The 121,896-nt window shown below is 41.4% G+C and overlaps 3 protein-coding genes, 1 long non-coding RNA gene and 1 pseudogene across 9 annotated transcripts; 2 read left to right on the top strand and 3 right to left on the bottom strand.

The window, feature by feature from the left end:
* Window positions 1–536: 536 nt before the first annotated feature.
* Window positions 537–65,730, bottom strand: ZNF205 (zinc finger protein 205). 6 transcript variants are annotated; one of them, XM_072634810.1, is made up of 9 exons: window positions 63,538–65,730; window positions 55,393–55,458; window positions 37,412–37,502; window positions 15,932–16,094; window positions 13,755–13,902; window positions 12,119–12,326; window positions 11,718–11,809; window positions 9,409–9,529; window positions 537–5,001 (listed from the first exon to the last, which is right to left on the bottom strand). In XM_072634810.1, the coding sequence occupies exons 5-9, from the start codon at window positions 13,809–13,811 to the stop codon at window positions 3,902–3,904; spliced, it is 1,578 nt and encodes a 525-aa protein (XP_072490911.1). In that variant the 5' UTR covers window positions 13,812–13,902; window positions 15,932–16,094; window positions 37,412–37,502; window positions 55,393–55,458; window positions 63,538–65,730; the 3' UTR covers window positions 537–3,901. The 6 variants fall into 6 exon arrangements, with proteins under 6 accessions (XP_072490911.1, XP_072490929.1, XP_072490919.1 ...); XM_072634828.1 differs by lacking the exon at window positions 15,932–16,094; XM_072634818.1 differs by lacking the exons at window positions 37,412–37,502; window positions 55,393–55,458; window positions 63,538–65,730 and adding exons at window positions 15,142–15,416; window positions 19,355–25,369 and having other exon boundaries at window positions 15,932–16,129.
* LOC140520734 (uncharacterized) lies at window positions 29,050–36,042 on the top strand (annotated as a pseudogene).
* Window positions 65,731–65,825: 95 nt separating the features above from the next.
* ZSCAN10 (zinc finger and SCAN domain containing 10) lies at window positions 65,826–79,578 on the top strand. The gene is made up of 6 exons (XM_072634614.1): window positions 65,826–65,892; window positions 73,232–73,779; window positions 74,774–74,966; window positions 75,222–75,295; window positions 75,905–75,962; window positions 77,136–79,578. Exons 2-6 carry the CDS (start codon window positions 73,375–73,377, stop codon window positions 78,731–78,733), a joined length of 2,328 nt encoding a protein of 775 aa, XP_072490715.1. The 5' UTR covers window positions 65,826–65,892; window positions 73,232–73,374; the 3' UTR covers window positions 78,734–79,578.
* A 4,976-nt stretch (window positions 79,579–84,554) lies between these two features.
* Window positions 84,555–88,715, bottom strand: LOC140520608 (uncharacterized). The gene is made up of 5 exons (XR_011972596.1): window positions 88,628–88,715; window positions 86,795–86,845; window positions 86,315–86,368; window positions 85,331–85,390; window positions 84,555–85,011 (listed from the first exon to the last, which is right to left on the bottom strand). It is a non-coding gene; the product is annotated as an uncharacterized lncRNA (long non-coding RNA).
* Window positions 88,716–95,095: 6,380 nt separating this feature from the next.
* On the bottom strand, window positions 95,096–99,855 carry IL32 (interleukin 32). Its single transcript, XM_072634619.1, has 7 exons — window positions 99,777–99,855; window positions 98,634–98,718; window positions 97,949–97,987; window positions 97,489–97,539; window positions 97,025–97,078; window positions 96,025–96,084; window positions 95,096–95,652 (listed from the first exon to the last, which is right to left on the bottom strand). The coding sequence occupies exons 2-7, from the start codon at window positions 98,646–98,648 to the stop codon at window positions 95,386–95,388; spliced, it is 486 nt and encodes a 161-aa protein (XP_072490720.1). The 5' UTR covers window positions 98,649–98,718; window positions 99,777–99,855; the 3' UTR covers window positions 95,096–95,385.
* Window positions 99,856–121,896: the final 22,041 nt, after the last annotated feature.

The following is a 121,896-nucleotide window of genomic DNA, read 5'->3' as shown; positions in this document are numbered from 1 at the left end:
AACAAAAAATTAGATTGCAAGATCCACGAGGGTGGGGACTATGTCTAATTCTTTGTATTACCCTTGCCATTCACCACTGAGTTTTGCATATGCAAATATTGAATGGACATCAGAGAATAAGGATCATGAGCCAGAAGGGAACTTGAAGATTATTTAATCCAACTCCCTTGTTTTAAAAATGGGAAAAACCAAGGTCATAGCTGTTAAGGAGTTTGCCTAAAATCACACAAGTACCAAGAAAAAGAGCTGGACCCAAAACTTCTGGTTCTCTTTCTACTTTTGCCCTACTAACTGGGGAAAGGGAAGGATGGAATATGCTTGCTAGAAGTTCCTGACACTGATCATTCTGTTGTCCATCTGGAAAAGACACATCCATTTTGTAAACCATAAAGCATTCTGTACATGTGTTGTTATAATGGCAATTTTGCCGTCATTTAAAAGAACTTCAATTTGGCAAGCAATACAACAGAATGGAAGGAAAGGAGTTTGGGGTACATGAGGGAAATGAAATGGGGAAATGAAAATGGAATTATGCAGTGCTTTCAGGGTTTTAATGTGCCTGGAAACTCACTGGATACATTGGAAAATGTCCAGCCACAGAACAGAACATTTGCTAGATATTCATTTATGGAACTACGGTCATCCGCCTTTTTCTGCTTCCTGAAGGTAGACAAGATTGTGGCGACATAAGAGCAGGGTGACTTGAGCCAGCAGCAAACCAGTAGAGAAGCCAGGTAGTGAATGCTCTGAGACATAGCTCATCTAACCAGGTGAGCAGAGAGGTAGTGGGAAGGAATACTTAACTTGAAGCCCGAAGACCTGGGCTCAAATCTGAAGTTCACTTATTAGCTACGTAATTGTGGGCAAGTAATTTTCCCTCACTAAGCCTCAGTTTTCTTACTTGTAAAATGGGAATAATAATACATTCATCACCTACCCCATAGGGTTATTGTGAAGAAAGCATTTTGTAGACTACTACAGAAATGTGAGTTATTATTATTAAACACTTGGGGTTATTGGCAGATGAATTATGAAAACTCCACTTCCTTCTTAAGCTCTAACTATTTCCTGGAATTAGTAATAACTAGCATTCATATAGTGCTTGCTATGTGCCAAGCATTGTGCTAAGCACTTAACCATTATTATCTCATTTGATACTAGCAACCTAGCAAGTAGGTACTATTTTTATCCCTATTTTACAGATGAGGAAACTGAAGGAGGAAGAGGTACTGACTTACCCAAGGTCACACATCTAGTTCTATCCACTGCACCACCTAGCCATTCCAACCATCTTTTCCCAGTACCACAAATCTGTACTGAACCTTTTGTCCTCCTCAGATCTGTCCAAGGCTATGATAATGGTTAGTGACAGAATGGAAAGTGCAACAGTGCACAGGCAGAAGAAGCTTTGTGATTTGATAAAACTGGCTTTGAACGCAAAACGTATTGGTTTCGGTCTTGACTGCTCCTTACTATCAGTGGCAAGATAGTAAGAAGAAATTATTTAACCCCTCTGGGCTTGAATTTCTTCATCTAAAAAATAAAGTTGTTGGACAAAATGATTGCTAAGATTCCATGCTGCTCTAAATCCTATGTCCTGTCACCTGACTCCAAGTCCAAGTGCTTTATCCATTATACCACATCCTTGAAATTTGATTACACCAGGATACCTTGGAGAAGTCCACTGGAGCCTAGAGAGATGAGTCAAAGGAAGATGAGGGGTTAAAAGGCAACATTTAGAAATGTCTATTTCTTATTATTAGAAATTAGAAATAAAATATTAGAAGTTATAAATCCCAAGGGATAGAAGAGATTCAGGTTCACAGTGGGAAATTGATCAAAGTGAGATGATTATAATGATTCTTATTATAGTAAGAAGTTATAAAGCATGTTAAGATTTGCCAAGCACTTCATACACTTTTTTTTCCTTTGATCTTTATAATGACCTGTGGAAAAAGAGCCTAGTGGAGTGGATAAGAGAACCTGCCATATTCATTGGATCATAGATCCAGCACCGGCATTGACTTCAAAGACCTTCTAGTCCAGCTTTCATTTTACACATATTATCTCATTTGACTCTCATTATTGCCTTATGAGGTAGGTGCTCTTATTATACTCATTTTACACTTGAGGAAACTGAGGCAGACAGAGGTTAAATGACTTACCCAGGGTCACACAACTAATAAATGTCTGAAATCAGATTTGAACTTAACTCATCTTGATTCTATCCATTGCGACACCTAGTTGCCTCAGAAATAGGAACAGAATAGGAGGGATGTATTTGGCATCCAAAAAACAAAACACAAAAAAATCACACAACAGTTTGAAGGGGGTGGAGGTGAGAAGAGTAAGCAGCCTTTATACTATCTGTAGACGGAGTGGAGGAACTCAAGTCTCACAAAGTAAAGAGGATAAGGTAAGAATGATTTTTGCCATAATCAATACTGCTAACACTATTAAAACCATGGTCCTACTTTTTTCAAGAAAGATGATCCCCTCACCCCTTCCCCACCAAAGAATTCCAGATGATATATCCTGCACACAAGTTTAAAAATATGAAATGTCTTGCCCAAGTAAGACTACTACTTGTAAATAAAAGGAGCCAGGAGTCAAAGCATGATTTAAGCATCAAGTTCCATGCTCTTTACCCTACACTGTATTATCACCCCAACTAAAAACGTTGGGCTTTGTCCATGATTGAGAGGATGGGGTTCTCCAGAAGTAGGGAAAGCCAACTGGAAATGGGAAGCAAATGGGAAGAAGAACCCTATATCATGAGTGTGACCCACTTTTCTGGGACCTAGACCTTGTAAAGTAGATGCTGCTTGCTGTCCATGGTACAAACTCTTCTCGGAATTTCACTCCCAGCACAATTCTCTAACTGGACACCAGAGGGCAGACACACTAAGGGGGGAAAAAAGCAACTGAAAGGGTAGGTTACCGTATCTGAGATCTCTGCATGAGGCACTCTAGTGCAATGGACAGTACAAAGGAGGTAGTCAGATCTCCCTGGGAGTCCTGGATGCAATACTATTTGACTGTGGGTAAATAAGTACTGAATTTTCTTCATCTGTAAAACAAGGATAATAGTGCCTTATTACCTAGCTGTGAGAAAAGTTTCTTGTAAACCTTAAAGCCACACAGAAATGTGAGCTATTATCTCCTGTCAGTGGGGGAAATGGGATGAATGACCACTGAAGCACAGAGAAGGGTGCCTCCAGAGACCCAGAAATGTTGATGCCCATGAGGTTTGGGAAAGAGACACCCAAGTAGGTGACGGTGGGGGAAGAGTTGGAGGATTTCTTCCCAGTTGATGAATGCATCTTAGGGGAATAGCTATGTATTTGGTATCTCTCATCCCAGACTAAGCCTCTCTGTCTTTGCAGGACTGTCTTGTCTTGCTTAATGATAGATGCACGATGACATTACCAGGCCTTACTGAGAGATGTACTTTTGGCTAAAAAGGAAAGAGTCTAGGTCTGAAAAAAAAAGAAGAAAGTGCCTGTGACTTTGAGAGAGGAAGGGTGCAGAGGGCATGATTTCAGGTCAGATCGGTGTGATGTCAGTCCAAAAGTGGGCCCTTTTGTCTTCCTGGCTCATCAGTGAGTTGGGGCCACATTGGTTGGAGTCACAGACTGGTTGCAAAGGCCTTTAATTAGAAAATGTACCTGCTCTTTGTTGCCCCTAGCTCCTCTCACATTGCTTCTCCCTGTCATCTACCATCCTTATCCCCATCATAGCCCACCCCTCTCCTTTCTGACTCCATATCCCTGTCCTCTTTCTTTTTCATGTGTATTCCCTCTCTCACTGCCTCTGGTCTTTGATTAGGCCTATCCTGTAACTTAGCCCATCAGCACTTGCTCTGGATTCCATATCCTCACACCATTCATCCCCTGGCCTTTTAGGGAGGAGCAGGGTGAGGGTTGGTGAGAGTCCCCACTGCCCCCAGCATCAGCACAGCAAGGGCCTTGGGGCCAGTGTGAATCTTCTGGTGTCGAAGAAGGTTAGAACGGCGGCTGAAGCTCTTGCCGCACAGGGCACAGGGGTAGGGCCGGACACCACGGTGAGTTCGCTGGTGGGCAGTGAGGTGGGAGCTGTGGCTGAAGCTCTTGCCACAGTCGCTACAAGAGTAGGGTTTCTCCCCCGTGTGGGTGCGCTGGTGGGCAGTGAGGTTGGAGCGCTGGCTGAAGTGCTTGCCACACTCAGGACAGGGGTAGGGCTTGATGCCCGTGTGGATCCGTTGGTGGGTGACCAGGGCCGAGCTCTGGGTGAAACATTTGTTGCATTCTGGGCATTGATGAGGCTTGGCACCTGTGTGGGTCCCCTGGTGGGTCACCAAGTCAGAGCGCCGGGTGAAGCGCTTGGCACACCAGTCACACACGTAAGGCTTCTCCCCAGTGTGGATGCGCTGGTGTTGTATCAGTGTGGAGTGATGGCTGAAGCTTTTCCAGCAGACAGGACAAGTGTAAGGCTTCTCCCCAGTGTGGATGATCTGATGCTGAATGAGGTGGGAGCTTCGGCTGAAGCACTTGCCACAGTCTGTACATGTATAGGGCTTCTCCCCTGTGTGTATACGCTGGTGGGTCACCAGATGAGAGTGCCAGCTGAAACTCTTGCCACACTCTTCACATGTGTAAGTTTTTTTGGTGGGAAGGGTAAGCTGTGGGGTCAGCAGGTCTGCTTCTGGTTCAAGTTTGTCCCCTCCTGGGGCTGGACCTTTCCTACTGCTGTCTTGGTAGCATTTCTCAGGGATGCAGGGTTTCTTCAGCACAGGAATGTCCAGGGATTTTTTAAGGTCTTTTTCAGGTAGAACCAGTTTCTTCTGGCTCTTTTCCAGGAGGCTAAGCTTCTGACTTTCCCCTGAGCTCTCCCTGCTGCCTTCTTGCTCCATGGTTTGTGAGATATCCCTATGGCCTCTTCCGAATCCAGTCCTAAGCATCTTTGTATCATCAGCAGCTTCCAATGGAGGAATAAACCCTACTTTTCCAATCTTTACAGTTCCTGGACAAAGAGAGAATCAGATAAAGATTTTAGAAAGCAAACGGAGAATACACTAAGTTCTAAAGGGCAGATAGTTCTGTTCCAGGAAGGTGAGGAAGGATCTGAAAGGGAGAAAAGAACTTTGAAAGGTATCCAGTTCAACTTCAGTTCCCAGATAGGGAAAGTGAATTGTCTAGAGTCACATAAGGGAAAGAGAAAAATATAAGAGATACTCCAGAAAATCAGGAACCAAACTCTGCAGAACAGAAGGGCTCCGACACAGCTAAACCCTCAGGGAATGGAGTGGGAAGTGAAAATTTAAAAAGGCCTACACAAAATAAAAGAAATTTGGGAGCAGTGGTTCCATTTGTCTTTATCTCTTTTTATAATGAATGGGAGGAGTTATGTAGACATAGGGAATAAATATTTACTAAGTACCTACTATGTGCCAGACACTTTGTAAACTGTGTTTCATGTGATCCTCCCAACAACTCTGGGAGGTAGGTGCTATTACGATCCCCATATTATAAAGAAGGAAACTGAAACAGACAGAAGTTAGGTGACTTGTCCAGGGTCACACAGGTAAGGAAGTCTAGCTGAAGCTGGATTTAAACTCAGGTCTTTCTCACTCAGGTGTTCCTGACTCCAGGTTCAGAACTTTATCTACAGCCTACCTGCTTATTCTAACATCATAAAATCCCAGTTCTCACTACAAGGGGCTTAAGAAGTCACCTAATCACTCAAGGCAAAATCCCTTTCACATCCAGAGAAAGAACTATGGAATTGGATCGCAGAATGAAGCAGACCATTTTCTCTTGTGTTATGTTTTGTTTTGTTTACATGATTTCTCCCATTCATTTTAATTCTTCTATGCAACATGACTGAAGTGAAAATGTATCTAAAGGAATATATGTGTAGAACCTATATAAGATTGCACACCATCTTGGAGAGGGAGGGGGGAAGGAAGGGGGAAAATCTAAGATATATGGAAGTGATTGTAGAAAATTGAAAACAAATAAATTAATTTTAAAAAATACAAATAAAAAGGATCAACCATTCCACATTAAAAAAAAAAATCACCTAATCTGGGGCAGCTAGATGGTGTACCTGTCCTGGAGTCAGGAGACCTGAGTTCATATCCAACCTCAGACACCTGACATTTACTAGTTGTGTGACTCTGGGCAAGTCAATTAACCGTGATTGCCACAAAAAAGGAAAAAAGAAGTCATCTAGTCCAAACCTTTCACTCAGAAAGTGAAAGGAAATGACTTGCCTGTGGCTATCCAAATAGCAAGTGACAGTGTTAGGACCTGAGCTTGGTTCTCTTGTCCCATCCCTCACCCATGTAAATGCGTCTCCTCTACCCCTTGGTGACAAGAGCTGGGTGACTCCCCCTTCCCCTCTAAGTGAGGGGCCAGAGAAGCTCTGCTGGAGGGAAACCACAGAAAGAGACAACAGCTTGGTCATCATCGCCACCAAGGTTGAATATACCCAACACCAAACATCACACTATAAAGGGAGTATTTTAGAGCTCATGGACCATTTCAGGAACTGTAGTGACACAGTTAGAAAGGACTTTAGAAGTCACCTAATCTAGTTCACCTTTAATGCCCTCCAAGGATCTCTACTTGAAAACCTCCACAGAAAGGGATCTTGCCCTACCTAAGGCACCCATTCAACTTGGGGACTGCTTCAAGAGGCTATTTTTCTCATGCTGAGCAGAAATCAACTTCCCAGTAGCTTTTACCCCTAGTTACGTCTTCTGGGGTAATCCCTCTTTCATTATGAAATAATTAATTAATTAATTAATAATAAATCTTTCAGATTTTTGAAGACAACTATCATGTCTTCTCATTGTCTTCTTCTTCAGGTTCCCCAAGCTCCTTCAATTAATTTTCAAGTTATACAGTATCTAGTCCCCTCATCATCCCAGTTATCTTCCTCTGGACATACTCCAGCTTGTCAGTGTACTTTCTTAAAATGTGGTACCCAGAACTGATGTGTTACACTCTGCCTGTAGGATCTCAGGGTATGTGAAGAAGCAAGATTGGGGAGCCAAGGAAGCTAGAAATTCAAAATCATTTTAAATTCATTCCCTATTTGCTGCCAGCTAGACTCCTGAGCCTGAGAATTGGGAGTGTAGACAGTAAGCTCTTAATAATTAAGTATTACTAATTAATTAATATTAATATTAATTAATATTTATTTCTCAAAGTACATTTTCTTCTTTGGTTTGGACAAACAAAAAAACATGCCAATGGTGGCATAGTGAGTGCCCTAGGCTGGCATCCTAGCACTCATAGGGCAGACACTCTCTATCTCTATAACCCCCAAACAGCCACTGGGAACATTCAACATTAACATCTGCCCTGAAAGGTCCCCTTACTCATGTGAGTTAGAGTCAGAACACACAGACATACTTACTCTAACACATAAGACAATCAACCAAGAGATATTTCTGCAGGCACATGGGGGGAGGCGGATAGTTAGAGAAAGCCCAAATGAGTTAATTATACTGTTCCCTCTGCCTATAATCCTCTTCTGTTTGAACTGTTCTTCATAACTTGCCCAGCTAAATTCCTCCCTATCTAAGGCCTAATTCAAATGTCAAATCCTCCAGAAATGCTTTTCCTGATCATCCATTTGGAAAGGACCTTTGTTCCTTCAGACTTCCAATGACACTTTAGCTGTACCTCCGATTTTTACAGAAACTCACATAAGGCAAGCACTCATATGGAGGTCAGAAGAAGAGATACAAGGACACTCTCAAGGTCTCTCTGAAGAACTTTGGAATCTATTGTGAGACATGGGAGATACCAGCACAGGACCAAAGTGGCATGTCTGCATCAAAGAAGGCACTGTGTGAGCAAAGCAGAAGTGCAGTAGCTCAAAAGAAATGTGAACTGTGCAAATTGAGAGACATCTCCACTCCAAATGTTCATATGGACTATTTGTGCCCAAACTGTGGTAGAGCCTTCCAAGCTCCCATTGGTCTGATCAGCCATGGTCGACATACCATGCCTTGATCTCAATATAGTGATGTCATTCTGGTCCTCTGAGAACAAAGGACAACCACTAACCAGTTGTCCCTCTGTTATGCACAGGTAGTATTTCATATTACAATTACTTATGTGTCATTTTTCCTGCCAGAATATAATTATGGTCAATGACACTGCAATAAGGGTAGGAACCAACCATTTGCCTAAACTATGCATCTCCTTCATCACCTAACATAGTGATGTTAACCAGCTGGTACTTCCAAATCATACAGTAAATTGAATCTCTGCCTAATTATACAGCCCCAGCTCACATGCTATCTCTTTCATTATACCCTCACTGATTCTCCCAACTAGAAGTGATTCTGCACCCCTCCCCATGAAGTTCTCAATATATTCTCCTATTCACTTAGTTATTTTCTAAATTTTGTAATAGCTATCTATACGTAAAATCTGAGGTTTATATGCAATAGCTATAAAAAAAACAGAAAAAGTAGGGTGATTATCTTGTATGTTGTAAGTTCTCTGAAAATGGTCATTTTCTCCTGGAATCCCAAGCTCCAGAATAATACCTTATACACAGAAGGCACTTAATGAACATATGTCTGACTGAATCAAATTGGCTAGAGAAAAAGAGCTGAAGAATTCAAGGTGCAGAAGCATGAGGCAGCAAAGATATAAGAATTTAAATTTTATAAATGGATGCTCCTCTTCTCCTAGGAAAGACTGGTCAGGGATTCCTTGGAGTTTGCTTTGCTATTCACCGCCATGGGCCACCATTGCTTGCCTCCTGAGTAGGTGTCTAGTTCCTTCAAGCATGCTGAAAGAGTGCTAAGCTTACAGCCAGAAGACCTGAGTTCAAGTCTTAGCTCTGTTACTCGTCAAGCCATTTGACTGAACAATTCACTCAACCTCTTCTGGCCTCTCAGCTGTGACATAGGGATGTAATTGCACTTCTCACTTCACAGGGTTGTTGTCAGGAAAGAATTTCACAAATGGCGAAGTGATATAGAAAATATGACTAGAAAGCAGAAGTAGGAACAGGTAGAAGGTGCAAAGTGGCAGATTTAGCTTTGATATAAGGAAAAATGTCCTAGAAATTTGAGCTGTCCAAAAGTGAATGCGTTGGAAGATACTGGGTTTCTGGTTCTCTCTTTGACATTTGTAAGAAGAATTCAGGGACAGAGTAAGCTGGAAAGAAAAACCTAAGGAATATAGACCTCTCAAATAGGCATCAGTAGGTAGTTACAGACTCAGGGTACAAAATATAAATTTCAATAGAAGAAAATGTCAGTTGGAGGAGAGGGATGGAGTGGCAAAGTTATGAGTTATATGAGTCAGAATTTAAACTCCCCAAACTTCAGGGACCCAGGACACTAACTACTTTACAGGCCACTCTTAGCACAGAAATCACAAGCAATTGAATCCTCACCTAAGGCCAGGCCATTTTTCTCCTGCATGATATCTCTGTAGAGGTCCCTCTGAGCTGGGTCCAGATGCCTCCACTCCTCCCTTGAAAGGTATACAGCCACATCCTCAAAAGTCACTGGCATCTGGGAAAATATGACGATCCAGCTCTTAGTCTCCACAAGCAAAAGTCAGAGATCCACAAGACATGAGGATTATAATTCTACAACAAAAGTGATTTGAAAGATCCAGAAAGCAGGGCTGGAGGACAAATGATGAGAGCTATGAAGACTAATTAACCTAAAGAAGAGGAGGCTAAGGGATGACTTTAAAATATTAGTTTCAAGATATTTATTATAGAAAGTAGTTACCAATTATATATCTAAAAGAAAGTAGCAATCAACTATGTTTCATCTCTAAGTCAAGAACATAAAAACTTCCCTGGTGTGGTGTTTAAAAAAAACAAACCCTTTGCTTTAGATCTGTGTCCTCCTCAAATTTGGTGCCCCATCCCTTCTATGTCTAGAGTTTTCCACATTAACCACTCCCACACCTCCAAAGCACCTTGAGAATTGGTTCTAATTGTGATGTCAGAGTTGAAAATATCAGCTTTTCCTGATTAAAACTCCATCCATCCCTATAAATCCTAATCCTGACCTATTTCAAGACTGCTCCAATAGTTAGGCTCCCCTGGGTTTCCGTACTGAATGTGCTGTCTCAGTGTGGGTGGCAAGCTAGTCCATTGCTTGAATCTTGAAGGTACAAGTTCCCAGCTCCTGTGTGGGCAGGCCATCATGCTGCTCTAACCCCCAACCTTCTCCTATATCAATTAGAAACACCTGGAGAGCTGAAATTGGGAGTGTCAAGGCAGGCTAATATTGAACTGCCTTCCTCCTCCTACTCTGGCCCAAAGACCATCATAGTAACTACCCTGATTGTATCTGACCTTTATTACCCCATTTACCCACTCTACTTAGGGCTCCCACACTCATATCTCCTGCAACCTCAACACTTCCCTTACTTGAATTAAACTAAGTCAGGGTTCCATTAGGCCATATATATATGACTGAGCCTGGGCAGATAGGTTCCTACCTCAAGATGACCTCTAAAGACCTTTCCAGTCCTGGGAGAATGTTCCAACTTAAATTCATTACTACTATGAAAGCCTCTTTCTTCTTTTCTTCCTTTCTTTTCTTTCCTTCTTTTCTTTCTTTCTTTCTTGACTCTGACTTGAAGTCTGCTGACTTTCTTCCTTCCTTCCCTTTCCTTCTTTCCTTTTTCTTTCTATTTTTCTTTCTTTCTTTCTTTCCTTCTTCCTTCCTCCCTTCCTTCCTTCCTTTCTTTCTCTTTTCTCAAAGACCAAACTTTAAACCCATTTCACTTTGGAGCTCATAGGTTGGACCACAATAGGTCCCTGCAAAAGCTTAATGGCTATATTTTGGACCCTCCTGGCTCAGAGTGAATGTCAATGGTAACTGTTTCTCTCTTGACCAACAACCCTGAGAGTCTTCCCCTCCCAGTATGACTCTTTTTTAATTAAAGGGATCACCCCTTGACTCACTTCTTAAAGAGGTCATGAACTTCTTACATCACTCAAAGTGAGAACCTGAAAAGACTTTAGCCTAAAAGGGCCAGGGTCCCCCATTGCATCCTGGGCCATTTTCAGTCACCCTGATAAACATCAGGCCACTGGTCCCAAGTGGCTCTGGAGGAGAAAGTGAGGCTGGTGACTTTGCACAGCCCTCCCTCTCTCAAATCCAAGTCAACTGTAAGTCATGTCATCGTCCTCTTTGAGAACAAAGAACAAACACAATCAATGACCGGATATGTCAAGGGCAAAGGAGGTATATAAGGGAGAAGAGGAGAGACAGAGAGAACTGTGCTACTTTCAATCTGTCCCTAAAAGATGGAGTTCATGATACTCACACTCCTCTCAAGATCTTAACACTATTGGTAGAAAGTCCAATTTCACGTTCTCCTACTGACTGGGAATTGTGAAATTATGAAAAATGCTTTTTAATTCTGATGCCTTTTCAAGGGATCTGGTCCCAGACAAAGACCTCTCTGGCTCTGGAGTTTCACTGAACGAAGGGCTGAACCAAAGCTAACATCAAGACCTCTCTTTTCAGGTCCCTTGGCTTCTGACCCGGCTAGAGCAGTTACCTGAGCATGACCCTAGGGACCCTGCCGGAGGAGTTCAGGAGGTGACCGTGTCAACATGGCCATATGAGCATCAGGAGCTAGAGTGGGCCACTGATCTCTACAAGTGGAGAAGATGAAGGAAGAAAAATGCAGGGAGGAAGACAAAGACAGAGAGACAACAAATACGCTCACCTGAGACCAAGCAGTAAGAAGTGCCGCTACCATTTCCTGATCTCTGATGTTCCCCTCTCGGGGAAAAATAGGAATCCGTGGAATGGGAAGAGCTGAGGGAGAAGAAAGGAGTCCTTAGGGAGACTAGCCCTGTCTTACTACTTCCTTACTCGCCATAAGGAGGAGCAGGATCTATCCGTTCTCATTCTAAACATAAGACAATTGCCTACTGTTTATCCAAGCTTTAAAAACACTCATCAGGTATCTGATTCCACATAAGGACTTCCTCTATGAAGCAGGTATGGAGTCGCACCTCGAGAATCCCAGTTTGTTTCTCCCCCTCCACCCCATTCACCTCTCTTCTCTCTATCCCAACACCATAATCTATCCCCAATTCCTCTCCCTTTGGTTCTGTGTTTTACCTCTGTTTGGCATGAACTGGGGTTGCTCCTTAAGATGGCAATTCAGTGTCTCTTGTCTCGGTAATGGGTTCTGCACCCCTTCCTCCTGGCATAACACCTCAGGCTGGCATTCTGTTGACTCTGATTTGAAGCCTGATGACTTTTGTGTAGCTCCCAAGTGTACCATCTTCCCTGAATGTACTACTTGTCTTTGCACAGTGCCTGGAACCTAGAATAACAATTCCAGTAACCGCAAGACCAGGCAATGGGAAAGATGTTCCCAAAGAAGCTCTTATTACTTCACATCTAGATTATTGCAACAGTCTTCCTATGAATTTCTCATCACCCTAGTCCATTTTACACACTGACGCCAAAGTAATTTTCCTTAAGCATAAATGTGACCATTTGATTCCCATACTCAACCAACTCTAGTGACTTCCTATGGCTTCTAAGATAAATGAGAAATTCCTCCAGGTTTTAAGGCACTTGACCAATATGTTTTCAATCTCATTAGAATGGGTTGGGTTGTTCAAACCTGGCGTCAGATACTCACTAGCTAGGAGACCCTTGGCAAATCACAAAACCCAGTTTGCCTCAGTTTCCTCATCTGTAAAATGAGCTGGAGAAGGAAATAGCAAACCACTCAAGTATCTTGGCCAAGAAAATGCCAAATGGGATCATGAAGAGTCACACATGACAAAAAACGAATGAACAACAATAAATTTATGAGTGAAGACAAAAAAAATCATTGCCCAGTGGTCAGTCTCTTAGAGATGAGTCTTGGAACTTCGATGAGAAATACACATATACCATCACCATGTCCCAACTCAAAATTTTTTCTAACTTTATAGAAACTTATTTACACTCAAATAATATAGCCTTCAAGGACATAGCATAACATTACTATGAACTGTGATGAAGCACAAGAACAGGACTTTAGAAAGAACCATTGGGTCTATCGGATATTAAGGTTCAGATTTGTCTTTCCTTTCTTCCTAATGTCTCTCATTTATTTTTAATCATGTGTCAACTTGCCACAATATGCAGATCATAATACAGGCCCTGGGATACAGAAAGAAAATACTGACATGGTCCCTGTTCTTAGAAGGACCATACTCTAAGTTGGGGGCACAGAGTAAGAGAGAAAAAGGTGAGAGAGAAGAATGCTGTTTTTACCAAATTCTCTTGGCACTACATGGAAAAGAGAAAGCATCTTACTTTAAGGGAACCAAATATACCTATCTGCTGTTTTTCTAGGCTTCCCCTCTTTCTGATTGGAACTCACTGATTAAAAGCAAAAGCTTTTGTTGGAATTGGTTGTTGGTTTAATAGATTTTTTCCTTCACCCTGTCACTATCTGTAGCTCTCTCTTCCCCCTGAAAATATCAGTCTTATTGTGGGACAGTAGAACAATATTAGATCATGGTCAAAGGATTCTGCTACTTACTTAACATTTGTGATCTTGGGGCAAGTCATTTAATGTCCCTAGCCTCCAGCTTCCTCCCCTGTAATGTGAGGGGGTTGGATCAGATGACTTTGAAGGTCCCTTCCAGCTCTAACATTCTATAATTTTAGTAGCACTAATGCTTCTATCAATCCAAGGAATCTGGACTGTAAGTCCCAGTTCACCTGCCTTGGTCCTGTCATTATTTCTTACCTGGGGAATCCTCTCCTTGCCCCAGACAACCTGAAATTCGCCAGGCTTTGTAGTCATATTTTAAGTCTGCTGGTGGCTTCACTCCAGTTGACTGTTGTGTCCTTTTCCCCTTTTGTGGTCCCAGTTGTCCCAACTTCTGATCAGCACCCTTGGAGAGAGGCAGGAAGCAGAGGGGATCAGCAGGGTCATGGTTATATGTCTAATTCCCCAGTTTACTGCAAGCAAAAGGAGGCCCTTTCAGATACTCAAACACGTTCCAAGTCAGAAATGGATATTTCTCACTTCTTCCTGAGCTACTCATACGCACAATCTTCTGAATGTGTCTTCCCTTCAAGAAATAATGTGGGCTAGTAGCCAGAGTGCCCTACTTAGAGCCAAAGGTCTACGTTCAAGTCTTCTCCACGACACTTATTAGCTGTGTGATTGTGAATAGATCATTTAACTTCTCTTGGTCTGACTAACCTGAAAATAGGGACAATGATAACTACGCTACCTAAGGATATTAAGAGGAGAAGGCTTCATAAATTATAAAGCATTATGGAAATATGCATCATTACTGATGATGATAAGAAGAAGAATATTATAGAATATTTTCCTGTTCTATCACTAAATTAAGAGATACAAATGCCAGACTAGCCTAAGTAAGGGGGGTTTATAATTACAGAAGGCTGAAGCTGAAAAATATTTCCTATTGGGGAGGAGGGTCCAAAGGAAGAAAGATGGAAAATGGAGATCATGAGAGGCCAACAGCACCAGGACCAGTACATTAACCAGAGCAGGCACTGAAGTGTTTGTAGATTTAAGCTCAGTATGTTTGGAAATCTTTCCTCCTTGTTCTTCAAAAAAAAATGAAAAAAGAAAGGACCACAAGCCTCTGAATAAGGCTTAACACCCTGTTGTCTCACTAGCAGTAATGTGGGAGATCAGAGGAATTAGGGTCAAAGAATCTGGATTTAAATCCTGCCTTTTATGCTTATTAATTACGTGACCAGAGGTAAGTGACCTGGCCTCTCTGGCTTTCAGTTTCCTAACCTGTAATATTAGATTGGGATGAGGTTTAGAATTATTAGAGCTGGTTTAGGGGTGAAAGAATTCACTTAGAAGGTTTTCTCCTAACCAAGGGGAGCTTTATTGACTCAAAAGCAGCAGGTGAGCCCTGGAAGAAGAACTAGCAATTTACACTGGGACAGGGGCTTGTTTTTATAAGAACAGGATAAGGGAGACAGGGGAAAATCTATGACCCAGAATGAAGGAGACAAGGAATTCTGTGGTCCAGGATAAGGGGGAAGTTTTATGGTATTCCAAGATAAGAGGGAGAGACTTTAAGATGCCCTCAAGCTCAGCATGGGCCTCACGAGGTACTGAAAAAGCAACCCTTAATATTAACCCTTCAGGCATCTTTGTGTCCACATCATTTCCCCACTCAACCACCAGGCAGGAGAAATCTTTGGGTGGGGGGGGAGGTGAAAGTCATTGTCTTCAGTAGCTGCTTCTCGCTAAACAGGGACACAGTCCACTTTCAGGGCCCAGAATAGGTTGGGGGTGGCAGGGCAGCATGGGGGTGTAGAAAGTGGTGCCAGCTGAGTCCAGGGTGGAGAGAGGCAAAACACTTGGGGATATCAAGGGTCGGAGTTGGTATTCTAAGAGTTGAAGGTGAAATATCTGCAGGCAAGAAGACATAAAGTGAACCAGGAGGTTAAACAAGGTGGGACCAAACATAAGAGGGAGTAAAATGATCAATAATGGGCTCAGAATGGGTGAGGGAGAGAAATCACGACCCCCAGGAGGAGGTGGGGGAGATCAGGCTGCAGTGGATGTGTCTTGCATGCAAGAGGCTGCCTATGATATCCTCTGAGTGCTCAAAGGATAAATTCCATGCAGGAATGGGGGGAAAGCTATGGGGAGTAAGCTAGCATCCTGGGAATGATGGCGAGACACCCAGCAATCATGTACTCTGCCTTGCCCCACCAAGTTCCCTATTTGAATTAAGACATTAGACTTCCAGTCCAGAGGAAGCCGGCCTAACCCTAGACACAAGGGCAGGAATCAGGAATTGGTGGGCTAGAAACAGAAGTTCAAGGTGGGGCCCACAACACAGCATAGCCAGAAAACACACCAGCAAGTTTCCAAGGTGGAGGGCTTCAAGACACAGTCACACCCTGCATTTTATCTCATACCTCACATCCTGCTTGCTTCTTTGCCTCACCATCCATCCAAATACTTTTGGGACAAAGGAGCTATCCCTGCCTGAGTGGGGGTAGGAAAGGGAGTAAAATGAGGCTGAAGCAGCATCCAGGAGATGAGAAGAGTGTAGACCAGGTATCCTTGTTGCATGACCATCTGTAGGTAAACAGCATAGTCTAGGAAACACAAATCTGACAAACAAGTTTAATATGCAGGGCCCAAATAGGAGCATTAAAAGTGATGTCAAAAAAGAGGAAAAACAAAAAAAGAAACCAAGAGCCCCATGATATTATTATTTACTTTTGACACAGAGGATTTTCTGATCTTGTTATTTTCTTAAAAGTTTCCACTCTGATTCCAATTCCTCTAGGATGATAAGATGCTATTGAGGATCCAATACATGTAAATAGAGTAACAACAATTTGCAGGTAGAAGTTTTCTACCCTTGAGTTCAATAGTTACTTATAAGAGACTGACTTTTACTTCAGTTATCACAGAAATTACCAAGTGCAGATGACGGGCTGCTTTCATAATCTTGCCCCATCCCCCTTCCCCCTCTCCCCAGGGCTGTGGCTGTGTGCTTAACCTGGATACTTTCAGGCTGGAGCTGCTGCCCTTTCCCCTCCTTCCTTTTTCCAGGTTGGGGGAAGGTGAATTTGCAGGTGGGTGAAAAGGGTGAAACTCTTTTTTCCTAATTTGATCTGGGATGAGAAGAGTTAAATAAAAAAAAAAAACTCCAGAGCTGTTTGCAATCCTAATGAGATACCCTCTTGACTCAAGGGAGGGGAGTGACCAAGATTGTAAGGAGGTGTTTCAAAACTCCTTAATGATCAGTCACAGAACTTCTAGAATCTGCTAAGATGTTTTTTAGCTGTTCTAACTTTCTACTTCTATGTCCACCCCTTAAAAGTTTAGAGTGGGGCACTGAACTTTTCAGACCAACATTTACGAGATTAGTACCCTTTCTCAGGACACCTGAAGCATGAACCAACGACTCTTTTTCTCTGAAAGCATCTATTTAAGGCCATCCAAAGGCACAATAAGCCTAGGAAAGACACTTAGAAAATTCACAGGTTTGGATATAATTGTTATCAGTATCAAATTATTGCAACAAATTAGCTTGCAAATGGGAATTCAGTAGGCCTTTAAAATCACACAAAAAGTTTTTGCAAAACATCCCAAGTTGGTGTAAAATGTCTTTTAAGTATCACAAATCCCCAAAGTGCCATAAAACCAAAATTCTCAATAATCACAAATTCCTAAGCACCAAAAGGTATTTACCTTGAGGAGGAAGTTTGTTTTTTTTCCCTAAGCCAAGAATATATCCAATTAAACTAGCCTTATCACAATAACAAAGTTTACCAGGATTTTAAAATTTACTCAGTAGGAATTTCATTATACAGAAGACTTTACACAGGTTTGATAAGAATTTATGACCATGTGGTTCCAAAAATTCTTGTTTTACTTAACAACCTCATAACCCAATAGTACAATTCTTAATCTAACAATAGCTAGATTATAAGAGAAATTACTTTTATAACAATATAGGTAATACAATCATTAACCATATTGTACAATATAAGAAAATTTAGAAATATAACCATGCCACAAGCAATTATCATATATTTAAAATCTGAAACAGAACCATTTAATTACCAATCAGGTGATTGTAACTTAGTTGGATGAGCAAATCACATCTGGATTCATAATCACTAGTGGTAATGTTGTAATATCTATAATACCCTTAAGCATTTTAAAAGAAAAGATTATTATGCATAAATTCACATTTTTATGAAAGACATGTGGTGACAATTTGTTGTTCCAAATAGCCTTTTACTTCCTTAGGCTGGAGTTCCCTATCCCTTTACTTATCAAATAAAGAGCATTCAGCTCTCCATTCCCATCCTCCCAGAAATTTTGGGCCTCACATACTAGAAAATGCATATCCCTCAGGGCTGGGGAAGAAAAGGATAGAGAGGTTTACATCTAGGCAGTTTTTCCAGGCCCAGAGGCCCAATGACCCACCTCCCTCAACACCCCAAAGAGAAGGGAAACAACATAGGTTGCAGAGACCCTGAAATTGGGGTGCAGGGACCTCCAAAGAAACCCAGACCCAGAGGCCCACAGGGCACAGAGACCTTGAAATGAGGCACAGAGACCTCCAAAGAAAACCAGACCCAGAGGCCCACAGGGCACAGAGACCTCCAAAGAAAACCAGGCCCAGATACCCACCTGTCCACCTCCCCCAATACCCCACAGGAGACAGGAAGGGACAACACAGGGTAAACCAGAGTGCAGGGGGAACTACACAGGTTAAAAAGGCCACCTAAACAGAGCAAGGTGCCTTTTCTTTAAGTTTTGGAGACCAAATTTCTTACTAAGCTTGTTTTGTTTAGAAATCCCCTTCACAAATTACTTTTCTGGATTATATTGAGGTCAGGTTGTGTTACAATGGAACACCAACTTTCGTTAAGATCTCCTCCCCCAATTTCCTTCCTAGCAGCCTCTTGCCACTTGTGCTAGTGTCCCGGGACAGAGAGAGACCCAGAGCAAGGGCATCCCCTTATACGAGGGTCCACAGTCTGACTGACTGCCCAGAAGTCAGTGGAGCTACAGATGCTGCGGGCAGTGTCTGGGCACTCCAGGGGTCTCACTGCTAGGGAGACAGTGGGAGCAGAAAGGTCTAGGGAAGCCAACAAAGAAAAGGGCGCTTACCTGTTATCCCAGTGGCTAGGAGAAGATCATTGAAGTCCAATTAATATTTGGACCAGAGGGTTTCAGCAGCAAAACTGACAAGGTTTAGAATTGTTAGAGCTGGTTCGAGTGTGAAAAAATTCACTTGGACGATTTTCTCCTAACCAAGGGGAGCTTTACTGACCCAAAAGCAGCAGGTGAGCCCTGGAAGAAGGACTAGCAATTTACACAGGGACAGGGGCTTGTTTTTATAAGAACAGGATAATGGAGACGGGAAAATCTATGACCCAGAATGAGGGAAACAGGGAATTCTGTGGTCCAGGATAAGGGGGAAATTTTATGGTATTCCAAGATAAGGGGGTGGGGGGAGAGAGACTTTAGGCTGCCCTCAAGCTCAGGAGGGGTCTCACGAAGTGCTGAAAAAAAGAACCCTTAATATTAACCCTTAGGGCACCTTTGTATCCACATCATTTGGACTAGATATCTTGCAGGGCCCCTTTCCAGCCCTAACATTCTGTGACTACCCACCTCCAAGAACTCTGGTATAGTGCCTGCTTCACTCTAGAGCTTCCCAAGGCTGAGGCATCCTGTTCAACCTTTCTCTCCTCCAGTGCCTCCTCTTCCAAACCCAGGTGTTGGAACAATCTGGTATCCTGTCTAGCCCAGCCCTTACCTGTCCCAGATCCCAGGCGACCTTCCCCTACCAGTCCCCTAGGACTCACCTATATGAGGGCAGTAGGGGAGGGGATGCCTGCAGGAAGACAGGGATGGAGGAGGGAGAGTGATTCCCTCTTGCCCTAGAGAAAGCTGGCAGGTTCTGCAGCTTGCACTGGTTGCTGGGAGCCAGCGATGGGGGCTGGGATCATGGACACAACAGGAAGTTGCCTCCCAGATCCTGTGCCCCTGCGCAGCAGCAGCAGCAGCCTTGGAGGTTTCCAGGGATTAGAGGGTTCAGAGATTTGTGAGAAGCACAGCTGAGGTAGGTCTCCCTACCCCCAGTCCTTTGACCTGACCCCGGAGTTAGAGGAGAGCCTGTGTTTCAGGATGTGGAGCGTTAGGTAGCTTTTCCCCTCCACACACACAGACACAGACACAGACACACACACACACACACACAGACACACACACACACACACACACAGACACACACACACACACACACACACACACACACACACACACACACACACACACACACACACACACACACACACACCCCTTCTGGCTGAGAGTCTCTGAGTTCTACACATTGTTGGAGGGAAACATAGCCCAAAATACCCATGAGCACCTTCTTTGGGACTTTTCCTGTACAGGATTTAGGACAAACACATTTTCCTAGCCCTAAACCTTCAGATACATTTGCCAGTCCCTATTACTCTCTCAAGTGAAAAGAATATTGTGTTACCAAGTTGATGGTTGTCTTATGGTACTATAGTAACCTCTCAATGATTTCTGGCATGAGACACCAGCTCCCTGATCTGACACTGACACAGTCTCTGAGAGATAATAATCAATTCCAGTGAAAGGAAAACTCTTCATTCTTTTTGTAATTCTTTCCAACCAAAACTGGAGGTGGGAGAGGAAGGGTGCAACAGCAACCATAGTCCACAAAGGTGTCTGGACTCTACATTTGAACGGATAAGGAGCAATAAATATGAATTCCTCCCATAAGGACCTCTGCCCCCCTTTTAACCCTTCCAGGGTTGAACATGTTAGGAGGCTTCTAACTAAAATTTGTCTGCTTTCTTCCTTTTCCTCCTTTGCTCCACCCTCCCTTCCTTTCTTTCTTCCTTCCTACTTTCTTTCTTTCCACTCATCCTTCCTTCCTTCCTGGTCTTGGTAATTCTTTACACTAGACCTCTGGGGCTTCTTCATTGAGCTCAGTTATTCCAAACTTTCCACACTCCTTCACAGAATCCCTACCAGGGAGAGTGCTAGGCTTTCTCATAGAGTGTCTACCTCCAAATGTGGAAATATCATTGGCCCAAGAGGAATATTCATTTATTAGGGTTTATTATTATTAGTTTCTAAATACTTAGAAGCAGTGAACCTTGCATTGTTCTAGGTGACGTTGCATCTGTCTAAGCAGAGGCCAACTGTAACTTTTTTTTCATAGTTGATCAATTTAATTGGATTACGTGAAAGTGTAGTGCTATTGTGCTTATAAGAAATGATGAGCAGGTGGATTTCAGAAAAATCTGGAGAGACTTAAATGAACTGATGCTGAGTGAAGTGAGCAAAACTAGGAGAACATTGTACACAGTAACAGCAACACTGTGTAATGACCAACTCTGATAGACTTAGCTTGTCTAAGCAATATAATGATCGAAGACAATTCCAAAAGACTCATGCTATCCACGTCCAGAGAAAGAACTATGAAATCTGAATGCAGATCGAAGCATACTATTTGCTCTTTCTTTTTCTTCCTTTCTCCTGGTTTTTCTGTTTTGTTCTGATTCATCTTTCACAACATGACTAATGTGGAAATATGCTGATAATCATTTAATATCATTTTTGGACTTGAATAAGGGCCAGAGCCTGAATTTATCAACCAGAAGAAGGAACTGGACCTAACAGTTTGAACTCAGAGAATACTTCTTCCTATGTCATCAAAGTCAAATGGAACTGACTTAGCATTCTTTATGAGACCCTTAACCTGAAATACTACCTGTAATAATGGGACTTTTTCCATATCTTAATATTTTGTGGACATTTACTATGTTATGGCCTGTTAATGGTAAAGAAAACGCAGATATCCTGGGTCGTAATTTCAATTGACACTTTGTCAACTCTCTTATCTTATTGCATTTACAACTTATTCAACTAAGAAACTTTCTTTCTCATGGTATAGTTAAACACATATAGAGACCATAAATCTGAGGGATACAGACATCCTGGAATTTTCCTAAAACAGATTTAAGCCTGATCATTTTTGTGTCAGGCAGTCAGAAGTTTCCTTCTGGCTCCACAATCATGTATCTGCTAGCTTCATGGGAATAAACAATATGAATTTACATATCATCAAGACTGTTTGCCTCCTTTAACCAAACTTCCAGGTCAACAATGTTTAATATGAGTGTACTTGTATAGCTTATATCAGATTGCATGCTGCCTTGGGGAAGGGGGGAGGGGAGAGAGGAAGAAAAAAATTTAGAACTCAAAATGTTATAAAAGTAAACATTGAAAACTATCATTATAAGTAATTGGGGAAAAATACTATTAAAAAAAGAAAGTACAGTAAAAAGTCAAAGCAATAGATAAGTGTATCAGAGTGAAACATTCTATTCACATCTCAGTTCCTACCCCACAAAGACAGAAACAACTTATTCAAGTTGGAGTACAATTTTCCCAGATGCCACCTCCCAAGACTTCCTCTTTTAATTCCATTACCATTCTCCTAGTTCTGGTCCTTGTCTACCTCTAACCTGAACTGTTTTATTGACTTCATAATTTCAACCAATAATCCTGGAACTAGAGATTCACTGTATGAGATATAGGACCTGGGCAGCTTTCCTGTGACTAAGAAAAACCACAGGGATATACAGGTAAGAGTACATAAAACAAAAAAAGGAATTATTTCTCCCACCAGCAGAACCCCAGGAATAGATTAAGTAAATTAATCTGTACATAATGGTCCCTGAGCAAAGCCCCTCTATTAGACTAAAGTGTGTTTCCTCTGGTGACTTTTGCAAAAGCAACTAGTAAGGCTTTGCCCTAGGATGCCAATATGAGGATGGCACACTTCCTCTCTAGGAGGAGTTGTCACCAAACATTACCTCTTAGAATTTTAGAACAAGCTGCCACAGGGCACAATCACTGTCCCATGGGTCACACACACTCACTCACACACATGTACGTACACACACACACACACACACACACACACACACACACTTCCAACTTCCTATCACTATGCCTCTTCAGGGGCCACCTTCCTCCCCACACTCTGGGTGGACAAAGGTTAACTGACCCTTTCTCAGAGAGACTGTCCCACCAGCCTCTATCTCCATTTTCCCAGTTTGGATTTCTTGATAGTATACTCATTTCTCTTACACACCCTTTAAAATTTCCTGTCCTGTTTGTTAATGTTCTCCTTTGATGCCTCCTCATGGTGTGGAGGTTACTACAGAATCTCAGAGTTAGAAAGTACCTAAGAGACTATCTAGCACAATATATATGTGAACAATAATCCCCTATCCCAGCAACATGCCCTCAAAATAATTATTCAGCCTTTCCTTGTTTTCATGTCCTCTCCCCCATTAGCTTGAGAGCTCCTCATGAATGAGGGATATCTACCTTGATATTCTTGTTTTTTCCTATACCCCAGTGGCTCTTTGGTCAATTAATCATTGCCTTTGAATTCCTAAGATTGATCAGACCCCTGAATACCTCGTTTGTTTAGTAAAAGTCATAAACTAAATACCTATTTAAAGTTCTCTTCTCATAAATAAAAAAGGAAAGAGACCTACTTATATAAAAATATTTATAGAAGCTCTTCTTGTGGTGGCTAAGAACTGGAAATTGAGGAGATGCCCATCAACTGGGGAATGACTAAGTAGTGGCATATGATTGTGATAGAATATTATTATTCTCTAAGAAATGATGAGCAGGATGACTTCAGAAAACCCTGGAAAAACTTACAGGAACTGATGCATAATGAAGTGAGCTTAACCAGCAGTGCACAGTAACAGCAACACTGTACAATGAAGAACAGTGAATGACTTAGTTGTTCTCAGCAATACAACGATCCAAGATAATCCCAAAGGACTCATGATGAAACATGCTATCTGCCTCCAGAGAAAGAACTGATATTGTCTGAATACAGACTGAAGCATATTATTTTTCACTTTCTTTCTACCTTTTTTTCAAGTCTTCTTGTACAAAATGACTAATATGGAAATGTTTTATATGATTGCACATGTATAACCTAAATCAGATTGCTTACTGCCTCAGGGAGGAGAGAGGGAAGGGAGAAAAGGAATAGAACTGGGAACTCAAAACTCAAAAAAAACCCCCAAATGTTAAAAACTGTTTTAATATGTCCTTGGATATCACACCTATCAGACTGACTAACATGACTAGGAAAATGATGGGAGAAATGAAGATGGGAGAAAGCTGGAACACTAATTCATTGTTGGTAAAGCTGTGAGCTGATCTAACCATTTGTAACAGTAAGCACCCCAACATACACAGGGGGGCCTGCTATCACAGATTCTTTGATCTGCTTTTCTAAAAGGAAAAGCAACTTTTGAGGGGTCAACCAAGTACGTGTATCATTGACTTAGTTCAGGGGAAAAAAATCAGCACCAGGAACTTCAGAGAAAATACAGAAAAGTAAAAAACCAACAGATACACTTCCAACTGTCTGACATAAGCAATGCATACAACATAGATCAACGAACTGTGTGACCATTACATACGTACATAGTTGGAAGCACCAACATCTGGGTTTTCAAAGTGGGGCAAGGGGGCAAAGGTAGCAGCTGTCCAGAGTCTTCTCTGGCCAAACAAACACTTCCAATCAGTAAGCCCCAAAGTAAAACCTCACCCTCAGAGTATTTCTGCATTTTTTAGAACCAGAGGGCATCAAAACCCTTGAAAATCAGTGCCTCATTAGAAATGTAACAAAGGTGTGGGCCTTCCTACAAATCTTCCCTAATAAAACTCCCCTTGATGGGCAGGCCCATTAATGGGTGGGGAAAATCTTTAATCACATTAAAATAATTAACAATACAGATATCTATATCTATATCTACATGTAGATATAGATATAGATATATAGACACACACACACTATTTCCAGTTAAAGAAACTCTTGTTTCTCTACTCCTAGTAAAGACTCTTGATTGATAAAGTCAAGATTCAATCAGAGGCACTTGATTATAATAAAACAAAACCAACATAAGATCCTACATTGCTTGCCATCACACCATTCTGGACAGCAATTTGGGACTATGCCCAAAGGGCTATAAAAATGTGTATACCCTTTGATCAGCAATACTGCTTCTAGGGATGTATCCCAAAGAGATCATAAAAATGGGAAAAGCACCCACATGTACAAAAATATTTATAGCAGCTCTTTTTGTGGTGGCCAAGAACTGGAAATTGAGGGGATGACCATCAACTGGAGAATGGCTGAACAAATTGTGGTATGTTAATGTAATGGAATACAATTGTGTCATAAGAAATGATGAACAGGCAGACTTCAGAAAATCCTGGAAAGACTTAGATGAACTGATGCTGAGTGAAGAGAGCGGAGCCAGGAGAACATTGTTCACAGAAACAGCCACAGTGTTTGATGACTGATTTTGATAGACTTATCCCTTCTCAGCAATGCAAGGACCTAAAACAATTCCAAAGGACTCATGATGGAAAATGCCATCCACATCCAGAGAAAGAACTATGGAGTCAAAATGCAGATCGAACCAGACTATTTTCTTTTTTGTTTTACTTTTTTCTTTCTCATGGTTTCTTCCATGTGATATAATTCTTCTATGCAATATGACTACTGTGAAAATGTGTTTAATAGGAATGGATGTGTAGAGCCCATATCAGATTGCATGCCATCTTGGGGAGGGATGGGGGTGAGAGGGAGAGGAAATTTAAAACTTGTGGAATGTTGAAAAGTAAAAATAAATAAATCGGAAAAAAACATGTAATTGGGGAAAATAATAAAAATATTATTTTAAAAAATTAAGTTCCCCTCTCTCATGCTGAACATGAGTAGACAGGAAGGTCTCTCCCTTCCTATCATGAACACAGGTAAAGAGGAACATCCTTTTACACATCCAAGCCCAAGGACTGATAAGTTTGATCTTTGACCCCATGAACTCATAGTTGAGGAAAAATTAATGGGCATTTCAATGACCATGTGAGGCAGTAACATTCCTTCTTATATATATAGAAATATGAAAGCTTCACCTTCAAACTGCTGTAGGTATCAAGGATCTACATCTCATCTATTAACACTTATCAGGGGCTTGCACTAAACAGTTCCCAAGTTTTCTTCCTAAACTTCCTTCTGGCTCCCCAGAATGGAATAAACTTGGGGTTGTTAAAGTAGAATCCCCCTTTTCCATTTGATCTACAACCAAATAACTCACAGTAGTAGTGAAGGACAAAGTCTAAGTGTTTTGCTTCAATTCATGGCTTATTCCCTTGCTGATATTCCAAAGTCAGGGCCTTGTGAAAATCTTAAGTCCAAAATTTTAATTCCTCTTCACAGTGGGATACAGGAGTTCCCACAGCTTGGGCACATGGATCCCCCTCTCCATGCCTGATCTCTCTGGCTTTAAGACATTCTACAACTGTCTCTATATAGCTACTCCTGACCCTCTGTGCCTTGTGAGTGAGGGAATGCAACCACATTCTGTCTCTGTTCCAAAACTGCTGTTAAAGGTTCCCCATGGTGGAAACTGCATTGCTGGACAATCTTCCTCTCCCAAATCCTTCAGGACAAAGATCCATTCAGCACTACTGGAGTCAGTTTGTACTCAGCTCTCTCAGGACCTCCACAAAAAGAGAATTCTGCACCTATGCCTTATTTTATCCTTTTTTTTCAGTTTAACAAACAGTTATTAAGCAACGATTATGTATTTCTTTACGTAGCAATTGCTTATTAGCTTAATATATATGTATTAAAGTGTCATTACACGTAGCTGCTTAAGAAAGAAGCAGCTGTGCATAGAGGACTGGACCTGAAATCAAGAAGACCCTCCACCTCTTTTTTCATAGTCCCAGCACAGAAGGGTGGATCTGACCTACAAAGAACTGAGCCAATAGATTCATCCCCAGTTGATCCACAACAACCCAAGTAAATCAATGTATCCCTCTGTTCCATTACCCCAAGCTCTGCACTTAAACAGAGGTAAGCTAGGAGACTGCTAGATGGCTCAATGGAGAGAGTATAGGTCCTGGAATCAGGAAGATCCAAGTTCAAATTTGGCCTCAGACACTCACTATCTATATGACCTTGGGCAAGTCACTTAACTTCCATTCCTCTCAGTTTCCTTATCTGTAACATGGCACCTACCTCCCAGGATTGTTGTGAGGATCAAATGAGATATCTGTAAAGTACATGGCACAGGGCCTGAAACATAGTACATGCTATATAAATGTTAGTGATGATGATGATGATGGTGATGATGATGGCTACATCTTGGGAGCTCTTCCAGGATACCTACAGATTGCAGGTCCATAGGAAAGGGGTTGATTAACTGCCTAATAACTTTTAGTTCTTTCTTTTTGGGGAGAAAGTTTTCTCTTCTCCCTTTTTTTTCTTTTTCCTTTTTGTTTCCTGGATTTGGGATAGACCCTTGCAAGCACCAAAACAAGCATGAGACTAAAGGATCTTTATACAATTATGTGTTGATACAAATATGTTATTACCTCCAGGCTCACTCCACTATGGGAGGTCTGGACTCTTACACAGTATTAACAAACTGGAGGCCATCCAAGAGCTGTGATTCATGAACATGTTTGCAAGCTCTTTAGGGGAAATATAAGACACTAAGAAAAGAAGGCAACTGATCTTTGATTCCCTAAAAACTCCAAATTTCTAGTACCTTCGACATCCTGAGGGGTCTTTGATGGATCTACTTGGAATCTTTCATGGGTATAAAAGGCAGGCTCTCCACTGCCTCTGCTTAAGATCTCTTACGATTCTGAGATACCAGTGCCATCATATTACTACTATCATGAGAACGTCACTGGGGGACTGAACTGAGCTCAATTTCATCATCAGCTGACACATCCCAACCTGGCAAGGGTTGAGGCACATCCATTAAACACCTTGCTAGTGGACCAACCACTTAGCTTACAATTCCCAGTCTACAGAAACTCAAATTCTTTGGTGTTTTTGTTAACCTGAGGCTCAAGATCTCAGATGGATCCAGTTATGCAATCAGTCTTTCAACAGCATTTAATAAGTACTTACTAAATGCCAGGCACTGTGTTAAGCATTGGGGATACAAAAACCTGCCCTCAAGTTCACATGGGAGAGGCCACATGGAAATCATTAGATACATACAAGATAAACACAGAGAAGATAGAAGGCAATCTCAGAGGAGAAGACATTAGCAATTGAAAGGGTGAACAAAAGCCTCTAAAAAGGAGGAGGGTTTTATTAAAAATAAAACAAAAACACTAAAGAGCAAACCTCTTGATCTAAGTAAAGAATAATTTGCATGGGCTAGATATATTCTAACATGGATTTAAAAAATAATCACAACCGATAGCTCTTCCAGGTCCTCTGCCAGGGATGATGCTACCCAAATGTGCAAGCCTTTTCTACACAAGCCAGAAAAGGTAGGATTTGAGCTGAGTCTTGAAGTAAGCCATAGAAACTAAGGGAATCAGCAAAGATACTAATTGAGACAATTGAGAGCAAAGCTGCAAGTGACAAAATAAATTCTCACAAATCAGTAACATTTCTACATAATAAGAACAAAACACAAGAAGCAAAAATTGAAAGGGAAAGCCCATTCTAAGGAATTACAAAATGCAAAAAAAAAAATCTGGGGACTAACTTCCCAAAGTATACAAAAGACTTGTATGGATTCAATTACAAAGCATTCCTTAAAGAAATAAAGACCAACCTAAATATTTGGAGGAATATTCAATGCTCGTGGCTAGGTTGTGTCAATGTAATAAAAATAACAATACTAAAAAAATTAATTTACACTTTTAATACAATACCAATCAACTTACCAAAATGATATTTAATAGAGTTTGATAAAATAACAAAATTCATTTGGAAAAACAAAACATCTAGAATATTCAGGGAAATAATGAAAGGAAATAAGGACAAAGAAGGAAGAGTACTTCCAGACTTCAGATTATATTATAGCACAACAGTCATCAAAACCATCTGGTATAAGCTAAAGAATAGCGAGATAGATCAATGGAACAGGCTAGACAAGGAAGATTCAGAAACAACAGAATTCAATATCCCAGTTTTTTGATAAAGTAGAAAACATTAGTTACCTAAACTCCTTATTTAGTTAAAAAAAAAACTGCTGGGAAAACTGGAAACCAGTCTGGCAGAAATTAGACTTCGACCAAGTACACTACACACCAAAATATATTCTAAATGGACAGATGGTCTTAATATTAAAGATCATACTGTTAAAAAATTGGAACAGAAACAGATCACATACTTTTCTAAGCTACTGTTAAGAAATGCATTCTTAACCAAACAAGAGCCAAAGACAATCGCAAAAGACAAAATGGACAATTTTCTTTACTTCAAAGTGAAAATCTTCTGCATAGACAACATTAGTTCATCTAGGGTAAGAAGAAAGTGGTTGAATGGGGAAAAAATCTTTGTATCAAATTTCTCTAATAAAGGGAGTTTGGTATGCAAGATACATACACACACACACACACACACACACACACACACACACTCACACGCACACACCCTAATAGCTGTTCTCTAGTAGATAGTCAAAGGATATGGAAAAAAAGCCCAGTTCTCAAAAGTATTCACAACCACATGAAAAAATGCTCCAAATCACTAATAATAAGAGAAACACAAATCAAAACCCTGAGGTTTCACCTCACACCCTGCAAACTGGCAAAAATAACAGAAAAGAGCAATAATCAATGTTGGAAGGGTTGTAGAAAGACAGGCATACTAATACAGTGTTGGTGGAGCTGTGAAGTGTTACAACCATTTTGGAATTATGTAAAAAAAAAAAGTGACTAAAATGTCCATACCCTTTGAACCAGAGATATACCCCATGGAAACCACAATAAGAAAAAGATCCTCTCTGCTCCCAATTATGTATAGCAGGACTTTTTGTGATAGTTAAGAATCAGAAACAAAGTAGATGCCCACCATTTAGGGATTGGCTAAAATAATTGTGGTATATAAATATAATGGAATACTCCTCTGCTGTAAGAAATCGTGTTTAATGAATACAGAGAAGCATGGAAAGTTCTATATGAATTGATGAAGAGTGAAGTAAGCGCAGCCATATGTATACATAGTAACTACAACATTGATACATTTTAATGTATCAATCAGTTACACTTACTTTTTTTCTTCTCTTAAAAAACCTATCATATGGGATGGCTCTCAGGGGAAGGGAAGGGATAAACAGGATACTAGTGGCATAAGAAATAGAAAATATTAATAAAAGCTTATTTTTAAAAACAACGCAATGGAGATATAGATGGTAGATGTGAAATAGCATTTAACCAGTGTGAAACTTTATAGAAGAGAAGTAAAAAGACGTTATGAAGAAAGTTAATAGAAAGAAAACAATATTTATAAAGTACTATAAGATTTGTGAAGTGCTTTACGTGTATGCATACATGATATATAATGCTTTACATAATACATTCTATATGTAGATATGTACATATATGTGTGTGTAGATAGATATACAATTTGATCCTCATAACAACTCTGTAAAGTAGATGTTATTATTATTCCCATTTTACTGATAAGGAAACTGAGGCTGAGAGAGGTTAAATGATTCTCCCTGGGCTATACAACTCCTAAGTATTCGGAGGAGGATTTAAACTTAGGCCTGTCTGACTCTGCACTCTATCCACTATGATACCTAGCTACTTAAAGAAGATGGAAAGGTCACATGGCAATAGCAAGGGAAGTAAGGTATATAATATGAGTTCTCCATTGGCATCCTCTTGATGTCAGGAGACATTAAGGAAGGCCTCTAGCACGTTGCAGAGAATTCTTTCCTGTGCTGAATTTATGGGAGGACATGAACAAGAGTCAGTCATATATTAGCGACTATCTGCATGGTTGGAATATCTTGATTGATACAATCTCTGAGCCATTTGAGAGATTTCTGACATGAAAATTAATAATCAGATTCACCTTCAAATCCCAAACGCAATTATAAGACACTTAATATGTGTGTGTATATGTATGGGTATGTACATGTACATATATGTGCATATGTGTATATACACACACACACATACTGCTGTTTCCTGCAACATTTATGCAGTATGTGTGCCAATTTGTGAGAAACTGCATAATAGCAACAGCCCAAAACGGTTGGCCATTCTTAAACTTAGAGAAAAAGCATTGTGCAGCATTAATTACCCAGCAAAGAAGTGTAACATCGCAGCTATCCACCAAGTGGCACTCTCCTTTAGCGACTAGCTAGAAGGGAAATCCCATTCTAAATAATTACAAAAGGCATAAAATAAATGGGGACTAACCCCCAAAGTACACAAAAGGCTGGTAGAGATGCTATTTCCTTTGTTCTGTTCTTATTATATAGAAATGTGACTGATTTTGGAGGATTTATGTAATATGGAATATGTATGTATGGTGGTGGCCCCCAAAAAGCAGAATTATTTCCATTTTCCATCAGAGGGCACTGTTTGAAAATGCTTGAACTACTTCCCCTTGCCAGTACCATATAGCCCCAAGTGACTGCTGCATTATATTTTGAATTTAAATTAAAGGGAGAAGGAAGGAAGGAAGGAAGGGAGGAAGGAGGGAGGGTGCGGAGGAAGGAAGGTAGGGAGGGAGGAAGGGTGATGCAAGCCTGCCATTACTGGGCTGAGGCTCTTGGCTTGCTTGAGCTTGGGAGTTCTCAACGAGCCCCTGGGAATGGGGCTGGCCCCAGGCTGGCCATGGAGGGGCAAAGCTTCTGAGCCTGAGTGGTCCCTGCACTTCCAGTGTGGGTGACATAAGTAGATCCAATCTCTCTCCCCACCAGAAAGAAATGTTAAGTGCTTTTATATGAATTCCTCTTCTTTCGACCAGCTCCAGAATCTCCTCCCATCAAGATCTTTCGGAAATAGCGCACAACCATCCATTTCTGCAGCTTGGCTAAAAAGGTAGAAAAAATCAGGATACCATAGAGGGAAGGCTCCCTCCGTCACCCTAGAGCGGCCGGAAGTGCTCCTACACGGGGGAACGCTCACGCAGGGGCTTCCGGTTACTCGCTCGGATCTTTCCGGACAGCTCGCCCCGGGCCTCGGCGATGAAATCTACCGGAAGAGGGGAGGAGGAGGGGAAGTCTGTAGATGGTGGAGCTGAGGTTGGGGATTCTGGAGGGAACACCCCCTCACCAAACTTCCCCCGCTAATTACGGTGCCTGGCTAGGAACGCGGCGCTGGGAGGCCCGAGGGGGTCTGGTTGCCCGGCGGTAGTCTGTGTCAGTGCGCTGCCTGGGCGCCCCTGCGCATGCTCCGCTGGGAAAAGGCTCGGCAGAATGGGCTGAGCCCGAAGCGGGCCGCTAAGTCTTCACTCCTGCCCCGTGGGTGATGCCGAGCACCTTTGTATACTCGTGGCTGAGAGTTCATGTTCCCGAGATCAGTCTCCAGCCCTTCTCCCTATTTAACTTTTGGGGAAACTGAGGCCCTGCAGGCCGATCCGGGGGTGAAGCTTTCTCGCGGCAGTGAGGTGGGCGGAGGCCCGGGCTTGGGACCTTGCCTTCCACGCTCACCTTCTCCTACCTGTGTGTACCGAGGAGTGCCCCGCCCCACGCCCTCGGATAATTACGTCACCCGCCTCCGGCGAGGATCAAACAGAGCTGTATTAAGGCCCTTTCTAACCGCAGAGCCCGACCTCAGCGTGTGGTACTCACTAGGAAGACCGGAACTGCCCACCTCACAGGGCGGTCGGGAGGCATGAGCTGTCAGTATTGCCCTTGTTAACAACGGGGGAGTGTCTCTGTGCTCGGTCGTTCCCCGACTCACTCGCCATCACCGTCACCGGCACCGCCACCACCCTCACCCTCCTCAAACAAAAACAAACCCGTCAGTCATACATCCAGGTAGAGAAGAGACAGGATGCCACTGGTTGGCCTAACCTGCAAGTGCCGAGCAGCCCACAACACCAAGATAGAGTGCACAAGTTGACTCTTTATTAAGGAACTTTACGATCTGTCCAACCAAGAATTACCCCAGGTGAGTTTATGCCCAGAAGAGAATTTCTCCGTATTCTATGTCCACATGTAAACTGAGTAGTCTCCCTAGGGACGGTGAGCCTAGAAGTGGAGGGGTGGACTTGGCTCTCCCTGAGGGTGACGTCTTTGTTTTGTTTTCTGCTGGTGTCATTTTGATAGATGAAAGAAAAAGGGCGCTAGCAATAGGCCTTCAGCCTACATAGGGACATGTTCTATGACTACTTAATCTTTAATTATTTAAAGACGCCCCAGCCCCTCCCTACCAAAAGCAGTCCAAGGCAGTCTGGTTCCTAGTCCTTTGTCCCTGGCCTTCAGATCAATATGGGAGTGCTGAAAGAATACAAAGTACTCTGACCTTCCCACTTTCTTTTTTGCCTTCCCCTTCCCCAAGCTTGTTTCTACTTTTACTATGAACAGTAACAAGAAGAAAGGTCTAGAAATTTAAGTATGCAAATGTACAAAAAAGTAACTGCGCTAGGCTGACAGAGGTGGCAATCAGAGAAACACAGAGAAAAGGGACCGGGCAAGGAGAACCCCTGCTAAGAGATTTGGACTCCAGAAGTTACCTATTTTCTTCCCACAGGTTTCCAATGACTGGACTGGATCTGATTTTCTAAATAGAACAGGGAACAAAGCCATGGAATCCTGAAAAGAGGGATTTGCACAGGAGTTTCCATTCAGTTGATGCTCTGAGAGTCTGCATCATGTTCCCTTTGGGTATTCCTACCCCTCATCCTGTGCCACATACTCTGCCTCCTTAGAGATTCCTCAGCTCTGGTGACCTTTAACTTCACATCTCACCTACAACGAGTCTTCATTTGCTACAGCCAGATAACTGAAGCTCAATATGTCTGCCTTTTATTCCTTCAGCAAATAATGATTGAATGAATACTTTGTTAGATCCTGTTGTAAGCATATAGTAAAATATATCAAATTAATTAATGGGTTAATTATAGATATAATCTCATTTGAGCCTCACATAATCTGAGGTAGGTTTTATTATTCCCATTTTACATACGAGGTAACTGAGACTGAAAACACTTAAGTAACTTGTCCAGGGTCACACAGCTAAGTGTCAGGAATAGAACTTGAACCCTGGTCTTACTAAACTCCAAATACAACATTCTAGCAACGATGTCACCCAAAATCACTGCCATGAAGGAGATTAACAAAACAGTAAAATATTAAATCCTTAAAAAGAAATTTGGGCAATAAATACTGTGCTGCAGAGGAAGGAGAGTTCACTTCAGCCAGAGTGGGAAGGCCTTTGTGGAAGAACTGAAACTTAACAGTCAATGGGTTACGATGAAAAGAACCCTGGATGATGAGTCAGAGAAACTCAGTTTGAGTCTGACCTTTCCTGTTTACTACTAGTGTCATGATGGGTGAATCAGTTAACCCTTCTCTTCTTCCTATTCCTCACCTATAACAGGAGGGAATTGGACTAGATGACCTCTGAAGTCTAGTTAAAGTCATGAGTTGGGCCTAGAAAGATGAATAGGGTGAAGAGAGGAGAGAATTCTGAACAGAAAGAACAATTAGCAAAGTGTATTGTGGAATATTAGCACTTTAAAGAACCTTAGCAATCTAGTCCAACCATCTCATTTTACTGGGAAGGAAATACAGGTCTAGATAAAGCAACATGTCTAGCAAGTAGCAAAGTCAGGACAGAATTCCAGTTTCCTGTCTCTAACTTAAACCTCTTTTGAAGACAGAAGAAGGAACAAGCTGGGTGTATTCCAAGTTAGTGCACAGACCACTGTCTGAAGCAGAGGATTAATATTAGGCAATCGTGGAAGAAAGCTGACTGGATTATGAAGAACTAGTTATTTTTCATACATAGGGGGAGGGAGAAGAGAACAAGGATTAAGTACCTACTATGTGCCAGACACTCTGCTTAGCACTTTTCAAATATAATCTCATTACATACTATATGTACATATAAATATGTGTATATACATGTATATGTATGTATGTGTGTATATGTGTATTGTGTGTATATGTGTGTGTAGTTCTGTTTACTTCCCAATGGGCCCAAGGAAGGAATAGGTCCAGATTGTTTTGTCTCTTTCTCCAGGAGCTAAAGACAAGAAAGAAGAGGAAATTCCAATGGGAGAAGGACTTCCAGAAAAGGGATCTGACCGGATATTCTATAGAGCCCACCCTGGGAACAAGAATTCTTACATGTTGCCTTCAGCTGGGTTGGCCAAAGTCTGCTCCCAAAGTCCTGAGGCTGAGGAACCTCCAGGGGTTCCCTTAGATCAGACTGATGGAGTTATTTTGGAGAAGAGATGGAACCAACTACTTCTTGGGAAAAACAGTTGAAACGTTTCTTCCTCAGCCCCTTTCCACAAGCATTCATTCCTCAAGGAACTTCCTATCACTGTGCTGACTGCGGCAAAAGTTTTTGTCTGAAGTCCAATCTTCTGACCCACCAACAAACCCACACTGGAAAGAGACTATATCAGTGTCCTCAGTGTGGGGACAGCTTTGGGCACTATACCTGTCTCTCTACCCATCAGAAAGATCACAGTGGAGAAAGGTCCCACACCTGCCCAGAGTGTGGAGAATGCTTCAGTGATGCCACCAATCTCAACACTCACCTTAGGGTTCATACAGGGGAGAAGCCCTACCAGTGCCCTGTGTGTGGGAAAAGCTTTAGCCAGAGCTCTGGTCTGATCCGGCACCAGAGAACCCACACTGGTGAAAAACCTAATAAATGTCCTGAGGGTGGCAAAGGGTTCCAGCAGAGCTCAGAAAGAAGCCTGGTGGGAAGCCTTACACCTGTGGGAACTGTGGTCAGAACTTTGCTAGGCCCTCTAATCTGGTCCATCACCAGTACACCCATGCTTTTGAGCGGGTTTTCTGTTGTTTAGAATGTGGAAAGAGCTTCCAGCACAGCACCAGCCTGAGTCACCACCGGAAAACTCATACTAGGGAAAAACCACATAGATGTCCTGAATGTGGGGACAGTTTCAGTCAGAGTTCCAACCTCCTGACCCATCAAAGGAGTCATACATTACAGAAATCATACAAATGTCCAGAAGGAGTTTCAACTGGGCTTCTAACCTCCAGCACCAACAGACCCACAGTCCAGACAGACCCTATAAATGCCCATACTGTGAGAAAGCCTTTAGCTGAAGCTCCAATCTCATCATCCATCAGGGCACCCACACGGGGGAGAAATCATATAAATGCCTACAGTGTGGGAAAGGCTTTGATCTGGTTCCAACTTGATTCAGCATCATGAAACCCACAAGGGAGGAAAATCTTAAAAAGACCTAGGAAGAAATGGGCAGCAGAAGGGAACAGGGAGGGGAGGGTTGAGTGAAATGTTTGAGCTGCCAAAGAAAAATCTATATTGTGTTTAAATGAACCAGCAATGAAAGTGGGAGAACCATTGCTGAAGGAAGGAAGATGGCCCTGAGATCTTGGGAGAACCCAAATCATTAGCTTACAGGAACTTTAAGAAGTTTTGGGCAAAAGGTATAAAATGATACCCTATTTCCATATTCTTTTCTCTCCTCTATTTTATTTCCATTCTCTTATCTAGAAGACCTTATTCGACAGTTTCCTTTGTGTGAAAATGAAATTAGAGGACAAACAGTAGTGCTGCCACTTTGCCTGTATGAGCAGAAGGAGGATGGGAGGCATAGAGTACTGTAGGGAGCCGTAGGGACTGGGTGGCTATGGAACTGCTTCCTTAAGAACAAAAAGCCTTGCTCAAGGAGGCTGGATTACAGCCTAGTTATCTGATACATCATGAGCTTGAGATGGGGGATGGCAGTATAGACCCTTTAACTTCCAAAAGAGGTAGCTTTATGAACTGACCACAGTTTGACCTGGGGGAAGCTGCTTCTGAAAAGAGGCAAAATGGCTATTCTCAATCTTCCTACAGAGGAAAGCATCACCCAGTCCTTACCAGCGAGCTAAGGTGTGAACTGAACTCAAGAACTCCCACCTGTTCTTAGGGCATTTACCCTGCACCTGAGACAACCAGTCTGATTCTAACTCCAGGCTCTAGTAGGCCCTACTTCTTGTACGGCCTTCTCTAAAAAAGCAAAATCTTTCCTGATGACCTAGTATCAAAATCCAAAAATGTCAGAGTATTGTAATAGCAGTTTAGTGCTAAAAGATCAGGAAAAGAAAAGAAAATAACAAATATCTGAACAAACTATTAAATGTGGTGGAGTCAGACAGGAAGAGATATTGTGGGGCTTCAGGAACAGACTAGTAAAGGAGTCAGGAAGCAGGCTCTGTAGCCAGCTCTGTGCAAAGATAGTTAGATATGTTTTATCCACCCTGCTGCCACAGTTTCCCTCCAGTGCCTTCTCTCCTCTTTTCTTTAGGTCTTCCATTTAGTCCCCTCCCACTCCTCACCTCTTCCCTCCTACTCTTCCAAAATGCTTACAAAAAATGGGGCAGCTAAGTGGCACAGTGAATACAGCACCAGTCCTGGAGTCAGGAGGATCTGAGTTCAAATCCAGCCTCAGACACTTGACACTTACTAGCTGTATGACCTTGGGCAAGTCACTTACCCCTGATTGCCTTACCTCCCCACTCCTCCAAAAAAAGAAAAAAATCCAATGATTACAAGATATGAGGGGATAGTGGTCACCATTTCTGGGTGGATGTTTAGGGAACTATCCAAGTGGAAATGGGCTGGAAGGAGGAGGAGATGGAGTCAAGAGATAGGATCAGGCAGAGAGACCAAAAACCAATCCTTCAGATTACGAAAAGTGAAAGCTCTTCAACATGTCAAAACTAGAATTACAGAGCAATGAAAAGTTGGCTTCCACAACAGAGAGGGAGAACAGGGACTGTTGTTAAAGGCCCAAAATGGGATGCTAGGTTTGGCAAGGAGAGGACCAAAATACCCACCAGGAAGGCCTGATCCTGTCTGTTTCCAGACTGCTCCATCTTCCTGGATCAGACCAAGTTCTAGGCTTGCCTAGCCCCAAGGGACAATGCTCTGTGGGAAAAAACAGATTTTTTTAAAAAATGATTTACTGACCTAGATTAGAAATCACAGTATGTTGTACTCAGGTATGGAAGCAGAACCACACATGGGTACTCTAGCTTCTGACCCTGCCAAAAATGCTCTCAAGCATACATTATATAATGGCATAGAAAGTGCCTTTTTCCTTCTACCAAGTTGGAAGGGTCTTAAGAGGTCTGGTCTCACTTATTTCTCTCAGGAGACTACGATTGTTCTAAGATCAACCACCCTAAAAATACAACTCAGCTCCAGAATAGGTCTTGGGATGTTGGTTTCCTTAAAATCATTCAGAACCTCTAAGCTGGGCCCAGAAGTGATCCAGAGACTCACTAAAGCATTATCCTTTCTGAATAAGTACAATTCCTATAAAGTAGATTGGGCTATTGGTTCCAGTTAATAGGACAAGTAGTATAATTCTCCACATACTTTATAGCCACTGGAACAGGTAAGGAATGAGACTTAAATGAACCAGCCTATAAACTTGTAGCTGGTGGTAGCTAACTGGGGATATTTTAAGACAGTCCTTTTCTTACATTACTGGCTCTTGGGACTAAAACTACTTACATTCCCATTAGAACATGAACTTTGGGATATAAAACTGGAAGCTTTATGCAATTTATCAAATGTTAAGTGCCTACTATGTGCATAACACTGAGGAAAGGGGAAGGTGCAATCCCTCACTTCTCAGGGAACTTACAGTTTTGAAAACTAGATTGTAGATTGTGCTTCTGTGAGATAACTGTGAGCTGCTGCTCCTCAAATGCATCTCTATCCTGATCCCACCACAGAGCTGTCTTGCTGTTTCCTAGACAACTCAACTAACCACGAGGTAGCCAGCAGGAAAACAGACCAGAAGCTTAAGGCTCTGGGCTTAATTCAGAACTTAAGCAGAGATCATCCTGAATTATCTTAGATTTTTGCATCACCTTTCCTCATATCTGTAGCATAACTTTAAATGTTATAATGGATCCAAGGGAAAAAAGTCCCCTTTTGTTTAAAAGTCTATGAAGTGCTTAAAATGTGCAGTGTATTGAGGAAGATACATGGGATTAAGTATACCAAGTACTTTTTTCAACTAGTACTTTATAATATAGGAGAGTAGATTTGACATATGTATGTATGTATATATATGTATATGCATACACTTAGACATACATACATAGGAACACAATGCATTAGAGTAAAAAGTACTCTGAAACCAGAGGAGAGAACAAATCCGTTCTAGCTGGGAGAGATCAGGTGAGGCTTTATGGAGGATCTGGCCTTGAAGAATGGGTCAGAAGTTAACAGACAGACGGGGGGGAAGAGCGTTCCAGGTATAAAGTACTATGTGAAGAAAGAAAAGGCTTCAAGAGAGGAAGTCAGGGAAAAACAAGTGCTCGGCTTTGGGTGGAGCGCACAGTGTGATGAGGAATGACATGAGATGACTGGAGAGTCAGAGGGAAGTACGGATGAATGCCGTGTTTGGTCTTTTTCATTATGCACTGGGCAGGCACTGAAGATTTGGAGCATGTGTGTGGGAGAGGGAGGACACTGTAGGTGGCAATTACAATACTTCAGGTCAGTGGGAAGGCTAAATAAGGAGAGGGCAGATGGAAGCGACATCCCAGTGGATAACGGCGACACTGTCACCACAGTCAGGGCACACAAACCTTTTCACTTTTATGATCTTCCTGTGGATGTGCAGATCATAGAAGTTAAACCAAGGAGAAAACAAAAATGTGTACAGGTGACTACATAATGTGTAGCAGCTCCCTGTTCTACCAGTGCTCAAGTGGTAATTACACTTATGCCTAGGCAAGTAAGAGAAATTTTATAAAAAGGGTGGGCAGGAAAGAAGAGATGAGAACAATAAAGATGACAGTGAAGTGTCAAACTGGTAGAATCTGAAGAGACAGAAGAACCTTCAAAGATTTTCATCCACTTGAACCCACACCCACACCACTTCTCAAAAAAAAAGTGCCTATATCAAATGTCACATAGAAACACGTCAACGTTTTTCAGATAAATAAAAAGTTAGATTTCTTCTTTAGCTACCTCCTAATATTTAGATAATATGCAAATTAGAAAAAAACCACTCTAAGTTCAGAAGGTCATGCAATAATACTGAATTCAGTTCCTGTCCATCTTCCAGCAGGTCCCACACCTTCCCTTAAGCCCTTTAACACCCTGGTCCTAAGGCTCAGCTCTGTTCCCCTGAAAAAAACACCTTAATGATGTAATCCAACATTACATTCTTCACCCCCTACCAGTTTATGACAGAGTGGCCAGGCTAATTCCATGATGTATTTGGGGAGACACTGTCCCTAAGTCTTCCCAGCATTAGAGTAATCTAAGTCTTTCTGTCACATCCTAGTATTCAGGATATTCAAATTTTTGAAGAGGACACCTACATCTTGGCGTTGATATCATGGATTTAATGAGGGTGCTGATAGTGTATTCTTAAAACAAGTACAATTTAAACGGGATCACAGAGTCCACAGAGTTGGAAGGAACCTTATGAATTAATCTAGCCCACTCATTTTACAGATAGGGAAACTGAAGCCCAGAAAAAGGATGTGGCTTACCCATATTAATGATGCTAAGTGATAAAAAATCTTTTTTGGAAAGAATCTACACCACTATAATCAGTCAAATGTTGCCAATTTTTTGAGGCAGACCCAAACCCCCATTTCATAAACACCCTAAATCTGTATGATACGGATTCTTGAAGAGGAGAGGGAGACAATGAGATAGCACCTAGTACATGGTAAGTGGTAAACAAATATTAGAAGCAGCAAGAAAGAAAAAATATGGAAAATAAACTATAAGACAATGGGAAAAGCATATGGGGCCAACCAAACCATACCACATCTCATTGATGACCCTAACTGATTATTTATTCCATTTATCATTATTGAAAGGAGACAGCAAATCTCTGAAAACACAAACAAGAGAAGACTATGGAGAGAGTAAGCAGATTGCGTCTAGGTTGTTGTCTGTAGGTGAGAAGGAAACCTAATTTGTCTAGACCTAATTTGTTATCTTTTCCCCCCAACCTTCTACCTCTCCAAACTTTCCTATTACTCTCATGGGCACCATCATCCTCCCAGTCACCCAGGGTTGCAATCCCTCATCCACCGTAGGCCATCTGTCCTCAAGGTCAGTTGATTTTATTTTTGTATTATCTCTCCCATATGTTCCAGCACCCTAGTTCAGTCCCTCATCACCTCATGCCTGGACAACTGCGATAGCCTGCTGGTTGGTCTGCCTGCTACAAATGTCTCTCCACTCTACTGCATCTTCCACTCAGCTGTCAAAGTGCCTGTGTCACTACCACACTCAATAAATTCCAGTGGCTCCCTATCACCACCAGGATCAAGTATAAAATCTGCCAGCAATCAAAACCTTTCCTAACTTGCTTCCCCTACCTTTCAAGTCTTCTCACACTCACCACTCCATCTCTCAGCTCTGGGCATTTTTACTGTCTGTCTTCTTTGAATGGGGTGTTCTCCCTCCTCATTTCTGCCTCCTGGCTTCCCTGCCTTCCTTCAGGTGCCAGTTGGAATCCCATACTCTACAAAAAAAACCTTTCCTAATACCTCTTAATGCCAGTGCTTTCCCTCTGGTGTTGCTGTTCAGTCATTTTCAGTCTTCAGTCACAAGACTTCATAACCTCATGGGGTTTTCTTGACAAAGACACTGGACTTGCCATTTCCTTCTCCAGCCCATTTTACAGATGAGAACACTGAGGCAAACAGGATGACTTACTCAGGGTCACACAGATGCTAAGTGTCTTAAGCCTAATTTGAACCAGGAAGGTGTGTCTTCCTGACTCCAAGCATTTCCAATGTAACTTAGATGTAGCCTGATTGTAGCACCTACAACCTGTCAGGCACTGTGCTAAATGCTGGGAATATAATAAAAAGTCAGTCCCTGCCTTCACTGTGCTTACAGTCTAAAAGGGGAAACAACATAATAAAAAAAAGGAGGCAGGAAAGTGGAGGGAGGGATGGGGCACCTTATTTGGTGGAGTTGAAACCAGGGCAGCAAATGCAAGGTGAAATGGACATTCAGTTCACTAGGCAATCAGAGATGTGAGAATGGAGGTCAGGAGAAATATTAAGGCAGGATAAATACATTTAAGATCATCTGAATTAAAAGTATAATCTAGTCCATGGGAGCTGACCTGATCACCAAGCAAAATAGCATAACTGGAGAAGAGGGACCCAGGATAGAGCCTTGAGAACATCCATAGTTATATACATCCAGCAAAAGCAACTAAAGAGTGGTCACACAGGAGAACAAGGAGAGAATAGGGTCATAAAAACCCAGCAAAGAGAATATCAAGAAGTTTTTGATGGTGCTAAAGGCTGCAGAGAGGTCAAGAAGGTTAGGACTGAGAAAAGGTCATTATATTTGGCAATTAAGAGATCACTGGTAACTGGAGACAGTAGCTTCATTTGAATAATGAGGAATGGATTCTGTTGATCCCAAATACTTCACATAAACTTTCTCACTTGTGTAGATTCTCAAATAGTTGCAAAATATTTTTTTTACTCTTTTTAAAGTTTTTTGCACAGTTATACAGTCCCATCTGGCATTTCCCCAAGCCTTTTTTCCTTATGTGGAGAATTATTCCATCTTATCGTTTGATTAATGTTTACAGGAGCCCTGGTTAGGGCTGTTTTTTCTATCATGTCTTTTAGACCCATCTCCATTGGCTTCACCTTATTCAAGGGGAGCCTCTCCCTTGGTCCAGAGAAAAAGACCCTTTTGTGGTTTTTCATCTGCAATTCCCATTATTCTCATTTTAAACTTGAGGAAAAAACACAACAGGAAACAACCTCCAGGAGAAAGCAGGAAAAACAACTCTCCAGGAGAAACAAAAAGGTAGCCAGACTAAGGAGAGGATGAACAGGAGACTGATTGTATGCCAGAGACCAATTCATCCTGAGGACAAATGAAACACTATTTATTCACTACAGTATTTCATGTCTTCTGGAAATGAAGGAAACAGCAGAAAACAGTCACCATCTCATTGGAAGTTGGAGCTTAAGAAGCACAATTTTTCTAGCCCTTCCTCACTTCTGGGCTACCATCAGGGTAAACCAAATTCAAAGTCTTTCATGATTTAAGAAATCACAAGAGGGAATTATATGTCTTGGATACTGTAAACTCACATGTCAAATAGGGACACTGATCTACACTTACTGAAACAAAAAAGATGCCTCCTATAATTTTTCTAAAATAAATTTTATAGCTAAGTCATGGGGTGGAAGACTGGAAAGAGAAAATACCATAAGTCCAAATGAGACCTGCTGAGTCAAAGCAGAAAATCAAGGCTTACTCCCTCTTTTAACCTCCCACAGATGAATTCTCATCTTATCTTGCCCCACACCAGCTTTCTCAGTCTCTTCCTGCCTAACTCCAAACCTTGCCACATATGCACCCCCACCCCGCCTCCATACAAGAACCTTCCTAGCTCCCCTTCACACGGTATCTGCCCCCATTAGAAACTAACCTCCCTGAGGAAAAGGACTGCTTTGCTTGCCTTTATTTGTAGTCTCAGCGCTTAGTACATGCCTAGTACATAGTAAGAGCTTGAAAAATGCTTTATCTTCTTAAGCCCCTCCACTTCTGCTCTTTTTTTTTTTGAATTCCCCTTACAACTTCCTTATCTTTAACCCAGGATATACACTCCTAGGGAATCCACATCTACATTTGTAACTAGTTCCTGACAAATATTTGATGACTTAGTGAAGGTCAGGGGACAATTGGTACCAAGAACTACAGGCTTCCCTGCATTTTCAGCATAAACACAACACAGGCTAAATCTACCTGCTGGTAGGAGAAGCCACAAAGGAAGGCTGTGTACATAGGGAGCCTTTCATTCCCAAACTTCCTAGCAGCCACCTTGCTCTCCAGTTGATCTTTATTTTATTCCTGTCCTGGGGAAAACAGCCATCTAGCTCCCTGGGCTCTTTGTAACTCAATTTAGGATACCTACGTAGGTTTAGCCACGGGAGTTCCTATAAAGAGGAAGTCACAAAGGAGAAAACTGTTTCTGGACTATCCCTTATGAGGCTCATGTATTCCAACATGGGCTGGAGATTAACAACAAAATCACAGAGTTGTGACAGACTTCAGGTCTTCTATCTGGTCCAATACATACCCGACCAAGAAGGCCCACCACAGTGTCACTGACAATTGGGCAACCAGCCATAGCTTAGAGACCTGCAGTGAATCTACCAGCCCCAAGGCAGTCCATTCAATGTGTGCACAGTTCTCATTGTTGGGATTTTTTCCCTAAAAGCCATCAAGTCTAAATTTGCTTCTCTTCCACTTCAATCTTTTGCTCCCAGTTCTGCCATCTGAGACCAAGCAAAAAAGTTTAATCCGTGTTCCCACATGACAGCCCTTTAGGCACTCAAAGATAGCATAGATTCTTCGAAGAACTTAAGTGTCACTTTGGTCCTTATGTGTACTAGAAATGTTTGTCGAAATGAACAGTCACCTTTATGTCTTCTCCAAGCTCTACTGCTCCTCATGTGGCATGGTCTCTAGTCTTAGCATTCTGATAACCCTCTTCTGATTGAGTTCCAGCTGGTCTAGGCACTTTCTAAAACATGGCCCTCAGAACTGAACTCTATCTTCAATGTATTGTTGTTCAGTGATGTCTGACTCTGTGACTGCATTGGGGGTTTTCTTGGAAAAGATATGGGAGTGGTTTGCCATTTCCTTCTCCAGCTCATTTTATGAATGAGAAAACTGAGGCAAAGAGGGCTAAGTGACCTGCCTAGGGTCACATAGCGAGTAAGTGTCTGAGTTCACATTTGAACTCGGCTCTTCCTGACTCCAGGCCTAGTGCTCTATCCACTATGCCACCTACCTACCTCTAAATGTAACCCAACATATGGAACTGTGCACTGATCCAACCACTCTGGAGAGCAACTTGGAACTATGCCCAAAGGGCTATAAAAATATGCATACCCTTTGACCCAGCAATACGTCTTCTAGGGTTGTATCCCAGATCAGAAGAATGGGAAAAGGACCCACGTGTACAAAAATATTTATAGCAGCCTTCTTTGTGGTGGCCAAGAACTGGAAATTGAGGGGATGCCCATCAACTGGAGAATGGCTGAACAAGTTGTGGTATATGAATGTAATGGAATACTATTGTGCTATAAGAAATGACGAACAGGAAGACTTCAGAGATACCTGGATAGACTTACATGAACTAATACTGAGTGAACAGAACCAGGAGAACACTATACACAGTAACAGATGTGTTCATCCTTCGTTGCCGAAGAAGACCATGCCATCAGAGAAATGATGACGTGACTTGTACTTGACTTTGTTTTGAGTGAGGGAGGGCTGTGCAGGTCACCAGCCTCACTTCTCCTCCAGACCCATCTGAATCCAGTGACAAGATATTCATCAGGATGACTGGAGATGACCCAGGATGAGGTAATTGATGTTAAGTGACTTGCCCAAGGTCACACAACTAGTGAGTATCAAGTGTTTGAGGTGAGATTTGAACTCAGATCCTCCTGACTCCTGCACTGTTGCTCCATCCACTGTTCCACCTAGTTGCCCTAGTAACAGTCACAGTATTCGAAGACTGTTTCTGATAGACTTATCCCTTCACAGCAATGCACAGCAATGCAAGGACCTAAAACATTTTCAAAGGACTCATGATGCAAAATGCCATCCACATCCAAAGAACTATAGTGTAGGAATGCCACATAAAGCAGACTTTTTTCTCTTTTGTTATGTTTGGTTTTGTTTAGTTTTATTCATGCTTTCTCCCATTCATTTTAATTCTTCTATGCAACATGACTAATGTGAAAATGTGTTTAGTAACAATGTACATGTAGAGCCCATATAAGATTGCATGCCATCTTGGGGAAGGAGAGAGAAGGGAAGGGGAGAAAATTTAAAACTTATGGAAGTGATTGCTGAAAATTGAAAGCAAATAAATAAATTTGGAGAAAAAAAATAAATGTAATCCAATACAAAGGGACTGTCACCCCCCACATCTGTCATGTCTCTTGACTCAATGAGCTTGCATTCATTAAAGTCTCCAAATTTTTTTTCAGTGGAACTATTATCTAGTCACAGCTCAAGCCCTGTACCTGTTAATTTCTGAAACCATATTTACATCTGTAGCTATTAAATTTTACCTCATTAGATATCTCATTAGTCCATTACTCTTATCTGTCTAGATCCTCTTGGATCTTGCTTCTCTTCTCCAGTCTTTAAAAAATAAATCTAAATTTAAGCCCTTCCAAAAGAACATTTTCATATGAACAGGAAAGAAGGATCCTATATGAAACCTTGAATCTCCATTTCATACTGCTTTTTACTTTCAAAACCCTCCTGCTTGTCTATCCTTCCTTCTGGTTCCTTTTTCCTGTGCATTAAGAAAAATACTTTAGTGGTCTTTTTTTTCCCACATCTACTAGTGTCCTAACTATCCCTTCCAGCTTTAGCTCCATGTCATGTGACAAAGATGTCTCATAGTAACTAATCCACTAATAACATCATATAACTGTCATTTTTTCATCTTGTATGAAAGGCTAACAAGAGATGATTGTTTTGCTGAAACTGAAATAGATCTTTCTTTTCCAGGCCTTCAGCTGCCGAAGTTCCTGAGGTGGATGACATCTTCACAAGCTGCTTCTCTGAATTATGGCTTTAGGTAGGATCTATGCTGGAATCAGGGCCAGCAGTCTGAAGGGTGCTGCTTTTGCCAGGGCTCTTTACTTAGCAGCAGCAGGTGGCATGGGCAGTGGCTGGCATGGCAGGCTCCTTCCCTCAATGGTGGCTACAAGGACCATGCTAGAAGTAGGATCCTTAACTGCTGATGAGGTGGACCTGGGGTTCTTGGGCTCAGGATCCTGGCCTGTCTCTACTAGTCTGTAAAGATGCTGCTGAGTGTGATTTAACCAACCTCACACATACCAGTTCCTATTTCTCTTTCAAGGTAACTTATTGATTCAGTTAGGGTGATTGGCCTACCCTAGCAGTGAGAGCTGGGCAGGTGGTGATAGTGGTCATGGTGGGGATAGCAGGCCCACTTTTCTAGTTAGGTCAGACTGAATTTTCTCCATTTCAACTTTATATTATGGAGGGGTACAGTGCAGTGAAGATGTAGAAGAAAATAGGAAATAGAATCAGAAGACCTGGGTTTCAACCATCACTTAGCTCTGACATTGGGCAACTTGCTTCATTTTTATGAACCCCAACTTTCTCATCAGTAAGTACCTGCTTAACTCTCTAGGACCTTAGTTTGCTCATTTGTAAGTGGGGACATTGAGCTAGATGGCATCTGAGGTCCCTTTTAGCTCTAAATCTACACTCCTAAAATGGGGATGACTCTTCTTACTCTACCAACTTTATAAGAGGATCAAAAGTAATAAATAATACCATTGGATATAAAGCTTTATCATGTTTCCTCCCTAGCCCTATCTGTGACAGGAGGGCAGGCTGGGAGTGTACTTCATGGGTATCTCAGTTGACAGGCTACAGCAGTGATAGCTGCCAGGCTTTGCTGGCATCGGAACCTAGTGCCTCAGGGCAACCTTGAGGAATGCCCTGCTTGACCCAATCCAGTAGCCAAGGTACTGTCTTTTTCAGCACAGGAGTGACTTTAGAAGTGACTATACTTTGTAGCAATTACTTTAAAATTTGAGACCATTCTCCCTAAGGACTGAAATGGTAGAAGTGAGAGAATATATGGGCCAGGATGGAGTGGGGTAGGAGAATATTTGTACTCTGGTTCTTGTGATTTTAATTCTGTAACCAATTAATAAATATCCACCTTCTCTCCATCTCACACACTGAGGGAAAAACAAAAGAAAAATTCTTACAACAAATATATATATTTAAGCAAAATAAAATACCATATCAAAAAAAGTTTCTATTTATAACACGAGTCATCACTTCTCTTTTAGGAGGTGGACTGTTGTAACTTTTCAGTAAATATCCTTTTGTAAAAGTTAAGTGATGTTAATTAAACCGAGAGTGGGGGCTAGTCATTGGTACTGACACACTTCACTCCCCTCTCCATGTAGCAAAACTACAGGGAGCCCTTATTCCTAACTTCTACTAGCAGGGGCAAATCGGGTCTCCAAAAGGTGGCTATATCTCCCTCTCAGGGTTCGAGGGGTACCTCTGAGGGGCTGGGTAAGGGAAGTGTTTCTAATTTGGTTACTACCAAACATTCACCCCATCAAGTTCACTTCTAAATACAGCATATAAATTAGACAAGCTTCTCTCTTGCTCCAGAACAAAGCATCTGAACTACTGTGTTGATCTACTGTTGTGAGTCCAAAAACAAGTTACTCCTTAAGAGTTTCACTCAACAAACTCTGGGCAGGGACAGAAGACGAGCCAGCATCATGCTCCTGGCCATGTGTCTGCCTGGGTAGGAGCAGGAGGAGAGGCAGCTGGCTTACTTCTCACTCCTCAGTCAGAGATTTACAGTATCACCACCTTGGCCTCATAATGTCTTTTTATTCGCACTCCATTCTGATTCAGTAACCAACCAAGAAACCTTTTCTTCAAAGCAGTAAGGAGAGAGGCAACAGTTGTGGGGTATCTGCTACATGCTCTGAAATGTCATCTTGAGCCTCTAGAAATAGACCCACCAAATGTCTATGGAGGTTTCCTACCCACGCTTCCAGGACTGGGCCCTCACCACCACCAACAGTCCACATCTGGGAAACTTGATTCAATCCCAGTGACTCTCTGATGTTACACTACACTGACAATTAACATTGGCCACATGATTTACTGAATCAGAGAATAAAGACATTTCTTATTTCTTCTGTCCTACTAGACTATAACCCTTTGAGGAAAGGACTGTGCTTTACTCTCTACCTAACTCTCATAGTGCCAAAGAAGAACTTTGCATCATAAAGGATTAATAAATATTTGTTACATTCAAAGGCTGTGCTCAGAAACCTATGTCCAAGAATATTCAGCTCAAATGGTTTCTTTTGTTTTTCCTATCTCTATCTCCTTAAATTTCTCTCATGATTCTTTCCTCCACAACTCTCTAACTGAAGAATTTTTCTTATTTTCTTTTTTTTAACAGGTATATGCAGATTCATTTCCTTTTTTATATATGTTTCTTGTTTGTAATACAACCCACACCATGCTTTAACACTTAAAAGATCACATTGCTTAACATTCATTGTCTTAGTAAATATACGCACTGAGAATACATTTCCAAATACGTATTATAGTTATAACACAACAATTCTGGCCTGTTATGCTTCTAGGTTAACACACAGTTAGAAATATACCCTAACTTCTATTCTGCATAACCTTTTCCCCTGTATAAGTTATTCTAATTGTCATTAAATGCCATCTGATAATTTAAAATCTTAAAATATAAATTCAATGACAAATGCTACTCTTCATGGCTGATGTTGCCTGTGGTTTTAATAGTAGCCAATGCAAAATATCCAGACTGGTATGAATCTGGAACTGAAAACAGTATCAAGTCTTCCCATTGCTCTGGTATCCTTGTCCATAAAACTGAATTCCAAATATTTACTGTTGTACTTACAAACATTATTCCTTTGCATTTTCTACAAAACAACTTTTTATTTGCTGCTGTCTTTCTTCATGTCCAATTTGAGAAATAATCTAACACATCACTGCAGGATTCAATGACATCCCAAAGCATAACTTCTAGCTTTCTGCTGTATTTATCAGTTTTTTTTCTCAGAACTTTTGCAAATGCTTCCAGTAATTTGAAGTAATGTTTTGGGTACCTCATACACTACTTCCCCATACTGAAAACCACTGCTCTGTTAATATAGCCTTTACAAATCTTATTTTAGAGAGAAGTAAAGAGTTTAATGCTTTATACAGAGTTGCAAAGACCATTAATACCATCCTACCTCCTTTGAACACACTAAATGCTACTACTAATAAGAATGTCTATCTGTAAGATACAAATCTGACGTTTAAGACCTGAAATCAAGTGTTTTTGATACTTAAAGGAATCTTTCTAGATTAACTAAACTGTGGAGACCCTTGCATAATGATTTTCTATAATCTTTCTAAAGAGAGGAATCTATGGGAAACACCATAAGATCAAGGAGGCTTTTGGCACAGTGCAAGAAAGAAGACATGAAATTTTTGTATGGATTTCAAATCAATGTCTTAAATAATGTTACTAACAATTATAATCTAACATTTTTGCACTCTAACATTATCTTAAAGTTGCATCTATTTAGGTTTATTTTACAATTTAACAAAAAAAAAATTTATGTCCAATTTAGTAATTTTTGGTTAATTTTTTCCAACTCTTTTCCCTGCTAGTTACTCTCTGCTCCCAGCCTAAGAGATGATACACGTCTTTCCTAACACTGCTTAAGAGAAAACAAAATTCCTATTTCTAAAAACATTTTAAATAGTAGCAGACTATAAAAAGTTTTAGACTTGGCTCAATTCTTACTGAGTCAGGAGAGAAACTCCTATAAAATGAAAGATCTGTGACTTGGGTGATGTTTGGCTAATAACAAATTATTTTGGAGGAAAGGATAGATGGCCTTCAAAAACTCTGGAGGGATCTCATCACTCTGAATCTTCTTGAGTTGTTGAGGTTGGAATGATGACTGAAGCCCCACACTCCTAGCTCTGGTAGGATTTCTCTCCGGTGTGCACATGCTGGTGGTTAAGCAGACCAGAGCTTCTGCTAATGCTTTTTCTACACTCAAGGCAAGGACAGGGTAGCTCACCTGTATGTACTGGCTGGTATGTCCACAAAACTGAGTGCTCCCGTAAGCCATTCCCACAAATGTCATAGCTGTAGGGTTTCTTCTCCCCATTGTGGTTCCTCTGGTATCAAGCCAGATAGTAATGGAAACTAAAGTGCTTGGCACACACACAGCACCACAGCAATAGGATCACTCTGCTGTGTGGGAGGACACATATGACCTCTTGTCTGTATGGGTCCTCTTATGTATGTTCAGTACCTTGTGATCTGCCAATGTTTTCCCACATTCATCACAGGCATGTGGCTTGTCTTGGTGTCTAACACGCTGGGCCTTCTAACCAAAGCTCTCATTACACACAGGGCAAGGATAGGGCTTTTCCTCTGTGTGGCTTCTCTGGTAGATGAGGTTAGCGCTCTGACCTTTCCCACACTCAAGACCCTTGCACGATTTCTCCTTTGTATGGGTCCTCTCAAGCTTGCTGAACACTGGCTAAACCTTCTACCACACTGACTGCATTGTTAAGGCTTCTCTCCATTACAGGTTCTGTGGTGACAGATGAGCTGTGCACTCTGGCAGAAGCTGATGCCACACACCTCTCAGGAGCAGAGTTTCTCACCTGAATGGATTCTCAGATTATGTGTAAAAGTTGGAGCTCCTCCAGAAGCTCTTCTCAAAGCTGTCACAGGGTCCCCTGTGAGGTCTTTGGTTCTTCCAAAGACCAGTCTTTCTGCTCCCAGTAGGGCAATACACCACCACTTCTCTTTCTCAGCAGTTACAACATTGGTCTTAAGCAGAGGTGGCAAACTATGGCCAGTAGAGTCAAATCTGGCTCACCTTCTATTTTTGTGGGCCAATGAGCTCAGAAGGTTTTTGAATTTGTGTCCACATTCATTCATTTATGTATGGCTGCTTTCAAAGCTTTGCATGCTACAAAGGCAGAACTGAATAGTTGGGATGAAAACCACCACTTCCCACTGCTGCTAAGCCCAATGACAAAGTTAAAATGTGACCAGAGCCTCACATAAGGATTAAGCACAACATTTTAAAAAATGATTACCAGGGCATTCCATTATGTCAAAACAAAAACCTCAGTTTTAAGGTATAGTAAATTAATGCCAGATTATCTTTACAGCAATTAAGGACAACACTGAAAACATTAAGATAAAAAATGGAAACAACGTGGCAGCATTTCATGCCAGTGGAGATACCACAGTTGTCTCCTAACAGAAGAAGAATAGCTGTACTCAATCAAATACACAAACAGGAGGGCTATGCTGAGGAGGGGAAGACAGTCTCTCAAGACATCAGAAAGAGGAAGGCTTGGAAAAAACATGGATGTTACTACTACTGAAAATAAGCAAAAAAAATATGAACTACAAACCCATATGCTGACTTTCCTATCTGTACAAAATCTTTTTAAAGAATAACCTAGTTTTCCCAATCTACACATGCCTCCAGGCCATCTCTGACTAAGGTATGAGAAGGGAACAGACAGGTGGCTTTCACAATGATATTCTATGGTTGACTACATGCTAACAGTCACAACACAGACTGAAAGGGACAGATGAGGCAAGACCTCATTGTATTCATTGTTCATTGACTTTTAAAAAGTATTTGATTGGGAAAGAATAAAACAGGACCAACGACTTTCTACCCAACAGTGTCTCCTCCCGTGCATGTCAGAATCAATGTTTTAAAATCAATATTTTCACTTAAAATTCAGATTCTTTATCGGGTTTAACAATAGATCTCTGTTTCAGGCCAGAATTTAAATGGAAAATCAATTTCCTACACAAGATAAAGGCCAGACTTATTTACACATCGCTCTCTCCAAGCCATCTACAATCCAGCCATGTTAACTTTTGTGCTATTCCTCACCATCCTATCTCCCATCTCCATCCCTTTCAACTGGCTGCTCCCCATACCTGGCATGCTCTTCTGTCCTCACTTCACCTCTTGGAATCCCTCATTTCATTTAACACTTGGCTCAAGGGCCACCATTAGTGTAAGGTTCTTCCCAGTCTTCTAGACACTAGGGTCTGCCCTGCAAGTTACCTTCCGTCTGCTTTCTATGTGCTTTCTATATACCTGTATGTGTGCATCTTGTTTACCTCTTTAAATGTAAGCTCCAGGAGAGCAGAGGTTTTTTTCTTTTCTTCCCTTTCTCCCTATTGCCACTTCCAGACTCTCTTCTTACCATTTCTCGTCTTCTCTTTTGAGGTTCACTTAATCTAAATGCATCACTCAACTGCCAAGATTCTGGTACATGTTGTCTACCAATCCCCAAGACATTTTCCTTCCTTCTTTAATGGTTTAACGGCTGGCTCACAGTCTTTTTATTCACCCCAACTCCTGCCTTAATATTAATATGACATTATATGTCCATATATCCATATATAATAATTGTCATGTTAATAGATATATTAACAGTCCCTTAAAAATTCCAACTCCTCAATACATTCAATTCTTATATTCTTATAAGCTATTCCTCCACTCTACCTCAGCTACACACAGAGATGGTCATATCCTTGATCTTGACATCACCTACAAGTGTTTTGCTTCCATGTTCAACAACTCTGAAATTTCTTTACACGATCATAATTATTTTTATGATTTCCTTTTCCCCCTCTGCCTTAGGGCCCTTCACTCTGTTCTTCATCCTCACCAGGAACTCCAATTTCTCTACACCTCAGTTCTTTCCCAGGCCATCCCCACTGCACAGTCTCCTTCCTTCCCTATCTGAATCCCTTGGTGAACTATTTAGGTCTAATACTATGGTCTTCACTGGAGTCCCCTACACCCTCTCCAAGGCATCAAACATGCCTTGCCTAGCCCCACCCTTAGATTACTCCCATTAACTGCCTTCACATCCCACTGAAACTGAACAAGAGAAAAATCATGAAAATATGCTGAGTCTACTACAAATGTACATTACATAATATCAACTGGGCCCTCAAATACAGTAAGACAATCCTTTTATACTCCCAAATCAATTCACTATCCCACTCACCACAGTGGCTTTCCCAAACTTTTGCATCCCTCCTTAGGCCCCCATAGAATACTTCACTGGAAAAAAAAGACCCATTTGCTGAGAAGGCCCTCTTCTCCCCTCTTCATCTCACATCCTTCAGGTGTCTTCTGATACCACTCCATGCAAAGAGGGGCTCCTTCTCCTTGACAAAAGCTACACTTCTGCACCTTTGATCCCATTCTATTCTGCCTTCTCTAAAATCCCTACCCTCTCACTAATCTTCAAACTCTATCCAGTGGCTGTTCCACTGCTGCCTACAAACGTACATATTTCCCACACACTTCCTTACTTTAAACTCTTCCTGCTGTCAGACTGCATCTCTTCTCCCTTTCAAGGCTAAACTCTTTGAGAAAGCTATCTACAACTGGTGCCTCCACTCATTTTTGCTGCTGTTCAGTCATGTCTGACTCTTCATGACTCATTTGGGGTTTTCCTGGCAAAGATACTGGAGTGGTTTGCCCTTTTCTTCTCCAGTTCATTTTACAGATGAGGAAACTGAGGCAAAGAGGCGTAAGTGATCTGTCCAGGGTCACATAATTAGTGTCCAAGGCCAGATTTGAACTCAGGAAGATGAGTCTTCATGACTCCAGGCCCAACACTCTATCCATTGTGCCATCTAACAGCCCACTTTTACTCTCTTCTAAATGCTTTGCAGTCTGGCTCCCAATCTCATGACTCAACTGACATTGCTCTTTTCCACGTTACCAATGACTTCTTAACTGTCAGACCTAATAGTCTTTTAAAAATTCTTATCTTTCATAAACTCAATAATCACCCTTTCTTCATGGCTACTTTCACCTGTCGGCCTTTTTGTGACACGGCTCTCTGCTGGTTCTTCTCCTACTTATCTAACCATTTCTCAGTCCACGTTGCTGGATCTTCATCCAAGTCATGACCGCTAACTGCAGGTGTTCCCCAAAGGTTTGTTTTGCACTCTTTTCTCTTCCCCATCTATGCTCTCTTAATTAGTGATCTCATAAATTGTCATGGGTTCAATTAACACTTCTATGCAGATGATTTTCAGATCTATTTATTCAGTCTTAACTTCTCTCCACACCTCCAGTTTTGTATCTTTAACTACTCATCAGAAACCTCAAATTGGATATTCTATAAACACCTCCAACTCAACATATCCCAAAAGGAATTCATCATCTTTATCCCCAAACCTTCCTTTTCCAAACTTCCTTCTTATTCTCCTGTGTGTCACCATCCTCCCAGTCACTCATTCACAACCTAGGTATCATCTGCGACTCCTCACTTACACTCACCCACAATTCTTGTGATTTCTACCTTGACATCCCCTTCTCTCACTCCCACAGCCACCACCATGATCAAGGTCCTCAGCACCTGTACTAGGACTATTTCAATAGCCTCCATACCTTGTCTTCGCCACTGTAGTCCATATTCCCATTCAGCTGCCAAAGCAATTTTCCTAAAGCACAGCTCTGACTATGTCACCCCCATTCAATATGCTCCAGTGGCTCCCTATCACCTCCAAATAGAAACTTGTTCAGACTTTAAAGCCTTTCATAACCTGACCCCTTCCTATCTTTCTAGTTTTCTTCTATCTTACCTCCCTCCACAGTCTTTGATCCCACTGGCCTTTTTGTTGTACTTCAACCATGACTCTCCATCTCCCCAGCCTGTGTCCCAAGCCTGGAATGTTCTCCCTTTTCACCTCCACCTCCTGGGTTCCTTTAAGCTCAAATCTCCCCTTCTAAAAGAAGCCTTTTCAAGTCTTCCTCATCACTTGTGCCTTTGCTGGGAGACTACCTTCTAGCTACTTACTTGCATCCTCCATACTTTCTGAGAGCATTTACTGTACTTTTGTCTTTCTTCGCGTCTCCAGCACTTAGCACAGTGCCTGGCACACGATCATCACTTAGTAAATGCTTGCTGCCTGATTCTGTATTATGATCCTTCAGCTATCATTAGCAGTGTCATAGTTTGTGAGATGGGAACACCTACATTATCTCACCAATTATGAGAAAAGTGGCTTATGAACAATCAAAGTACCACATACACGTATTAGTATTCTAGATTGGAACAGTACTATGTCACAGTGCATAGTGGGCTAGACTTGGAGTCAGAAAGATCTGGATTCAAGTCTTACCTCTGATACCTGGTCATTGTTTGGCTGTGGGCAAGATGCAACCTCTCTGTGCCTCAGGTGCCTCATCTGTAAAACAGCGATGATCATACCTGTTAATACCTATTTAACTCGCTGGGTTGTTGTGAGACTCAGAGAAGCTCAAATAAGCCAAGCAATTTTCAAGCTTTAAAGCATTACGTAAATGCAAACATTATGGCCGTGTTGGAACCCTGCCTCCTCGAGTTTGTTATTCCCTGCTAACTAAAAGGAGCAGCCCCAGATCTGAGCCCTTTAAATACAAAAGCTGTCTGCTAGGTCCTGGGTCTAGCTTCCCGTAGCACGATTTCATACTTCTAAGGCCTTATAACTTGCATCTCTTTCCTCTGTCATTTAAATGAATTACTCTAGTTTCTGCAGCATTTCTGCTAATATTTTTGTGCCAATACAATCCCCTTTTCAAGTTTCCTTCTAATTGTTCTATCCTTTGATTCTGCAATTCTTTTCTGTCTTCCATAAGCCTTAGGTTCTTGCCATGGAAATAGGATCTGGTCTCCTCCAGACATTAGATTTCGGCCCACAAAGGGCCTCTTAATTGTCTGCATTTTCTCCAGACTTCTCTTGTTATGTTCCTTCCCAGTTAAACAAAGCTATTTCCTCAGGGGTTCAACTGCCAGATCTGCTCCATGTGATATTCCACAAGTATCCATTTCTTCCTACCATCCTCATTCTTGGTCCCTCCCCCAGGCCCTCAAGCACCTGCAAAAACTGATTCTCTCCCTAAAAAAAAAAAAAAAAATCCTTCCTTTTTTTGTAAGAACACCACAATCTTCAGAGACTGAAAACTGGAAGTGACTCCCGTACAAACTACAGTGGTCATAAATAGGCCTTGGCATGTTACCCAGAAGCAATATGAAAGACATCATGTACAACCAAAGAATCACAGATTTAGAGCTGGAAAGAACTTCAGAGACCCTTCAAGCAAAGTGCTAAGGAAGCGGGATAACAGATGGGAAGTCTGGTACTGCACTGGTACCCATGAAATGTTACTGAGACCCAGGCTAAGTTCTCTGGTATGTTAGGTAGATTGGATCCTCTAGGAGGACCGATGAGAAGGCATGGAAAGGCTGTCCTGTATGAGGGAATACCTACAGTGATGAGCTCATAGGTCCAGTTAAATATTTCATCATAACCAAGCAATAAATCAACAAGCATTCATTAAGTGTCTAAGTGTCAGGGCATAGAAAAAAGAGCCAAAGTAGCCCCTGGCCCCAAGGAGCTTCTGTCCCAAAGGTGGAGACAACATGTACACCTGAAAGAGATACAAAACAGGTGGAAGGTAACAACCTCAGAGGGGATGGCTGGGGGGTGGCAGGAGACAGAGAAAGGTGACCTGCAGAAAGGGGAGTTTGAGATGAACCCTGAAGAATGCCAGGAGCTATAAAAGGCAGAGATAAAGAGGAAAAACCTTCTGCGCACAGGAACAACTAGTACAAAGACATCAGTGAGGAACGTTAAGTCGGCCAGTATTCCAAGATCCGGAATTCATGGAGAATAGCATGTAGGAAAACTAGAAAGACAGGAAGGGGCCAGGTGGTGAAGAGCTTTAAATATTAAGCAGAGGAACTTATATTTGAACCCAGTGGTAGCAGAGAGGTACTGGAGTTTATTGGGGGAAGAGGTGACAAATGGGACATGTGCTTTAGGAAAATCATTTTGTCACCATGTGGAGGAAGGCTTACTGTGCCGAGACTTGAAGGGGAGCGACTGTTTATGAGTCCACTGCAATAGTCTAAAACAAAAAACTATGGGACTAGATAATATCAAATGATTATGTAAAATTTAAAAGTTTTTTTACACAAATAAGTCTTAAGATAGTGAAAATCAGAAGGGAATAAGGTAAGGGCAGGGCAGGGAATCTTTGCAGCAAGTTTATGAGAAAGGCCTAAAATCCAAAATGTATAAGGAATTGACTCAAATTCCTATGACTAAGAACCATTCTTCAATAAATACATGGTCAAAGGATAGGAACAAGCTAGCTAGCAACAACCAATGTGAAAAAAATTACCTAAGTCACTAATAATTTGGGAAATGTAAATTAAAACAATTCTGAGTCATTAGGCTGGTAAAGATAACAGAAGAAATTTATAAACGTGGGAGGGACTGAGGAAAAGGGGCAAATCAGTAGAATTGGTGGGGCTGTGGTCTAGGAAATTCAGGAAATGTGAACTAAGCCACAAAAGTTACTAAACTGCATACCCTTTGACCTAGTTATATCTCTACTAGTCCTATCTATGCATCAAAGAAATGAAAGAAGAAAATGTATAAAATGTACTAAAGAATATGTTATGCCACATTTTTTTCAATATAATTTACTGCCATGCAATGGTGTTGCTCAGAATTGCTTGCTAAATTGAGGGAAGAGACCCAGTGAATTTTTCCCCAAGATCCTGTAGGGCTGGGACTGTTTAAGAAATTTAATAAATGGTGTTAATTGACTGCTAATTGACTGAATTCCAAAAATAAAGCATGCAGATTCAAGAGACAGACCAGAAAAACAGCTCCAAGCAATCTCAGGTATGCTGCCAACCCAGAAAATTTAGAAAAACAAAAGGAACTGAAAGGTATGTTCCAGGAAATTTTTCACATTCCAGAATTAGCAATACAAATAGAAAGAATGTGCAGGACACAGGCAAGGAAGGGCCCAGGATACACACATAGCAGTTCAACTATAACATTTATAGTGAAAAGATTTCACATACAAAAATTACATATAGATTTTTAAAAATCATAATTATAGCTCCCCTCTCAAGAAAAAAAGGGGGACATAAAACTTGGAACACAACATGTGCAAAATGAAGACAGGAGGCAGGGACCCACTATTATCTAAAAAGGAAAGTCAATATTCATTTTGAAGTCAAGAGACAGATCATGGAGAAGCATTTAGACTTTGAAAAGTCCTCCCAGAGAGATATGCACTTGAAAGCAAGCAAAGCCTCCAAAACAAAAAGTTGAGTATTCAAAATACTGAATTGTGCAGTTTTATGCTAATTTGAAAAATGAAAAGAAATACTCATCTACAAAAGAACTGAATACAAAAGTAACAAAACTGGAAGGGGAAAATCTAACTAGACTTGACCCCTCAAAAGCGGGACTGATTCCAATGCAAACACTTATTAAGCACCTATTATGTACAAAACACTGAACTAGGCATTTCTGCCCTCAAGGAATTTACATTCTATTTTGGGAGGACTTACATAAACAAGTAATGATAATAGATGTGCAAAGAAATTTCAAGAGAGAATGCTACCCGGACCCCCGGAGCGACCTCTTCCCCTCTTACCAGAGGTGGAGGTGCATGACCTGAGCAACTGGCACCTGCAGGAAGCTGGGAATTCTGGGAGGCAGGTGAGATGGGAGGGCCTTCCAGCCACAGTCTACAAACCCAAGGAGGCAGAAAATGGGATGCTGTGGGGAGAGGGGAGTCAAAGGGAGGAGGCCAGTTTAACTGGAATGGAGGGAATGGTAAGGAAAGTGACATAAAATAAAACTGACACTAAACTGAAATAAAATATAAGATTATATAAAAGTCAGACTCTCAAGTGCTTTAAATGCCAGCCTCCATTCCCTCTTCTATGTGATGCCTTCCAAGTCTCTGAAGAACACGTACCCCAAGACATCTGTTCTCTATGCTAAATCCCCATTTCCTCAACGGTTCATCCCAGTGTGGCTTCTTCCCATGCCCCTCACTGTGAAGATGAAGGAGCCCATTCAAGAAACGGTGGGTGAAGCCAAGGACACCCTAGGTAGAGTTACAACAAATCTAAAGTACAGGCTAACTCCCTACACCATGGTGAGAGGTTTTTTTTAAAAACAGTGAAAGATGGTCAAATATTGAATACTTTCTATGAGAAAAGTATGGGTTTGATTCCTAACCTAAAAAACAACAACAAAGCTGATCAGGAAAACGAGAGAATAATGTTGTTAATGGAAACTGATGCAAAAATATTAAATTAACAATATATTTTTTAAAACCACAAATAGCATTTGTGACTAATGCAAGAATGGTTTAATAACAATATAACCTATTACCATGAAAAATAAAGGCTATATATGAGCATATGACAATAGACACAAAGAAAGGCTTTGTTAAATACAACCTCTACTCATGTCAAAAGACTGTCTGGCATTTCAAACCCGACAAAATCTGGTTCCTGCCCACATTTCCAGGCTTACTACACATTCCTCTCCTTCACACACTCAATGTTCTAGCCAAAGTGGCCTTCCAACTGTTTGCTGTTTTCCTGCTGGGACATCTCATCTCCCAGACTTGGGAGGTACCAGCCTCCAGGCCTATGATGGATGCTCTCTGGCCATACCTCTCAGTTGCTTCTCAGAATTTTAGCTTCCTCCAAAACTCAATCCAAGTGGCATCTCCTACCCTATGGGAGACCTCTCTTGATCTATCAGTACCCTTCCCTCCCCACAATTACTTTGTATAGAATTTCTATTTATTTACATGTTGTCCCCATTTCTTCCTAGGACATAAATAAACTTGTTGGGACCAGGGGCTATTGATTTTTTTATGTCTGTATTCCCAGTGCCTAGTACTGGCTGCCTTCTTACTTGTTGAAAGAAAAAAAGGGGGCCATAAAACAGGGATGTCCACTCTTACCAATCCTATTCAAATACTTTTTGAAATAGTAGTTGAGGGTGGGGTGGAACAGAAAGACAATACTTGCCAGTCATGAAAAATAAAAAAATCTATGCAGTGGCAAATGAGACATGAAAAAGAAAGGAATAAGCAACAGAACACTTGCAATATATGTTAATCTCTATTTGCTGGTGACAAAGGTATATAAGCAGAAAATCCAAATCAGTTAATTAAAAATGAATGGTAATAATAAATGACTTTGTAAGTTATTAACATATAACTAAAACCATCTGAATTCCTATACACCTAACAAGAATCAATGAAAAAAGATGAAAACCTTTTATAATAACGACAAAAATGCATAAAAACTGGGAATAGTAACCATAGATTTCAAAAAGTAGCATAATGTAATTTTTTAAAACTCCTTGCTACTGAAGGGGGGAAAAAATCAATGGAACATGAGTTCAGAAATTAAACCTAGGATACACAAAAAAATTAGTGTTTGACAAACCCATTCCTAAAAACCACTGCACACTAAAATCATTCTTCAATAAAACTTGCCTACAGGTTCTTATACCCAGGAAGGCAAGCTCAAACTTCTTCACCCAAACTTGAATAGCTCTCTCCAACAACAGTGAGACCAGGGGTAAGTCACTTCACTAATAAAGTTGGGGCTGGCTGGGCAATCTCTAAGGCCCTTTCCAGACCAAAAAAGTACACAGCAATCCTCTCTTTAATTAATTAATAACCAGTCAAGAAATGTTTACTGATGTTGGAAAATCACAAACAAGTGGATAAATCAGACATATTTGAGATAGTTCATCCATTAAGAGAAGCTTTTTCTGAAATTTCAGAAATATTTTGAAAACAGAAAAGAACAGAAAAGCTAGCCTTTCTTTTCCAGTTAATGAACAAATAGGAAGGTAAAAATAGAATTCCACATTAATTATCTGGCTTTTAAAGTTTCTCATGCTGACCTGGCTGAAATATTATTTTTTATTCACATTTGTAACTAGTATGATTTCTTTCTTTCAATAATTGAGCTCATTATTGGTTTTTTAGGGGTACTATAACATAATGAGAAAAGTATCATGTTTGGAATTATTAGATCTAAATTCCATTTCTTACTGCCATTTACCAGCCATGTGACTGGGGAAGTCATTTCATCGCTGAGTCTGGCAAAACTGTGATCGAATATGTGTAACATTATCCCAAAGAGATAAGCAGCAGAATGCTATAGAAATATAGACTATATTTCTCAAACAAACTAAGATGAGAAGGAAGAAAGCAGTGAAACCCCCATATCCTATCTGCTGCCAAGTCTCTTGATTTCATCTTAGCATCATATCCCAAAAGGCCCTTCTCTCCAGCGACACTGCTACCTACCATTCTGGTACAGGCCCTCATCACCCCACACCTGGATTTGCGAGTCTGTCTGCCTGCCTCAAGGCTCTTCCCTCTAGTCCATTCTACATTAGTCACTAATGTAATTTTCCTAAAGTGCAAGTCTGATCATGTTATCCCCCTACTCAATAAACCCAGGTGGCTTTCTGTGGAGTCCAGGATAGGATTAAATACAAAATGCTGTTCCATCCTATCTCTTCCAACAGATAGTCCCTTCTGTCATCCCCACTCTTTCACTTATTTTCAATCTCTCCTTCTCTATATAACCTAGCCCCCTCCTATCTCTCCAGTCTTCTTAGACCTTACTTCCCCACATGTACTGTTTGATTCAGCGATACTGACTTCCTGGCTGTTCCCCAACAAGACACATCTCTGCAGCCACTAATAAATGTTTACTGTACTGTACTGGCTCCTTCCCTACTGCCACAAACATGTCCATGTCTCCCTTATCCTGAAAAATCCCTTACTTGATCAATCCTTCCATCCCTGATAAATATGGTCCTATATCTCTTCATCCCTTTGGAGCTAAATTCCTCAAAAAAAGCCTTCACTATGGGTGCCTCCACTTTTTCTCCTTCCACTCTCTTCTTAACTCTTTATAATCTGACTTCCAAACTCATCATTCCACAGAAAGTGGTCTCTCCAAAGTTGCCAATGACCTCTTAACTGCCAAACCCAATGCCTTTCCACAATCCTCATGCGCCCTGATATCTCTGCAGCCTCTGACACTGCTGATCACTCTCTCCTCCACGGCACTCTCTTCTCTCTGGGTCTTCAGGACACTGCTCTCCCCTGGTTCTCCTCCTTATCTGACCATTCCTTTCGTCTCCTTTGCTGGATCCTCCTCCAGATCACACCTTCTGCTCACAGAGGTCCCTCAGAGTCCGCTTCTCTTCTTCCTCTATTTGGTGAACTCACTGGCTCCTATGGATATAATTACCATCTTTATGCTGATGATTGTCAAGTCTACCTTTCCTGCCCCAACCTATCCCCTCACCTCCAAACTCCCATCTCCAACAGACATCTCAAACTGTATGTCCAATAGACATCTTAAACTCAGTATGTCCAAAACAGAATTCATTTTCTTTCCCCTTAAATGTTGACCCCATCCTACCTTCCCTATTCCTGCACTGGGCAATACCATCCTCCTAATCCCTCTCACTCTGGACTCCTCACTGTATCTTATCTCTCACTTCCAAGCTGTTGCCAAGGCCCTTTGCAACATCACTAGAATAAGCCCCCCTCTCTCCTCTGACACTGACAGCATTCTGGTGCAGGACCTCATCACCTCATGCCTTGAGTCCTGCAGTGGTCTGCTGGTGGATCTGCCCAACTCAAATCTCTCCTCATTGCAATCCATTCTAAACTCAGTCACTAAAGTGATTTTCCTAAAACACAGGTCTAATCATGTCACACACACACACACACACATACACACCCCTACTCAATAAATTCCAGTGGCTCTATATTACTTCCTGGATCAAATACAAAATGCTATGTGACTTTCAAAGCCCTGTCATAACCTAGGCCCCTCCCTACTTTTCCAGTCTTCTTACACACCTTACCCCCAAGAGGTGACTTCTTAAACAGGTCTATTCACTGAATGGGCTTTACCTCACCCTAAGTGAGTGCCTAAATAGACCTTGGCCTAAAGGGACCAAGGTCTCCCATTGCATCCTGGGCCATCTCCATATCTAGTCACTGGACTCAGATGACTCTGGAGGAGAAGTGAGGCTGGTGACCTGCACAGCCCTCCCTCGCTCAAAACAAAGTCAAGTGCAAGTCATGTCATCATTTCTCTGATGGCATGGTCTTCTTCGGGAACAAAGGATGAACACAACAACCCCCAAGAGGTACCAACAAGATCTGAATGAGAGCCAAAATCTCTTTTGGACATTTTCTCGGGCTATCCTCCAAGCCTGGATTGCTCTCCTTCCTCCAGTCCAACTACAGACATACCTCGTGAAGATATTGCTGGTTCTGGTTCCAGACCAATGCAATAAAGTGAGTCAGAGGAATTTTTTGGTTTCCCAGAGCATAGAAGTTATGTTTACATTATATTGTAATCTATTAAGTGTTCAATAGTATCATGTCTTTAAAAATGTACATACCTTAATTAAATGTAACCATTATCTGAGCCCTCAGTGAGTAGTAATCTTTTTGCTTGCCTCCGTGTTGATAGTTGCTGATGGATCAAGGTAGTTATTTGCTGAAGGGTGGGGTGGCTATGGTAACTTCTTAAAATAAGACAACAATGAAGTTTGCAGCATCGATTGACTCCTCCTTTCCCTTGAACACTTAGAGATCACTGTGGGGTTAATAACTGAATTAATTTCAATACTGTTTTGTCTCAGGAATAGACAGGCCTAAAGAGAAGAAAATGAGGGAAGGCCCATGAGTGGAACAGTCAGAACACACACAACATTCATGGTTAAGCTCAACATCTTATATGAACACAGAGGCATCCCAAAACAATTATTATAGTAACATCAAATATCACTGATCAGAGATAAAATAATAATGAAAAACTCTGAAATATTGTGAGATTTACCAAAATGTGAACTGGAAAAAAATGGTACCAATTGACTTGCTCTGTGCAGGGTTGCACAAACCTTTCATTTGTTAAAAAAAACAAAACAAAACAGTATCTGTAAAGCTCAACAAAGAAGGTATGCCTATATTGACCTCCCTAGCTTATATATGAGTCTGTGTCTAGACATAGTTATATATGTACGTGTATATATAGATGTGTGTGTGTACATACACACATATATGCATGTGCACATGTGCACGTATGTGTTTGTGTGTATAAAAATGACAACAATGGCAGACTTGTAGGAGCCCGGGTTTGAGTCTTGGCTCTAACACTCACGTGCTATATGACTCAACATCTCTGAGCTTCCATTTTTTCAGCTTTATGATGAGAAGTATAAAACATCTGGGGGGAAGAAAATAAGCACTTACATAGCACATACCACGGTAAGTGCTTTTAAAAAATAAACGAACCAATAAGTACTGTCTCATGTGTGCCTCACAACAACCCTGGGGGTGGGGGTGCAATTATTATTATCCCCATTCTACAGCTGAGGAAACCGAGGCAATTAGAGGTTAAGGAACTTGCCCAGGGTGGCAGAGTTAGTAAGCCTATGAGGCCAGATTTGAACTCAGAGGTCTTCCTGGGTCCAGGTCCAATAGCTGCCTTATTTACACCGTTATCTTACAACGCTGTGATGAGAAAAACATTTTACAAACCTTAAAGTAATATACAAAAGTAATTTACAAAACCCTAAAGTAATAACATGAGTTATTACTATTTGGGGAAGAACACTCTCAAGATCAATCAGTGTTGTAAAATATCACAGGGACTGGCTAGGACAGAAACACAAACTTGACCGTGAGCTATGAGGATTTACCACTGATCTATCTATCCCACACAACCAAAAACACACTAGGGTCAAGATGAAAAACATTTCTATGCGACGGATTAAACAGATTTGGACAAGATTATCTGTGACTATTTCTGAGCAAGGGTTGTGCAAGCGGTGTCAGAAATGCTGAGCCTGGGAATTTCAGGATCTGCCTCTGAAAAGAAAGTCAAGAGAGTGTTAGGAATGGCCTCTCCTAGGAAGCATCTACCCCACAATCCACCCCCATCACCCTGCTCCTGCACAAGCATGGGCGCCTTCACGGATGCTTCCCGTGCCTCACATGCCTCGTATAATTCTGACATCTGACCGCAATCTTTACTGCCATTCCAGCCTACTCTCCTGTGTAACACCTAGTATCCTAGCCAGGGGGCCGCTGACTGCGAATTCTACCAGATGTGTGGTTTAAAACCCTATGCTTACAAGATGTTTTTCTTCCACAGAAACCTGTCCTGGGATGTAGGTCCCACAAAAGGCTCATCCCCAGGGTCCAGCTGCCCCATTCCCCCTTCTAGGGTAAAGTGTGCAGCCACGTGCTCAGAGGCCACTGCCCTGGGCTGGGAGAAAGGAGGCAGGAGGGGAGGCACTACGTGTGGACCATCCAAGCCCCCGGTGTACACTGTGGGGCAAGGCTTCCTCACCTTCCGCGTCATGGCTGCCTCCGGTGGTCAGCCCAAGCCTACGCACCCCTTCTCGGAATCGTTTTAAACGCATAAAACCCGTAGGGTTACGAAGGAAACCAACCCTATATAAAAATACCGCATAGACAGGGAGCCCAGGTTGCGGGTACGAAAAGCAGCACTGTCTCACGGGTGCGCTCCTGCCCCCAAAGAGCTGGCCCTCTGAGCCTCGCTCCAGCATTTCCTCCCTCTCCTCCAGATCCCCACTCCCATCCCGCCTCCTGCTTCCCCTCCCTGCCTCCCCCTTCAGACTCCGCCCCGCGCCCCGCCCCCTTCCGGCTAAACATCCGGTCCCAGCACGTTCTCTCCCCGCCCCCTTCTCCCCGGCGCGGCGGCTTCTCGGCTCGCGAGCTCCATTCAGGTGAGGCCCGAAGTCCCAGGATCCTCGGGCCCGCTCTCACCGTTCGGGGTCCGGACACGGGGTAGCGGCTCTGGCCGGCCGGCGGGCAGCCGCGGGCGGGCACGTACCTCAGAGTCGCTTCTCCGAAAAGAGGCCTCCCAGGCCCCGGAGCGCCCCCGACTCCGCCCCTCCCCCCGCCTCGGCGGGAGCTGCCGCCAGCCTCGAGGCGAGGGGGCGGGGCGGGGCTGCGAGGCGAGGCCGGGGTTCGGACTGGGCCCAGCCCCAAGGCGTCCCGGCTCGGCCGCCCCTCCCCGCGGGGTGAGAGCTCGCGTTTGAATCAACCATAAATAGCCCTTCGAATTTGACTGCCGGCCCCTTCTTACAGATGGGGAAACTGAGGCCCCGAGTTACTGAAAAGTGATTTTCCCGAGGGGAACATAGCTGTGAAAGGCCCGTGCGATTTCGTGGGGTCGTAAATTTGAAGATGGAAGGGTTCTTAGAAAGTCATCTAGTAGAATGTTTACGGATGGGGACACTGGAACCTGGGGAAGTTGAGGGACTTGCCTGAAGTCACACAAAGTGGAATTTAAATTGAAGTATTATTCCACATTTTCTACAGCATGGTACTGCCTAAGAGAGGAGGGGGTAGGGAACTAGACCAGGACCTTTGAAAAAGTCATTTCAAAAGTCAGCATTAACTAAACACTCCTGAAATTAAGCCGGGAGACCCTGGGAGGCTTGGGACCTAGGTCAATGGGTGAGTGGCACAGCAAAACACGAAAGTACTGAAACGAAGGGTATTAGAGCTACCTTTACTCTTTCTCTTGCAAGGCTCCTAGTTTCCTTTCTTCACTACCCTAACCCCCATCTCAGTTTTTCCTTTTCTTACCTGCTTTGGGTGTGAGGAGATCAATAAAGATAAATTTCCCTAGCCCTAGATCTTTCATTTGCCTACTAGGGGCCAGTCATCCTGTAGGAGACAATGATACATCTTGCCTTCCATTAGCTTACCGTTTGGTTGTGAAACTAGAACTAAATAGATAAATATTCAGAGAAGTAGGTGCAGTGATAATAGGTAATCAAGGGGATAGTTTGATTTGGCAATAGATGTCACAGGAGCATATGATTAATTAGTAAATGAGTGGTATAAACCAGTGTCAAAAACAGAGGGTGACAGGTGGAATTGTTCACAGGCACACCCGTGAAAAGCTCATGCATATCTTTTGATATGAAAATCAGTCTGCTCTATATGGTACTGTAGAAATCCCTTTTCCTCACTATTGGCTTTTATCCTGATAACTGGAACATTAAGGGTTAAAGCTCTGAAGACCCTCTAAGTACCTAGATGGGACTAGAGAAGGGAACTTCCTGTTCCAGTTCCCATGTGTTCTTACATCTCAGAACAGCCCCTGGGTGGAAGTGGCAGGATCTTGGTCTTTGGAACCTCAAGGAAGAGAAATCCTACAGGTGAGGAGAACCCCATCTCTGCCTCCCCCCAGCCCCAACCAAGTGCTGCCCCATAGAAAGGTGAGTCTGATGGACTACGGGTGTGGGCTTGACCTGAGATGTACCAAAGTGGTTGGAGAGAAGGAAGGGAAAAAGGAATAGGCCGGGGGTAGGAATGAGAAGAGTTTGTCTCAAACAAAATTGGAAATGGCTTCAAAAGAAAAGGAACATGGATTTGAGGGTGTCCATATGCTATAGTAGCACAGCTACCCAACACTCTTCCCCTCTTGCAAGCATGCTCCAAGACAATATGGAAAAAGTGAGCCGCTGAAACTTCTGTGAAATGGACTTAGAGTTTCTGGGTTTCTTGATTTTAATACTAAATAGGCTTTTATCTTCCACAAATTTTGTAAGGCTCTGTGAAACTATCTGCTGCCATGTTCTATAAGACTCTGTGCATCTACCCCCTAGATGGTGGAATATAGGCTTATACACCAAGTAATTTTGTCCTTTTTCATCTCACACACTGCCCTCCTCATTCCTTCTTTACCCTTTGCCACTGCTTCCTAATCCAACACATGCAGGCCTCAGCCCTGCTCTGAGGGACCCTTTCTTGAGAAAGAAAACCTATCACATATACCTTTGAAGTCCTGACCCAGCTATTCTCCTTGACAGACCTGAACCTTTTATTCCTAAGACAAGCATTGAATTGTAAGGTGGCAAATATTCTGGACTTAAGAAGTAGAACAGAAGACCTGAGTTGTATTGGTCATTTTTTTTTTCTCCCTATGTGACCTTGGATAAGTGTTCCCCTGTTGGTCTCACTATCTACACCTATAAAATGAAAGAATTGGACCAAGATGGTCTTTAAGAGCCTTTCTAGTTGTGATTAGTCTGAGCAGGATGTATTTTAGACAAAATTGTGAAGCATGGGAAGTATATTTTTAGGGTTCCTTCTCTTGTATGTCTGTTGTACAAAGCCCCTATTTCCTGATCAAGAGATTGTTCTGTGTTCTCCTCCCCCACTCAAATTATGTTTCACCTTATGATTAGTGACTCTCAAAGTTTCAGAGATGAATAGTTAATGAAATTAAGGAATCCTTTTTCTGGTGAGAATCCTGGAGAAAGGGGACTTTTCCCTCAGGTAACATGGATTCCCTGACCTTGCTACTAAGTAATGGTGTAACCTTGCATTATTTCTTATTCCTGTTAATGATAACAGTTTCCTTCTCTGGAAAATAAGAAAACAGATGATATCCAAAAGTCCTTTTAGGTTTAATGTTTCAGTGTGGATTTTAGGCATTGTACCTCTCATTTCATTTTCATATCATACCAGCATTACCATCATTGTGTTAATTGTGTTACTTATTCCCATACACATTCATATAATAGACCACAAACACGTGGTCAAGGACCTTATGGTCCATAAAAAACAAACCACACAAATTATTTTTCCACATTTCTTTTATAGTATTTAGCACATAGCAAGTACCTGCTTAATAAAAATTTATTAAAGTGAGTATGGTCAAGTCCATGGGTTAGACTCCAATCGACAAAACCTGGAATTCAATCAGCCATCCTTAGAGTGCTCTCTGGGGTATCAGTTACTGACTCACAAACCATCTAAGAGACATCTATCTTCACAGTCCCAAATGTGGTGCTAGTAGGGAAATCCACTCCCTGCATAGGGAACTACATCTTTCAGGAAAGCCTCTAGCTTCAATCTTGTCAACTTGGACAAAAGTGCCTCCTAGTAGTATATTCTGAATATCTTTTTCCCTTGCTAGACAGACTTCCAAGAGAGCTGAGTCTTATCAGAGTTTTATACCTCACCAGCTGAGACATGGCTCTGCATACCGTGAGCTTTTAAGAAGTATTTGTTGTCGCAAAAATTTAAAGTTGGGATTCAGTTCAGTGGAAAGTAAACTCTAGTCACTGTTGCCATTTTTCTCTTTATACCCAAAGAACCTAGCACAGAGCCTGGAACATAGTGCCTTCTGTCCCACAGAAACTGACATCATGACATTAATAGTTGGAGTTTAAGGCTCAAGAAACAGGCAGTGGCAGGAAACATTTTTCATGAGTTGCCCCAGAAATTAATTATACCTTCGTTTGTATATGAGACTAGTGATGGAGAAAATGTTTGGTGTTTTTTTGTTTGTTCATTTTAACTTCTGTAGAGAGTGACAGAGAAGGCCACAGTGATGCCATGTTTCCTTGGCATTTTAGACTTTTAAAGTTGGGAACTACCTTGTAGGTAATCTAATTGAGGCATCTGAAATCCAAGGTATCTTACACTACCAGTGTCCCTTTATTCAAATAACAATTGCTAGCTTTTATATCATGCTCTAAGGTTTACAAAACATTTTACATGTTGTCCCATTTGATCCTTACAACCATCCCATTAGGTGCTATTATTATCCCTATTGTACAAGCAGACAGTGGTTAAATGACTTGCCCAAGGTCACAGAGCTAGTAAGTGGCATAGGTAGGATTCTACTTCAAGGCTTCCTGACTCCAAATCCATCTACCTTGCTGCCATCATGAACATGTAATCAGACTGACCAGACTTTGGGAAGAAAAAGAATTAGCTGAAAACTGTAAGTTACAACTTGTACTTAGCATGGTTTGGTGTGGTTTGGTTTTTGTCACAACCACAGTGGAAGGAGTAATAGGAATATTATCATATTCATTTTGTGCTTGGGGAAACAGGCTTAGAAAGATGATTGGCTCATAGACTTAGAGTTAGGGAGTATCCGAGCAGAGAGATGAGTCTAGATCTCCTGCAGCTTGTAAAAACAAAACCAAAGTGCAGTTGTGAGAAAAATGATCTAGTCTAGCCTCCCTCTTCCATTTTATACAAATCCTAGAGAAAGGAAGCTAGAACACATTGCTGTAACATTTCATAGGTTGCAAAACATTTTCCTTTAAAAAACCCTGTGAGATAGAATGCACAAGTTTTATCCATCTTCATTTTACATGTGGAAAAAAAAAAGCAGAATCATGGAATACCATCTGGATTCAAGTCCATATCTTCTGACTACATTGTCAGTGTTATTTCCACTACATTGGGACAGAGTTAGGAGATGCAGAGCATTCCTTCATCCTCTACAAAGTCCTAAATGTAAGGAGAGTTGTGTTTCTGCCCAGTACCTTATCAGCCATATCTTAGAACTAAAATAACAGACTTCCTCCCCAATCCCTTGCCCCTTGTCTTCTTAGAAGTGAACGATGCTAACTAACATTGGTCAGCAATTTTGAAAGAGTCTGGGAAATAGGGGGCTTTGGAATTAGGCTGGCAGGACAGCAGTGCAGGGAACCTCCTTCTCTAGAGAGTGGTCTCCAAGGAAAGGGAAAACCAGTCTCGACTAACTGCGACAGGAGACCAGGACATAGCACTACTATTTCAATGACCCCCTCCCCCAACATTCTCCTTTTGTGCATTGATACAACAAAGCTCAGGACAGTAGATAATAAGGTTTTAGAATGGGGAGCTTAAAGGTCATTTAATGCAAACCCTTAATTTTACAAATGAGGAAACAGAGTCAGGGGTTAGGTGACTTGCTCAAAGCCACACAGGTGATAAGTAGTTATTTTGAACCCAAGTCTCTGACTCCAAATTCAAGACTCTTTACAGTCACAATCAACTAACCATGTATTAAGCATCTATTGTGTGCCATGCCTGTGCTAAAAGCTGGAGATAAGACAAAGAAAGGCAAAAAGCAGTCCTTTCTCTTGAAGGAGCTCACCATCTAATGGGAAAGAAAGCATGCAAACAGCTATCCAAAGAAGATACATACAGGATAAATTAGAGATAATCTGAGGGAAGGCACTGAGATTAAGGGAGACTGAAAAGGGCTTCACACAAAAGGTGAGAGAGAACTAGAAGGCAGAGATGAGTCCTTCCAAGCAGAGGGGACAGCGAGTTAAAACACTGTTCTGTTCACTTCAACTCAGTTTTGCAACACCAAAAGAATTTTTATATCTAGTAACTAGATACTGACCCAGAACTCTGGATTTGAAGTCTACCGGTGCTACAAACATTGAAAAAAGTTGGAGTTAGAGTTGGTGGAGATGGAAAAGGATTTGATACCACTTGACCACCAGAGGGTGCCCTGCAATGAGCTGCTAGCGGACCTCCCTGTAATCTGAAAATTGCCGCGAGCCAGAGGTGACCAATCTTATGCAAACACTATGTGATGCTAAAGTCCTTGAAAACACCCCAAAACTTGGGCTCTGTTCTAAAGCCAGACTGTTCCAGTATCTCTAATGCTTTTTTTTCCTGGTTTGTTTTTTTTTTGAAGTTGTATTAATGGCTTTTGTTTTAACATTAACTATTATTTTCAAATATACTCATCTCTCCACTTTCTCCCTTTCCCCAGTTAGCCTGGGGAAAAAAGTAGGCAAAACCAGCACATAAATAAAAAAACAGTTCTGGAAAAGAATGCAACATTCCATATTCATAATCTCACACCTCTACAATGATACTATTTCTTTTAGAAGCAGCATTGCTGGTTAGAGAACTAGATTTGAAATCAAGCTAACCTGAAGTTCAGAGCCCAACCCAGGCAGTAGAGGTCATTTAATCTTTCTGAACCTTTCATTTATCCCCGGTTGGGGGGGAGCAGGGAATGAGAGTAAGAGGGAGACTGTAGTGAAAATAAATTGAGATAATAAATGTAAAGTGCTTGGCCAAACTTTACATTGTAAACTATTATTATTCAGCAAGACCTTAACCAAAGCTACCAGTTAACCTAAAATTTATAATGAATAAACTACCTGAAGGCTAGTGACTGTTGTTTTTCATCTTTGTAACCACTGAGGCTTTCATATAGTAAGTGCTTTGTAAATGTTGGTTGAATTGGATGCTAACTTCAATATAGATCATAAATCTTTAGGGTTGTAAGCTATCGCAACATTGACTTACTATACAAATGAAAAAAGTAAAAAAATAATCATAGGGGAGTGCAGTGATAAAAAGTGATTTAAAAAAAAATGTAGTAGCCTCTGCCCTTCTTCTATTCTAGGTTTACTATCTCAAAAACTAAGTAACTTGAGGGAAGGAGAAAAAAGAATCATAATCGTTTAAAAGCTATGAAAGAAACTAAGGATTCTTAAAAGTGGGAAGTTTTGCCCACCATTCTCAGACTATACTCATCCAGCACCTTTTCAATTTGATTCCCTTAGAATTATGTATTCCCTTCCTAGTTCCACTTCTACTCAAGGTTAAGGATTGACTTGTCCTGATTTCCTCCAGTCAGAGAGTGGGTAGGTATCTCATTTGATCCTCCCAATGACCTTGGAACATAGGCAATATTATCCCCATTTTACAGCTAAGGAAACTGAGGTCCTACGGCTAGTAAATACTTAAGACTGAATTTGAATTTAGGTCTTCCTATTTCTCCAGGTCCAGTACTCTATCCATTTTACCATCTAGTCATGGGAAGTTTGCCTCTTCCTGGTTTCTGAAGTCCTGTGTCCTACTTACTATCCATAATGCTGCCTCTAGAAGTTGGGCTAGAAACATGTCTAAGATTTCTCCCAGTGTCTTGCTTGTAGTAGTAGCTTTAATGCTTGTTGAATTGAACTGAATTTCAGTTTTGTAATTCTTATTCTCCACTTTTAGTTAGATCTCTTACAGGCTTTGCTGGTTTTGGCTCTGTGGCCATTCTATCTAGGTTTCTAGTTTCTATCTCACTTATCAGTTGACAAACTCTTTTTGCAACCTGAATCTGGTTTTTTATAAAACCTCCCATTCCTCCAGGCTAACCATTGAGATAACCTCTACCCATTAACTTGAAACAATTACTCTGTTAGCATATTTAAACAATCGCTTAAAGTAGATTACCCAGAAGTCTAGTGACTGAGGGGGATTTTTCTCCTAATCTGTCTTCTGTTTTTCTTGTTGATGCAGTATCCACACCCAACCTGTGGTAGAAACTTTTTTCCCCAAGGTATCCCTTGAAAGTGTGGAGAAGAGACTTATAGACTTTGTGGACTGGATATTGCTTTGATCTCAACTAAAGTGAGGCTCCCTATCCTCCAGAATCCAAGAAAATGATGTCTCCAAGACCAAGTATGGTAGCACCACAGTCCCAAACTCCCCTGAATCAAGAACTACCAGTAGTGAAACTTGAAGAGTTTTCCTGGGAGCAGGAATCCATCCTTGCAGGTCTGCCGAAACATGAAGCCTGCCGACAGCGTTTCAGGCATTTCTGCTACCAGGAGGCAGCTAGCCCAAAGGAGGCTCTCAGCAGACTCCGGGAGCTTTGCTGCCAATGGCTAAGGCCAGAGGCCCATACCAAAAATCAGATCCTGGAGTTGCTAGTGCTTGAGCAGTTCCTCCTCATCCTTCCTGGAGACATTCAAGCCTGGGTGCGTGGGAAACATCCCAAGAGTGGCGATGAAGTGGTGACCCTTGTGGAGGATTTGCAAACAGAGCCTAGTAAAGCAAGGGCAACGGTAAGAAGAAAAATCTAGTTTGGTATAGAGGGAGAGGGTAGCACGGATGATCTGAAACTGATCCCCTTCAAGCTAGGAAAAATGGAGCCAATCCATTAAGATGATATTTAATGGGGAAATATAGATGCCATTCACTTGGACTCAAAAATGGCTATTGCACCAATCTAGGATATGAGAGTTACGTGGCTACACAGATATCAGTGTATTTAGTAGACTGGATGGAGTGAGTCAGCAGTACCAAGTGATGAAAGCCCGAAAAGCTAATGTGATTTTGGGCTGTATTAGGAGAATAACACCGTTCATAGTCAGGCAGGAAATGTCACCTCTGTGCTCTGCTTTGGTCAGACCTCATCTAAAATATAGAGTTGAGTTTGGGGAGCCAAATTGTTGAAATGACATTAACATTTGACAACCAAACTTTATGTCTGCATAGGAGGGACTTAATCAAGGTTGAAAGAATGGCCAACTGGATGAAAGTGCACAGGGGTCAGCTGGGATGGGGAGCATGCGAACATGACTTGAATGAGCTGGGGTTCAGCCAGAAAGGAGAAAACTCAGCGGGGCTAAGTGAGAGCAAGGTGTTTGCTACTATTGGGAATTTGCTGGGATCCAGGTCTTGAGGATTTAATGTAAGAGAAGGCTAGAAAGGTAGGTTACAGTCCAATTATGAAGGACTTTGAAGTTTGATTTTAAATCCTTAAACCTTACTGTAAAGCCCTGGCATACTTATCTAATCTTTGTCCTTCCAGCTATAATGGCAACCAGTTTCTTCTGGTTTTGTCTGCAGGGATTGATGATGCAATGTTAATCCCAGTTTCCCTCCTCTCTAACTCTTGTTCTGTTGCTTGCTGACCTCAGGAATTTGATGAAATATTTGTTCCTTCTATTCCCATCTTTCTAAAAGTGGCTTTATTTTAAGGGAATTTAGAGTTTTAACTATCTGAGGAATGAAATGACCTTTCACAAGAGTCTCATCCTTATGGGTGTTTTCCAGGTTTTTGGCCATACACCCACATGGATGGTGCCCTCAGAGAAGCCAACAGCCCTGACCACTGGAGAGGAGCCCCGGAAACCCCCACCAGAACCAGCCAAGCCTTCAAAGGAAGGGAAATGGAGTCTTCTAGCTAGGTCCAAGCAACAGCTAATTCCTAGCCTACAAAGGGAATTTCATCTCTACCAAGAGAGAGGTAAGAAATCTGGTCTTCTCCCAGGGAGGCTGGGAGTGGTCCAAGGAGAGAATAGGGGCACAAACATGGCAGGGAAAGGGAGTAGAAAATGGTAGTTTCTGCTGAGTACAGGGAAGTATCTTTTTTCACCAGCATGTATTGCCCTGCCTCCCCCTAAACCACATAAGACCTGAGGACCAACTGGTCCTGAAGAATGATCAGGAAAATTGCAGGATAAGTTATGGACCCTTTTATAGTGCCTTTCTCCTTCCTCAGGCTCAGCTGTTCCTCAAGGCCCTTCCCCTTCCCAGGAAGAGAGATCCAGAGACCTGGAGCTAGCAACTGTGCTGGTGAGCTCGGGACTTTTAATGCTCTTCTTAAGATTACAGAATGATTATCTTATTGGGATCCTAAGTAGGGGAAGAGGGAGGACAATGTTTTTCCACATTGACAGTGGAATAAGGGATGGACAGACCATTTTCCTGAGAAATGAATTTAACATTTGGGAATTCAGTTCCACTCCCCCAAGGAGAACCATAAGTCCTTTAGACCAATTGTGTCTGTCTCAAATAGAAAAGGATATCTGCATGTACATATTGACTTAGAAAACCACATATTAACATTATCTATGTTTTATTGTATTTACTTTTGTTAACTTTCCCAATTACATTTTAATCTGGTTCAGAGAGTGATGTCTCTGCTCTCCACTCTTAATGACCCCTGCCAATGGATTTTTCCAGACTCTTCCTCTGACCTTTTGCTCATCGTTTCCGTTCTCCTGAATAGAGATCCTACAGCTCTACAACTTATATTTTGCTCCTCATATTTTCAGTCCCCTTTATTTTATCAGTACTGCTGTGATTGTTCCTAGAGGGACAGACAGTCAGAAAAGGTGGGGGGCTCAAAGGGGACAATTGTCTCTTTTATTTTTATCTTTTTCTCTTCCTTGGGATTTCAAGGAATCATTGACATTTGAAGATGTCGTAGTGGAGAAAGTTTGGCCTGCACCGCCTCTAGGTAAGATTCCTTCGTCTTTGAGACTAAGAAATGTCTGCTGTGCCCATTCTTCAGGACCAATTGGTCCTCAGGTGAGATCAAAGGAAGACAAATCTCTTGACATCCCAAAACCTTTGTGCATGGGTCTGTATGAGAGAAGTAGTTCAACCTGCTCAGGAATTAACATACCATATCTTTACCTGCAGAAGGCTTGAGCATAACTGGACTGTTGCAGGTTCTTCTCATTTGGCTTTTTAAACAACTTATCCCCATGTAAATAAGCATTCCAGGAGAAAAAGGGCAACATAGTTCAACAAGCATATTTTTGTGCAATCAGGTGTTGGGGATACAAAGAAGAACACTTCAGACTGCTTTCTTTTGGATTTTCCTTGCTCCATAACAGGCTCCATACCAGATCTTTAAGGCAGGGGCCCCTCCGCCTTGCCTACTCCCAGCTCTTCTCTGGCCCCAGCAGTACTCACAGTACCATACCTACCCCAGTGAGGAGACTGAGCAAAAGGAAGAAAATGCCTTTTGCAAACATCAGTGTCCCAATTACCCAGTCCCTAACATATAAGTTTTCTACATTCTCTACTCAGAGCTTCCCCACTCTCATTAGAGCTCTGAGGTAGCAACAAATTAGGAACCAATGTCTGAAGTATATAGGTTTTAAGAAGTAAAGGCCTAAAAAGTTTTGCAGACTGGGAAAAAACCACCAAAGACTAATAATCAAGACTTTATGTCTCTTTTGCTTAATGATCCTTTTCCCTTAATCTAAGGAAATTACCTCCTCGTTAATGCTCCTGTGGCTCAGTGTTTTCCAGGAGAGTAAAAGTGGGCCAGGAAGGAATCTAAGGCACTGCTCTCCCAAAAGATTCTAGAAAGGAACAAGGACGTTACAGGAAGAGGGAGTTCAGCCCTGAGTGCTGGCTAGCGAAATTCATTCATATGAAGCATTTATTTATACGCTATTTCTCCAACCAATCCAAATAGCCTTTGGAATAGCATCCCAGCATAGGAGGTTCCAGGCATTTTGAACCTTCTGAAAGTCAGAATAAAAAGAACACTGCAGGAAGCAGTGCTTTATTCCCCATCTTCTGCATTGTGGTTTTCTCCTTTCTCCCACATCACTGTCATTAAGTATTCTCTGTGCTGGGCCTGTTACCTACATATGTTTCTGTTTTCTTCCCCTAGGGCTTGGAATTGGGACACAGAATAGGGAAAAAATAAAGCAAGAAGGTTCAGAAAAATCTACAACAATTCCAGAAAAGGTAGGCAAGGATATCTCCATGATGCCCAACAGGGAAGATATACTAGAGACTCAGTGGGGGACTGAAAGGCAATGGGGCCCTACTGCTTCAGAGAGCAAAGGAATATCCTCTCCTAGTAAAAGCGAAGTTTGGGAAATAAAAGTCTGTGATGTCCAAGAGAAGCCTGAACCTGAGGAGACACCAAAGACCTGCCCTGAGTGTGGAATAAGCTTTCCTCAGTTGTCATGCCTTCAGGCACACAGAAGAACCCATGATATCCTCAAGCCCTACCAGTGCCCATGTTGTGGGAAAAACTTTGCCCGTAGCTCCATCCTCAAGCTGCATCTGAGGACACATACAGATGATCGTTCACATGTGTGTTCTGAGTGTGGGGAATGCTTCCAGCAGAGTGGTCACCTGAGGAAACACCAGCAGATCCATTCTGCAGAGATGGCCTTCTTGTGCGCTGACTGCGGTCAGGGTTTCCAGCGACGGTCCAGCCTTCTGCGACATTTACATGCCCATGCCAGGGAAATGGAGCAGGATATCAAACCAGCCTTCCTGTGCTCCATTTGTGGGCAGGGTTTCCAGCGGCATGCCAGTTTCCAACGCCACTTGGGTCTCCATGCTGAGGAGAAGCCCCTCCATGGTGTTGAGTATGGCAAAAGTTTTCTTCAGGGTACCAGCGACCACCAGCAGCAGCAAGTTCTCATTGAGCAGAAGCCTCATGTGTGTGGTGAATGCGGCAAAGCCTTCCAGAGGAATGAGCATCTGGTCACTCACCAGCGGATACATACAGGAGAACGGCCCTTCTCCTGCCAGGATTGTGGACGTGCCTTTAGCCAGAGCTCCCAGCTAGCTAGTCATCGCCGTGTGCATACTGGTGAAAAGCCCTATGCCTGTTCTGAGTGTGGGAAGCACTTTGTGCGCCGGGCTGGCCTTGCACGCCATATGCTAACTCACGGTGGAGAGAGGCCCCATCATTGTGGTCAGTGCAACAAACGCTTCAGCCAGAGCCAGGACCTCAGCCGCCACCAGCGCAGCCACACTGGTGAGCGGCCATGCCGCTGTAGTGAGTGTGGGGAGCGCTTCAGCCAGAGTGCTCACTTGGCTCGTCACCAGCGTATACACACAGGAGAAAAACCTCACCCCTGTGACACATGTGGCCGTTGCTTCCGCAACAGCTCCAACCTGGTACGGCACATTCGGACCCATACAGGAGAGAGGCCCTACCACTGCAAAACCTGTGGAAGGGGCTTCCGCCGGAATGCCCACCTTCAGCGCCACCTTGGGACTCATCCAGCGACTGATACTCCAGAAGCAGGCAAAAGCATTAAAGAATTGGGGGGCCCAGTCAAGGAGGCTCCTCAGCAGTGTCAACAGTGCGGCAAGAGCTTCAGCCGGGGCTGTAACCTGCTTAGGCATCAAGCCATCCACACAGGTGCCAGACCCTATACCTGTAGCCAATGTGGGCGGAGCTTTAGCCGCAATTCTCACCTGATGAGACACCTGAGGACCCATGCCAAGGAGACTCTGTATTAGGCATCCCTGAAAACCTTACTTGGCCAAGACCCTGAGCCACCCAGAGGATCTCTGCTGGACTTGCATGCTTCCTCTTCAAACAAGACAGAGAAAGTGGCCTCATCAGGCCATCTCATTCCCCATTTGTGTGTCTTTCTCATACTCCTCCCTAGGTTTTTCCTCAACCGTACCTCGCCAAAGTGAGTAAAAGCAAAATAATTGCCTTTTCAAAGTTTTCTTGGACTTGTTCTCTCTTTCCTCCTCACCCACCTCCATCACAGATACTTCTTAGAGGATAAGTAGATATCCACTGAGAAAGGATAATCCTGAATGTTTCTTCATTATCCCCGCTTTTGCAGAGTTGAAAACTGGCCTTTGGGCTGTTGGAGTCTCATGCACCCTCATTAACTCCTGCTTAGGACCTAGTTATTAGCAGATCCTAAAACTGGACTCTACCATGCTGGCAAAAGGCATAAAAATAATCAGACCAAGCTGTGTACATCACGTAACACTTCATGATGCAGAGAGTCTCTTGGACCTTCCTGTAACTAAATGTTCTGGGTACTCCATCCAGATTCCTACCTTAACTACTCTAAGGACGGTATGTCCCAACAAGCTGCCCTGTATCTTTCAGGAGAGACCTACTCATTGACCTTTTGTGCACCCAGACAAGATTTGGAATAAAAACAAACTATTTTAGACAAAATATTTCTTTAAATTGTTTTATATTCTGAATTTAACCCCACCCCCAAATTCTGTATACAAAGTAGAACCAAAAGGGAGGGTGATATGTGAAACTGAACATCTAAATACATACAATTTACTTTTTTAAAGTATATAATAAATTCAACATGCTTTTAAAGCTACTATGCTTATGTTTTCCCCTGAATTTCCTTCTGCACATTTTTTAAAATGTTACCAGTGACCTCTCCCCGCCTTTTCTTTTTTTCAGTACTATTGATAGTTCTTCTCTGATGGCAGCTGGTAGAACAGTGGTTAAAGCTCTAGTCCTGGAATCAGGAAGACTTGAGTTCAAATTTGGCCTCAGACACTTACAGCAATGTGGTCATGGACGAGTTACTTAATTTTTGTTTGCCTCAGCTTCCTCAACTATAAAATGGGGACAGTAATAGCATTTCCCTTGCAAGATGGTTGTGAGGATCAAATGAGATAATATATGTAAAAAGCACTCAGCCCAATGCCTGGCACACAATAAGTGCTGTATAAATGCTTATTCCCTCTACTCCCAAATAACATATTTTTAAAAAGACAATCCTTGTAACAGATCAAGCAAACAAATCCACACATTTGCCATGTCCCAAAATGTAAAACATAGGAATTTATAAAAAGGAATATTAAAAATACCTTTCTACTCAGCATTCTACCTCCTTAACACTGACTTTGTACTTTTTGTACCCTTAACCCGGTGCCCTGTGCTTTCCCTTAGGAACTTCCCACATTCCTTCCTTAAAAGCAAATATACATCCTCTTAATCTTTCATGTTGTCTCAGACCCTTAAATCTAGTCAGACTTCCAACTGTAGCTTCCTGTGAGCCTTCTGCAAAGATTTCCCTTAGCAACCATTTATTAAACATCTCTGTGCTTGGTAATGGAGAAAAATTAGCAAGAAAGATGATTTCTGCCCTGATGGAGTTTAGTGTCTAGTAAGAGAATATGATTGCCATGCAGATATAATTCAAAATAGAACAAGATTTGGGAATGGGACAATGCATTTCAAGGCCTAAGGAAGAAGGTCTTACTCAACTAGAAATCAGGGAAACCTTCCCATAGAAAAGGGCATTTGAGATAGCTCTTGAAAAAAGAATAGGAATTAGCCAAGTGGAGAGTGAAGGAGAGGATTTCAGAGATAGGGAACAAGATAAGCAAAGACAGGGAAAAGCAGATGGGAATTACTAGTAGCAAGGCATAATATCACCAGATTGTGAGGAAGTTTGAGTGGCAGCAGTAAGCTTTATGTTCAGTAGATGATAGAGAGTATTCTAGTTGTTGAAACCGCCCTGGGAATCAAAGGCAGTTTTGCAGAATGAAATCAGACTGGTGCCAAACCACAGGTCTGTTTGGCACATTTTATTTTAACTCACGGAGGCTATATTGTTTAACTTGGTATACCTAAGGGTGGAGCAGAGAGGAGACTGAGTTAACAAGGGAAGGATATGAGGGCAGCACCTCCCAACTAGGGCAGACAGCTGATACCTAAAGCAACATCTCCCAAAATGGGGGCTAGCAACTGACATCTCCAAAGTGGAATAAAAAAGACTTGACCAGGAAAGGGGATTTGTAGCATGGAATATTCTAGGTTATCCATCAATTAGCATTTAGTAAGTGCCTCCTATAAACTAAGCACAGGAAGTACAGAGACAGAAACAGAATAATCCAGGGCCACTGAAGGACTTTATGTTCTATCGGAAGAAACAATATCTACAGAAATAAAAAACAGAAAATAAATCAGCACTTTGTATTCCCAGAATTTAGCACAGTGCCTTGGAAAGGGCACTTAAAAAATGTTGACTCCTTTCTAAGGCATTAGGAAAATCATTTAAAGGAAAGCCATTTAAACTCAACTTTAAAAGCAAACTAGGGAGTCTAAGAGGCAGGAAGTTCCTGAGTCAATGTATTGCATTGTATTCCAGTATGGTATATGTGGAATAGCAGGCCAATTTGGAATCTCAAGTACGTGAATAGGAGTAATGTGTAATAAGCCTGGAAAGAAGAAAGGGCTTTAAATACCAAATAGGAGTTTGTATTTGAACTGAGAGGCAATAAGGGAGCCACTCGCTTTTGAGCAGAGGAACACCATGGTCAAACTTGGCCTTTAGGAATATCAGTTGGACAGTTGTGTAGGAGATAGATTAGAGAAGGAAGAGATTTAAAGTAAGGAGACCAATTGGGAGGCTTTCATAGTGTAGGGTAGAGGTGATAAGCACCTGAATTAGAGTGGTTGTGCTATGAATGAAGAAAAGGTGAAAAATCAGAGAGGTCAAAGTAGGCAGGAGTTTCCAGCTAGGAAAGGGTACAGACGTCTTCAGAAAAATCACTAACTTTCTAGTTTACCATAGAAAGCACAAATTTTGAAAGCAGAATTATGTGGCAAGGTTTTTGTATAAGGATGATAAATTTGGTAATATTATGGAGACTTTTTTTTTCTTTTGGTCACTTACCTCTGCAGGATTTACAGGTCTTAGCATGTAGAATCTTTTGGTCAGAGGAGAAGGCCATTTTAGCCACTATATTTGCGTGACTCCAAATCAGTTTCCAGAATGGTTGTACTAATGCATAACTCCCAAAGCAGCGCACTAGTATGCCTATCTGTCCACAACCCTTCTAACATTGACTGTTCCTATCTTTTGTCATCTTTACCAATTTGCTGGGTGTGAAGTGAAGCTCAGGTTTGTTTTTGTTTTGCATTTTCCTCATTATGAGTGATTTGGAGTATTCTTTAATGTGGTTATTAATAGTTTATAATTCTTTTGAGAGTTATCTGTTCATTACTTTTCACTGCTTATTTTGATATTATATATTTCTGTTATCTATATTTCTACTACTTGTCTATATACCGTGTATACCAAACCATCATCAGAGATACCAGATACAAATGTTCTTTCCAGTCAATCTTTTCTTTCAATTCATGTAATGCAAAACTAACCTATTTTATCTGTTGTTATTGCCTCTATCCCTTGTTTATCTCCTTGTAGCTGTGAAAGATCTGTGATCTGCTTTTACAGTTTTTTTTATGTCATTGTTCTTCAATATTCAGGTCAAGTTATCCATTTTGAATTCATGGTGGAATATGTTATAAAACATTGTTCTAATCCTAATTTCTGCAAGACTACTTCCCAGTTTTTCTAAAAAAATTTTTTTTTAATAAAATAAGAAATTCTTTCCTAAGTCTTTTATATTTGGAAATTTGACAAACACAACATGATTAAGGTCTATTATTCCTATTTCCTCCTTATATAATAAGTTCCACTATTCCTAATTCCTCTTTGTGTATTCCATTCAACTGCTTGTCTATTTTTTAACCAATAGCAAATGGTTTTGATGAATGCTGCTTAATAATACAGTTTGAGGTCTGGAAGGGCTATTCTTTTGTTCCTTCATTTTTTTCATTATTTCCCTTTATATCCTAGATCAGCGGTGGCAAACCCAAGGCCTGCTACATCATAATTCCTGAGTAAAGCCAGAACATGATTAAAAGTTAATTAGGAAATGTTTAACAAAACAACAAAAAATACAGTACAATGTAGATATTGTTTATTTGCAGTTTTCTGAGTCAAGATGGAGCTCACAGGGGTGATTTTCTATTTGAGTTTGATACTAGCTCTCTGGTAGATTTATTCCTAAAAATTTTAGGCATTTTGTAGTTATTTTTACTGAGATTTCCTTTTCTATTATTATCTCTGAAATTTTTATTATTCGATATTTTAGATCTTTTTCAAAGAGTTTGGTATGTAATACATTGGTGATGCCATAAACTCTTCCTTTCCCTGTTTCTAATACTGCTGTAACAACCTTTTTTAGATGAACGCTCAGTTGCAGATTTCAGAAGGTCCATAAATTTTTGAGTATAATAACCCAAAAATATGTTCTATATTAGTTTTGGACCCTGTCATTGGAATGTTTTCTTCTCCATAAATCTTTATTTCTGGTAGCTTAATAAAGATGAACTTTATACTTATTCTTTGAAAGAAGTTCTCATGCCTTCAAATGTTTTGGTACTTAGGTTATCCTGTACTATTTCACATATAAACAGAAATGGGTCTCTATGTTCTTTGTAGGTGATACACATTTTTCTTTGGGAGTTGACATTTCGAATTTGGTTTCTTCTGGAGCTTTGATTACATTATAAGTCTGTTCATGAAAAGCTTGAATGAAACTTTTCATTTTCTTTGTCATCTGTTGGCACAATCCTTAATTCATCCATTAATTCATATTCTTGAAAAATCAGTTAGTCCCTTTCCTTCTTGAGCCAAGGAAACTGTCCCAGTTATTTACCACCACGATCAACTCAGAGCCACTGAATAGGATTCTTAGATCCTTTTGGAGTCAGATTGATTCCATTTACTACATTAGAGATATTAGAGACTCTTCATTCCTGTACTCTCATTGTTGCCACAGGCTCATTTCAATGAGGAATTCCACCAGGAGCAGATCTGAAGACCTTCATCCTCATCTCTGCTTTCTGGCTTCCTTCAAGTCCCAATTAAGATCATACTTTCTACAGAAAGCCTTTCCTGATCCCCCTTAATTCTGATGCCTTCCTTCTCTTGATTATTTCCAATTTATTCTGCATGTAGATTGTTTGTGCATAATTGTTTGGATGTCTCCCTGGTGAGCACCTCAGGATCAGGAACTGTCTTTTGCCTTTCTTTGGATTCACAGTGCTTCACATATAGTAGGCACTTAGTAAATGTTGACTGATTTGTGCAGTCCAGCAATCTGGCAAGAATTAGTCACCCTTGTGTCCAGGCCCTAAACATTTTCTGAAGGACACAGACATCCTGGGACTGTACTGAAACGTATAAATATTTTGTTATACTTTTATCAGATAGTCAGAACTTACATTTTGGCTTCTTGTATGTACAAGCTTGCTAGCTATGGCTAGCTTTAAGGGGATGAACTATATAGATTTACATATCACCTAGCCTGTTTCCCTCTTTAACCAAACTTTCAGGTCAACACTCTTCAGGATAATGAATCTGGATATAAGGCTTATAGTGACTTGGATATTTAGAGGAAAACAACAGAAAAAGAAGAGCATTGATTTTTTTTTTTTTATCGCATAGAAGAAATCAAAAGGAAGCACATATAGTGAGGAGATCTCTCAGTGTGATGAATAGACTTTATTTTGTTTTTAAAGCAAATGCTATGAAATAGAAATTAGGTTTATATTTAGAATCTTCTTTTAGTATTCTGCTGTGTGCACTGAAATTCTCCCCCATCTTCTTTATTTGGTGAGGTTTATAATTTGAAAAGAATTAAAATTACTCTAAATCTGGAAGCTTTAGAAGGTGTCCCGTGACATGCTCTTTTTAGTCTTAAAGAAAATAAAACATACTCAAGCCAACAACTATCTGCTACAAAAATTCAAGCAATTTTTTCCACCATTTCTACCTTTCCAGCATTGACTCTTTTTTCAGTATTTGATCTGCAGTTATTGGCTCATTGTTGTCTTTATATCATCTTCATTGTCACTGTAGACATCATCCTTGTTGGCATTCTCACTGTCATTTATTTTTTCTCTCATCTTCAGCTGCTCAGAAATGGGATCCTGAGCAAGGCTGACCAGAGGGGAAACAGAAAAATCAGGTTAATGGTCTCAGAGCTGAATTAGAAAAACAATGTTGTCAGTTCAATGCCCAGCCCCATCTCCTATCCTCGGGTCAAAGTTTTCTTTCTTCTTTACTCTCCTTTACCTTGATCCTTCCCCAAAGTTCTCTGTCAGACAGGCGATTTCCGTCATATACACGAGTTTGGGGATAGGCAACAGATATCAGAGAGCAAGGGATAATAGAGGCCATGGTGGGTAAAAGGCTAGAGTGGAGAAGAGGCATGGCAATGATGCTGGGGCAGGTAGGGAGTTCAGAGACTGGGACCCACCTCATTTTGTTTCTGAATTTCAGCATCAGCAGTATCCAACAAATGGTTATTGATATCCTCCTACACAAGAGGTGGAGAACAGCAGGTAAGGGGCAGGCAGGCTCAGTCAGTCCCATCCCAGCCATGCTGGAAAGACAACAAACCCCCAGGGTACATGAGGAAGCAGAGTAGGGTGAAGGAAGAGAGCAAGGTCATTGAACAGAATCCAGAAGCCTTTAATGTCAGTGAGGAGGCCTGAATAGTCCCTGGATGAAACTGGGGACAGTGTGACAGGGGTTCTGGCCCTGCAAGCGCCATTCTTGGTGTGCACAGCAAGCTCTGCCTGCTCTCAGCTCATAGGGAAGAGGCTGAGAAAACTACATCCAGGAAAGGCATGAGATTATAATGGAAGGGCCAGGTGAGATGCCATAACTGTGCTGAAGAGTTGAATTCAGCCTGGCAAGGAATGGACCTGCCTGAGAAGGGGGCAACTCATCCATTAGCTCTGCCACATTCAAAAGTAGAGGAGGTGGGTGAATAGTTGTAGCAGCTCTTTGAAGTCTGAGCTGAGTCTTCCTCCCTGTCTCCCACTAACAGATTGTGTATTTAGGGGAGAGTGTGTCCCCTAGGGTGAGCAGACAGGCTAGTCCTTCCATTCTTGTTATGTCTTCTCAGTAAATATCCTTTTGAAAAAGCTAATTAGTTTTAATTAGTTCAGTGATACTGGGATGCTAATCAATGATATAAGGAAGATATTACCCATAACTGGTGATTGTTACTGGTGAGAACACAAGAACAGGGGATCCATTCAGTGGCCTTGGAAAGACACATGCAACTGCTCAGAGGTTCTCCTAGAATCCTGAAGGGGATCAGTACCCTCATTTTGGGATCCTGACCAGCTGATGTGTAGATAGCTTGGGAGAGTAAGTCCAGAACCTCAGAAAAACAAGGTAGGACATGACAATACAGAAGAGGAAAGAACTGAGCTTGGAAATCTGAGCTTACCTCGTATTGAGAAGCGAGTTGATGAAGATTGTTCACAGTTGTTGAATCGTCATCCTGTTTGGAGAAAATTTCATTGATTCTTCCCTTCTCAGCTTCCTCACATCTTTCCTTTCAGAAGTCCCTCCCTCATCCCTACCTAATAACATGAAGGTACCAGCCAGAACACAGAATTCCTGCTCCTTCCTCTAATTCAATGGAATGGCTTAGGGAAAATCACTCCATTCAGAGTTTTAATTTTCCATCTATAAAGATGGAGATAATAATTATCACTGTTGTGAAGCACTAATGAGATCAGGAATGTGGAATTGCTCTGAAAAGTCTCATGCCATGCACAAAATAATAATATTATTGCTACTGCTGCTGCTGTAGTCATGCCAGGTAGCACCTTTACCCCAAATCCCAACCATCCCAATACCTCTAGGGAAGTCAAAGGAATCCAGATGTCTGACCATGGGCCCAGGGCTAGAAATTGAAACCTACCTGATTTGTCATATTTTTAACCATTTTTAGAAAATTGTCTATTTTCTGGTTCTGTGAAAAGAAAAGCAAGGCCAGCAGTTAGGGGTGGAGTGGGGTACAGGTAGATCCTGGAGCTCCTCTGCAGCAAACATCCAAACTCTCCCTACCCACCTGGGGAACTTGAGAGATAGTGGGAGAGGGAGAAATACGATCTTGCCTAGGCCCTGTAATATATCTGTTTTGTCACATTAGGTAAGTTTTCTTTGCCCTATTGTTCCTATTTCTCCAACTATAAATTGAGATGGTGGAAGGTGATGATGCCTCCTCCTCCCTCTAAATCAGGGATCCTGTGATGATCCCAGATGATCTCTAAGGTGTTCTCCACCTGTGAGGTGCCATGGTTATTTATTCTGATTTTCCCTTGATCAAGAAGTGAAGTTCTATAAGGGGATATGTTTGTTTGCCTTACAATTTCTTTCTTCAAATCATATGGTGAGATCTCATCTTCTTGAAGAGTCTGAGTATGCATCCTTTCCTAGTAAAATATAGTGAGGGTGACATAGCTTCCTTTTCCAGGAGGAGAAGTGAGGCTGGTGACTTGCACAGCCCTCCCTCACTCAGAACAAAGTCAACTACAAGTCATGTCATCATTTTTCTGATGTCATGATCTTCCTCAAAAACAAAGGACGAACACAAACTTGTGAGTAGACCGAGCTGCTTGAATGGGGACCCAGATAGCTGGGTAATTCAGGTCATCTTCTCCCTTCTGCCCCCCCGCCCCCCTTGTCCAAAGAAAGGTAAATTTGGGCGGCCAGAGGATGCCCAGTGAACTTGGAGTTTACTGGCTAGATTTCTTTCTATCTCTTTTTTCCTTCTTTCCTTCCTTTCTTTTTTCCTTTTTTCTTTCTTTCTTCCTTTCCCTCTCTCCATCTCTTTCCTCTTTCTTTCTCTCTCTCTCTCTTTCTTCCTTTCTCTCTTTCTCTCTTTCTTTCTTTCTTTCTTTCTCCAAACCTTAAACCCAGTGTACTTTGAAGCCCATAGATTGCACACCAATAGGTCCCTGTCCAAACTCCACTTAATGACTGTTTTCTGGACTTTCCTCTCTTAAGACTGATTATCAGTAGTAACTGTTGCTCTTTCCCTCCCAGTTTGATTTACTTATTTTTTTTCCCCTATGGCTCATTAAAAGGACCATTTCCTGATTACTTTTTAAAGAGACCTATTCACTGAATAGGTGTCACCTCACTCTAAGTGAGTACCTGAATAGGGCTTAGCCAAAAAAGGCCAAGGTCTCCCATTGCATCCTGGGCCATCTCTAGTCATCCTGATGAATATCTCAGGAGGAGAAAGTGAGGCTAGAGACTTTGCACAGCCCTCCTTCACTCAAAACAAAGTCAAGTACAAGTCATGTTATCATTTCTCTGATGCTAGTCTTCTTCAAAAACGAAGGATGAACACAGACAGATCACAACATATTCATATTTTTCTAGATCAACCAGCTCATCATTTCCTACATCACAGCAATATTCCAACCCAATCACATCTTATCTGAAAAATTTGTCTATGAAAGTTTTCCTCCAGTAGTCTGCATTCCTTCTACTCTTAGCTACATAGGTTTTGGGAGGTTTTTTTACACAAGAAAATTTAAATTTAAAATCATCAAAATCATCCATTTTACACTTCAACAATGCTCTCACCTTATGGTTTAAGGTCTGATGTTACTGATTAATTTTTTAAAAAACTTTCAAGAAGCAATATAAGTAACATCTCTGTAGAGCTTTACACTTCATAAAGTGCTTTCACAAAATTACAAATTCTCAACGATGGCAAGGAATTGGAGAGACCAACCCTTACCTGACAGAGAATGCCCTCTCCATCTTCCATGGTTTTAAGCATCCAGGCTGTTTCTCCGACTTTGTCCTCTTAACTTCTCACCTGCATTTATGAGTCAATGTGGTATAATAAGGAAGTAATGTGGTATAATAAAGAGGGTACTGGTATGGAGGTTAGAGAACCTGAGTTCTAGACCCTGTCCTGCTACATATTAGCTGTATGACCCTGAACAAGTCACTTTACCCCTCTGAATCTTATTTTTTTTTTTGTCATTAATTTGGGTTGGAATTTAATAATGTATGCCCTTTCTACCCACATTCCAGAGTTATTGGAAAGGAAGAGGAGTTTGCAAAACATATCCCAAGCCTATCCTGCCCCAACTTCAAATCTACCTTCCTACCAAAATAATTTTCCTAAAGTTTAGGTCTGACCATGTCATCTACCTATGCAATAAACTCCAGTGATGCCTCCAGGATCAAAGACATTCAGAGCCCTTCATAACACACCCCCCTCCTACCTTTCCAATGTTCTTACGCTTGCTCTTACACTTTACTCGCTGCATACTCATGATCAGAGGACACAGGTCATTCCGTGAAGGAGACATTCATTCCATCTCTTGACTCCAGATGTTCTCTCCCACACTTAAAATGCTCTGCCCCTCATCTCCACTTCCTGGTTTCCTTGACTTCCCTTAAGGCCCCAACCAAAATCTCACTTTCTGTATAGGGCTCCCCAACACTCTCTTTATTCTAGTACCTTCTCTCTGTTCATTCATTATTTCCTGTTTATCCTGTAAACAGCTTGTTTGTGTATGTTTGTTTCTTGTCTCTCCCATTAGACTGTGAGCTCCTTGAGAGCAGAAATTATCTTTTGCCTCTTTTTGTATTTCTAGCACTTAGCACACAGTGCCTGGCACTAATAGAAACTTAATAAATGTTGATTGATTGATTGATTGGTTAATTAATCCCTCTTCCACAATAGCCCTTCAAATGTTGGAAGACATGTCATGTCCTGTTTGAGCCTTCTCTCCTGACTCAATATCTACAGTTCCTTTGACTGATCCTTATATGCCATGAATGGGGTGTAAGAGGGAGCCTTTAACTCATTCTAAGGCATCACAGCAGCACATTGGGGAGAGCACTGATCTTCCCCTCATGACAACCTGAGTTCACATCTGGCCTTAGACACTAGCTCTGTGACCCTCAGAAAGTCACTTAACCACTGTTTTTCTCAGTTTCTTCAGCTACAAAATTAGGATAATAATAGCACCTATCTCCCAGGCATGAAGATCCAATGAGATGATATTTATAAAGTGTTTAGCACAATAGGGGTACCTAGGAAATGCTTAATCTATGCCTGTTCCTTCCCTCTCCATACACCCTCTTATTACCTTAAGAAGATGATACAGAATCTGGGTTTTCTCAGACACTAAAAAGAAGAGTAGGCAGGTAATTCAGGCCAGTGTATTCCCATATGTGCAGACAAGCTGACAGGGACTTGGCATCTGGGCAGTTTGGGCAAGGGGTCTTTTTCTCAGAGACTTTACTATGAGCAGCTATACTAACCTAGCCCCTTGGCAGGCACATGTGCCAATAGAGAGGAAGGACCCTTGAGGAGAGGAGAAACCCTGTCCTACGCTATATTGTGGTGCCTATAAATGAACACAATTCTCCAACTGTGGTCTGAATAAGCAGAGTTAGTCTGATAGGAGTATGTCTTTTTTTGATTTCTTAACAGAATTCAACAAGATTTTAAATAAATGCAGCTTCTGTGTGCCCAACCTTATGCTGGTGCTTTACCTTCTTGCCTTTAAGCAATATACAATCTAGTGAAGACACCTAAATACCAAGGAAAATTCAAAAGCAATGCCACAACCAGCTCAGAGGATGTAGAACACACACAATACATACATAAGGGCTGGAGAAATTCAAAGAGATGATTATTATGAGTTCAGGCAAGTCAAGGGAGGCCTCTTGGAGAAGGTGACCACTGAAGGACTTGGAGGACTTGGGCAGACAGAAGGAGAGACCAATCATAAAGTTGCACCAGCATAAGTGTACAGATTAGGTATTGGAGTGACTGTTCCCCTGTGGTACCCCCCATCACCATGAAAAGCCTCTGAACATCCTTGTCAAGCCAGATAGGTACTACTCATCTCATTCCTCATTCCTGTGGCCATAATATTAAGGTACCTGTAAAATTCTATGCTTGTGCAGCTAGATGGCACAGTTGATAGAATGCAGGGTCTTAAGTTTCCTGAGTTCAAATCTGGCCACAGACACTTAGTACCTGTGTGACCCTTGCCAAGTCACTTAACCCTGTTTACCTCAGCTTCCTCATCTGTAAAATGAGCTAGAGAAATGGAAAACCACTCCAATATTTTTGGCAAGAAAAGCCCACATGGGGTCATGAAGAGTTGGATAGGACTAAACAACAACGCAACAAAATCATTTGCAAATTATAACTTCTAACTTCAGGCTAAGAAAGCTACCTGAATGGGAGGCCAACTGTCCAGTTCCTATATACTGTACCTGCCCCATCTTTAGTGCAAAATTTTTTCTGTATGACCCTTTGATTCTCTTTTCATTTTTAAAATTTTATTTTCAACTTAAATACAAAATAAGAAAAGAAAAAACCTATTGTCATGTACACAGCAGAACATAAGATTCAATTGAAAGCAATAAATTTCTACTTCAGAAAAAGCCCATATAACATTTACTACCCATTGTTTTCAAAGCTATCTAACTTTGCTTTGATGTAGGTTTTTTTAAGTTCTCTGCTGTGAACTTTTTACTTTTTTCCCCTCCTTTCTTTCCCCCCAAGAAGGCTACAATCAGAGTGGATGTATAGATGTATGTGTGTATACATACATACATATATATGAATATATACATAGATATCTACAAACATATACAGACACACACACGTATACCTCATATAAAACAGTACTACATGTATTTCCACTTGTCATCTGCTTCCCTGAAGGTGGGTAGCTTCTTCCTTCATATGTCCAAGTTTTTCTAAATCAACCAGTTCCTTATTTCCTACACCACAGCAATGTTCCAACCCAATCACATTGTATCTGAAAGATTATCTGTGGAAGTTTTTTCCCAATTTTCTGCATTCCTTCTATTCTTGGTTATATAAGTCTTATTGATACAAGAAAATTTTAATTTAAAATAATCAAAATTATCCATTTTACACTTCAACAATATTCTCACTTTATAATATGGCTTAAGGTCTTATACTACTGAATCTGCTTCCTTCACATCTTTTCCCTGTGGTTTCTTTGAAGTTCCTGTCCTTTTGTTCTTCCAAATGAATTTTGTTATTATTTTTTCTAACTCAGGGAGATAATTTTTTAGAAATTTAATTGGGATGGAATTATATAAATAGATTGGTTAGGTAAAATTGTCATTTAAAAAATTATATTGGCTTTACATACCCATGAACAATAAATATTATTTAAATTATTTAGATCTAGCTTTATTTGTATATAAAGTCTTTTATGTTTATATTCATATAGTTCTTGTATCTGTTTTGCCAGGCATACTCTCAGGTATTTTTTTGCTGTCTAGTTATTTTAAATGGTCTAAGACAATGTTGAATAATATGGCTGACACATAAGTATAGTTTTCCTAGTTTTCTCTTTTGCTTTAACTTTGTCTGAGATCATGATTACTCCCCCTGCTTTTTTCACCTAATAACTTCTACTCCTGACCTTTATTTTGTTTGTGTGTCTCTCTCTTTTTTATAACATTTTCTGAAAGCAACATATTGTTGAATTCAAAGCTTTAATCTGCTGTCAGTTTCAATTTTATGGATAAATTCATCCCATTCACATTCTAAGCCATAACTACTTGTATATTTTTCCTCCTTCCTATTTTTCCTCACTCTCCTCCCCCTCTTTACTCTATCCCTTTTCATTCCTGTGCTTTACTTCTACTTGCCACTTTACCCTCCTATTCTTTAACCTACTCCCCCTCCAAGAATCTCCCCCTTATCCTCTCCCCTTACCCTCTTCTTTCTGAATTTAGAAGATATCTATATACTTCTAGATATGTGTGTGTATATGTATATATGTATGTATATATGTACATGTGTATTTGTACATATATGCATATATATGGAGAGACTTCCCTCCTTAACCCATTCCCAATGAGAGTGAGGTTTCAGCACTACCCACCCTCCCCTCACTTTTTCTGTATCAATTTTTCTTTTTTTGCCTCATTTCTATGAGATAATTACTCCTTTTTTTCTCTCCCTACAGTATTTTTTAGAATCACCCATCATACTCAGTTCTGCCTAAACCTTTCTTTCAAACTACACAAATAAAAATGATAGTCATAAAAGGAATGATAATATTTTCATATATAAAAAGTAAATGATTTGGCCATATTGTGTCCCTTATAATTGGTCTTTAATGTCTACTTTATATTTCTCCTGGATATGTCAAATTTTCCCTTAAGCTCTGGGGGTTTTGTCACAAATATCTGAAAGTCTTTGAATTTGTTAATTATCCGTTTGTTTTTTTCTATTCAGGATTATACTTAACTTTTCTAGATAAGTTACCCTTGGGTATAACCCGAGTTCTTTTGCACTATGAAATATAGTATTCCAAGACCTATGGTCCTTCAACATAGTAGATACTAGATCTCATGTTATCCTTTCTGTATCTCCATGATATTTAAATATTTTTTTCCTGTTGTTTCCAATATTTTCTCCTTAACATGGGAGTGTTGAAACTTGACCATAATATTCCTGTAAGTTTTCTACCTGGGATTTCTTTCAGGTGGTGATTGGTGAATTTTTTCTATTTCTGCTTTGCCTTCTTGTTCTAGAGCTTCAAGGCAATTTTCCTTGATAATTTCTTGTAATGTATCAAGATTCTTTATTTAATCATAATTTTCAAACAGTCCAATTATTCTTACATTATTTTTCCTCAATCTGTTCTACAAATCAATTGTTTTTCTGATGGGATGTTTCACTTTCTCTTTTATGTTTTCATTCTGTTGATTTTGTTCTATTATTTCTTTGTGTCTTAGAATATCATTAGCTTCCTTTTGCCCAGTTCTAGTTTTCAGAGAATTCTTTTCTTACTTAAGTTTCTGTTTTTCTATTTCGAGTTGGTTGTCTTCTCATAATTTTCTTGGATAACTTTTTTCCCCTAATTTTTCTTCTCTCTCTCTTATTTGATTTTTAAAGTCCTTTTTAAGTTCATCCAAGAAATCCTTTTATGCTTAGGACCATTTGACATTTCTTATTGAAAAAGGAGTGGCTTTTTTAGCTTTGTTATCATCCTCTGAATATGAACCTAGGTCTTCTCTATCCCTAGAGTAGCTTTCTATAGTTGGGTTCTTTCTCCTTTGCTTCTTCCTTTTTATTCTTTTTTTTTTTTTTTGGTCTTAATTTGTTTTTAGCAGCTTTTGATGTGATAAAGTTGTGCTCCTTCGGTATGGGGAATAATGCCCCAAGCCTCAGGCGCTTCTTACAGTAATTTTCTGAGGTCTGTCCCAGGACTCTCACCTGCTCTCCACTCCCACAGATGATTATACTCCCTGTGGTTCGGTCCCTCCTCATGCCCGCAAACTACAACTGTCCTCTCTTCCCTGGAACTGAAACCAGGGACTCTGCTTTCCAGCAAGCTCCCACAGCCAGCTGGGTCCCTGGCCCTCTGCACCTGCACTAAGCAGGTGTGTGCTAGTTCCTTCTCCCCACAGTAGCAGCCTAACCCAGGGCACATCTGGTCAGCACAGCTGTGCTTGGCGTCCCTCAACAGTGGAAGGTCCTTCAGTCTTCTCCTACTCAGCCCTCAGACCCCTTACACTGTCTGTGAAAGTTTCTAAGGTGGAGGCTGCCTCTCTACCCAGCTGCCCCCAGGGCTAGGTGTTTGTTGATTCCACGGACTTGGCCTGGAGGTGTTTGCATTTGGCTCTAGTGGAACCTCAGCTCCAGGTCTTTCCTGGGTCTTCTTTGATTGTCTGTAGAGAACTATGGCTTCACCCTGACTTTGGTTTATTTCCACTCTTCTGCATTCCCTCAGAGGCAGTGTTCTGGGTTTGTTTTCTGTGGAAGCAAGAGCTCAAAGTTTTCTAACTTACCACCCTCCCACACCGCCCTCATCATCCTAGAATCCTTTCCCTTTGATTCTTTATCTGGCTAATTTTCTAATATCTCCAAAACTGTTCCCTCAGTTATTTGAGGCTGAACTTGTCATTTTAGTTCGTTAGACAGTTTGAATTTCCTGTGGAAATTTACTATCTACTTTGCTTTAAAAAAACAAAATAAAACCTTACAAAAGCACAACTTCCTCCTTGCTGTGGCTTGTGTTAACAGTGATCACTGAGTCTGCTACTCTGAGGATAGAACCAACCAGCATTGCCAATGTGGCCACAAAGCTTGGATTTTGTGCAGTCCTTCAGGATAACGAATCTGGACAGAAGGCTTATAGTAACTTAGATGTTTAGAGGAAAACATCAGAAAAAGAAGACCACTGAAACTTATTTTTTAATGCAGAAATCAGAAGGAAGTATATATAGTCAGGAGGGATCTCTCAATATAATGGATACACACTTTTAAAAAAAAAGCAAATGCCATGAAATAGAAATTTAGCTTTACAGCTGAAAGCTTCTTTTAGTATTCTGCTGTGTACATGGAAATCCTCCTTTCCCCCTCTGTTTTTGGTGAAGTTTGTAATTTGAAAAAAATTAAAATTACCCTAAATCTGGGAGCTTGACAAGGTGCTTGTGACATGCAGTTTTTCCTCCTATGGGGGGAAATTAAAATAGGTTCACCAACCACTTCCATACTTTATGTACTGCCTCTATTATAGAATTTGCAATTTCCCCCAGGACAGCAACTATCTCCTTCAAAAAGTCAAGCAATTTTTTCCACCAACTCTTGATCCTTTTCAGCATTGACTCCCAGACACACAAGGCCTTTTCCAGAATTGTATCTCCAGTTATTGGCTCATCAGAAGAACTGTCGAAATTCTTCATTTTCAGCCTCAACTTCAACATCTCAAAGATGGGATTCCCAGCATGGTCCTCCCAAGGGGAAGCATAGAAAACTCAGGTTAATGGTATCAGGGCTGAATGACATAGAAAAAGAGCATTGTCCCTCCCATGCCTGGCCTCCTCTCCTATCCTCAGGTCACAGTTTTCTTCTTTACCCTCCTTTTCCTTGACCCTTCCCCCAAGTCCTCTGTCAGACAGGCAATTTTCATCGTATACACCTGACTGGGGATAGGTAACAGAGATCAGAGGGCAAGAGGACAGTAGAGTCCAGGGCAAGTGACAAAGGGAGAGTGAATAACAGAGGCTTTGGTGGGTAAAAGGCTAGAGTAGGAAAGGGACATGGCAGCGATGCTGGGTCAGGAAGAGAAGATAGACACAAGTACTGGAGAGACTGGGACACACCTCATTTTGTTTCTGAATTTCAGCATCAGCAGTATCCATCAAAAGATTATTGATGTCCTCCTACACAAGACGTGGAGAACAGCAGGTAAGGGGCAGGCAGGCTCAGTCACTCCCATCCCACCCATGTTGGAAAGACAACAAACCCCCAGGGTGCATGAGGAAGCAGAGTAGGGTGAAGGAAGAGAGCAAGGTCATTGAACAGAATCCAGAAGTCCTAATTCTCAGTTGCCCTTAATGTCAGTGAGGAGGCCTGAATAGTCCCTGGATGAAACTGGGGACAGTGTGACAGGGGTTTTGGACCTGCAAGCACAATTCCTGGTGTGCACAGCAAACTCTGCCTGCTCTCAGCTCATAGGGAAGAGGCTGGGAAAAGTACATCCAGGAAAGGCATGAGATTATAATGGAAGGGCCAGGTGAGATGCCATAACTGTGCTGAAGAGTCGAATTCAGCCTGGCAAGGAATGGAGCTGCCTGAGAAGGGGGCAACTCATCCATTAGCTCTGCCACATTCAGAAGTAAAGGAGGTGGGTGGATAGTTGTAGTAGCTCCTTGAAGTCTGAGCTGAGTCTTCCTCCCTGTCTCCCACTAACAGATTGTGTATTTAGGGGAGAGTGTGTCCCCTAGGGTGAGCAGATTGGCTAGTCCTCCCATTCTTGTTATGCCTTTTCAGTAAATATCCTTTTAAAAAAAGTAATTAGTTTTAATTAGTTCAGTGATACTGGGATGCTAATCAATGATATAAGGAAGATATTACCCATAACTGGTGATTGTTACTGGTGAGAACACAAGAACAGGGGATCCATTCAGTGGCCTTGGAAAGATACCTGCACCTGCTCAGAGGTTCTCTTAGAATTCTGAAGGGGATCAGTACCCTCGTTTTGGGATCCTGGTCAGATGATGTGTAGATAGCTTGGGAGAGTAAGTCCAGAGCCTCAAAAAAACAAGGTAGGATATGACAAGATAGAAGGGGAAAGAACTGAGCTTGGAAATCTGAGCTTACCTCGTATTGAGAAGCGAGTTGATGAAGATTGTTCACAGTTGTTGAATCATCATCCTGTTTGGAGAAAAATTTCATTCATTCTGCCCTTCTCCAGCTTCCTCACATTTTTCTTCCCTCATTCCTACCTAATAACATGAAGGTACCAGGCAGGACACAATTCCTGCTCCTTCCTCTAATTCAATGGAATGGCTTAGGCAAAATCACTCCACTCAGAGTTTTAATTTTCCATCTATAAAGATGAAGATAATAATTACAACTGTTAAGAAGCACTAATGAGATCAGGAATGTGGAATTGCTCTGAAAAGTCTCATGCCATGCACAAAATAATAATATTATTGCTACTGCTGCTACAGTAGCCATGCCAGGTAGCACCTTTACCCCAAATCCCAACCATCCCAATACCTCTAGGGAAGTCAAAGGAATCCAGATGGGCCCTGGGCTCAGGGAGAGAAATTGAAACCAACCTGATTTGGCATTTTTTCAACTTCTTCTAGAAAACTGTCTACTGTCTGGTGCTGTGAAAAGAAAAGCAAGGCCAGCAGTTGGGGGTGGGGTGGGGTACAGGTAGATCCTGGAGCTCCTCTGCAGCAAACATCCAAACTCTCCCTACCCACCTGGGAAACTTGAGAGTAAGGGAAGGGGACAGTGGGACAGGGAAGAAATACGATCCTGCCTAGACCCTGTAATATATTTGCTTTGTCACATTAGGTAAATTTCCTTTGCCTTGTTGTTTCTATTTCTCCAACTATAAACTGAGATGGTGGAAGGTGATGATGCCTCCTTCTCCCTCTCAATCAGTTATCCTGTGATGATCCCAGATGATCTCTAAGGTATTCTCCACCTGTGAGGTGCCATAATTATTTATTCTTATTTTCCATGATCAAGAAGTGAAGTTCTATAAGGGGATACGTTTGTTTGCCTTACCATACGGCGCCTTAAATCTTTCATTGATGTGACAGGGATCTGTGGAACAAAGAGTCTGATTAAGTCCCCTTCCCAGTCTCTCTCCCTAGTAAAACAGAGTGAAAGTGACATTGCTTCCCTTTCCAACTCTCCCTGCACCCCCAATCCCAGAACATGCTCATAGTTGCCCTCTTATTCCACATGTGGAAGTTGGGGTGGGGAAGCCACCTGTGACATCTTAGAGTATGAGCCTGGTGGGGCCTAAAGCAGGTCCCACAAAGGGTCCTTATGGTCTCCCCCCACCCCAAATCGTGAATGGCCACACTTACAGTGCTGCAAGAGGGGAGAAGATCCCCTACAATAATCCTTTCTAATGATAGTCACTGACACTTATCTAGTGATTTCTTGTGTCACACACATATTCTCATATCATCATATATGAAACACTTGTCAACCATACACATGTCACTTCAGCTTACTATTCTTTTTATCCACCATTCATGAAGTACCTCCTCTCTTCTTTAGTCCCCAGTCCCACTTTTCCTCTCAGAACCCCAAAAGCAGGGGCCAGGATGACTGATGGTTTGGGGGAGGGAGAGAGGGTGTGAGCCCAGTGGGATATACAGCAGCCCCTTCTCACAGCCATGAGGTTCCCAGAGATGATCCCTCCCTCCTGCCCCCACTCTAGCTGGGCCCCTGGGCTTACCTTGGAGTAGCACATGATGGGACTGAGAATAGGGTTCTGAGATGTGTGAGGAAAAACACAGGGTCTGTCGGAAGATGAGACTGATCTGGGGGATAAGGAGAGGGGTTACTCTTGATTTCTCTTAAGGTTGATGTGAACCCTGGATGAAAAAACTCAGACACAGTTTCTAGTCAACAGATTTTTGACTTGCAAAGCAGGGGAGATGGACACAAAAAAATATTTCTGAATACAACTCCCATCAGATTTTTGTAAAAGGTTTCTTTTATACATGAAAACAACAAGTTCAAAGGAAATGCTTCCTCTATTCTGGCTGCCTACACTAACCACAAGAAAACAAACTTACAGTATAATAATTGTTCACTTATTATAAATGACTTATGTGTTCATCCTTTGTTGCCAAAGAAGACCATGCCATCAGAGAGATGATGACATGACTTGCACTTGACTGTATTTGAGTGAGGGAGGGCTGTGCAGGTCACCAGCCTCACTTCTCCTCCAGAACCATCTGAATCCAGTGACCAGCTATTCATCAGGATGACTCAAGATGACCCAGGATGAGGCAGTTGGGGTTAAGTGACTTGCCCAAGGTCACACAGCTAGTAAGTGTTAAGTGTCTGAGGTAACATTTGAACTCAGATCCTCCTGACTCCTGTACTGGTGCTCTATCTGCTGCACCACCTAGCTGCCCCTTATAAGTGATTATGTTTCAGCCAATTAACTGAAGCAAAGTAATGTCTGTTAGAAGAGGATGAATAAAAGGCACAGCTTAATTTTTGTCATACGTTGACCTTACATACATTGCAAGCTACAGCAGCCCTGCGATTCCTTGAAGCCAAGACACACTTACTGAGATCCAGTTTTTGAAATTCTCTTTCATGCCGATCCCCAGATTTCTTCTGGGAAATGGGACTTCACCAGACTTGGGAGCATTATCCAGTCCTCACCATCCTCCCCTACCTTAGCCCACGCCACCCCTCAGCTTCTTATTCCTCCCTCCTCCCCTGACAACTTCCAGGCTGATTTCTCTGCAGAGCCCCCTTTCTGCCTCTCTGGGGCACCTTTTTCTCTTCCTTCCTCTTTAACCATCACCTCTAGGATTCCCCTAGCCCACTCTCTAGGAATTTCCCCAGTCTCTCCTCTCACCTCTTCCAGCTGTGGGCTTCTGGATCGTTCTGAGAGAAAAGTGAGAGGGAGAGTAGGTAAGACACTTGGGTATAAAACAGGAAAGGGAGCGGAAAGTGGGTGGGACTTTAAACCTCACGTTGTGATTTGCCGCAGGGCAGAATTCTGGGCTTGGAGACAGGAAGACCTGAGTTCACAACTGGCCTCAAATATGTGACCCTGGGCAAGTTATTTAACTTCTGTTTGCCTCACTTTCTTCAGTAACTGCATGTACCCCCACGTTGTAGTGGGGATCCAATGAGATCACATTTGTTAAGTGCCTAATACATGGTAGATACTATTTAAATGCTAATTTAATGTTCTTACCATCATTACTATCTCCACGTCTATATAGTTTTTAACTAATGACTGCATATAATGTGCTGCCCTCTACTGGAGAGCCTGAGTCCGTCTGTAGCAATTTACTCTTATTACCATTTAGCCAATCGTATATACAAATAGGCTTGGGGGTGGGATAAGCAATTCTTACAAGTCATATGATTACTTCTCAACTAGGAGAAATTGAAAGTACTGAAGTTCAGCCCTCCTATTTGGAGTTTTCTTGGCAAAGATACTGGAGTGGCTTGCCATTTCCTACTGCGGTTATTTTACAGATGAGAAAACTGAGGCTAACAGGGTCACTCAGCTAGTAAGTGTCTGAGGTCAGATTTGAACTCAGGAAAATAAGTCTGCCTGACTCCAAAGCCAACAGTCTATCCATTGCACCACCTAGTTCTCCAGTCCTGTCTTTCTGCAGAAGAGGAAAACAAGGCTAGGAAAGAGAAATGACTTGTTCAGAATCAAATAATAGTGTTGGTATGTTCAAAGAGATCTTCTTTTGGTTCTCATTCTGATCGATGAAGCAAACTCAAGAAAAGAAATTAAAAGGATTTTCTTCAACACACCAAGGCAGAAGGGCAGTTAGGAGCTGCCAATGGCCCTCTCCCGCCCTTTCAAATTCCCATGCTGCTTTTCATAGACAAGTAAACAACTTCCAGATAAAGGAAAAAGCATTTGGATTGATAGGGTACTATGGGAAGATGGGATAGTGCTGTCTCTGCACCTCAGCTCCTCCCTCCTTGCTATATCCCAGGGAGACAGGATTAGTGCCCATGTACACCCCCATTTCATGCAGGCTCCCAACCTCCTACCCAGAGTCATGAGTTGGAGAAGGTAATGGAAAACCATCCCATTACCTCTACCAAGAAAACCCCAAATGGAGTCATGAAAAATCAGACACAACTGAATTGACTGAAAAACCAGAAGGTCACAATGTCCCCAGGTGGATGGGCAGGGATGACTCCTATACAGTATAGGCTTGCTTGACTGAGCAGGGATATGGAATGAATATGAGAGAGTATCACATCCAAAAAAATCCGATGTATCTCCAGTCGACCAGGTATAACTCCAGTAAAGGAGGTTTTCTCAACTCCCTTTGCTTGTAGTTGTATTATGGAATGTTGTACGCAATGTGTTGCTCTCCATAGGAAGGAAATGCTTAGTTCTACATACTGTGGAAAAAATTCCATCCTCTCTACATGGGAGACAATTATTTATCCAAGTCTACTTGCCTCTGAACTGGGCCAAATAATAACTACAAATCACATGACTTTCTTTTCAATAGCAAGGAAATGAAAGGTTGTGTCAAGTTCAGCTACTCAGTCTCCTCCCTCCCCCAGCCAGAGCACTGGAGCAGAACGTATTCTTGATTGAAGTAAGTAATGTTGCCTCTTTTCCCAGATATTCACCAATACCCATGGCATTTTAAAGGACAATTTACAATTTTCCCATGTATCAAAACTGAACTCTCTGGTCAGTAGTTGGTATGTCTCCTCTTTTGTCTTTAAAAAACAGTTAGAAGAGCTTACTTCAGTCCTGTGGTTCCCCTGCCATTGGGCCCAGAATCCACTCTGAAGTGAAAGGCTAAAGTAAGCAGCCCTCAGCTTCAGAGAAAATGAAATGGGACATAGAGTGAATTGCAGGATTTTAGAATCTCACAGCTGGGAGTGTGGATCCAGAGCTACTCCCTTTCAAGAATCACTCTGCTTTGTTCACACATCTCCATCCGTGCTCTCCCATTATATGCAAGGCAAGTGACCCCAAATAGGACATGGCACAGTATCCTGTCATGCACCCTATTCAAAGGAAGAGTCTAGCCCCATTCTTCCTATCCTGTTGTACAGAAACTCCCTAACCCTAAGCAGATCTGTCTCTAACCCCAATAATAGGAACCTTGACCAATTAATTTTTGTCCTGTGCACTGGCCTGCTTCTCACTTCTTGAAACCTATACAAACATTGCGCACTGTTCATGTTTGTCCCTTCCAGGGAGACTGCCCTGCGGGAGAACTCAATAATCCCTAGTTGGTCCAAATTATGTTTCTCATTTCCATCCCCATCACCAATAACATAATAGAATAGAGAAAGATTGTGCATGAAACTGCATGTCTCTATTATTTTTCTTTTTTATAATATAATAAATTCCATCTGTAATTTTAAAAGCTGTCTGACTTGTCTGGGGTTTTGTTCCTTCTGTTCTCTTCTCTGCATGGTTAAGATACCTAAATGACCCTCTTTTCTTTCTTTTCTTTTCTTTTTGCTACCTTGCATTATTTCTCCTTACCTTTCCATTCCTCCCTCACTGGAAAAAATATAAAGAAATATACTAGAACTTCTCCTTTTCACAGGGGACCCAGACAATGGAGTAGCACAGCAACTAGCTAATCAGGAGGACTTCTGATGCCCAGGGTCACTTGATGTACCAGTGATCCTTTGCAAAGTAAACTTTAACAGAACTCAGAGATGCCTGCTGAAACCAGTCTTGACCAGCTCAGAGAAAACAGGATATATCTTGGTTTTTGACTTATCTAAAAGGAAGCAGACATCTTGATTCCTGACTTAAGGTAAAGAGCACCAATCCTCCTGCTTTGTGATGTATTGTATTTATAGATACCTTCTCCCTAGACCTCCCTTCCCCACCTGAATTATGCATAAGCATCTCATCCTTTCCCTCTCATCTTTGAGCCAATGCCAACATTGTCTCACTGCTCCAGCTTGCAAGCCTCTTCTCAGGCAATAAATTCAGTTATAATCTTTGTCAACTGTGATCAGCCTTGGCCTCATTCCAGGTCCCCCTTTTGGACCTGGGGTTTTTTCTGCTTTAGTGGTATACAGGGGTTTTCATTTTAATACTCCCAGTGGAAGAGCTCCTTCACTCTATATTGTCCAGCATACCTTCTCCTGTGTGTACCTTCTTTAGTTTCTGTTTTGCTACTGATTAGGATAAATGGGTTTTCTTGACTATGTGCTATGTATTTCATTGTGGTATTTGGTGAGAGGGGGTCAAGTTTTGGATATAATAACACTTGGGGTATTGTTTCCTCCCAGTGATGAACAGTGATCAAAAGTTAGCTTGAACCTGAAAATTTCATCTTTTAGATTAATAATATTTAAAAGAGCAGATTGATATAATTCTAGTCTAGTAATTCCTGTCTTTGAGGAGAGTGGAGTGGCCAAGGGGTCTCTGGTCCTAACTTTCTGCTTCCCTTTGTGGCAAGAATTAAAGTCTCCTTTGGCAAAGGGTTGAAGAAGAGCCTAGAAATGTCTCTTCTACGATCCCTCAAACCATACAAAATCACTCCCAAGCTACAGATTGAGGACAGCCCTCACGATATGGGGCACATCTCTATAATGATCTTGATACATTAGCCAGGGATGGTGAAAACAGACTAAGAAACTATAGACCAATATCTTTAATAAATGTTTAGCAAAACCTTTAAGTAAAATATTAGCAAAGAATCTCTAATGGACATTATATATACTATGACCAGATTAGATTTACACAAATATTCCATAATACATGAGATACATTATCCTCTCCCTCCTTGTACCATAGCTCAGTGTCTGAGGAAGGGAAGAGGATTAGTCTTTTGGAAGTTGTTAAGGCCCAGGCTTTTAATACTCCCAAGAGAAGAGGATCACTCACAGGCTGTCTTTGTCCTTCCTTTTCAAAGAGGACCATGACGTCAGGGAGATAATGACATGACTTGCAGTTGACTTTGATTTGAGTGAGGGAAGGCTATGCAAGGTCGCCAGCTTCACTTTGTCCTCCAGAACCATCTAGGTCCAGTGACCAGATATTCATCAGGATGACTGGAGATGGCCCAGGATGCAGTGGGAGACCCTGGCCCTTTTAGGACAAACAAAGGACAAACACAACCTGTGAATGAGTAGCACCTCCTCTCATCCCCTCTCCTGTCCTCTCCTCTCCTCCCCTCCCTTCTCAGTTACAGTTTCTCTTTAGCCCAGGAACCCTGAGGGTCTTCCCATACCAGTTTTTGTTTTTATTTTTGATAAAAGGGGCCATCCCTTGAATAACTACTTCAAGAGGACTCTTCACTGAATGGGCCTGACCTCAGTCAAAGTGAGAACCTGACAAGACCTTAGCCTCAAAGGGTCAGGGTCTCCCATTGCATCCTGGGCCATCTCCAGTCATCCTGATGAATATCTGGTCACTGGACCTAGATGGTTCTGGAGGACCAAGTGAGGCTGATGGCCTTGCACAGCCCTCCCTCATTCAAATCAAAGTCAAATGCAAGTCATGTCATCATCTCCCTGATGTCATGGTCCTCCTTGAGAATGAAGGACAAACACAAACCTCCATTTTAGGAGATATAAACATGGTCAGACAAGCCCCTTTGGAAGTCATTCCATGTTAGGTGATCTTGGCATGCTCCAAAGACAAGCTTCATTAACACCTGCATAAAAGAAGCCTTCCAGGAAAATCTAATTTAGTTGTATTCAGATATATGTTTATGTGGCCATCTCCTCTGCTTTGCAAGTTGAAAAATCTGTTAGGGAGGAGCCAAGATGGCAGAGTAGAAAGACACACATATGCTAGCTCTGAACCCACAGCCCATAAAATATCTGTAAAGAAGACCTCCCAACAAATTCTGGAGCAGCAGAAGCCACAGAGCAAGGGAGTGGACGAGATTTCTGTTCCAGAGAGCCCTGAAAACAGACACCAAAGGTTCGTGGTGCCCTGGACCCGGAGCGGAGCCCAGCCCTGCCTTGGCTGCGTGGCACCGAGAGGAGCCGATCTGAGCGGGCTTCAAGGACAGAATCTCCAGCGGCCACGCATGTCCCTCCACCCACAGGTGGCAGGAGTTGGTGAGAGAGTCTTTTTGGGTGGCCAACAGGGGAGTGGGATGTCCCCGTGGCTTGGGCCCCCTTGGGAGGCAGCAGTGGGGGAGGCAGGGGACAGCGGCTCCCCAAGCAGGCAGGAGACCAGATCCATTGTTGAAGGTCTCTGCATAAACCCCCTGAGGGAACTGAGTCCCGTGAAGCAGCCCTGCCCTGACTTGAGCACCTGAACTTAATTTCACACTGAATAGTAGCCCAGCCCCCACCCAAAGCCCTGAGGCTGGGAAGCAGCATTTGAATCTCAGACCCCAAGTGCTGGCTGGGCAGATCTGGAGGGGTGGTGGGTGTGGAAAGAAAACTCAGAAGTCAAGTCACTGGCTGGGAAAATGCCCAGTAAAAGGAAAAAAAATAAGAGTACAGAAGGTTACTTTCTTGGTGAACAGAAATTTCCTCCCTTCCTTGCTGATGAGGAAGAATAATGCTTACCATCAGGTGCCAGACCTAGAGGCCTGTGGGCTACCCGAGTCTTTCTTACCTCACCTCCCGAGGTCTTCGGCTGGCCACGCCGGGTGCGCATATGAGAGAAAGGACGTTCCAGAGTCGAACAAGGGTTGAGCTTTATTTCAGGGTCTCAGTTACAAGTGCAGGGGATTCTTCCTTAGGAGGGATAGAAGAATCTCCCAAGGAGGCAAAGATCTTACAATAAGAGATTGGAAGTAGAAGTACAAGCGGGGAGAGAGGGGGAGGGGAGAGAAGGAGAAGAGGAAGAGCGGAGACTTGTGTCCTCTTTGGCTCCTCACATGCTAAGAGAGCTTTCAGGCTTCCCTGATCCTACTTAACTCTCCAGTCGCACAGTTTGCATCTAAATACCGTGCTGTTAGATAACAATAGTGTGCCCAGATCTGGGACAATCTCGAGGGCAGGGAGATCTCTCTCCCATCACGTTTCTCACGGGAAGAGGCGGAAATACACGAGATAGCTCGGTTCACCTCGATTCCCAGCCGTTTCCTGGGGGGGGTCTCGTGAGAGCTCTAAGATTTAGAAGTTCCCACCTTTACCCGCCCGAGACTGTCCACACGGAATTGAGCTTCCAACCCCAACAATCAGGGAAAGACAGAGAAGTCAAGGCTTCTGTATCCCACACATCCAAAGTAAGTATACCATGGGCTCAGGCCATGGAAGAGCTCAAAAAGGATTTTGAAAATCAAGTTAGAGAGGTGGAGGAAAAACGGGAAGAGAAATGAGAGAGATGAAAGAAAAGCATGAAAAGCAGGTCCACACCTTGCTAAAGGAGACCCAAAAAAATGCTGAAGAAAATAACACCTTGCAAGATAGGCTAACTCAATTGGCAAAAGAGGTTCAAAAAGCCAGTGAGGAGAAGAATGCTTTCAAAAGCAGAATTAGCCAAAAGGAAAAGGAGGTTCCAAAGCTCACTGAAGAAAATAGTTCTTTCAAAATTAGAATGGAACAGATGGAGGCTAATGACTTTATGAGAAACCAAGAAATCACAAAACAAAACCAAAAGAATGAAAAAATGGAAGATAATGTGAAATATCTCATTGGAGAAACAACTGACCTGGAAAATAGATCCAGGAAAGACAATTTAAAAATTATGGGCCTACCTGAAAGCCATGATCAAAAAAAGAGCTTAGACATCATCTTTCATGAAATTATCAAGGAAAACTGCCCTAATATTCTAGAACCAGAGGGCAAAATAAGTATTCAAGGAATCCACAGAACACCACCTGAAAGAGATCCAAAAAGAGAAACTCCTAGGAACATTGTGGCCAAATTCCAGAGTTCCCAGGTCAAGGATAAAATATTTCAAGCAGCTAGAAAGAAACAATTCAAGTATTGTGGAAATACAATCAGGATAACACAAGATCTAGCACCTTCTACATTAAGGGATCGAAGGGCATGGAATAGGATATTGCAGAAGTCAAAGGAACTAGGACTAAAACCAAGAATCACCTACCCAGCAAAACTGACTATAATACTTCAGGGGAAAAAAAATGGTCTTTCAATGAAATTGGGGACTTTCAAGCATTCTTGATGAAAAGACCAGAGCTGAAAAAATAATTTGACTTTCAAACACAAGAATGAAGAAAAGCATGAAAAGATAAACAGCAAAGAGAAGGCATAAGGGACTTACTAAAGTTGAACTGTTTACATTCCTACATGGAAAGAAAACATTTGTAACTCTTGAAACTTTTCAGTATCTGGGTAGTGGGTGGGATTACACACACACACACACACACACACACACACACAGAGCATAGAGTGAATTGAATAAGATGGGATCATATCTTTAAAAAATGAAATCAAGCAGTGAGAGAGAAATATATTGGGAAGAGAAAGGGAGAACTGGAATGGGGCAAATTATCTCTCATAAAAGAGGCAAGCAAAAGACTTTTCAGTGGAGGGAAAAAGAAGTCAGGTGAGAGAAAAACATGACGTTTACTCTCATCACATTCCACTAATGGAAGGAATAAAATGCACACTCATTTTGGTATGAAAACCTATCTTACAATACAGGAAAGTGGGGGATAAGGGGATAAGCAGGGTGGGGAGGATGATGGAAGGGAGGGCAATGGGAGGAGGGAGCAATTTGAAGTCAACACTCTTGGGGAGGGACAAGATCAAAAGAGAGAATAGAAGCAATGGGGGGCAGGATAGGATGGAGGGAAATATAGTTAGTCTTACAGAACACAACTATTATGGAAGTCATTTGCAAAACTACACAGATATGGCCTATATTGAATTGCTTGCCTTCCAAAGGGAATGGGTAGAGAGGGAGGGATGAAGAGAAGTTGGAACTCAAAGTATTAGACACAACTGTCGAGTACTGTTCTTGCTACTAGGAAATAAGAAATACAGGTAAAGAGGTATAGAAAGTTATCTGGCCCTACAGGACAAAAGAGAAGATGGGGACAAGGAATGGAAAGGATCACAAAAGAGACGGCAGGTTGATGATAGGGGCAATTAGAATGCTCGGTGTTTTGGCATGGGGGGAGGGGAAAATGGGGAGAAAAATTTGGAACCCAAAATTTTGTGGAAATGAATGTTGAAAGTTAAATAAATTAATAAAAAAAAAAAAAAAGGAAAATCTGTTAACTAGAAGCCTATTTCTCCCAGTTTTCCCTTTCAGGTGGCATAACATACCTAAGAGAGATCAAGAGAAATCCCTCTCCATATTCCCCAAATCAGTCTCTTCTTTCCACAGACCCTGCATTTTCCCTCACACATCTCAGTCCCTTATACTCAGGTCTACCATGTTGCCATTCAAAGGCAAGCCAGGGGACCCAATTAGGGTGGGCAAGGCTAAAAGTGAGGGCAGGAGGGAAGGATCATCTCTAGAATACCCATAGCTGTGAGAAGGAGCTGCTGTATATCCCATTGGCCTTAAACCCCACCCACAAAGCAGTCATCCCTGCCACTGCCCCATCATTTGGGCTCTGAGAGGAAAGATCAAATTGGAAACCAAAGGAGAAAGGAGATACTTCATGCATATTTATTGAATAAAATAAATGGTAATCATAACTAACAATGTTTTTTGTTTTTCACATGCATAGTGTGATTCAAGATAGTGTCTGTGAAATAAGAAACCATTAGAAAAGTATCAGTTACTATTATTGTTGCAAAACAATAAAAATTATTATAACAGGGGGCTGTCTCTCGAATCATCGTAAGAGTTACCATTTGTGGTTCTGGGTCAGGACCCTTTAGGGAAGCCTATTTGGGGCCATGTGGGTTCTTACCTCAGAATACAAGCCTCTTTGGAATGAATGACATGCATTTGGATGCAGGACCCCCATCCCCACCCCAACTTCCACGTGTGGACCAAGAAATCAACTTCAAGTATGCTGCTAGAGTGGGATGGGGGGTAGTTCATGGTAGCTGGGAAGGGAGGCTATGTGTCATCATGAGGAATGAATATTTCTCTCTTATATTTAATAACTAATTATTAACTTAGGACTAAGGTTTTCCCTTTTTCTACTTTCTCATCCAGAAATCAATCAGTGTGAGAAATCTTTCTAACACACACAGCCAGGATGATTAAGATCTAAACAGACAGTAATAGAAATTCTAAGTCTGGACAAATGGCTGCATCTGTGCTCATTGTGTTTGCTCAAACATGTAAGCGGAATCTTGATTCTCCCTTTTGTCAGACAGGTGATATGACAATTGATAAGTCTCTTTGACCAAGATTTGGGTGAGACATACCCCAAGACCTTCATTGTAATATAGCCCACCCTGTCTTGATAATATTAATTTTCTCATTGATTGTTGACCAGTCAAAGTTGATTGCCACTCTCAAGAATATCTACTTTTCCAAGAACATATAAACTCTGAGCCCACTAACATGAGGGGTCTTTGGTCTAAAGTTGGTATTATTATTAAAATGATGAAATTTCATAAAGATTATGTCTCTCAAACCTTTTCAAATGCCACAAGTCCTTCGGGATTGTCTTGGATCGTTGTATTGCTGAGGTAGCTAAGTCATTCACAATTCTTCATCATACAATATTTCTGTTACTGTGTACAATGTTCTCCTAATTCTGCCCACTTCACTTTGCATCAGTTCATATAAGTCTTTTCAGGTTTTTCTGAAATTATCCTGTTTGTTATTTCTTATAGCACAATAATATTCCATCACAACCATATGCCACAGCTTGTTTAGCCATTCCTAAATTGATGGGCATCAATTTCCAGTTCTTTCCCACCACAAAAAGAGCTGCTATTTGGGTATGAAGAGGTCCTTTTCCTGTTTAGAATACCCTTTGGGATATAGACCTAGCAGTAATATTGTTATGCATAGTTTTATAGCCCTTTGGGAATGGTTCTAAATTGCTCTCCAGTACCCCATTGGATCAATTCACAACTCCACCAGTAGTGCATTAATGTTTCAGTTGTCCCACGTTCCCTCCAACATTTATCATATTCCTTTTTTGTCATATTAGCCAATCAGATAGGTGTGAGGTAATGCCTCAAATTTATTTTAATTTGCATTTCTCTAATCAATCAATAGTGATTTAGAGGATTTTTTCATACAACTATAGATATCTTTGATTTCTTTGCCTGAAAACTGCCTGTTCATATCCTTTGACTATTTGTCATTTGGGGAATGACTTGTATTCTTATAAATTTGACTCAGTTCTTTGTGTAGTTAAGAAATGAGGCCTTTATCAGAGATACTTGTTGCAAAATTTTTCCCAGTTTTATGTTTGCCTTTTAATTTTTGCTCTTCACATTTTCTTTGGTCTTAAATTCTTCCCTTATCCACAGATCTCACAAATAAATTATTCTATGCTCTCTTAATTTGCTGATTCTTGCTAGAGTCCTCTTTAATAGTCTGATCCTTCACCTGCAGGATGGGCATGTACCTAAGAGGCAGTGTGGCTTCAGAAAGGGATAAGGAACAGTCCATGTGGTGTTTGCTGCCCTGACAACTCCAGGAGAAATGCCAGGAGCAGAACAGAGGTCTATACACAACGTTTGTGGATCTGACCAAGGCCTTTGACACTGTTAGTTATGAGGGCTTATGGAAAATTATGTCAAAATTTGGTTGCCCAGAGAAGTTCATCAATATTGTACATCAGTTTCATGATGGCATGTTTGCCTGGGTTCTGGATAATGGACAAAGCTGTTGTGCCTTCCTGGTCACCAATGGAGTGAAACAGCGCTGTGTGCTTGCTCCCATGCTTTTTAGCATGATGTTTTCAGCCATGTTGACAAATGCTTTCAATGAGGATGAACATGGCATCAAGGTCAACTACCATACTGATGGGAAGTTCTTCAATTTGAAAAGGTTACAAGCCAAGACCAAAGTGGAGGAAGTTTTGGTGCATGATTTTCTGTTTGCGATGATTATGCACTCAATACAGCTTCTGAAGCTGAGATGCAACAAAGTATGGATAAATTCTTTGCTGCCTGTGCTAATTTTGGCCTAATAATTAACACCAAAAAAACAAAGGTGCTCCATCAGCCACCACCACACCATCCATATGTGGAACCATTGATTACAACAAATGGAGAAATTTTGAATGCTGTGGATAAGTTCACTTACCTTGGTAGTGTACTTTCCGGGGATGTACACATTGACAATGAGGTTGATGCACGCATTGGCAAAGCTAGCTCAGTGTTTGGGAGAGAAGAGGTATTAGACTGACTACCAAACTGAAGGTCTACAGAACCGTTGTGCTGACCTCATTGTTATATGCTTGTGAAACATGGACAGTCTACCAGCACCATGCCAGGAAACTGAATTGCTTCCATTTGAACTGTCTTAGGAAGATTCTGAGGATCACCTGGCAGGATAAGGTACCAGACACTGAAGTCCTTGCTCAAGCTGAACTGCTAAGTATTCAAAGTATGCTTCAGAGAGCACAACTCCAATGAGCTGGCCACGTTGTTCAAATGCAAAATGTATGCTTGACAAAAAGACTATTTTATGGAGAACTTGCATGGGGCAGGCAATCACATGGTGGCTGGAAGAAATGATACAAGGACACTCTCAAGATCTTTCTCAAGAACTTTGGATTTGAGTGTGCAACATGGGAGACTCTGGCACAGGATCACTCAGCATGGTGTGCCCACATCAGAAAGGTGCTCTGCTCTTTGAACAAAGCAGAATTGAGACAGCACAAAGTAAACACAAGATGTGTAAATCTGGGATATCCATCCTAAATATTCACACAGACTATCTGTGCCCATTTCCGAGCTCATATTGGTCTGATCAGCCAAAGTCGGACACACTGAAATTTCACTTTACAATGGTGATGTCATTTTGGTCCTCTTGGAAGACGAAGGACAGCAACCAATGGTTTTGCTCTTTATGTGTAAATCATGTACCCATATTGATTTTGGTATAGGATATGAGATGTTATTCTATACCTAATATACTATTTTCCAGTTTTTGCAGCACATTTTGTCAAATAATGAGTTTTTGTTCCAAAAGCTTAGATCTTTGGGTTTATCAGATTCTAGATTACTATGGTCATTTAATATTATATAATGTGTATCTAATCTATTCCACTGATCCAACACTTTTTCTTAGCCAGCACCAAATTATTTTGATAATTACCACTTTACTACATAGTTTAAGATCTGGTATGACTCCAGACAACCTTCCTTCATTTTTTTTCATTGGTTCTTTTGATTGCCTTGACCTTTTGCTCGTCCAGATGAATTTTATTAGTATTTTTTATAGCACAATAAAATAATTTTTTAATAATTTGATTGGTATGGCACTGAACACATCAATTTAGGTAGAATTGTCATTTTTATTACACGGGCATTTTTCCATTTGCTTAGCTCTGACTTTATTTGTGTGAAAAGTGTTTTGCCATCATATATTTCCTGGGTTTGTCTTGGCATTTAGCCTCCCAAGGAGTTCATATTTCCTACAGTGATTTTAAATGCAATTTCTCTTTTGATCTCTTGCTGTTGGACTTTGTTGGTAATAGACAGAAATGCTGATGTATTTTGTATCCTGAAATTTTGTTAAATTGTTAATTATTTCTACCAGATTTTTATTTGATTTTCTAGGATTCTCCAACTATACCATCCTATATCTGCAAACTGATAGTTATGTTTCCTCACTGCCTATTCTAAATTCCTTCAATTTATTTTTCTCTTCATTGCTATAACTAATATTTCTAACACAATATTGAATGATAGAGATGATAATGAGCATCCTTACTTCACCCCTGATTGTACTGGGAAAGCTGCTAGATTATCCCTATTGCCAATAATGCTTGCTGTTGTTTTTAGATAAATATTACTTATCATTTTAAGGTAAGTTCCATTTATTCCTCTAATCTCTTATGTTTTTAATAAGATGGGTGTTGCATTTTGTCAAAGACTTTTTCTGCATCTCTTGAAATAATCATATGATTTCTGCTGGTTTTATTATTCCTATGGGTCAATTATATAACTGACCAATGTAATATTACTATGGTCAGTTATGCAGATAGTTTTCCTAATATTGAAATGGTTCTGCATTCCTGATACAAATTCCAACTGATCATAGTGTGTGGTACTTATGATATATTACAGTAATCTCCTTGCTATGTTTTATTTAAAATCTTTGCATCAATATTCATTAGGCAAATTGGTCTATAATTTTCTCTGTTTTAGGTATCAGCATGGAAATATCTAATGTCACCTACTTGATCCCCTCTTCTGGTGCATTCTCATCAGTAACAATGTCCAATTATGGTTAATATCTTCCTTACTATTGATTACTTCCAATGATTAGCATCCCAGAATCATTTAACTAATCAAAATCAATTAGCTTTTACAAAAGGACATTTATTGAGAAGATATAACAAAAATAGAAGTAGTAACATATCCCTCCACCCTAGGGGACACACTCTCCCCTAAATACATGGAGTCTGCTGGTCACAGTCATGGGGAAGGCTGGGCTCAGATTTAAAGTGGCTACTACAAATAATCACCCCACCACCTTCACTTCTAAATGGGGCAGAGCTAATGGATGAGATGCTCCATTCTCGGGCAGGTCCATTCTCTGCCAGCCTGGATTCTACTCCTCAGCACTTTTATGGCACCTCACCTGACCCTTCCATTATATATCATCATACCTTTCCTGAGTGTAGTCTTCCCAGCCTCTTCTTTGTGACCAGGCAGAGAACCCTATCTATACATGCTCTGGGGACAGGGCTTCCTTTGATCAAGAACCCTGTTATACTGTCCCTAGTTCAGTCAATGAAATGATCACATTCTGGGATTTTACACAGAAAGTAGATGCAAGATAGTACACTGCAAACTACAAATGCTCCAGTTACAACTAGCTTAAGTCACTTCAAGAAAATCTTTTCATCTAGGGAGTATAGGTCTGAGGTGGTGTAACAATTCTCATGTTCTCTGGTCCTTGGTGAGGTTCTTTCCTCACCAGGCCTAGGGTTGCCTCTCTCCTTAATGACCTGAAATGGAACCAATAGAATCTTTTATATAGAACATTAAAATCTCACAGGAATTGACAAATGGATCATTCTCAGAGGTGTAAAGGTGACCTACTTTTTCATTAATTTGCCTTGTTCTTCAACATTATGCAAAAATGGGACAGTGAAAGTATCGACCAATCACCTTACAATATATATAGTTAACTGTCATAGATTCCATAATAATGAAACATATTACCAATTCAGTAATTCCTAAATTGTCTAAGCAAATGTTTTAAGCCTTGGCCTTAACAAATTACCTTGACCTCTCACATTTATATCTATTTAGTTCTTCAGATTTAAGTGCTGTAGATCACTTGTGCTACCACATGTGAATCTGAATGACTTTTAGTGAGTTGTACTTTTTTCTACATGAGTAACATTTGAAATTAATATATTATTATTTCACCTTTTACTTCAGTAAATGAATCATTTTAAAGTTATCCAGTTTGTACAAAATGAAGATTACATGAAGAATCTCTACCAAAGTCTAGCTTGTCAAAAATGGCTTATGAATAGATGTGAATACTCAGGGAAGATTGGAAAGTCAGACTACAAAGAGCTCAGGGAAGTATCACATTGGGAAAATTAAAGCTGACTTTTTTTTTCTTTCATCTTCTCAATAAGGAAAAGTGAACCCTGGATAGTTTCTAAGTACACTGGACAAGACTAGTACAAAAAATATTCTTTTAAATTGTGAACTATGAAAACAGTTATTGTAAAAATCATATTTTACAGTATATTTTGGAGTTTGCATGGGTGCAAGTTTCCTAATTATTCTAGTCTCTGGCTTGAGTTTATAGTGCTCTCAGTATTATGCATATCAATGCATAATATATGTGTGTGTGAGTGTGTATGTGTGTGTGTGTGTGTGTGTGTGTACACACACACAAACCTGTAGTTTCTATTAGGTTTGGAGTTTAGATTTCATTGTGAAAAGTTCTGAACTTGGCAATCAAATTCCAAATGTAAACTTTTCCTTTTCAGCACTAAAGCAATAACTGTTCCTCACTCTCCAGGGAAAAATGAGAGGAGTCTGGGTGCATTTATATACAAATCACTCAAAGTCTCTATTTTTAACAAGCTTAGAAAACTGCATCCTCTCCCATCCTCCCCCCTGCCAAAAAAAAAAAAAAACCCACTGGATTACTTCTTAATCTGAAAATCTCTCCAAGCTCACACATACTGTGTTGGCCCCTTCCCACCAAAATACACACCAAAAACACAAATACACACACAATACACAAAAAACTATCACAAATAGTGAATAATGAGTAAATCCATTTGCCCAAGCAAATAACAAATAGAAATTGAATTCTACAAATTAGAACACACCAGAAAATACACAAAAGTGCATGAGCTATGTAGATGGGAGCAAACTAAGGTCAATGTCAACTAATCTCACACAAGGGGAAATTTCCTAAAGTTTCTACATGGAAGATGGAAATCAGAGACATGGTGAGACACCAAGTTACTCTTTCGGGTCTGCAAAGGTTCTTCCCTTTCTCCTCGTTGGAGTTGGTTCTAAACAGTGTCGAACTATCCGTGTGTGTGTGTGTGTGTGTTAACAATTACCAGCTGCACTCCTTGCATTGGGACTCCACCATCACCACCCTTCCAAGAAACCTCACACTAAAATCATCATACTGCAAGATTAGATCAGTTCTGGCACTCAGACCTCTTCAATCCCTTCTCTCCAAGCCTCCATCTAGAGATGGCTTAAACCAGCCAGCTATACCCTTGAACTGTGTACCCTCCCCCACACCCTTTTCAGCTTTCTTCTGTGGATTCTCTTTCTCCTTTGGACCGTTGGCTTCTTAAAGGCTTGGGCTATCTTCTGCTAGTTTGTGTCCGCAGAGCTCAGCACAGTAGGTATTTCACAAATGTTTATTAGCTTAATGAATGAAAGGAGGATTGAAGAATGACCTTCCTCTCCAAAAAATTTAGTACTAATTACACCCCTCATACTTCATAGGTGAATCATCCTTCCATCCACCAACCTGGTGAGTATATTGCCCAATGCTCCAGTCTAAAAGCCCTAGTTGCATCTGAAACTGGTTTGACCTCCTCAGGAAACTCAAACTGAGGGGCTGTGGCAATCTTTGTTATATTTTGTATCCTGATCATCTGAACGTAATTTATTTTTCCTGTTTGCTGATCAACCAAAGGGAAAAAGGCCAAAGAGTAAGTTTTTAAGCTGAAAATTTCAATGTTTTCAAAAGAATATGGCTGTATCTCTGATGTAGCATTCCAACCACTTGAGACTACAGAAGCAATAAGAAGGAAGGAAAAAATTCCTCATCTGTAGAAGCTGGCATTAGAAACAAAAGAAAAACTAACTTTGTATTTTAGATATTATCTTTTTTCTTGCCATGTGAAATTTTAATAGTAATCTTTAAAGAGAAAAATGTCTAAACTTTAGCATAGGAAGCATTCACTTTCCTCTAAATAATTTCCTTTGTTACATCTAGGTCCTAACTTCAGTGCTTAGAAGAATGTTCCTCATCACTCCTTGCAGCAGCTGGGAAACATTTAACTGTTAAAACTCATAAAAATGTGCCTAAACCCCATCTCAATCCTCTTGTAAAAGCACTGACAAAGCAGCAGGATTTTCTGTACTAAATCATCTAGCTCCTCATTTCATTGTGATCCCATGGATCACTGAGACTTGGCCTGGCCAACCAACCTCTCCTGGATTTGCTGTGGTGCAGTTCCTTTTATCTTAAAGGGTCTGTAATCAGAAAGTCAGATTTTTCCATGACTGTGCTTGTGCTCATGCTCATGTATGTGGGCTATGCCTTTTTAGTCATGAAGAAATTAGTGGATTTTTTTCACCTCGATAAATATTACTATCTGATGGAAATCAGCCTCAAACATGATCTTTTTCGAGATAACAGCCAGCCAAACAGCTTGAGTCTAAAAAATCATGCCTCTAAACTAGCAGTGATTAGGCTTGCCCACATAGGTACCAGGAAACTGAAGATGGCTTTAAATTCAAATTTTCCTAATTCTGGGGAATGGCAATGAAAGTGAAAGTCTGAGTGGTTGGCTATAGGTCACACCACCTGTAGTGCCAGAGGTCTGAAGTGGAACAGACTGACTCCATCTTGGCTCATCTTCAACAGCCAGAAGTGGTCCGACAAATTCATTCTCGTGAAGTCACAAAGATGCTCATGAGGCAAAATGCTTTAGAATGTACAACATAAGTACTGTTATTTGAAAAACCACAAAATTACATAATAGCCTTGAGAGCAGTTTGGCATTTCCCCTTATTTTCAGACAAGTAAAATGCCATGGTTTATATGACTTTTATTCAGTTACACTTTGCAAAATAGTTTTGGAGTTTCCACTGAGGCATATTGTGTAATAGGGAAGTTTCAGCACCCCACCCTCCAGCTTTAGAAAACCTTTGTCTCGGCCTTGGTGGAGCTAAGTGGGAGGGACTGAATTGGTGAGTGTTCTCCCTAATCTGGGGCTGATTGTCCAGCCTCAGGGTAAGGCTCTGTAGCAGTCTGTGATTTTTTTTCTGCTCAGAGAGGAAGTACTGGCTGCAAGGCCAGTCTACCCCACCCGCAAAGAAGGCAACCTAAAGCTGTGGTCAAAGATTTTCCTAAACCTCTGTGCCAAACATGTGTTGCCCTTGTAAGATGTGTGTGTCCACTCGGGCTATCTAAATGCACTTCAAGGGGGAAGCATCAGGAGACATTTCTGCAGTCCATCCCATCCCTCTCCAAGGGAGACTGATTCCTGTGTTAAAGGAAACAGGAGAGGGGGCCACCAGGCTGGTTGCTTTGTTTTCCTCTGAGAGAGAAGAGACTGACCTAGGATTATATCTACTTGCCCCTCCAATTATTGCTAGTCTAGAGGCATGATTTTTAGACTCAAACAATTGTTCTGGCCACTGCTTTAGTGAAAGGAGTTTTCACACTGAAAATTCCTTCCACCTATGTCCAGATGAAAACAGTTTCTCTTGCATTCATCACATGTTTGGGGGAGTTTTGTAACACCAAAGAATATATCACAGTGTATTCAATTAGAAGGATAGTAGTAACTCAACAGAAATAAAGACAAAATAGAGGGGTGAAAGCTATTGAATTCTATTTTGGAAAAGCTTAGTTTGAGGGTCCCATGGAACACTCAGATGATATGGATAATGTTTAATATAAAATTTTGGAGTACTCTCTTTGTTCTCTCTGAAGCAAACTCAGAGAATGCCTCTTCCTATGTCAGCAAAAGCCAGCCAAGGCTGACTCTGCATTCCTTGGGAGAGCTTTAACCTATGACATATCTCGAATAATGGGACTTCCCTTTATATCTTATTATCTATAGACACATACTATGTTATGACATATCTTGAATAATGGGACTTTCCTTTGTATCTTATTATCTATAGACACATACTATGTTATGACATATCTTGAATAATGGGACTTTCCTTTGTATCTTATTATCTATAGACACATACTATGTTATGGCATATTAAAGGTCAAGAAAATATAGGCATCCTGGGTTTCTCTTGAACATTGTTTGCCCTTTCCTGTGTCAGTTACCTGTTTGGGGCAGGAAGCCTGCCACTTACTAGTGGTGGGATTTCCTTCCTTCCTTATCACCTGAGACATATGTTTACCCAGCTTGGAATCTCAAGATTTGACTGACATTGCTTTGTTAATTGTCTTGTCTTACTGAATTTATGATTTGCTTAATTAGGAGAGTTTCCTTCTCATGGCAAAATGTACTTAAGACAGATGTTTTCTGTACTAGGTAGTCAGAGTCACCTCTGACACCATAGCGCTATGTAACTGTTTTCTTTATGGGGAATTGATCAATTAATTAATTAAATCATAAAATGTATGCATTTAGCCTGTTGCCTTTTCTTAACCGAGTTTTCAGGTCAACAATATCCAGCAGGTCTTGGGTCCGACAGAATTACATCATCAGATGCTTAGCTGAAATCTTGGAATACTGTCTACAGAATTCCCCTAAAATCTGCCTAGCTTGTCAAAAAGGGAATTGAGATTACACATTATCTATTCTGGATAAACCACAATATTCCTAATGAGACCCTCCCCTGGCAAATCCTCTGACTTGAAAGAAGATTGATGAGACACTGAAGGAAGAAAGGGGAAGCTCCATAGTAAGGTATGCAGATCAGGTCAGATCACAGGCAAAGACAGATTCAGGGCCCCTAGACTTGTGGCTTTGGAAATAATAACAATCCCTCTTGTACTGAGTGGATTACAGACCCATAACTCCTGCCGCTAACACTTTCATCATCTGGGAAGAGCAGAGAGCTGAACAGAAGGATTATCTGTTTGGGGAAATGGAGGGAGACAGATTTCTCATCCTTTTGGTTGCACATGATAAAACTTGTGTGGCCACAACAAGGCTTGTTTTTGAAACAGTATGAACTTTAGATGGGTGGGTTGTATTGAAAGGCATCTGTTGGGGGCTGGACCATGACAAGAGAAACGTGGGAATTTCCAACATTTTAATGTTTTCGAGCAATATTCAATTTATTTTATCCCAAGTTAAATTTTGAGGTGGGGCAGTGCCGCAGAAGTAATCCAACAACTTGCAGGCGGGCGTCCTCTTGTGAGCATGGCCGGTATTGCAGCCGCCCCAAGCACAGAAGCTCGATCCCATCTCAGAAACCTACTGCTGGCCAAATAAGCTTACTACACTTCCTAGCTGACCAGTTAATTAAATAATTGACAGGTTGTAGAAAATAGGAAAATGAGCAAGGTATGGGCAGCATGGGCAGCTTCCTTAAGTATTCACAAACCATTTTCCTATTGTCCTTTTTTTAACCCTTCCAGTTGAAAAAAAAATCAGTGGCAACATCATCCGAGTGTACCCTAAATAGTGAGAGATCTTCGTGTTCAACATTGTGTGTTTCTGTCATTGTGAGTTTGAATGAGATAATAAGCAAGATGTCATAAAATATTAGAAGTATCTGTCACAATGAACTAAGTTCTGAAAGATTGCCATGGGCTAAAACTGACTGGGCTGCCTTCCTTAGGCTCCTTACTTGGACAACTTTATTAAAATCCATTAGTAGAGGACTGGAACATAAAGGATTTGGGGTTTAGCCAGCTCACCAGCTATCCTGTGGAGTTCATCCACTCTGGGGCTCTGGGTGTAATTTTTCCTGCAGGAATGAAATAGTTATGCCCTGACCCCAATTAGCCTGTCCCTTGTGGCTTTGCTGAGGCCTGAACCTCTACTCTTGTCTAAAGCTCTCCATATAACCCAAGTCTTCACCATCAACCTATATAATTTTGGTCATGTCACTCCCTTCCTCAAGAACTGGCAATGGACTGGATTAAGATCCAAAAGTTCTCGAGTGTGACATTCCTTCACTAAATAGCCTCTCTTACCTACCCATCTTACTGATCCACTCCTTCGACATCCAGCAGGTGAATTTTCCCTTTGTTCCATCCATCTACCTCCAGTACTCATTCCCACTTCTACATCCTCTGCTCTGCTTGTAGTGAATCCCCAGACTCACTACCCCAAACTCCACCTCTCCAAATCTTATCAGTGCTTCTTGGTCTAGTTTCACACCATTAGAAAACCTTCTGATTGATCCATCTCCTGATAATCACTCTTCTCTTTCTTTCAAGGGCAGTTCTGTCAGAACCAAGGAGTCTATCTTCTTGCTTGAATGGAGTCTTGTTTCCTACTTCATCAAGACTTAGAGTTCTCTGATGACAACAGTATGGCCTGACGTACTCTTCTTCTGCACCAGACTGGATTTATAGGAGGGGTTTCATTAAAAATTTGCAGATTGAATGACTGTAGAAGTTCTCCCTTGCTTTTTGCATTATGCATATTTGACTTAATGTTAAGAATTCTGAAAGAAATCTGCAAACGAAAAAGTTTTTTTGAAAATTCTTTCCAAAGCAGATGTTATAGGATTAGATTCTGTACAATTTGGGCAGCGTAAATGGTGGTAGGAAGCTGAGAAGCACCTCTAACGCAGTTCCCACGTGTCCGCAGACAATGAGTGATACTGGGCCTCCATCTGTGGTCAGTAGTGACCCTTACAGTTTCACCATGGTTGGTGGCAAACATACTTTTGAGGAGGGAAAGTGAATCATCTCATAAGCAAAGCTAATAGACTTGGAAATGAAAATGAAAATAATTAGAAAACATTAAGGAGGATAAAATTTGTCATCAATAGCACGTGAACTTGAGGCATAGACTGTGAACACCCGAGTGCAAGATGCTGTCCAAATAAAGGAGCAGGTGCTACAAAGGCAGTGTGTACAGGAAATCAACTAATGCGTCAAAACACAGCAAATGGACTGTTCTAGAGGGAGAGAAACGATTAGCTGGTGAGCAGAAGACCTGGAGGAGACAGATATTGCTTTAAGCTGCATGACAATTCAAGCCAAGGCTGGAAGCCTCTTCGAAGATTTAAAGGTAAAGTACCCTGAAGAAATACAGGTACTTACAGCAAGCAGTGGGTTGGTTTGATTGACTTACAAAGTGTGAAGGATTTCATAATGTGCAAGTGTCAGGAGAGTTTGCTAATGCAGAGACTGAAGCAGCAAAAAAATTCCCCAAGTTCCTGCAAAATAAGAACAGATGAAGGTCTCTACTGACCAGAGTAAATCTTTAAGGTACATGAAACCAGCCTGTTGCATCAAAGTATGCCATAATAACTATGCCTGGACTTAAAACTTCACAGAATATAGTTACTTGTGAAAATATGTTTAACATGAACGTACATGTAGAGCCTATATCAGATTGCATGATGTCTTGGAGGGGGAGTGGAGGGAGCAGGAGAAAATTTAGAACTCAAAATCTTATGGAAGTAAACTAAAAATTAATTAATTAATTGTTTTAAAGTAGAGTTTCTCTTCTGCTTGGAAGTAATGCATCTCTGGGACTTACAAATTAAAACCTGGACTTGTGCACCACTCAGAAAATCCAAGAGCATTGAAAGGAATCAGCAAGACATTATTTCTCCTAACCTTAAGGCGTGGATAACCC

This window comes from Notamacropus eugenii, chromosome 1, assembly GCF_028372415.1.
Source record: "Notamacropus eugenii isolate mMacEug1 chromosome 1, mMacEug1.pri_v2, whole genome shotgun sequence".
Taxonomy (NCBI): domain Eukaryota; kingdom Metazoa; phylum Chordata; class Mammalia; order Diprotodontia; family Macropodidae; genus Notamacropus; species Notamacropus eugenii.
Note: the sequence above shows the minus strand (reverse complement) of the source record. Positions and strands in the feature narration are given on the sequence as shown.

Bases quoted from the DNA above. Each gene is read 5' to 3' on its own strand.
- IL32 (XM_072634619.1), bottom strand. The intron at 97,079-97,488 runs GTTGGTTTCAAT...TTCTCCAAACAG, and splicing joins TTGAAAAAATGCCAAATCAG to GATGATGATTCAACAACTGT. The intron at 95,653-96,024 runs GTGTGTCCCAGT...TCCCCTTGGGAG, and splicing joins AAATTCAGAAACAAAATGAG to GACCATGCTGGGAATCCCAT.
- ZNF205 (XM_072634810.1), bottom strand. From the start codon at position 13,811: ATGACTACAAAGCCTGGCGAATTTCAGGTTGTCTGGGGCAAGGAGAGG. The intron at 11,810-12,118 runs GTAAAACACAGA...CTTCTCCCTCAG, and splicing joins CCAGTTCATGCCAAACAGAG to CTCTTCCCATTCCACGGATT. The intron at 5,002-9,408 runs GTGAGGATTCAA...CTCTTTGTCCAG, and splicing joins GAAAAATGGCCTGGCCTTAG to GAACTGTAAAGATTGGAAAA.
- ZSCAN10 (XM_072634614.1), top strand. From the start codon at position 73,375: ATGATGTCTCCAAGACCAAGTATGGTAGCACCACAGTCCCAAACTCCC. The intron at 75,296-75,904 runs GTGAGCTCGGGA...TGGGATTTCAAG, and splicing joins TGGAGCTAGCAACTGTGCTG to GAATCATTGACATTTGAAGA. The intron at 75,963-77,135 runs GTAAGATTCCTT...TTCTTCCCCTAG, and splicing joins TTGGCCTGCACCGCCTCTAG to GGCTTGGAATTGGGACACAG.